The 144,179-nt window shown below is 39.8% G+C and overlaps 4 protein-coding genes across 4 annotated transcripts; 2 read left to right on the top strand and 2 right to left on the bottom strand.

Annotated features, from left to right (window-relative positions):
* The first annotated feature begins 54,795 nt into the window (after nt 1-54,795).
* LOC135476133 (matrix metalloproteinase-25-like) lies at nt 54,796-116,731 on the top strand. The gene is made up of 10 exons (XM_064756047.1): nt 54,796-54,974; nt 55,339-56,031; nt 85,007-85,281; nt 105,755-105,936; nt 106,287-106,382; nt 108,903-109,061; nt 109,415-109,617; nt 110,096-110,240; nt 110,833-111,102; nt 111,591-116,731. Exons 2-10 carry the CDS (start codon nt 55,696-55,698, stop codon nt 111,836-111,838), a joined length of 1,914 nt encoding a protein of 637 aa, XP_064612117.1. The 5' UTR covers nt 54,796-54,974; nt 55,339-55,695; the 3' UTR covers nt 111,839-116,731.
* A 6,571-nt stretch (nt 116,732-123,302) lies between these two features.
* On the bottom strand, nt 123,303-126,777 carry LOC135476703 (uncharacterized). The gene is made up of 2 exons (XM_064756816.1): nt 125,221-126,777; nt 123,303-124,512 (listed from the first exon to the last, which is right to left on the bottom strand). Exons 1-2 carry the CDS (start codon nt 126,031-126,033, stop codon nt 123,499-123,501), a joined length of 1,827 nt encoding a protein of 608 aa, XP_064612886.1. The 5' UTR covers nt 126,034-126,777; the 3' UTR covers nt 123,303-123,498.
* Nucleotides 126,778-127,291: 514 nt separating this feature from the next.
* Nucleotides 127,292-130,622, bottom strand: LOC135476334 (tubulin delta chain-like). Its single transcript, XM_064756333.1, has 3 exons — nt 129,390-130,622; nt 128,947-129,111; nt 127,292-128,208 (listed from the first exon to the last, which is right to left on the bottom strand). Exons 1-3 carry the CDS (start codon nt 130,180-130,182, stop codon nt 127,805-127,807), a joined length of 1,362 nt encoding a protein of 453 aa, XP_064612403.1. The 5' UTR covers nt 130,183-130,622; the 3' UTR covers nt 127,292-127,804.
* Nucleotides 130,623-130,697: 75 nt separating this feature from the next.
* LOC135476335 (large ribosomal subunit protein mL50-like) lies at nt 130,698-140,171 on the top strand. The gene is made up of 4 exons (XM_064756334.1): nt 130,698-130,805; nt 131,326-131,465; nt 135,196-135,328; nt 139,063-140,171. Exons 1-4 carry the CDS (start codon nt 130,758-130,760, stop codon nt 139,387-139,389), a joined length of 648 nt encoding a protein of 215 aa, XP_064612404.1. The 5' UTR covers nt 130,698-130,757; the 3' UTR covers nt 139,390-140,171.
* Nucleotides 140,172-144,179: the final 4,008 nt, after the last annotated feature.

The following is a 144,179-nucleotide window of genomic DNA, read 5'->3' as shown; positions in this document are numbered from 1 at the left end:
CCCATAACGTCCTTTATGGTTGTCTAGTGGTATGCGAATGTCTGTTTCGAGCCGCCGATCTGGAGATTGGTCTACCTGTCGTTGACTCAGAACGTCCATTATGGTTGTTTATTGGTATGCGAATGTCTGTTTCGACACGCAGATCTGGAGATTGGTCTACCTGTTTTTAATTCAGAACGTCCATAATGGTTGTCTATTGGTATACGAATGTCTGTTTCGACACGTGGATCTGGAGATTGGTCTACCTTATGTTGACACAGAACGTCCAAGCGGCCCGGATAGCACAGTTGGTAGAGCGTCGGGACCGGTAGATCCAGGATCAATCCTTGATCGAGTCACACCTAAGACTTTAAAAGAGGAAGTTGTAACTTCCTCGCTTGGCGCTCAGCATGAAGGGGATAGTGCAACAGTATAATGGCTCGGGCGGGGCGGCTTACTTGCCTTCGGTAAGTCGTCTCAGTGAAGCAGCACTAAATAAAAGAGCGGTGGAAATCCGTCCTGCAACAAGGAGGCACATTACACGTGCATGCACCCTTACGATTCCTTCGTCGTCATATGACTGAAAAATTGTTGAGTACGACGTTAAACCCCAAGCACTCACTCACTCAGAACGTCCATTGTGGTTGCCTATTGGTATGCGAATGTCTGTTTCCACGAGCAGATCTGAAATTGGTCTACCCGTAGTTGACTCAGAACGCCCATGGAATTATTTCGAATAATAATGAAATGAAAAAGTAAAATTTATTACCAATAAATGTGATGCTTGAGAAAGTACGATTTGCACTAGTCCTTCTGGCATAATAAATATTGCTGAATCCCTGATGATACAAAATACTACAGCATAGCGTGTACGACCAGAGCTTCGACGAAAGCATGATAGCCGTACAGCATAGAGAGTATGACCAGAGCAGCGACGACAGGGTGATAGCCGTACAGCATAGAGAGTATGACCAGAGCAGCGACGACAGGGTGATAGCCGTACAGCATAGAGAGTATGACCAGAGCAGCGACGACAGGGTGATAGCCGTACAGCATAGAGAGTATGACCAGAGCAGCGACGACAGGGTGATAGCCGTACAGCATAGAGAGTATGACCAGAGCAGCGACGACAGGGTGATAGCCGTACAGCATAGAGAGTATGACCAGAGCAGCGACGACAGGGTGATAGCCGTACAGCATAGCGAGTATGACCAGAGCAGCGACGACAGCGTGATAACCGTACAGCATAGAGAGTACGATCAGAGCAGCGACGACAGCGTCATAATTGTACAGCATAGAGAGTACGACCAGAGCAGCGACGACAGCGTCATAATTGTACAGCATAGAGAGTACGACCAGAGCAGTGACGAAAGCGTGATAGCCATACAGCATAGAGAGTACGACCAGAGCAGCGACGACAAGGTGATAGCCGTATAGCATAGCGAGCACGACCAGAGCAGCGACGAAAGCGTGATAACCGTACAGCATAGAGAGTACGACCATAGCAGCGACGACAGTGTGATAACAGTACAACATTGAGAGTACGACCATAGCAGCGACAACAGCGTGATAGCCGTGCAGCACAGGGAGTACGATCAGAGCAACGACGAAAGCGTGATAGCCATGCAGCATAGAGAGAACGACCAGAGCAGCGACGAAAGCGTGATAGCCGTACAGCACAGCGAGTACGATCAGAGCAGTGACGACAGCGTGATAGCCGCACAGCATAGCAAGTGCGACCAGAGCAGCAACGACAGCGTGATAGCCGTACAGCATAGCAAGTGCGACCAGAGCAGCGACGACAGCGTGATAGTTGGCAAATGGTCACGTAACCGGTGAAATACGGCCTCTTGTAAGTTTACTTCAGTGCGGGATTTACTCCAACTGTTCATGTAAATGCTTATATAGTAGCGACAGCAACCACCTCCGTCCCCTCCCACCACCCCACCCCCCTCCCGCCTTCATCCCAAGCACCAAAGGTTAGGCAGAACTGGCTAAGGGAAAATGCAGTGGTGTTAATAGCAATTTATTAGACATCGCTGGTATTGAATATTATAACATAATACATATTTGCTCACAACAGTTATCAAAGACAAATTCAGGTCTTATTCTCCAAACGTTTACAGAATGTGTATTCCTTGTAATGACATTTTGGCCATGTAGAACCATAATCCTTTTTGGAAAATGTATAAATAGGATTCTCTCTGCGGATAAGTATTACTCGTTCTTTTACGACCCGTGGACTCATCATCAGGCGTGCACAGTATTTTTGTTGTCCATTTTAAGCCTGCATCTTGGTTTATCACGTGTCAAGTTCATCCGAAGTTCAGAACGTCAGCCACACACGGGATCCCCTACTTGTCCTGCATCCTGTGGGAACAGTAGAATTCGATCAGACACAATCGACAGCTCCTCTTCAGGTACTTACCCCAGTTTAACTGACACCAAGTAGGATTGTCGAATATATAATGTCTACAAATACGTACCCCTTCATAAATGGTCTCCAGCACTTCACTTCACTTCAGAATCACAACTTTGTGTGTTATTATGCAGCCACACAGATCGTATAAATGATAAGATTTAAGCGTTGTCAAAAACAGTTAACAAAAAAAGAAAACCTGATAAAAATAAAACAACAATGAATATATCACGGTGTCATATTTTCACCTTTATTCGATGACAAGACACCACTAATTATGGTTCAGCTTACTTCACCCTGTGATTTGCCTGTGTATTGTGTGTTTGAAGTACGTCGTGTGAACGGTACATCAAAATCAAATTATTACCGCTTTGAAAAAATATATGTTAAGCTTGCATGTTGGTGTGGTACAGGATTACTGGATTTCTTGTTGTTCAGTCTACAGAACATATGTTACCAATTTTGAACGAGGCAATTTTTTCAGTACTTTACTTTGGTTCGTGGCTATACTTTTCACAACTTAAACTTCCGCCATCTAATGAGCGTCAGTTTTGACTGCACGACCCAGAAATAAGAATGAACAGACAAACCAGGGGATATTTTTACTTTTTCCGGAAGTTGTTGGAAATGTCCGTCGTGAGTTCTGGGGTTGAGAAGGAAATCTTGAATGATCACGTGATCGTGCAAATTGAGGCCGTACACAACTGTTACAGGAAAACCTTGCGGAAAACTGCTTCTGGAGGCCTTTGGAGATGTCTTACTTTTATGTTGTGGTCTGTTTGGTCGTAAATTTATGCAAGCCAATGTACTTATACATCCTCGACCGTCTATTGTAGTAAGCATTAAATCTAAGCTTCATATCTGATATTCTTTTATTTTTCGTCATACAAATAACAACGATATGACGATAATCGCAAAAAACAAAAAACAAAAAAAAAAAACAAAACACACACACATTTCTGTGTTGTAGTGCATATTACTCATCAAATCGTTCCAGGACCATACGTTCCATTATTTCGGAAATGGGTCTGGCAGTAACCGACTTGGATTGACATGTACCGGTATGCTATAATGTCTGATATGTCAAATTTGACACAGTGGGAATTTGCCCAAACAGGAAATGCGGAGACATTTATTAAAAATATTGACCTAAATAAATCTCAGAATAAATCTCTGCATGATTAAGTCTGAAACTTTGAGCGCCAACTGTTGAATTTACTGCGTAATGATAGTTTACAAGTTGTACAATGTTAGAAAACCAAACTTCAACATTTTAACAATAAAAAAAAAAGAAATATCATCACAGTGGGGAACGCAACATGCACCTAAAAGCCTTAATTTTGACATTAAAATTACAACATTTTCAGTTTAAAAATCTCTTGTGGAATTGGTTGTGGAATTAAGATATTAAGAAATATAAAAATATTCACCTAAAATGTAACTTGTATAAATCTCTGCTTGAGTAAGTCTGAAACTTCGAGCGAAACTGTTGAATTTACGTAATTCGTAAGAGACAAACATCCCTTCTTAAAGAGTTTCATTTTTTACTCAAATATAAAGTAATTATTGTGATTTATGTTCTGCCCTGTAGCATCCAACCATAAATTTTATCACCCAGATTTGATTAGATCTTCATTGATCGATATTCACGTGTGGTGATACCATTATCGATGGCTGTATGTAGAAATATATTGTCAGTTTTTAGTGCTTTTATAAACTGATAGAGTGCTTGCGCGAAAGACGAATTTGGGGTATAAAAAAGATAATTTGCCGTCTTGAAATCAAATTCTCCACAAATCTTATTTCTTCAATTGATCTATATTTCGTGTTTTAATCCCCTTAAATATTCCGTGATTTTCAGCAATCATGAATTGTATGGTGGATTATTCTGTACAATTTTTATTCTTGAAATTGCGCCACAATTACAATCTATAAGCATTTACATGAGGAACTATTTTTTCAAATGATGAGGACGAAGGTTAACAGCACAATAAACTATATAGGGTTACAGTACAGTATGTACTGTGTATATATATATAGAGGTATATGTGTATATATATATATACAGGTATATATATATATATATATGATATATATATATATATATATATATATATATATATATATATATATATATATATGTAATAAAATACCTTGAAAATAACATGAAGTTTAAAACTGCAGTTGGAATATAACAGAATGTAGAAAGTTAAGAAGGCGTTTTATTATTTTTTTTTTTCCTATGTAAATGCTCCTCACCAGGGGATCTTTCTCTATTTTTTCAAATATATATATATATATATATATATATATATATATATATATATATATATATATATATATATATATATATATATATATATATATATATATATAATTCTGTATAAATTCTATATTTCTGTATATAGTATTAGTGTTATTGACAAAGTATTCATATACAATAGAACATTTCCAGGCAACATTCAATGTACACTCTATAAACGCAAATGTTAAATAAAATAATATATACTAATATGGTAAATGCTGGAAAAATGTGAGTGTCATGAACACATCTGCGTAATGATAATTTACAAGTTGTACGATGTTAGAAAACCAAACTTTTACATTTTAACAATAAAAACAGAAATATCATCACAGTGGGGAACGCAAGATGCACCTAAAAGTCTTAATTTTGACATTAAAATGACAACATTTTCAGTTTACAAATCTCTTGTGGAATTGGTTATGGAATTAAAAAATTAAGAAATTTAAAAATGATTACTATATTTAACCTGATGTTGGAAGTTGCATCTAAGCATGGAGAACTTCAGATAAAAAATACGAGTTTTTTTTTTCATGAAAAGTGACTGGCAGTAGAGTGCCTATTGAATCCCACCGCTATACCAGCGAGATTGTGTACCCAATGGGAATGGTATAAATGAGAAATATACGAAGCATAAACGTAATTGCCATAAAAATGAATCAAATGCTACAATCATTTTCGAATTTGTAATCATTTACTGATCAAACAAATTCATATGATTTAATGATTCACAAATGGATTTTTTTTACCTACAAAATTTGACCTTTGTTGCCATGATTTCATTTAGCTTTCACAGGATATTAAAATGAAAATGTGCCACTTGAGTTTGTTTGTCATGATGTACTTAATTGCCCAGAGTTAATCGGCCGATATTGTTTTTTTGTCTGCGGCACAAACCGAAGAGGAATCATGTTGTTCCGTTACAACCACTACATCAAAATTTTTTTAGAAAAAGTCTAAACTCCCTAAATAAGTTTATATATGCAAAGATGCGAAAATGTCAACAGCTTTAGATAGATGATGAAAGACAGTAAAACAGAACCATTTTTTTCAATATTTTCAGTGTCAATAGGGGAATCTTCATCTTTATCGAAGTTATGCAAATACCGTGTCCCGATCGATTTTAACGTGATCTGGTTATGTTAAGATTATGTTAAAATTATGATAATATTAACATAATGCCAACACATAATGGCTCCCTGACACGGTATATTTACACATGCAGCCCTGAGAAGCGTTGAAGCGAAATTATCACACAAATACGAAACGGCGCTTTCAACAACATTCACGAAATGAAACATAGCTGAAGAACGCAATATTGTTACAATATCATAGTTTTAGGCAAACACTGTTGAGATATTATAGCTATATTAATACAATATTAGAATATTATAGTTGTACACCAGTATTGTTACAATATTATAGCTGTGAACTAACAGTGTTACAATAACATGTAACTGTACATTAACATTGTTATAACAGCATGTCTATAGCCCAACAGTGTCACGATATTATAGTTGTAGACCTATATTGTTATAGTACTACAGCTCTTGATCAGCCATGTCACAGTATCATAGATGCAGACAAACAGTGTAAAAGTATCATAGCTGTACACTAACAATGTAACAGTATCATAGCTGTACACTAACAATATCATAGTGGGGCCTGTGTGGCTCAGTCGGTTAGCGCGCTAGCGCAGCGTAATGACCCAGAAGCCTCTCACCAATGCGGTCGCTGTGAGTTCAACCTGCGGATGGTCGTGGGTTTCCCCCGGGCTGTGCCCGGTTTCCTCCCACCATAATGCTGGCCGCCGTCGTATAAGTGAAATATTCTTGAGTACTGTGTAAAACACCAATCAAATAAATAAATAAAAATCAATATCATAGCTATGGACCAAAGCTGTAGACCAACTCAATATTGTTTCAATATCATAGCTGTAGACTAATATTGTTTAAAAATCATAGCTGTAGATCAACATTGTTTCAATATCACACCTGTAGACCAACATTATTTGAATATCATAGCTGTAGACCAACATTGTTTTAGTATCATAGCTGAAGATCAACATGCATATTAAAGGGTACAGGATAAATAAAAGAGCAAGGCAAAATGACTATAGCACACGGATGCTGAGTTCACCAGCAGAATTCTGGTTTATGCAAGAACACAGTAATGTTCTACTTTGAAAACAAAATTTCTAAAACATAATGAGTTCTTCAGCCATGTCTTCCCACAGTAAACACCATGGCTATATGCTATGGTAGTTGTATTTGTGCACTCTAAATTGAAAACATCCCCAGCTTAATGTAGTTCGGTCCAAAAATTTTTAAATTTTACGTTCAACTGGGCCAATCCATCAAAGAATGAATCATCTTTCAAGTTCTTTTAACAGTTCTAACGAGAGTATTACTTTGACAAGCTGTTGGACAGGAAGACCGATTCGTCAATGGAGACGGTGCAGTTCTGTCCATGGTTGAGGAAGTGACTTTTACAGTCGTTTTACCAAAGCTGTCGGCTGGAGTTTGCGCAGAGCGACGGTTCACGGTCTGTACAATTGACTGTTGTACCTCAGTCGTTGATGAATGACTGCTTTTGGATGACGTAATCGTTGATTTGCTGGTTTTGTCCATAGAGGTTTTGCGACTTTGTATTGTTTTTAAAGACACCAACGATTGGTTCATTTTTGTGGTGGGAGTCCTTGAAGCACATAACGATTGCTCACATTGTTTTTTGAGGTCAACATTCGGCGATATTTTCGAGGTTGTCTCGCATCGTTGGGACATTTTAAGTTGATGATGAGAACTGTCTGACGAGGTTGAAGTCCGCTTTTCGCTTTTCATTCCACTGCTCAAGGAAGTTTGTTTCATTTCCTTCGATAATTGTGATGACGCCGTGCTGTGAATTTGTGTGGTCCTCAGTGCTTGTGACGTAGTTTTAACATGATCTCGTATTGATGACGTCACTGAATCAGTTGGTGCGGGAAATCGCTGACATCTGCGTTTCGTGTCATCTGTGAATCGGTTAGTCGCCATGACGAAGGAACGCCGTATACTAGAAACGGTTTAATATGTAGAAATCACACATCATGGAAAAGTAGACATAAGGCATGGGATATCCTAAAAAAAGATAATAATCGTTAAATTTCTCAGAAAATCCATTTAAGCGCGTAAAATGTTCCAAATATCACTCGGTAATGACGTGCAAGGCAAAAGAACGAACACTAGGACAAGAACTGTGTTTTTTTTTCATTTTCATTGAAGATCCTTCACACTAAAATGAACATCCTGAATTACTTCTAAAAATCGATTCGTATATTGCGAGCCGTGATAACAATAGGCCACCCGCAATACAGAGCCACGGTCCTCTGAGCTGAAGACTAAGTTTGGCGTCAAAGAGAGAAAAAATGCACAGCGTATCACAAACTCTTGCTTATCGCGGTTCATCTAGGAGGAAGTTAATATCGCAGTCAACAGATAAGAATACAAATTTTCCTTTTTCCATCAGCAAAACTAATAAACATCAGAGGACATTAAGCTGTTTTTCCCCGCCTTCGAGCCAAGTATGTAAAAACCGTCCATTTCTGGAGAAGTTATTTCATCTGTGGCACATTTCAACGTCATTTATCATGCCAGAGCGAGTTTCGATTTATTTCCTTGTTTGACACTATCGCCAGCGTCCCGGTCCGGAAAGATTGGTCACCCAGATTAACTCCCTTGGTATAACAGCGCCACCTGGCTGCGGGGATAGTCGCTGGCCAGAAATTAGATTTACATTCTCCAGACCAAGCCCATTTCAAAGTCCGAAATGAGGTGGGCTCAAAGTTTTTCCGTGTTCTGCTGATACACAAACCAAATTACACACCATTATATGCCAAGAGAACGAATCGAGTTTGATGAATGGCGTCGTTTTCAGGATACAATGTCGACGTAATTGCCAGGGCTGAGATGCGCAGTTTAACTCGGATCTATTCATTCGAACGGAGCAATTTAAAACTGGCGTAACATGTGATTAGTTTGGATAGTCCGCCGGCATTCCGCAACAAACAAATTGAATAATTGCTTTAGCCTCGCGGCGTTCCATGTAGTGGAAATGACCCGGGCCGTTTTAATCTCGCGATGCGCTCCGTCAAAGTTTCTTTCCGATCAATACGGCTCCGCCCTGGACAACTCGAGTTCAAGCCAAGATCGTCCGCTTTGCTCTATCACATCATGTCCTGCGGCCGGGCGTAAATCAAACATTCCACCCTAATTTCATTTGTCAATTGGCAGCGTCGGAGCCTGCCTGGGCTGACTCGACACACTCCCTATCCACGATGATTTGTGATGGCCGCTATAAGTTTAATACAGCCCCATCGGAAACCTAATCAAACATGGAAATCAGAAATTTCGTCCGAGACACCAAGTCAAATATATCGGGCCGATTTGCCTAGCCGGCCATGATTCATTGGTCTCTATAACGGCCGTTGATCTGTCGCTCTCTGGATTGACGAGTAGTCCTATAATAAACCGGGGAAAGTTTGCGATCCAGGCCGGAGTGAGAAGAGAATCCGTCAGGCGGACAGATATTACCCTTAGTCTTTCTGACACCAGCCCACATTCCTCTAAATCATCACCAACTTGGATACAAATAACCAAGGATTCCGAAGTCGCAGTTTTTCACATGCCAAATGTTTTCGCATATCTGCTGCGTTACTTAGCACTTTCCAGAAAATGATGCAGCCAATGGATTGGTCATACTTGACTATACCTACTGAATAACCATATCAGAATAGCATAATACTGACATTCCATTCATTCCTGTATATGAGGCATTTCGAAGCAATCCGCAACTCACAATTGTTTTAAAAATGCCATGCCAAGGACTGTAGTGTATACATATGGGCCTATACCACAGCCCTGGAAGACAATCAAGCATTTTAACTTCTCAATGCTAATTAAGAAATCCACTATGTGATTCAACTACAGGGCTTTGAAGGATAGTGTCAGAAGTTTAATGCAATTGTCACACATAGTTGATGCGATTGTGATAAACATTGTGATATTGTTATGTAAAAACCGTAACACCCGATCTTTGTTCATGTGTACGGTTATACTATATGCAAGTATTTCACAAGTTGTAGTCTCGTGTCTAAAACTGAAACGTTGCTTTGTAGTCGTCCCTCTTGTTGCACATCAGAATTATTCATGTTCTTTAATTGCATGCAGTTATCAATGTTTCCTGATTTTGAGAGAGAACAAGTTCTTCGGAATTTTACTACAGCCAAAGCTATCATATATGTGTCTGTATACTCCTGTTATATCTACATAACAATGAATAACAACTATATAACAACTAATAAAATGAAATGAAATGAAATGAATAAAAATGATGTATCAGACGTTTGTAAGGCAACGGCATACGGTTAAGGCTGTGGTTGTAATTTTTCACATAGTAGGAGAAATCGTGACAGTATGGCTAGAACTTTGCCGATGTGCCCTTAAACCATAACCATTCAATCATTCAATCAGTATATAAACATTCTCCTGTAATCAAATGTAAATGTAAGTCGCCGCAAACTAAAGATGAAAACCGGAACCATCAGAAACCAGGGAATAGTTTTTACGGTGTACCTAAAACAGGAATTTCCATTTATTCCGCTTTAACTGGAGTCCTCCACATGGTATTTCTAAATCTTTTTTTGGAAACAATAAAGACTGTGTCATCAATCTGCATGTCTGCCAAACTACTTTAGTCATGGAGTATCCTTTACAATGTAATTATAAGGTCGTCGTATATGGTAAGTTTCTTATAATCCAAGCTTGCTATGGGCAATTGGCTGTGCACACAAAAGACAGGAAATTTTTTGAGGTGATATTTATGAATTACAATTGAAATTGTTCATGACACCGTATATGTTTCAATTCGCATCCAAGATTTTTATCAGAAGTAAATATCAAATTAACTTTAAAACACAGTGAAAGTTTGAATTCCTTAATTATTCGCGGACAGAGGAAAAGAGGAAATATTTGTTACGATACAAATTTGCCAAATTTACCATATTACGACCCTGGCTAAAAACAAAGGATTGGGAATAGCTGTACCCTGTAACTCTGCCTATCGGACACTTAACACATAGCTGATCCATTAGGCTTCGGATTCCAACAAAGCACGCATTTGAAATGTATCGTTATAAACCTTGGATACAGAAGTGATGAATGAGGCGTATTCAAAACGGATATATACTGGTTTATGTATACCACGACACAATCATGTATTTACGCATTCATAGCCACCATGCATCAATATCTAGGTTGTCAATTACTCTAAATCCATGATACCAATGGATAAGAGAATCTGACAGAAGCTACAGGTTTTTACATATTATCCGCAGATCTGTGCTACACCCCCACCCCCACACACCCACCCCCCACACCCCCCACACACCCCACCCCCACCCTCCTTTTTGTCCTTGGAATATACATGTAATGTACTTCCGTGTCTTGTACCAGGCCACGCATGCTGCTTATCTGAGGGGACGAATTCATTCGCCTGGATGTATCTTGGCACCAGTCTACTCCTGACATACCACCATTCACTGTTAGTTGACACGTAAAACACCGTAGCTGTACGAGGTCGGCAACTGTTTCAGTGGCTGATTCGAAGCCATTTCTGACTAAAGTGCAAATTTTTAAATACGATCTTCAAGCTTATTTTGGGGCTTTAGAACTAGAAATTTTTGCCGACTCGTCAGTGTTATCTTAAGACGAATGTGACTAAATTTCGCCTTCCAATATCAAAAAATAAGCATCGCATTAAAGAGTTTTTATATTTTGACATGTCAGAAACCGCATTGTGGAATTGCCCCCAGGTCACTTAGTACAGAGCCTTCTTACATTGTATGTAAAGACACCTTAAATAAGAAATAAATCTTTTGTCTTTAGACACCCTCAAACTGCGGACATTTTATATGTGCATAAAATCGAAAATTGGAAACCACAATCTTCGAAGACTGACCTTTTGGTGGCCACACAGTTCTACCTCCACGATTCCCAATCCTCTCTGGCAATTGTATATACATGTATTTACATACATGGCATCGATGGAAGACAGACAACATTAGCATCACAGCATACAAGGTAGTAAATGCATGATGGATAATGGGTAATCTTCAAGAATAAATTGGAAAAGTTTTAATATCTAACTAGCATGTAACTTCATACTTAATATGTACTTTTTTAAAACCGTGTATAAATCTTGATTTTATTTCTTGTCAAATTGCGTGTTTTACATTTATTGCGTTTGACAGTAGCTTATTTTTCCAGCACCGCGTACAAGCAAGCATTTTCACGTTAAAGCATTATTCTTCTCCAGTGACCAGTCATAGGGATTGAGTATTATAGCCCCCTGCATGGAAGGCTACCCCTGTATATACAAAATCCGTGCAATCAAAGACTGTGCTTCCTGTGCGGAACTTTTCGGACTGAGTAAAAGTGGGCACGATACTTAATTCCGGCAAGAAATCGCTTTCTTGTATCGATCGGTTTGAGAATTTGGCTTTCTCGGCGGTCCGCAATTTCGCTTTCTCCGCCCCTCGATGTTTTCTTGTGGATACAAAACTGTTTGCGTTCCGCGGGACTTGATGCTGTCAAAACCCCGAGGTTATATATGGTACTCTGGTATAAATTGCTGGCCTCAAGTTCACCAGTTCGGCTCCATTTCGGCGGCCATCTTGCTACTTCGTCTTTCAGGCACGTCCTGACGTCAATTTGGCTCCCAGCACAAAAGTGGCAATCAACTTTTCTAGAAATACTTTTTTTCTCTCTCTCTCTCTCCGCTGTTCACGAAGCCATTTCTCCATGATCCGCATTCGAGAAGTTTTCGAAGTTATCGTGGCACTAAATCACCAAAGGTTACCATCCATGGAAATGTCGAAAACTTATTATTAACTGGCATTGGACTGCGAGGCATTGGAGCCAAGGCTTCAACTGTCCTTCATTTCTTCTGGAGTTAACGGCCGACTAACAAACCAATTTTCCCCAAGGGAACCCATGAAACATCCTGCGAGGGACGTACAAAAGCTGTGCTTTGCTTGAAAAAAGTCTTTTCTTTTTAAGTATAAATCTTCGTCAGGTAATGAATTGCTTTACTTAATTGGCGGTTAAATTGTTGTTTCTTGGCTAATTCCACTGTTATTTTATGCATTTACTGAGTAAATGCATAAAATACTGCCAAAGGTTCGAAGATATAAGCAACGAGTTCCTGCAATCCTGCCATTCCAAAACAGCAACATTTCGGATATTGGGCTTTTTGCCACATTTTGAGACATGTCACGTTTAATGACAATCACATTTCGGGCATTTTATAATGAATAACGAAATTGCATGAATTAACAGCAAATTTATCTTACATGTTTATTTTGTCAAACCTGTGCAGGGTGCTATGCAGTCACATATTCATTCACGTGACGGTTTGCCTTAATAAGGAGTTCACCTGCACAATCCAAGCCAGCCTAACTACGTCTTCGCTTCTAAAGATTTATTTATATATTTATTTATTTATTTCGGCCTAAATAACCGACTTCACCTCGCAGAATACACGCGAGTGAAGAAATGAAGAAGTGGATGTGATTATAGCGACTATATAGCGACTGAACAGAGTAGGTGCTTGCTTTCCACCACCCATAAAACTCACATTCCCTTCGTGTAAGTAAATAATGTCATAATACTGGACATAGGTTAGTGCTTTACCTTGTGCTTAAAAACAGCGACAATATCCACGTTTACCATCTTATACTGAGAGAATATCTACTTTGAAAGAATTGTTTTTCTGGTGTTGCTAAACATCTAAGATATAGGCCTAATAGCAAGTTCATTATACCTTTACTGGGATCTGTTAAAATTTCAACACTACATGTGAACAAAAATGCTTATAATGGTAGCATTTTTACCTTATTTACACAGGTATGATAACATACCGGTATTTGACCTTCCAAAAAACAGATAATAATTCACTGTGAAGGATTTAGTGGTTTAACGTTTTAAGAATTCCACCCATATATGACTTGTATTTAAAAGGCTGTATTAAAGAAGATTCTGAAGAAACTACATTTTAATCCACTGATACAAGACCGTAAAAATATTTTGAATACCTACCGTAATAAAGAAATAGACAGTACTCGTGCCGGTTATGTTGTACTCAAAGAACTGGAAATGGGTTACTGGAAAAAGGGCACCTCACATCAGCACAAAAGGACACCTCACATCAGCACAAAAGGGCACCTCACATCAACACAAAAGGGCGCCTCACATCAACACAAAAGGACACTCACATCAGCACAAAAGGGCACCTTACATCAACACAAAAGGACACCTCACATCAGCACAAAAGGACACCTCACATCAACACAAAAGGACACCTCACATCAGCACAAAAGGACACCTCACATCAGCACAAAAGGGCACCTCACATCAGCACAGGCATGTTGTCAAGCGAAGCATACAGTACAATAAATTTTAATCTTCAACTTTTTCAACCACTAAAGCACTTTTTGCAGTAGAATTTATGCATGCAATTATAATGAAAATGAATTTCACTTAGCAATTTTCAGTGATATGACGACGACAGTAAAAAGAAAGACTCACAGCATAGATAGTAAAACCAGAGCAGCGACGACACGTGACCGGTGAAATACGGCCACTTGGCAAATTTGTCCAATTAAAAGTCACCGCTAAAATAGTAGCAAATTACACGTTACCTAGAACCGTAGCTAACCAGAATACATACACACAGTGAAATCTTCAATAGTTATTGTGTTAATACAGGACATATCCCTGCAATTCAATAACCCCACCACGCAACACGCTTAGTCAAAGGATTTCTATTTTGGTCGTCTTGTATATGGTACTGTCAGAATAAATACATTGTAATGCAACGAGTGACGTGCCTTTCCACTTTCAGGACGCCAAGACTTGATATTTACCCGTAACAAAGCCATTCTTGGCAGAGCCTGTGTTTGAAATAACAATTCAATCTTTTCTTAGTGCTTGGCAAAAAAAAATATCAGAGGATTTTCGGCATCAGACGCAAGTTGCCAAGGTTTCCAATGACCATTTGTAGGGCAGACTTCGTTTGTTGCCAAAAAGAAAAGGTATACACTATCAGGGTGTATGACAAACTTGTGCATAAAATACTAGTAAAGACCACAGAATGGTATCTAGAAATAGACATTTGGCACGAAAATCAACCAATACGAATATTTTAAGAGAAAGACTTTTTATGAAGACTTTGTTCATACGGCATGTAGAATAAACCAATGCATTAACAACCCCAAATTTACTGCACTGCAGCAACTGGATAGAATTTGGTATAAGCTTATAGACTACGTGATGTTAACAAAACCACTTCTGCTGTCATTCTGTACAAGATGTTGGCCTATACCATAGAGTTTTTAGTATATAGGTCCATGTAGCCTGGACACGCAAAAAGTGCAGTAGACAATTAACCAATACCTACAAGGCTTTCTGTATAAAGGAGACGATTTCACAGTAATCAGTCTCGGTCCGTCGTGCTTGCATTCTACATGAGCCGGCGCTCGCACGCGATGCACGCGTGGATTTCACGCGCGAGTGTTCCAGCTATACAAACAAACGTATGCTCTTAATGGAATTACGGTGTTATAACATTTCAGGGAATCCAGAGGAAAATGGCTAAAGGGAAAGTGAATTAAGGATGGATTTTAACTATTGCTATATTGCTTACTGCCTCAGCAGAAGATATATATTCGAGAGAAAATGGCCCATATTTCAGTCCCGCAAGCTGGATTCATCCCTTACTGGGAATTCGGTAAGTCTGTCTTGTCTCAGTCAGTTATAGTCTTCAAATATCTTGCGGGTCTGTAAAGGCTCGACTCGAATGAACAGGATTTTCCCGGTCGCTCTGGACTACTAGATTAAAGCCATTTGATAAAATCTGAGCGGTTTCAAACCAATTCCACGACCCGTAATTCACCAAGGGACTTTGCACAAACCTAATAATCGTCTCCCCTTGAGTCAAAGTCAGTCGATGCGCGATTAAATGTCTATACCCCAATTTTCCCTGGCATTCAATTAAATGCTAGCAGTTAATACGGTGTCTCTTTTCCCCATCAAATATTTGCAGCTTTTTAATAATTCTCGAACGGTAACCAATTTCGGAATTTATTGAAGCCGTGAATGGAAATAATTACCCAAACTAAATTGTTTCATTTATTTGTAGAATTGACTCTCAGTGATTATTTTCTTGTCATGTGGAATCTTTGACCGCAATTGTGAAGTTATTTCACAATTTTTTGCTCTATTGTTATTTTCATAAGAAAAACATAATTCTTGTCGATCATCAGATAAACTTCGTATTGCCTTCTTGATTATACATCCAATATAATTCAAACGAATGTTTTTCAAGCTGAAGATACTCGTTCATGTTCAAAAAGAAAAATCATCGATACAATGTTCAATCTTCACAGAAATGTATTTATTTATTTCATTGGTACTCAACTTAAGAATTTTTGACGGCGGTACGGTTTATGTGTGGGGTTAACAACCGACCTTCGCCAGGTTCCTGACAAACCTCCTCACTTAAGACCGCAGTCGGAAACTATATCTTGTTTGTAACCATATATCAGCTATATTTATTATTTTTTTGCTTGGAGTTTTACGCCGTACTGAAGAATATGTCACTATATCAGCTCTCTCTATATATATGCACTAACATTATTTATGCAATTCCAATGGATTGTTTTTTTTTAATTTGTAAATATTATTAAGTCGCCTTTTTCAGCTCTAGCATATAATGCCTGTACTGATTTCCCGCAGTCGCACAGACAATTCCTTGCGTCTTTCCAACTTCAATGAAAACTGTTGACTGCTTCTCTGTGCATGATTCCGCCCTATTTTCGCACATATAGTTCTTAGTTCTTTGGTGGTTGGTGTTGTACGTAGTTTGTGGGAATTGGCCTTGGTATTATTGATCTAGAACGTCCTTATCGGTTGACCGCTGGTATACGAATGTCTGTGTCCACGCATAGATTGAGAGGATTAACAAATTCTTAAAAAACGTGTACCCATGCGTGTTAAGTAAGAATATCAGTGCTGCGGTGTACAAATTTTTCTAAGATATAAGAAATTACAGATTTCTGAAAATTGATAAGTCCTTTCAGGTGCAGAGAATTTTCTGAACGTATTTACCTGAAAGTAGCGTCCTGTCTCTAACTAAGCAGTGCGGCTACGTTGTGATTTCGGTACATACTGAAATGTGGAATAGCCGTCTCTCTATTTCCGGAATTGCGTCAGAAATTGTAGCTTCTTCTCGGACATGAAGTGAAAGTGCTAGCACGAGATTTGTCGATTTATCGTGTCATAAAATAGCAGTAAAGTTACAGAAACCAAACACAGTTTCGATGAAGTGGCAAGTTGCCTGTCCCCTCAGAGGCTATCAAGTTCCACCCGTTATCAAGTCTTTATGAAATTAATGTTAGCTACAGTTTCGCCGAGCTTCTCCGCTGGCGAGGTTCAAATGAGGAAAACTTAAGATGTGGGTAAATTTTGAAATCTGACCGCTCCCTGAGGACTCTTTGAAAAACATCTGGCACTAGAAACGTCAAAATCGTCAATTTATTAGATGGTTTCCATAGAAATGGAGAAAAGGAAGAAAATTAACTCCGGTGCTTTTACGACAAGTGTCAAAATCGAATCTTGAAGCGCCTTAGCATGCAGTGTGCTTATTTCTCCATATAAACCCTGTCGATCGAGTTCTTATACGTCTAACAATTTTAACAGAATTGTCTTCTCTAGATTACATTTCTTCATTTATTTTGCTAAGCCATTAACTTTGAATCGCAAAAGGTTGTCCATACAGGACATTTGTGAGTCTGTTAGACTGCCAACACATTCCTCGTATCTGCAAGAAATTTCCTTAGATATATAAACTTGTACACATCTTGTACAATTTCTGTCTTAGCAGGATAGTTAACCTACAGACGATAAGAGCGCATGTCTGTAAAATCTACGTAAGCTTCCGGATTTTAAATGGACGGCGACGGAATGATTCCTTACAGCATATTTCAGCCAAGTCATCGCCAAACGACCATGGTTTTCTGCACCTGCAAGTCATCCAAATAATTTATGAAAAAAAAAATGAATAAATGAATCTGCTTTTTAAAACCACGCCACACAGAGAAATAAGTGAATTTTAGTTTTTATCCAGATTTTGACATTTTCAAAATTCACATTCTGACAGTTTTCGTTACAGCAAAGTTTTGCATCTCTAGCCTATGTTCAGCTGCCTGTAAAATCAGACATCCTCGGTGCCAAAATTGCCTTAAGTCAGTGACACGTAACAACACAAGCTCTACACATTGATATGCTTGAAGTTCAAATTATTGCAAGGAAAATGAAGTTTTTAATGTTAAAGTCCATAGGTTCGGTTTCAACGACAAGAACTGGTTGCCTCCAGTGACGTCAAAATTATTTAAAGACAAGTAGCATGCTGGATATTGGGCGGAGCTCATCATGTTTTGACGGAGGGCGACACAAGTTACTTAAACTGCTATCGATTTTACTGTAAGCCCTGTTTTTGACACTGCCATATTTGAAATTGTTTCCACGTTTTAGTATAATATAACTTTCATTAATGAATATTTTATCTGCTGTTTTTTTTTATCTGTTGTAGTATATGATCTCACGGTAGTATGGTTTTAAGGCTGGGTGTTGGGAAATTTTGTTATAAATGACAGTATAGTCTATTTGCTGAGTGTGTAGTGTAGGTGTGTTACCGCGTGGAGTTCGTTCCTACCCCATGTTGGCGCAACAGTTGCAGGACAAATTACTCTCCACGCCCATTCCCCTGCATGCCACCTGTTTTTGAATAATTATGACGTCACCCGAGGCAATGAGTTCTTGGCGTCGAAACTGAGCTTACGCCGTTTAATATTATGAATTAGAAAAAGTGTTCTGACTTGATTTTCTGTGGGAGAATGTGGACTACCAACCTATCAATGTGTAGACCTTCAAGGCAATTCTGGTAGCGAGTGTGACTGATTTTACAGACAGCTGGATATAGCCGACTCTCTAAAAGAAATATAGTACGCATATATGGATGCAAAGAACGTGTAAGAATATAAAGGAAAAAAATAGTCCGTCGGAAGTCAATATCTAAATATTTTGAATCTACAACTCATCTCAGCTGTTTGGCAGCTATTTGACGGAAATCTTACCAGTCCAGTTTTTTGTAACCATAGAGATACATTCTAATCAGCTGATATTCAGACTTTATATTAATTGGTACTTCCAATTCAGAAATTTTCGTCACTATTTTTTTTAGAAATATGTAATTTATTTCCACTGAAGCGGTGGTTGGTCTCATCCAGCGCTTTTTTGATTGTGAATTGAAAGGTTTGATTCCATGCTTTCAATACTAAAGCTGTTTTTTTTTTCCTCGAATGTAACATGTTTTGCAAGAATTGCTTTTACAAAGTAAAACGAAACCCGTCTCGAAAATTGTGCAAGATATGGGGTGAGACGTCTTAACCTTTTGCTCTCTCATTTCATCGTGTTATAATTCTGACACGATTCCCTTTGATAGTCTGTCGTGTACTGGAAAGCATCAGTCCGCTCTCCGCGCAGTGGACCAGACAACTGCCAATAACTTGTTCTGCTAATCCATCAACGCGAAGATTACGCAGTCAATTAGCTGACAGAGAGAGCGCGTGATTGACTGGCAAGCAAGTTCCCCGGATGACATTGCCAAATCATTCCCTTTCTCTCCTTCAGCTGATTTGTGCGATAACGCTACAGTTTTTTCCTCTCGCCCAAAAGTGCCAGAACAAGTTTATTCTATAAAATTGAGCGCGCGAATCTTTTTACAGGCCCATCGGTATGTCAACAGACATTAACAAAGCAACTGAATCCAGCTCGATTAGAAGCGCTGGATTTTTCCGGTTTGACGGATACGACGGAAAAAAATTGATAACATGGTAAATACAAATTACGCAAGGAGAAGCCGCACTTCATTCTCTGAGAACTCTCCACTTCAGTTTTTGTGAAATCCAGCTTGATATCATAACTCAAATGCACTTCACAACGATTTGACAATATATAATGATTTAGCCACATCAAATTATACGTCTTTCGGGTTTCCCCCGGACTGTGCCCGGTTTCCTCCCACAATAATTCTGGCCGTCGTAGTATAAGTGAAATATTCTTGAGTACGGCGTAAAACACCAATCAAATAAATAAATAAACTATACGTCTTCAAATAAATCAGCTCCTCAGAGCAGTTTGGAATTGAAGTTCAACTACAAGCGGGTATTGGTCAATCAAGTAAGACCAATAGTGGACCATTTAGCAAGTGGAATACATAGATGACTTGTCAAGAATTTCGTTTTCCCGCAGCTAGCTGATCCTTATGGGCCTATACCTTCTGTGATACAGGTACTCCGCGCAGTTTGTTCGGAGATCTGTGTTAAACTTTAAACTGAAAGTCAACGTTGTAGTTGTTACCCTGGAATACACATTTGTAACGACTGTATGGGAATATCTGGTCTAAATGTCCAAAGTTATAAGAAGTCTAAAGCTGATTTGAAATACGTATTGATATCATAACAGTAGGAGAATAATTCTGATGCATAAGATATGATTTATATACAAATTAATTCGAAGTGTCATTAAAATAGTCACAAGTTTGCAATGTGTCGTTATTTAAATAGCATCAGCAGAATTTCATAATGTTATCTGTGAAAATCGGACATTGTTAGCTGTACATTACCATTTTCTGAAGTATATGGAGGCGCCATCTCGAAGTGAATCTGACCTATGACCTAGCTCAATTTCCAAGGAACCTGTTCCATGATTTGTTCCAAATATAGCAGGAGTATATTGCATGTATAGCATGTATGTACCCATCTATACCATAGTTCAAAGATGATTAAAGACGTGCACATAGGGAGTAAAATCAGAGTACCGACGGCAGTGTCATAGCTGGCATATGGTCACACGTAACCGGTGAAATACGGCCTCTTGTCAGCTTAACTCAGTGAGAGTTTTATTCTATCTGTTCACGTAAATGCTTAAATATCAGCAAATTAAATGCCCCTCAGTAGCTCATGGCTTTAGCAGAGATCAGTATATCCCGTATACATAATCCCTCAGTACATCCCGTATATATAATCAGTCAGTATATCCCGTATATATAATCAGTCAGTATATCCCGTATATATAATCAGTCAGTATATCCCGTATATATAATCAGTCAGTATATCCCGTATATATAATTAGTCAGTATATTCTGTATATATAATCAGTCAGTATATCCCGTATAAATAATAAGTCAGTATATCCCGTATATATAATCCCTCAGTATATCCCGTATAAATAATAAGTCAGTATATCCCGTATATATAATCCCTCAGTATATCCCGTATATATAATTAGTCAGTATATTCTGTATATATAATCAGTCAGTATATCCCGCATAAATAATAAGTCAGTATATCCCGTATAAATAATCAGTCAGTATATCCCGTATACATAATCCCTCAGTACATCCCGTATAAATAATCAGTCAGTACATCCCGCATAAATAATGTCAGTACATCCCGTATAAATAATAAGTCAGTATATCCCGTATAAATAATCAGTCAGTATATCCCGTATACATAATCCCTCAGTACATCCCGTATATATAATCCCTCAGTACATCCCGTATAAATAATAAGTCAGTATATCCCGTATAAATAATCAGTCAGTACATCCCGTATAAATAATAAGTCAGTATATCCCGTATAAATAATAAGTCAGTATATCCCGTATATATAATCAGTCAGTATATCCCGTATACATAATCAGTCAGTACATCCCGCATAAATAATCAGTCAGTATATCCCGTATACATAATCAGTCAGTACATCCCGTATAAATAATCAGTCAGTACATCCCGCATAAATAATCAGTCAGTATATCCCGTATATATAATCAGTCAGTATATCCCGTATATATAATCAGTCAGTATATCCCGTATACATAATCAGTCAGTACATCCCGTATAAATAATCAGTCAGTATATCCCGTATATATAATCAGTCAGTACATCCCGTATATATAATCAGTCAGTATATCCCGTATAAATAATCAGTCAGTACATCCCGTATAAATAATCAGTCAGTACATCCCGTATAAATAATCAGTCAGTATATCCCGTATATATAATCAGTCAGTATATCCCGTATATATAATCAGTCAGTATATCCCGTATAAATAATAAGTCAGTATATCCCGTATATATAATCCCTCAGTATATCCCGTATATATAATCAGTCAGTATATCCCGTATAAATAATAAGTCAGTATACCCCGTATATATAATCCCTCAGTATATTCCGTATATATAATCAGTCAGTATATTCCGTATATATAATCAGTCAGTATATTCCGTATATATAATCAGTCAGTATATCCCGTATAAATAATAAGTCAGTATATCCCGTATATATAATCCCTCAGTATATTCCGTATATATAATCAGTCAGTATATTCCGTATATATAATCAGTCAGTATATTCCGTATATAGCCAGATGCGACACATGTTATCCTATTTCTGAGACATTATCAAGATTTTGTGGATATTACAGAAAAAATACGGCAGTAATATTTAGTCCAAAATTGCCTGACATGATCGTCTAGCCGTTGTCCCAATCTATTCAGAATCTATTGTACAGTCTGACTTTCTGATCATTGCTGAACCTCGCGTTTGTCGCCCCACTTACACATAAGACGCATTTTGGGTCGTCCGAATGTCGCCCCACTTACACATAAAACGCAGGTTGGGTCGTCGGGTTATTGTCACAGTAAACTTATTAAGAATTCTCACTGTATATTTAAGAAAACAAGCGAAACTCACACGAAATCAGGTCGTGGCGGAATGATCAGCGCAAAATGTGCTTGAGACTACGTACGGATTTGGTTTTGAACTGATCAAGGACACCAACTTTCATCAAGACATGCGGACGATTCTGACATGCTTGGAATCGATATTTTCTCTAGTGAATTTCGGTGTCATCTTAAAGGAGAAGAAAACGTAAAAACATGACATTATAGGCTGAAATGAGCACATTTGTTTCTATCTGGTGGTGCCTGCTGCATAATTTTGCCATTTTTCCTCGCCATACATGTAAAGCCTGAAAACGGCAAAGCTGGCATAAATCTCCGAGGCCATTGAGTCCTCCATCTTTAACACGCTGTAATTTATGCTGGGAGTGTGTTGCCTTTCAGCCAGTGAGATTCATTAAAACTGCCGGCTTGTTCGTGTAAACTCGGAACCTACGTCCAACATTCCGGTTTCCCGATAGTCAAGGGGAAAACGAACTGTACTGTTCGCTACCTTCTGGGAAGAAGAGTTCTGCCGGAAATGTACGAACTGCACTTCGGCGGTTTCCGACGGCAATTCTCCTCCTAACACAGAAGACTTCAGGACTAGTTCTCAGGCAAAAGAGTCGGCCACAGAGGATTTTGGCGCTGACTTTATTTATAATTTGTCAACTTGAATTTTTTATGGCATGCACCTGCGAGGAAAAGCATGCTCTTTTCAATGATATTTAATTGATATTTAAATTTTCTTCTCCTTTCACAGTTTAGGACGATGTCCGATTTAAAATTCGTGCTGTGGATCAAATTTCTTTACTTCTAAAAAGAGATTAGATGACAAGAGTCACGGTCATCACTTCTGGATCATTAATATAATGGTCGCTAATCATCTTTAATCATGTTTAAACACACCGCGCCTACACATCGAGTGTCCAAGGCGGCTCTACGTCTATGACAGGTAAATGAACAAATTACAAATGACGTCTATTTATCGCAAATAAATACATAAACGAATAAATAAGTTACTGATGAAGACATTCAGTTGCAAAATGATCAGCCAGTCTTTTGGATTGTTGTGGGAGCACTTGACTTCATTAAGAGCTGTGTACATTTCCCATCACGACGGGGTCATGTTTCTTGGCAGAAATTATTCCACTGGAAATACAACACTCCACATATAGGCCAGACCACAAGGGCATACGGTACGTTCCAGTCCTAATCTTTGAATCACGAACACCACTTCAGAGCATATATTAAAAGACTGGGTCATTTGCAATTAGGTCGTTAAGCTGTCCTCAACAATAACTGTAGATTCATGACAATGCTGTGTGGATTGTACCATTACAATTGGAGCAGTGTGAACCGCACAGAGTACTTAATACCCTGGAAATTCGTGGGATTAATATATTTGTAGCAATTTATGCTTGCAAGCATGAAACAAACTCATTTGTCAAGCTTTTGATATCAGGTGACACAAAGGTAATAATTATGAAACTTAAATTAGTCTCCAAAACGAAGGTCAGCATTACACTATAATAACAGTGTACAGAGTAAAACCAGAGTAGAGAAAATTGTGTGATAGATGCTAAATGAACCAGTGAATTGCAGCCTCTTCACAGTTCATCTCAAATGGTAGGATTTTCCTATTACTATTCACTTAAATGCTTAAATAATAGCAGTCAGTGTTATATTCTGACTGTTCATGTAAACGCATAAATCGTAGCAACTTATACTTATGGCTTAAGCAGAATTATGACATGAAATTGCAGTGATATTAATTGCAATTTATTTGACGTCACTGGTCTATACATACTCAAAATCCAGTGTTGTCATCACATACAATCATATTAAAACAATGCAAAGGGACCAGATCTTGTTGATGCTTAGTCCACCAGCAGAATCCTGGTTTACGCAGGAATACAATATAATTAAAGACGTAGAGCATAGAGAGAAAAAGCAGAGCAGAGACGACAGTGTGACCGCTGTCAACTGGTCACACGCAACCGGTGAAATACGGCCTCTTGTCAATTTACCTCAGTCAGGGTTTACACGCCCCTAACACCATGGCTATTAATTATGAAATCTGTACGCCTATTTGTTACACTTAATTTAGTTTCTAAAAGGTGACAACATTTCTGTAACATTAGTTTTACATTGTTCACTAACCAAGTGATTTATTGACACCAACACTGTATAACGTTCATAGATCCATACCTGCTTTGCGCCACAGCTTTGTATTCTCAATCATGGAGTCCATGTGGGTGACGGTCCTTAAAACTGTGATTAAAACTATGACAGAAAGTAATATGTTTAACTTACTGATAAATAATATGTAAGTATTTCAAAGTCTGAGAAAATCAGAAAATGGCTGCTATAGCTGAAACAAAAACGAAGCGTTATTTCTGTCGATGCCTAAAACATTTATATACACGAAACAAACACACTCCCTCGTTTTTCCCTTTTCTCTGTCATTTTAGGTTTTATATTTGTGTAATCAAGTGTGTATATACAAGTATGTATATACAAGTATGTATATACAAGTATGTGTATACAAGTAGGTATGTACAAGTGGATATATACAAGTATGTGTATACAAGTAGGTATACACAAGTATGTGTATACAAGTGGGTATGTACAAGTAGGTATATACAAGTGGATATATACAAGTATGTGTATACAAGTAGGTATACACAAGTAGGTATATAAAGTATATATATACAATGCTCTGTGTTACTCTCATGACAATATTATGCATCTCCCGCTTTCGTCCTCTTGCTTGGAGCTATAGCGCACGTGTGGGATAAGGGTGAGGAGGCCAAATTTTAGGCCAGTATAGGAGTGTTATGTAATTCGGTCCTGATGGGCTGCTGGTCTTGATACTAGATATGCGTCTGTACAGTTTATATAATCAACGTAACGATCTCAACTCGTTGAATATCCCACCACTAATCCAGGACTAAGCAGAATTAGACACAAAAGCAAAGTGCTACTAATTCTGGACACGTCATCTATACATGTATTTACGAACAATTAAGAGAACTATACCCATTGTAAAATTTAAGAAACTTGGGATGAAGGCGTTTGATGGAATATCGTTTTATCACACTTTATAATTTAAATGTACGTTTATTTGTAATTTATGAACATATATTAAATTTCACCTATTGTAAAATTATTTTAGCTTTGAATCAATATTATAACAAAAATTTGTAAGACATTGTGATGCCTTATATTATAACTGAGAAAACGACAAAATTTTTCACCAAAATTATATTTTTAAGGCAATTCCGGTAATTCTCTTGAGTCACTTGTACATAACGTCTGGACTTTATGTCGTATAGTGTCGTCGTATAGCTGTTACGCTGTGGTCATTCTCACACTTTTTTTTGTAAAAATAAGACTATTTGTCAATAACTGTGCATCTTATCTCAATTATTGAACCTCCAATTTCTGTGAAGAAAAATTGTACGATCGACATTTTCATGATAAAAGAACAGGTGCATATGGTTTCATCATGGTGTACGCGAGTTTTGATTAAATATGACTGACGGATATATAACCTTCAGGCTAGAATGGTGGAAGAACATCTTGTTTATTCAAGAAATGGAAAAGAAATAGTGGCTCAAATTGTAGAGGCAATTATCTCAATATTTTAATATAATAAAGAACGCATAGAGAGTAAAACCAGAGCAGCAACGACAGTGTGATAGCTGGCAAATGGTCACAGGTAACCGGCGAAAAACGGCCTGTTGTCAGTTTACCTCAGTCAGGGTTTTATTCTAACTGTTCATATAAATGCATAACGTGCATGCCCCTGTGTGAGATAATGTTAGTACTGCTTGCTATTCATTTATAAGGGTAGTTTTAAGTTTAGGCCTAGCTCATGCTGGATTCCTACTCGGTCGTGCGTGGGACGGTCTTCCAACAACCTGCGGGTCTGCCCGGTATATATCCTCTCACCACGCAACACTAACCGCCGTCTTGTAAATGAAATGTCGTTGAGTAGGGCATAAGACATGAAATAAATGTATGAATGAAAACGTAAATTAATAAATATACATTTTTATAATAGATTGCCAACAGGCATTAATAAATGCCAAATAACCACAATACTTGGAACTAGCATTCGTGCATCACATCAAAACTGTGGCCTCCAAGCTTTAGGGAATGATGCACAGAGACACAGAGATGCATGTCATTAGATGCCAGCAGCTCACGGCTTGTCACTTATATACATAACTATCTGCATCTATCAGCATCCATATTGCGGGTTTATTACAAGTATGATCAATTCAATTAAAACTGGGACCAATTTCACAAAGCCATTTCTGACTTAAGTCAAAATTTCAAAATACAATTTTTAAAACTTAGCAATTATTATGATCATATTATAAATGATGTCTTTAGACAAATTTGCCAAATTTATCCGTCCGGCACTAAAAAAAATAGCCATTGTGAAATGGTTTTGGATTTTGACTTCAGTCAAAAATGACTTTGTGGAATCGACTCCTGATCTGGTAATATTGTGGCATGGAGATGACATATAGGTGACATGGAGGTGGCATGAGGTGACATGGAGGTGACATGGAGGTGACATGGAGGTGACACGGAGATGACATGTCTGTATATGTAACTGTCAGCAGCAGAATGTCGACTAGATTCAGGATCTCCCCATGGGCATACACATTACTTTCCTGTCCACCACAGATCATTCCAAACGACTAATCTTTCATTAGTATCCATCTTTCATTAGTAGCCATACTGTGCTACTGTAATTTGCTACCAGATGTATTCAAATATTTGCTGGCCGTCGCCGCATAAGTGAAATATTCTTAAATACAGCATAAAACACCAATCAAATAAATAAATAAATATTGAAATATTGACATGAACCTTTCAGAGGCCTCAGGACACATCGGAATTTGTCTCGTTTTCAGGTATAAAAAAGGATAAGAGACAATGTTGGTTTCACGTGTTTAATGCCTTGAAACGTCCGAATACCGATCATATAAAGCACTAAATATTGTCAATTTGAAGTATATACTCCATTCATACCGGCTGTAAAATATTTTCCGATGAGAATTTAAATGACTTTTATTATCAGTTCCAGAGCTTCAAAAACTGCATTTATGATCTAGATATTGCGATGCTTGTGAGCCTGCATTCCATGAAAATTACTGTAAAACATGTATCTCTATTTAGCTATTTTATGACCCTGGTATAGATCTAAGAGACCAAATTCGGCCGGAGAGGAAAAGGGGCGTTTTGTGCGTCATACGGGCAGCTTCGTTAGATTGACCACCAAAGACATTGTCAAAGCACGTGGAATTTTTTGTGTTCTTTGGAGCCATGGTGTTAGCTGGAACGTGCTCAGTGAAGAGTTAGTGTTTGTTTTTGAGGTTCTGTTGCCCCTTTTGCTGCTGTCCCGTCTGGGAGTCCGCTCAGTAACACCCTTCATTAGATTAAGACGATTGGTTGCCGCGAATTCCTCTCAAACCGTCACACAGTGGCTTTGTAGGATTTTTCCGGGACTGTGCTCTGCGGAGCACGAACTATGGAATACTGTATGAAGATTGTGCGATCGAGGGCTTTCATCGGTCTTAATTAACAACGCCTGACTCAGAAGCGATCAAGCCACAAGTTCTGAGCTTGGAGAAACGCAGTTTTAATCGGCCGATGGAATTTCCCATGATATTAAACCCGTTAGGGCTACATCTCAGCCAGCATGAGTCTAAACACACTCACGCACACAATTCCGAACTAACAGTCACACGCCTGAATGGAACAACAAATCCCCTCCCAACTCCTCTACAAGCCGAACAAAATAATCACCCATGAAGAGCATTCCTTAATTTTTTGATGATTAAAATTAAGATTTAGATTGTATAAAAACATGATAGTGTTAGCTGTCGGTCGCTGACTGGTTTAGCTTCTCTGTCTCTCTAATCACATCTCATATTTGTTCAAGGTCATTTCTTTAACCTTGACTCACATTAAACAGTGTCCACAAGATTATGAAAATTTGTCCGCGTGCATGTAAAAATTCATTCCCAGATAAAACACACACTGGCTTCTGCTGGGCGTTCGTGATTCAAATCCATTCCGTTGTTCACAGGTTTTGTTCAAAGTATAATATTTTGTTATTTTTTAATCTTTTTTTCCCAGCTATTTATTTATTTTGAAGACAAACTTATTTCAGGTTGGTCAAAAATGATACATCAAATAAAGTTCAAAATTTGTTAGGATTTTCTTGAAAAAAAAAACATTAGGAGAAAGGATTTGGTTTAAGCACTTAATAACTAGCTTATAAATGTAGAAGGTATTGATATACCTTTAAATATCTTAATATACCTACGTCGACAAATAAGGATAGAGCGTTCAAGGATTCTAGCGATCTGTTTCATAGTTGAGAAAGTTGTATCTAATTCCCGCTACCCAGTCCTAGCGGCGCTTTAAACATCCGTGGTTATTATGTCCACACGATGTTTATGAACTGTTTATGAACAGTTGCGATCAAAACTCGACTTACACACCTATAGTTGTATTCGACCTGGAAATTATCTACGGACAACGGGTTTGAAATTTGAAATGTGTGTCACGCATGCCTAGAATCCCCTGTGCATCACTGAAAACTGTTGACTGCTGACTTCCATAGGCCTGCCACACTACTTTATGGTTTACGACTGACATGGGAATTACCGGACGATACTTAGATGATCCTATTAATGACTATAGCAGAGACAGTAAAACCTGACCAACAACGGCAGAGTGATATAGCTGGCATAACTTGTCAAACACAAACGCTGAAATCCGGCCTCTTGTCAGTTTACTTCAAATGGGATTGTATTCTAAGTGTTCATGCAAATGTTTAAATACCAGCAAATTACGCGCCCCTTGGCACAATGGCTTAAGAAGAAATGTGTTGAAAATGACAGTGATGTTAGTTGCTATTTGTTAGACGTCAATAGGCTATCATTACTCAGAGTGCCATTATAGTTAACATCTTATCGTATCATATCATATTTAACATACAGTCACGTTAGGACAGAGCAAAGATGGATTTCATCCCTACGTCTAGCCACGTCCTGCAGGATAAATGATTTGGGCAGGGCGTTAAATATTAATAAGATATAGAAATAATTACATATTTAAACGACAGTAAAATTCTCCGCACATCAGTCAACTAGAAAGTACCGGTACACCCGGTAAATGTTTTTTATATCTTAAATTATATTTTTTTTTTATCAAAATAAAACTATAAATTTAATCCATCTAAACGCCATATTATCAGCATGGTGCCTAGTTGGTATTTTGGCACGTAGTACGTGTACCGAAGTTGACCTTGCGCTGATGTATTGTATGCGCAGATGAAAACCACTACAAGCTGATATAATTTTAGATAAGATAATACATGGTGAAAACTCATAATTTAAAATCTAGCATAAAACCTTGCGAAGATTTCGGTGTGCCTACTTTTTTTTCTTTTCCCTCATTTTGTGATAGGTAGACAAAGACGTGTTTTCATTCGCATGTTCAGATTGCTATATGCATACTTCCACACGAAACGCAGGTTGAAATGTGGTCGAGAATTATCTCCCCTTTCTCTCTTCAACTGGCCGCACCCCTATTGGATGCCGAATAGGATCAAGAATACATTAATCATATCGAATATTTGGACTAATGCCATTGCAATAGCAATTAATGTATTGCATTGTTTTACCTAATTCTGCTAAAAGCATGGTTATAAGTGAATAAACGGCTACCATTTAAGCATTTACCTGAACAGTTAGAATATAATCCGACTCATTGTTAACTGACTATAGGGGTCAGATGTCACCTGTTGCGTGTGACCATCTGCCAACTCTCCCGCTGTCGTCGCTTCTCGACTTTGACTCTCCATCATATGCGGGGGTCACGGGTTCAAGCACAAGTCAGGTCATGTACTCTTAATACTTCAACATCAACAAGCTTAGTCCTTCCTAGGCTTGGCATCCAGGATACATGGGTGGATATGCCAAACGCTGGCACAAACTGTTTGGTCGACGTTCATATGTTTGTTGAGCGTCATGTCTGGTGTCTCAACATGGCGTTCCATTAATTAAAGCATGCAGAATTATAATCAAGAAAAAGGCAACACTAATCTCAAGGAAAAAGCGAAAAAACAAACAAGCAAATAATCAAGTGCCGAAAGCGTTACATCTGAATAGCCCGCTACCAATATAATAATGTGCTTTTTCAGAAAGAGCAATGTAAGGATGTTGTTCATAATCAATAAAGCAAGCAGACTGAATGCCTTATACTTGTAGATCTTTTTTGTATGATTATACACGGCCGTTCCCGCGCTTGTGAAGAACTATATGCAACAATGCGAGCCGCAAATCTTTATATCCGCTATAAAGGAAATCTTAATCCACTTGTGCCAGTTTAGTTTGGGAGAAACCACAAACTCGTTATGTGACTATATCACTGCAGAGAGTAAAGGCTGTTATCTCTGCCCATAATAGCCTTATTCTAACCCTAATCTGGTACAAAATTGTGATGGGAGACAGAGAGATGTTCTGTCCATGGCGAACTTCTTTCATTTTATCCAAAAAGCAGACGACATAGGACCGGAACTGAAGAGGAATAAAATGGAGCAGACAATCGCTGCCGACAAGTTTGCTATTAACTCTACAGCCTGGTCATCTAATTACACTGATAGACCTTTTTTCGTGCACGATCAAAGACATTAGCGAACTAAATCTTTGAAATAATTTTCTCTGTAATTGGGCGTTGGCTCTTTCCGTTGATGGATCATACAGAAATTCACCCGTTGGATTTGACGGAGAAAATACCGTTACATACATCAGATTTTCCTTTGTATCTTCTACGTTGTAATTCTCTTACGCATCGATTTTTAGCGAATCATCGTTCCAAGCAGGCGCACCAGAAATGCAGGCAGCCTCAGTGGCTGTCCGCATGGGCTTTATGCTCATGGACACCAGCTTTAGCTGATACGAGCTCAATGGACGTCCTATTTCTGCATGTCAAAAACGAAATTTTTATCATTTATTTATTTGTTTGTTTATTTCGTGTTTAATATCATACTAAAAAATGATTAATTTCGTTAACAAACCTATTTTGAAATACGGTTGCAGCCGTGCAAGTCCCACTATGTATCACCGTAACAATAATGCATGTATCAGCATCATAACGTGATACATAGCTAACTTTTTCATCTGGTATAAAATTAAGACTGGAGAACTGAACAGATGAATACGGGTTTGCATTGCAAATATTAACAAAAAAGGTTCTTCACACAATTATCAGCGGTTTTGCTTTTGATTAAGTCCGTACTCTGCTCTGAATACCAAAAACAAACGTTTTTTTCAGTAGAATTTTCATATGATGTATACTACTATATGCTGGTGTTTCAAGAAAGAAAATCAACTTAATACGTCGCCAATTTCAGTAAATCTGCCCAATGAGAACGTCAGAATGTGAGTCACCATGCAAGAAATAAGTAACGGAAGCTTATCTCATGTAGGATCTGGCGTTAACACCATGTGCTATGTACTATCTATATATGTGACAAGAGGTGTAGGTATAAATGATTTTTAACATTTTCTATCAAGGTGTGCAAGCATTTTTTTGTGAAGTGTTAGGAGATGAAATCAGCACTTTATAAAATGTTATAAGATATAAAGATATAAAATGTTTGCTTATTATTCATCATTATTTTACCCGCACCGGTGTGTGTTTCCCGCTAATAAGGTGTACCCAGGATGCTGTCGTTCACTCTATGTAGACACTGAATGAAAGTCACCAATCGGATCACGCATCTGATGTCACCTCCTGAAAACATAAAAGGAGATACCCATGAGTCCTACACTGTGGTTGGGTGGATTGTGATGAGTCCGGTTTTGTTATTGGACTGACGGTGCTCAGAATTAGGATGCGATAGCCGCACGCGTGAGGCAAGTAAACAAAAGGAAGCGACCCTAGCTATAAGTGGTTGCTCCTAACTTCCGGGCCTAAAACCGTGTTTCCGGTCTAACCACGCGGAGAGCTTTTTTTTTTTTTTCATGACGTGCAAATTTTGAGACATGTATTTACTGTGCTGTTGTTTACGTCATGACTCATATATATTTCGCTGTGACGTTCAGTTTTATGGGTGGATGAAAACACGACACCTTACCAGTACATGCACACGCCTTACAGGCGGGTTTTTCAAGTATATCATAATTCGAAAACGCGATCTCATTAGTTAATGGACCAGTAAAGCTGAATTCCAAGTTAAAAATACGTGCACTCAGGCGAGAAAATTTTGTCTGTTGATTGAGCGTCTATTATTCTTAGGCAGCAGTACACCCGTAAGGCTGCCAGAAGTAGGTCACACAAACCCCCTATTCAGCAATCAATCAGTCAATCAGAAATCAAAATTAAATGTTTAATCAAGTAAGACGTTGATCAATCAAATCATCAATGAAATCAGAGAAAAATCCAACAGTTATTCGATGAACAAGTAAAAGTATGAAGTGGCAGATAGGCGCATATACAGCTGCGAACAGCTGCGACGGTATGGACGGAGGTTTAAATGGACGCCAGCGGGTGGAAGCGTGTGTCACGTTCCGCTTGAACAAATACATCGCTGTGTGGTCGTGTTTCTCGAGTTGTTCGAGACTAGGCAGAGATGATCGCTCGGATCTCATTATGCATTCTAGAAAGTATTACACCAGGGGGTTGAGACTTTGGATACAGCCAGGGCATTGTAGCTTGGGGTGGGGACGGGAGAAAAGTTCACTATCTGGCCCCATCGCCTAATAGATCTTTAGGAGGTGCATTCATCGCGCACGCGTTATAGAGGGCTTTGAAAGACGGGGCACACGCGTGCTCGTGGTACTTCAAATTCTGTCCTTTGTCCACGACGGATCTATTGTGTAAAACTACAATGAGCGATTATGGCGAAATGGACAGATTTAGGCCCTCCCTCGTAGGGTCGACAAAGAGGTACAAACTATTGAAAGGTGCAGGGGTCGATATTTAAAAGCTTTAAATTCCAGAGAAAGACGTCGTGTCAGTAAGTGTATATTTTTATGGCTGGTTCATGTAAGTTCATTGCAGAATAGGCCCACACTTAATCTGAACACGGTTTGTAAATGCGACTAGGGGCCTCCACGGCTCAGTTGGTTTGGGCGCTTGCACAGCGTAATGTTCCAGAAGTCTCTCACCAATGCGGTCGCTGTTTGTTCAAGTCCAGCTCATTCTGGCTTCCTCTCCGCTCGTACGTGAGAAAGTCTGCGGATGGTGGTAGGTTTCCTCCAGTTTCCTCCCACCACAAAGCTGCCCGCCATCGTATAAGTGAAATATTCTTACAGTACGGCGTAAAACACCAGTCAAATAAATAAAATAAATAAATGCCACTACGGACCAAACTAACAACTTCACCACGGGACAAACTAACAACTTCACCACGGGACAAACTAACAACTTCACCATGGGACAAACTAACAACTTCACCACGGGACAAATTAACAACTTCACCATGGGAAAAACTAACAACTTCACCACGGGACAAATTAACAACTTCACCACGGGACAAATTAACAACGTCACCACGGGCTAAGACAACATTAAGTTATGCCCTCCTGATCTGCCTCATAATGACAATTACGCCGGGTGTTAAATTGAGGAGGGTTCCTTTTATTTAGGTTTTGAAATGTAGGCAGCCCTTAACCCAAATATTTTCTTCTTTAGATCAAATCCAGTTTTTATTATGAGCAAACGCTATACCTGTTCTCTATGTAAACAGAGCCAGCGTAAAAGACTGCTGTGCGGGTCTTGTTGCTCAATTATTATTCACATCAGTTGTTTTTTTTTGTGTGACGTGTTGTATATAACGTGTTGTATATAACGTGTCGCGTATGACGTGTTGTACATAACGTGTTGTATATGACGTGTTGTATATAACGTGTCGCGTATGACGTGTTGTATATAATGTGTTGTATATGACGTGTTGTATATAACTTGTTGTATATAACTTGTTGTATATGACGTGTTGTATATGACGTGTTGTATATGACGTGTTGTATATAACGTGTTGTATATGACGTGTTGTATATAACTTGTTGTATATGACGTGTAGCGTATGACGTGTTGTATATGACGTGTTGTATATGACGTGTTGTATATGGCGTGTTGTATATGACGTGTTGTATATGACGTGTTGTATATAACTTGTTGTATATAACGTGTCGCGTATGACGTGTTGTATATAACGTGTTGTATATGACGTGTTGTATATACAAATGTGGGATCTGGTGGAAGATTTACTATCTCTATGAAATCAGTCTGTAAAACCTTTCTTCTATTCAACCAAACATAACAACGCATCTACGATATTCTGTGAAACAACGCACTTAGCTAGTTTAACAGAAACGTCGTTTAATCTGCTCTTTGGTGTTTTCAACTGATCAGGCCCAAACAAAGGGATTTAATCGCTAATTCAGGATTAATCGAGCGGGTGAAGAGCTGACTCCCCATTAATCAGGCGTTCTGAGGTCACTATTGAATACAGGCAGGCATACACGCAGTGCACTAAGCATGGGTTGACATTTTGTGTGGCGATAAAGCTAAAGAACAATACGATAACAAATATAGGCTAAACTTGCGGATGGTATTTTCTGATATAAAACTATACCCATAATTGCTTGAACTTCAAAAGTCGCAATAAACCATGTAAATCAGACAACAATAACATCCACGAAGTGACCTATAGATCTTGAATAAATTTTGACAATGTTTAGTTTGAATCCGACGATCAGAAATGTGCTTCTGAAAGATGTTTATTCAAACTAATGTGCGAAAATGAAAATCTTCTTTACTATTAATTTTTGGACATCAGGAGCTATTTTGGAAAAAATTTAGTTTACTACGTGCATGCACTTACCTATACTACTGAACAAGCAGATGGCGATTGGAGGACCTAGCTCTAGCTGGTCAATTCAGTTATTTAATATGCCTGATCTCTAATTATATTGTATCCGATTCAGTGATAAATTTGAAAACAATGCATTCAACAACATGCGTTGTATTGACACCACGCATGCGTGTCCGAATGGTTTTATGTCTTCCACGCACGTTATCCTTGTGCTCTGCACTCTATGTGCATGCTAAGTGCTTCAGCTGACAATACAGCATGTGTAATTTGTCTCTTCACCACATTGTAATTTTCAGATGTACAAAGTCAGCCCTGTATGTGGTTTACCCTTATAGCCGTAAAATTCATTTCCTCTCACTCATTTTGTGCGAAGTCATGAAATGTTTATTACGGTTGAGCTTACTCAGTTCCCAGGTGTAGGGGGCGCACATGATCGTCATTAGTAAGGAAATAATTACCTTCCGTGCCGCTCGCAATAATTAGACGCATTTTGAAAAGAAAGACCACTTTGTGTCAGCTGCTGCTTTTAAACAAGTAAAGATGAAATGTTGAAAAATTTAAATAGAGTAACTTGACCACCCTGCAGTTCTATATAACCTAACAGGTATATAAAGGTGTATCATGAAATGATGAGCTTGATCATCCTGCAGTCCTATATAACCTAAAAGGTATACTATAGTGTATTTTGAATTGATGAACTTGATCATCCTGCAGTTCTATATAACCTAAGAGATATATAAAGGTGTATCATGAATTGAAGAGCTTGATCATCCTGCAGTTCTATATAACCTAAAAGGTATACTATACTATACTGGCTGATGTATATGCATGATTTTCATCCAGTCAGGACTGGTTGATAAATCGTTGAAGTTTTCTATCCACTGAGGCGATGGTTCTGTTTGGCTGCATGATATCGTTATCGCTTAAGCACACCTGCCATACAGACATTCATAGCCACAGGTTAACGTTTACTGAATATTATCTGTTGAGTAAATCTTTCAAAATGTACGACGAATCGAAAAGGCTAATTTTCTCTATCACCCAAGGTACAGGAAGATTTTTTGTATCCACGCGCGTATTGTTTTCTGCAGGCGAAAATGTTTCAAATTTCGCATTATTCACAGGGCATGTAAATTGCCTTTTAGAAACATTTACTTTGGTTCCTCAAAATTAAAAACTTTTTAAATTTTTTTTTTCAAATTTTTAAGTTTTTTGTCGTAATCAGGCCTGTAGGTTAGATATTAAAGTTTTTTTTTATGCATTGGCTTTTTCACCATATAATTGATTAAATGTGAAGCTTTGGTTGTACGATATAAGAAACAAAGATCTGGTAGGAAGAGATACGAAATTTTTATATATTAAAAAGTTAACAGGAAGCACAGTGTTACATCTTGCAAAGGAAAGGCATAGATAAGTGTATTAGCTAGAGGTCATGTGATTCCGTCAAAACTCATAAAGATATGATAGAGAGAAGCCAGCTGTAGACATAAAAAAGTCACTTGGAGCGCTAATTTGTAGAAGCATCCATTTCCGGACCGATTCATGTGGATGTCAAGCCACTTTGTATAACCTCGAACCCGAAATTTAACCGAGTGCTTCCGATCAGACGATCATGAGTCATCTCACGAAAACTGTAGAATTTACACCGACAATTTTGAACGGGTTTGAGTTAATGTTCAGGTGGTGGGGTGGGTGGGTGGGGGTGGGGGGGCAGCTCTGCTTTATTTGGAGGAAAAACGCCTAATGAATATCGCAATGTAAGACAGAGATTACAAATGTCTTTGCTTGCTGAACATCTGCTGGATGAAGTGAAACTCGCATGGAACGCAGACAAAATGGAACACATCTGTCATTTCTCCTTCCGTTTTACTGCTTCTGTCTTCAGCGCATGGTGCATAGCTTGTTGTATATCTAACAAATGGTGTGAAAGCTAACAGAGGCAACATGAGCCGTCATTATAACGATTTCAGGGTGCGGCGGGATACGACTTGAGAAAACTTACAGAAAAGAAAAAGAATCTGTATGTTTTGTCGATAAAAGTTGTTTGTTTTCCTCAGCTATGTATACAGTCGAACAAGAGAATTGTTGTTGCTATAGTTTAAGGTAGTATACGTGTAAATAAAATTAAAGATTTTAAACACAACTTGGCACAGTAACTTATTCTGCTCGACAGTTTTATTTTGATCAAAGTTCCGCTCATTCTTCAATGTTTCTTTACATCGAAACAAAACATGTCAAAACGAATCGAAAATAAGTAGAAAAACCATTAAAACTGAGTATGAAATTCCTGTTATTTAGTTTTTCTTTTAAATTTAAAATTAAGATCATATAGATAATGTATGCCGTCAATGACGTCACACAAATTTGTTACAAACATTTGTGTTCTGGTATGGATAAAATCCTTGCAAACTTTACATGTTCACGATACACGAGTTTTAGGACTAGGCATCGGGGTCACGAAACGATCTTAGACTTATGTCGAAATTTCTAATCACGTTAAAACTGTTTCTTCTTATGTAACAAGGTCAAAATATTGCTTGACAGCAAGACAATAGTCTTTTTATCGATGATTAAGCTTTAAAGAAAAGGAAAACATAAAGTGTTCAGGTTATAGAATATATATCCAGCAATGTGGTTAGATTCATCCATCACAAGTTTGGGTGAAATGATTTTTGCTTGTTGGTACATCAGCTGGTTAATGGTTCTGTGACGACTACGAGCCATTCGATCAAGTTATATGACGTGAGAAGTTTTAATTCTCCGTTTAAATACTGCGCACAAAGGGTGTAAGTCTATCAAGACTACGTCGTTATCTGGCGACAATGCCGTTAGAACAATACATACATAATACGTGTATTTCCAGTTGCTTAGAACTGATTTTTTTTTAAATTACATTGAGCTGTGATAGTCAGACCATGTTTTTTCAATAAATGAATATACTAAAATTGTATATGGTTGATGGAATTAATGAATGAGAAATATTTTGGAAAGTTTGACTGGAAATGAGTATGCCCACTAATGGCTTGAATCTGCCTAGGCACTGCTTTGGGATCAATGCCACGTGATGATATAGCCTCGATTCCATCACGTGTAAGAAAAAAGGCGTGATTTCATTGGCTAGTGGCGGGAGAACCAGTTGCAGTTGATATGAACTCATTCGCCGGAAGTGCAATCTCTTTCCCAAAACGGCATCGGGGCATAAACGTAAAGACACGTGGAACGAGATGACGTTTCCCGGGATGACTCAGAACCTCGGTTTATTATGCTATACAGCAGTCAAAGCCGAACTTGTGTAAGGCCTTGAGATTAGTTTGCGGCTATAGTACAGTTCAAAGCTAGAAATGCGTTAGCTGTCTGACATGTTGCCATACTAAGAACAAACTGAGTTTACACTTTATGACGTTGGCCCTCGCTGACAGAGTGTTAAATGTGGCGTCACCAGAATCCAGAGTAGGAGTCCCAACCCAGCAGAAAGCTAAATTGTCTTGTTTGGATGGATGGTAATTTTTCGCTACGTAATTTATGCGATTGTTTTGACATGTTAATTGGAAATGACGAACAGGTGATAGAATCAATCTTGACTTATCTGTTTGTTCGTGTTTTATGGTTTTCGATATGCTAAGGTTAGACGGCGTTCATATCTAATTGTGAAATAACAATCGGGTTATTTCGGAAAAAGAAATAAACTTCTTGAAAAAATCCAACTCGAAGTGGAAATTGAACAGTGTCTAACATCAGTGAAATCAATAAATATGTTTAAAATACATACATACGCACACGCTCGCATACGGATTAATATTTTCTTGTAAGCATGTTGCCCTGTTAGACAAACGTTGGCACACAAGGCATGATGCCCTACAGATGCTTTGGGGCATCATAAATAATGTGCGGCGCGGACCTGGGCGAGATCGCCATCGGTCAAGCACGCCGGTTCTGAGGGCAAGGTGGCTCTTTGGTCTCCATTGTCCACCCTTTTCCTGAGGGACCCTGACCAGATGGCTGTTCCCTCAGAGCTAGAATGTGGACCTGTCAATCGATTCCATCGATACCTTAGGTCGCTTGCACAAAGCCTTCGTAGGCTGATTGTAAACACAATGGCGACACGTTCCAAATATATGTTGGCATGGCAATTACAATCGACTTAGCATACGATCGATTTATGTATCTGTATAACCTTGACAAACTGTTATATAGCATGGAAATATAGACATATAGACTGCTGGGAAATAAATAATTTTATATGGAGCTGTACAGGTCGGGACGAATACTATGAAATGCAATGTCATTAGACTTTTTTGATTGAATTATTGATTGGCAGACTGATTGATTTTGATGCTCGAAGGAAGCTCTCAATGGACTCTGTGTTGAACTTTACAGATAGAAGAGTTCTCCGACCTAAACAATTAAACACGTGAACACAATATGTTAATTCATGGTTGAGTGATTCATTGCGAGATTGATTTCGATCGATTTCGTATGCGGAACGTTCGTATTCAGTTGCAGTTTACCTGTATTTTGAAACTCACAACTTCCATAACATTTCAAGTCTGAAGCAGGTTTATACGCCACGTATTTAATATACCGGAAGCAATGTCGCCTTGTATGCAAGTAAGTCCGCTACACTAATGCAGGTGTTTTCATGTGACTGTTTATGTTGTCAACTTTGTGTTAGTTTTGGCACACAGATGAAGTCCAATATAGCAATTCCCGACTCTATACATTACACGTATACTCTCCTTGCTGGAACTGAAATTCAGTCTCTGGAATTTCCGGTAGAGGCCTCTGGTTGAAAGGCACCATTTTTATGATGACAATTTTTGTCCACGGGGAGTGTCTCGTGGTTTTGCTATCCTTGAGTCACATGGTCAACAATATACCCAAAGGTCACGGGGTCAAGACAGTTCAAGACAATAAAAAAGCAGACTGTTGTGATGTCCGGAAATTTACGGTAAATAGCAATAGAATTTCCGGAATATCGCGGAGTGGCGAAAACAATTAGATAGCAATTTAGAAAATGCACTCTCCAGTGAAGCAATAACAAAATACCAACGCATACTTCTACGACAACCTTGTCAACAGAGTGTGGTAATTTTTTGTAATATTTCCACGTCCAACGCTCAAGACAAGGCATCATTTAGCAGTCTCTGAGATCAGGGTGTAAGTTAAGAAAATACTAAGAACAGCGTCAAGATGAAATTATTTAGATTCCACTTTCATGTGGTCAGTTTTCGTACTAAATTCTTATAGAGTGAAGGCCTGTGCACACATCACATGGATTAGAATGGCATACACTAAAAAACTAATCTGCTAATGTTAACAGAAAGTCTGTTGTATGAGTGATGCTAGAATATATTCTGTTATTGCAGCAGATTATTCTATTAAATACAGCAGAAATATTCTGTTTATTCAACATTAGGTTAACAGTAGGCTAACAGAACATTATGTTGAATATAACGCAATATTATGTTACAACAACAGCATACATTCTATCATCACTCAGACAACAGATTTTCTGTTAAAATGAACACATTAATTTTTTGAGTGTGTGCAAGTGAGAGTGGTCTTTTAGACGAGTGAATTTTTAATAATTGGTGTTAGCATCACTGCAATCAGTTGGCCTATTTAAATAGATAAGATTATTTTGCAAAACCAGTGTTAATGTCTTACTTATTAAACTACAATCATTTGAATAAAACATTTAGTATTGAGCATCCGATCGATGTTTATCGGAATAGAATAACTTTGGTGTGTGTTACAGTTAAAGGGTCATACTGTATGACATCATGTGACAAGTATACTCGACACCGATTCTCCCTAAAGTGCTAATTCATCATGCTCTCTATATCTGTGTTTTGCAAATTTATAACAACCCCCGAAAGTTAAAAACATTGTAAACTTACACAAAGCCTATTTTAGATTGTTATTGAATATTGTATATTATCTTGACACTTGAATCAACCTTTATACAGTGCTATACACCGTTTATTTAATTGTTTATTTTAATTCATTCTCAACCAGGCTATAAATAGTCCAGTTGACATAATGGAAAATTTGGTGACATATTTTGACCTGAAACATAAAGGTCTAAACAATTGTATTCTTTATAATCAGTAATTATTTTTGTGATAACATCATAGGATAAGCAAACTTAAATCAATTTGCCCGCATTCTGGGGAATTTTTTTTCAGAAATGAAATGCCAGCATAAATCAACACTAAATTGGATTTACATATAAATTATAAAAACAGTTTGTTATTTTTTTGAAAATTTTTTTCTTCTCTTCTTTCCTTTCAGAATCTAGGAGACTAAACACATACCTACCAAACTGGACGTTCCGGGTCAGCAATCGCAAGGCCAATACCCAAAACAATGTTTAACACAAACCAGCAAAGAACTGTAAGATTGTTCAGTAGAAAGTACGAAATTACGACGGATTCATACAAAGGAATAATTTTTCGATTAATTTACGTCCAAGATGTATGATTTTGAGGAAAAAATGACTAGTGTTTCTTTACTGAAAAAATGACGATTTATCTTTGATGGATAATTGTCAATGTGACCATCTTGTGTGAGAAACTGCCGGTGTGGATTTGTTGAAATAATGCAATTAACATTTGTGGCTTTGTTTAATTACTCGATTGCCCTTAATTATTTATAAACGTAATTGTACCTATATATAGAACATGGGACAATTCGCAAGTCTATGGCTTAGGTGCTTTTGTTTAGAAATTTATTTCCGTTATATTCATTCATATACATGTAGTATTCGCGTTTAACTTATTAAAACTTCATAAATAGTGGATGATAGAGCTAAAAGCAGTTGAGAGGTGAGATGATGGAAATATATCTACAACCGATTCCTGCATTGTTAAAGATTACTACTGAACTTTCAACTGAACCCTTTAATGTTGTAAATATAAAGATTTTATGTTATACCTGATCGACATTATACAGTAACGTTTAATTAGTCAACAGTTTTCGTATGTAATGTATTAGAAACCCGCCATGCGCTTAACGGGACCTCCGGTGTGCCATCCACGTTCCTCCATGTCATGCACGCACCTGGCTAAATGCTAATGCAACTGTCTGCACCTGAGCATGTCGATTTTCCCGGCATCTTGGCGCCTGACTGTTCATCACTTTGACTGATTAGCGATCTGGCCGCAATTGACACGGTCCCTTGTCAAACAAAATACCTGTGGGCTTACGCTTTATAATTTCACATTCGCTTATATAGATATTCGACCAGGCATCGTCTTACTCATGCTTTCATGAATTATTAACCCAATCGCCACCATGGCTATGCCTTTGTTTAACCGCTATTTGTTGTGTCGCGCTCTATGGCACGCGCTGAATCATCCACGCGCAGGCCTATATAGTGGGTATAACATTCGGTCAAACTCTTCACATTCACCATCCATTCAACAGCCATGTTTCCTTGGTGGCAGTAAAAGTGTAGTTTCCCCCAAAATACTGACCGCCGTCGTATCAGTGAAATATTTTGAGTACGGCGTAAAACACTAATTAAATAACTAAACAAATATAGTTTCCCCATTTATAAAGGGATCCTCTGTATCAGACATCACTGACAACCAAATCTGCATTTTAATTTAATTTAACTATTTATTTATTTTATTGAGGATGACCCACAGCCAATGGCCACGAGGGGATCTCCTCAAAAAACAACATATTACATACAGATATAAGGGGATATTTATAAAGGACAGAATTCGGCAAATACAACAATGAACATGCAAACATGCACATATACACATATAGGTAAACATTACATTGCAGTTGACATAGAAATTAAATAATCAAAATTCTGAGAAAACAACTAAATGGATTTTAGGTAACTATTAAATAGATATTTAAAACAGTTAATCATAGGTTGGAGAAACGTCGAGTGTCAGCGATGTACTGATCCACTATATTGAAGACAGTCAAGTTGTCAGCAATACTCAAATCCGTAGACCCATTTAATGATATGTACAACGTGCGCTTTTGGCAAAGGTTATCGAGTATGGAGCGGGATAAAGGACACGGGCCAGTCGGATGAACATGTGATTCCTTAGTGGGGGGGGGGGGGGCAAAAGCGGGACAGGTGAACAGATAGTGTTGAGCATTTTCATACAATCCACACTCTGGGCAGGCAGACTCACAAATAATATTAAATTTAAACACATCGTCACGTAAAGGGCATAAACACCGTTTAATGGTACATTCAGGAATAGAGTAAGTGAGAATATAGGCAAATCAGGGTATGTTAAGAGAACTTATCAAGAAAGCATGCCATGCCGTAACACAGAATCTCAACGTGGCAATTCCAGGCTTCCATACATGAATGACTCATACAAACTAGGCGGTGCTGGGTATGGATCCACTATTTCTACAGTCTCTCCAATAATGCCCTCCATGATCTCAATGGTCTCAGTTCAAAGTTCACGGTATAGTGGGCCTCTGTGGCATAGTACTTATATCGTGCTTGTCGAGGGCAATGACAGGAGCCTCTTACCAATGCGGCCGCTGTGAGTTCAAGTCCAGCTCATGCTGACTTCCTCTTCGGTCGCACACGGGAAGGTCTGCCAGCGACCAACTTCCATGCACTGCAACGTCTTAATATACTTCACAGCGGTTCCTCTTTAAGAACTTTTTGTGAGATATTCTTAATGTATTGTAAAGCTTCATACAGTTATTTTCTTTTTCTTGTGTGTGTGTGTGTTTTTTTTTGTTCTTGTTTTTTTCTTGCTTTCCTGAGATGCGATTGTATACATTCTGAAAGCCTTGGTACTTCTGGATGTGTAATTTTCTGCTGTTTAAGCATATACATGAACAATCAGAATAAAACCCTATAAGTGAGATAAAATTACTGAGTGACCATTTGCCATCACAGTGTCACGGCTTCTTGTTCTGCTTTTAATCCCTATTCTATAGTCCTTTTAAACAGATACCTTATTTGTAGATTTAAAAAGGCTTATAGCAGTCAGGCTCACGCTGTATGAGTGAACTGAATCAGTTACATAAGCAGAATTTTGTTGTTGTCGCAACGTATTAAGTCGGATTGAAATGTGGAAATTTAAAAAAAAGTAAAAAAATAATTTTTATATCAACATTGTAGCTAGCAAAAGTTTACTGTTGCCGTCAGCGCCCTGTTCCGCTCGTATTCAGTGTAAAATAAATATAGCTTAGTTTCTTCGCTGCTTCGGTTAGATATAAGCAGAGCAGAGCGGAGCTGTAAAGAGGTCAGGCCCCGTCCCTGATACTTGACCAACTTCTTCACACTCAACCGTAACACGCGATGAACCGCATCGAGTGCAACCACATTAATCATAACTGGAAATATATTATAATAATGAAACCTCTCATCACCCACTCTTCCCCAAGTTTTGTGTTCAAAGTTGCAATCACCATATTAACTATACTATTCTAATATATAAACAGAAAATCCTCTTGGCTACGATTCCGGGTATGCGCTTTACGTGTCATCAAGTCTCACTTCCGGTCGTGCGCCTGATAACTATATGATCATTCACAGGTTCCTTTTGAAAATGACTCCATCTTTTCCGTCATCTACATGAGGCATGCTTTCTGCCATGTAAAATATTATCTCGTTGTGTGCATCACATCCCTAGTTCGAGTTATACAGTCATTTCCTACTTCAGAGGAGATTTGCCAATGTCTACCTCCGACCAGTCAACACACTTAGTCTGTTTGGGTCCTGTTTACACGAATCGTGTCCGTATTAGGTCATCGTTAATCAGTTATCGTTATTTCTGAAAAATTATCCACTTATGCCCTTTGTGCTTGTTACGGGATGTTCAGGATTGGTTCCATTTAATCGTGTATCAAGTTTTTACGGTAACAAAGTTTGGTTGTCAGTAAATACGCGCATAGTAATAGTTCGTTAATCATGTTTAAAAGTCTTTTATTTACATTAATGTCGTATGTCAGTGTTTCAGCTGCACACAAAACTATTTCATTCGTATTTTAGAAGCAGAAAAACTTGCCTTATTTTGTCTCATTATACTTTAGGATCATTCCGGTAAGTTTTACTGGATAGTAATGTGGAAATCTTTTGAAAATATATCGTCCCAATCCACCATCCAACTGATCTTGATGATGGTGTGTGTGTGTGTGTGTGTGTGTGTGTGTGTGTGTGTGTGTGTGTGTGTGTGTGTGTGTGTGTGTGTGTGTGTGTGTGTGTGTGTCTGTGTGTGTCTCTCTCTGTGTGTGTGTGTGTGTGTGTGTGTGTGTGTGTGTGTGTGTGTGTGTGTGTAATGATGATAATAACGATGATAATAAACCTCAGCATAAACAGTTCAACTTACAACGTTTGTGGTCAGGGAATACTATATGCCCTTAACACTTGTGTTTAAAGTGAAAAGCCCGACAACCATTCCCTCTGAGAGATCAGAGTGTTGGTCTTGTCCAGCGCCAATCCCGCGCTAAGTCATTCGTGTGGTCAAATTTTCGCAGTGAAGTTAAACGGCCGCCATGACTGTTTTGTTTAATTAGATATTACATAAGGTTCGGTTACCGCCACCACTCCTAACCCCAGCCCTGTTACTCATATATACGGATTCCTGAGGCAGGCTGAAACAGTCATTGGAGTGTCTGGTTGCTCCTAATGGACAGGGACCGGATGCGGTTTGCGGCTGCGACTGTCTGCTGTCGGGCAGGTAATTAAAAAAGCGGGAAATATGGCCAACCGACGTCTTGGTGTTTAGTCTTTTTACAGGTTATACAGTTCTGTAACAGATTTCTGAATATAATTCTGATTATAGGCTCTTTTGCATAATTATGCATTTGCACTAAGGTACTTTTGTCAAGTCTTTATATCGGATATTTTGACTTATATTAATAAATAAAACTTAATTTTAATGGACGTTGAATTTACAAATATAATAGCTAGGTTACTTTAAGTAGAATCTCAAGGTTCAACGCATTATTTTGATGAGTGAAGATAAAACTGCTTGAAACAACCGAATCTTATAGATGCAGTTGTAAATGTCGCCCACTTAACGTAGAAAAATTTGCTCCAACGGTATCTCTAAATTAAAGACCGTTTTTACCTGAACGATGAATCAAAATGTCTACACTGGATTCCCGTTAGACAACATACTCTCATTAAATATAAAAAGAATCACTGGACTTCTAATGTGTAAATAATTAAATAAAATAACATCTTTTTATTCCCACTGAGCTCATATTCATCATAACCAGTGATGAACAGTGCGTATACATAGTAATTTTTATGGAAATCTTACAGTTCTTCTCTGACAGACATTTAATAAATAAGGTAGGGCGTGGCATTACTAATAATGTTCATTTTTGGATATATCTACTACCAATTTTTGGGGGTACCTATACCGCCTGTTTTGGGTACCTGTGCCAGGTTCGGATAGGCTACCTATACGGAAAAGAAAGAAACTCGCTGACTACCTTTACACAAAGGACTGAAAATTTAGATTTTCACGTCATCTACAGCTATAGAATATGCGCAGTGAAAAGCAATATGTCTTGGTATGATTGGTTTATTTAAATCATATATTATTAATAAATTAATATTATTAATATTCACATATAGGGTTTACGGTGCTCTTAAGGGCCAGCTGTTGTTTTCATTTTTCTTTTTCCAATGTTCAAACGATCTGCCTCGAGAAAATGATAAACGCTTTCCCGGAATAGTTCACTATACTGTTATAATATTTGTACCGTGCGTAATTTGGTGATATCTCCGAAGAACAAAATAGCACACAAAGGGCTACCATCGAAACAGTCAGATAAACTTTTAAGTTATACACACAAGTGAAGGGAACAAAGTAACAGACTGAGTACATTGAGACAGAGTATCCCAATTTCCCATTTGCCTATATTTTGTATATGTGGATGTTATTATATCGAATTAATACATGTACTGAGTGTATTAAGTGTTAGGTCAGGATTCGCTAAGTCCAAACCTCATTCTTGTGCATGAAAATGAAATGTTTCAATCCAGTCTCTCGTTAATATCTATACATAGTATACTCCTAACATACGGTTTTGAACAACTTCACTCTAATTTTCTGTCACACGAACATCACACAGTTTCTCATATGGATTAAAAGTTTCGATGTACATTCTAACATCCTTGTCAAGTAGTTTGTCAGAATTTACATCGAAATGTAGCAAAGACATGAATTAGTAATTGTTATCCATACGGACACTGTAAGATATTCTCTCAACCTCTAGTTGCCTCTCAGGTTATCCATACACATACTGTAAGATGTTATTCTCTCAACCTCTAATTACCTCTCAAGTTATCCATACAGACACTGTGAGATATTCTCTCAACCTCTAATTGGTTCCTATGTTGTCCATACAGGTACTGTGAGATGTTATTCTCTAAACTAATCGCCTGTCATGTTATCCATACGGACACTGTGAGATGTTATTCTCTCAACCTTCTAATTACCTGTCATGTTATCCATACAGATACTGTGAGATGTTGTTCTCTCAACCTCTAATTACCTCTCAAGTTACCCATGCAGACACTGTGAGATATTCTCTCAACCTCTAATTACCTCTAATGTTATCCATACAGATACTGTGAGATGTTATTCTCTCAACCTCTAGTTGCCTTTCAAGTTATCCATACACATACTGTAAGATGTGTTCTCAAGTTATCCATACAGACACTGTGAGATATTGTCCCAACCACTTATTGCCTCCCATGTTGTCCATACAGATACTGTGAGATGTTATTCTCTAAACTAATTGCCTGTCATGTTATCCATACGGACACTGTGAGACGTTATTCTCTCAACCTCTAATTGCCTGTCATGTTATCCATACGGACACTGTGAGATGTTATTCTCTCAACCTCTAATTACCTCTCATGTTATCCATACAGACACTTTGCGATGTTATTCCCTCAACAGCTAATTGCCTCGCAGGTTATCCATACAGATTCTGTGAGATGCTGTTCTCTCAACCTCTAATTGCCTCCCATCTTATCCGTACAGATAGCGTGAGATGTTATTCTCTCAGCCTCTAATTGCCTCTCAAGGAATTTGTCACAGGATGTATAAGTACATGGTATATCATACCTGATGGGAAAATGGCTGACATGCAAACCCAGAACAACATATAGTGCTTTCCTGGGTCGTCTTGTGTGTGATTGCCTTCATGGCATGTGCTGCATGTGTTTAGCAGTTTTATCAATAAACATCCTGTTGTTTAAAGAAATGATTTAATCGTGGTAAACCCTTGACAGGATCATTACCATATTATAATGTGTGTGATTAGATCACAGGTGAGGATTTAATCGTCCGTGTCCGCCCTTTTAGTTCCGATCGGGTTTTTACAAGGTATTTCTTGATATCCGGTCCAGCTGAGTATACATACGCAGTACGTTATGTCAGAAAGTAGTTCCAGATGTTTCGAGAGGACGGAATTAGCCGGTGAATGCATTAAGGTGTCGCTTTCAAGCTTCAATAATTAATTCCCTGCTGTGATTGATTTAGCCGGACAAAACTTAAAACGATCACATCATTTTACACACTAATCTCTGCTTGCCTCATATTTCTGTGTAGACCTATCCATGTTGGATCTCTAACAAGGGAATTTTTATGGTCTCTCCTGGAGTGCGCCTTTCACTCTGTGTAATATTTAATTCTTTTGTTAAAGTGCCAGTCATTTATTAGACGTCAGTATTTACCGTGATCAGTACATTGCTAAGATGTTTTGAAGGCCGGTACTCTATAGAAACTAATTTGTTAAAATGATAGAATGCGACGTTGTCTGGGTGATGGTAGAATACCATATGCCCTATGGCCACAATTGCATAGTAAGTTATATGTGACAGATTTAATCTGTTATTAGAACAGAATGCATCTACTTTTTTGGTATAACGGGGTATTACTTATGCTGACACAGTAATCTATTCTACTATCACTCAGTACAGAAAGTATGTTAAATTTAATAAATACAGGTAAGTTCGAGTCAATGGCCCGCAGAGTTCTCCATACACTCCGGCTTCTTAAAGATTCTATAGACCGAAATATAAAGTGTGCGTGTGCGTGCGCGTGCGCGTGTGCGTGTGCGTGTGCGTGCGCGTGCGCGTGCGTGTGCGTGTGTGTGTGTGTGTGTGTGTATGCATACAGAATTGTTATTTCAGAATTGTTATGCATGCATGCATTGGGTTTTAACGTCCACTTACTAATTTTTCACTCATATAACGACGAAGATTCATTATGTGTGTGTACATATAGTTATTCTTCTTGTTTAATGTCTAGACCATGCCGCCAGTGTCCTGCCGCTGATGAAGAATCATACCAAAGACAGCAGACAGGACACCCCACAAAGTCACATTATACTGACATCAGGTCAAGCAGTTCTGTTTCCTTGCACTGACCTCTCAGTACTGAGCACCAAGTGAGGCGTCAGCAAGTACCTTTTTTTTGTATGTTTTTGGTATGACCCGAGTCGGGTTTGATCTCAAGCCTCGCGACTTCCAGGTGGACACTATAACCTTTGGACCACCGAAGCGGTTCCCAAAATAAAGAGACAACATGTAGTCTCTGTGACGGTTGTTTCTCGGACTCGTGACTTAAGTCTGTAATATTAATGTTCGGTATAGCACATTACATGAATACAGTACAGTGTGTGTGACTTGAAATTTATTAGAGACTGCCAATGTCATGCACCGCGGGACGGTCCATTATATAGACGTGAACTATTTTATATAGTATGTTTGCAGTTTTATCATCCCAAAAAAAAAAAAAAAATCCGTGGCGAAGAAAATACTTTTAATTTCTTCACCGGCTTATTCTTGTATCAAGTAAACAACATTGTGTAATATTAAATTTCAAAATATAGGCGAGTATACAGAAACGTTTTCTCTCAGCTGTTGTCTGCTGTTACATCTGTTAAACTGGAACAACAATGCGACGGAAGGATATGACTTCCGTGTTGATCCCATTATAAACTTTAGAAAAAAAGATTTTTCATAAAATGAATGCGGTTGTACTAGGTATGACACAATTACATCGGAGTCCGTTGAGTTGAGCCTGGGAAAATACGTTCCCGTCTGCTGTGGGTGACTATAGTTATACATACTGCGGTTTTCATATACACAGTTTTTTAAATTAAAGACACCTGAAGGAAAATTCACTGTGACACCTGCCGGTGCGTTTCGTGCGTTCAAAAGGCCAAAATATCTCTGAGGTTACCGGAATATTCAGCAAAACCCGTTATTCAAGCTGAAGCACTGGTTGTAGGTCAAAAATAAAAAGACTGTGCATTTTTGTGTGTATACATACGTACATAAATAAATGCGTAACTGATTATAGAGGCAAACCTTGTAGTGTGCATTATATTAAGTGTTATGAATGTTTTAACCCGTGTCAAACGTGTTTCTGGGATGTTAACATGAAAAAGCCAAGATCAAAGAATAAACATTTTACGTTTACGTTCGTGAAGATGAAATGCATCGTTTGGTTTGAGTGTTTCAGCATGTTTAGATGCATAACATTATAGCAGCACTTCACTGAAAATGAAATAATTATAAAATAAAATAAAAATAAAATAATTCAGTTGTTTATTTATGTGAATGGTCTTTTACGGCATACCCAAGAATATTTCACTTATACGACGGCGGCTAACATTTTGGTAGGGGAGAGCCGGGTAGCTCGGGCAAACCCACGACCATCCTCAGCTTGCTGCCAGGCCACGCTGAAAATATGTATATATATATATATATATATATATATATATATATATATATATATATATATATATATATATATATATATATATATATATATATATATATATATATATATATATATATATATATATATATATATATAGTAAAAACTTTGACACAGTAATGAAGAATATCCAATCATTTACTCGATCGGTGCCTAATTTACTCTAAACTCCAAAAATGCTAGTTAAGCAAGTGGTAATCAGATGAGTGAATAGAAAAGAACAGACAGTTGTGAGAAAAAACGAATAGAGAAGAACAGACAGTTGTGAGAAGAAACGAACATACCATGTTGTAGTAGATACTTGACAAATCTGCAAAAGGCGGAGAAAGAATTAAACAAAATAACAATTCTGGATTCGAAGGAGGAACCTGGTGGGAATGGCCGTTGTATAGTTTTCACAACTGATTGATGCTGTTGAATTACATTTATAATGTCTCGGGTTATTCAGGCGCACAATTCTTTTTTTTTTCAAGTAAACATATTTTGTTTTGTTTCCTTGATGTTTAACGCCATACACCCGGAAATGACTGTCGATATGTAGCGCACAGTGTGGTTCCAATCACTACTGCGTCTTTTGGTTTTGGTTTTAGACAAATAAAACTTAACTGAGCTAAATTGACACTAGGCCGTATTTCGTCGGTTACGTGACAACACTGTTGTAGCTGCTCTGCATGGTTTTTTTCCTCAATGCTGTACATAGGTTTTTATATTTACCATCAAATGTATTCGAACTTTTGTCTCTTGTCCATACTGGATGTAACACCTTGTGCCTGGCAGATGCGTTAGGATTCTCTGTATGTTCACATCTCCCAAAAAGGATTTATTTATAACAGTTAATAAAAAAATACCTCTCATTGTTGGTGGGGCATTTTATGGTGTCTGTAAGGGTTCGATGAGCCTTGGTTAGGCCGCTTGCTATAATGTTTTTACTGTTAACAGTAGTACTTGTACCTCTGTTGTATTGCTTGTCATATCGGAATGCCGCCATATGCCTAGATATATTAACTCTGCTAATTACAAACCTCAGTCATAATTCGACATAAAAGACTTCATTCCACTGATTTGAGTTCACGCATTTCATGTTATGGAATTTGTTGTTTTTGATATTTTTTGTATTAATATTTCACCAGATCGCGTAACTGCTTGGTACTCTCTTTGAGTACTTTGATCACTGAGAGGTAACGTGAAAAGCGCCCTCGAGGTTGTGATCTGGATATCGTTTCAGGTGGCTGGGCAAAGAAAAAAAGATGCGTTGTAGGCTAGTCTAATTGTTTCCACTGATCTGTGTATAGCGGCTTTCACATCATCCTGCTTATCTTCCCCACCTTGTTATCCTGCCCGGGGGATCTGCTGGGCTCATACCTGAGCATGACATTCCTAAACCATACCTGTCACCTTAGGGCAACTCTGGACCATGTCTAAAAATATCTATCGATAGCTAGCACTCGCAGATGTTTCCATGGCACCCGCTGCTGTCAGTCTCCTTGCAGAGCTAGCATCGCGGACTGCAGCCGCGATCGTGAATTTCCATGCCGTGTTTTTGTGTTGTGCAGGCTGTACTTCAAAGGAGAGTGAGTCATTGGAACTAGGCCGTCTGGCGTAAAGAAAGGCATCGGCTGCGAATGGAAGACGGCGTGATCTGTTTGGAATTAATGCCAGTTTGTGGAATTGTCCACAAATTGACCTGTAAGTAAGTGATACGGGACGTAAAAAAGCGTATTGCTGTGCTCCTAGTCTACATCTGTCTCGAACCCTATCGATTGGATTATTATTATAAACATCAGCTGAGAGGAATCGGGACGCGTGGACTGACTGTCCGCATTTATGTGTCATCGTTGGGTTTTTGTGTCATCGTCAGGAATAGAGACTAACGAGGACAATAAGGCGGTGGAAAGTGAACCTAAGACCTCCCCGGGGCTTAACATAAGGTGAGGCTATTCTAAATCACGATGTTCAGTAGTGATCATATACATATGTCTATGGTACGTGGTTTTAAGCAGTAATTATTATATCCCTCCCCACCCCCTCAATTACTGTATAGATTTTTCAGTCCCACAGAATTACCGTTATACGGTCTGTCATATATTTTGGGTTCTGTCAGGCTTTGACATTTTGCTCAGCACGTTATGACATTGTTCTGATATACCCTGAGCCGTATATTATTTTAGCTGGAATTGTTATAGGTACACACTGACTGGTACACTGTAGCTGACCGCGTTGGTCACTGTAACGTAGGGCTATATAATAGCACAAACCCCTATGGTCATCTCCAACCCACAGTGGTCAGCGGTTATTCCCTTCTGGTAGAAGACTGTGTGCATTTAGGCGCCTGTCGCCAGGAATGACGGCTGGACACTCCCCACTTCCCATCAACAGATTGTACACACTGGATTGTATATAGTGAAAGCTTGAGACCAGAACCCGGAAATACATACAGTCTGTGTTTATTGTTCTCCAGATGGTCGGCAGACGTCTTGAGACAGAGGGCTTCTAACAGGTCCGCGTGTTGGGGGCACAGCCGGTCGAGGTTGTGGATCCATTGAGGGCTCAGGTTGACGGGTTCAACCCCTATAAGTTTCATTACGTCCTGTACGTATTTGAATCGCGAACCTGTAAGTAAGCGCCTATTCTAAATCGCAGCATGTAATCCCTATTACATCAATGTGATATTGGATTGCCCTGGATATCTTTGACACTGCTGGGAGCATACAGCATGGCTCGTGTTGATGTCTGCCAGGTCTGACAGTAAACACAGTCTCGGCTAAGTGTGTGTAGGCAATCACTGTAGCCGCACGGTATAGCTTGGTATTACACCCTACATACGTATGTACCAGAAGGACTAAAACACATTTGGCCGCCGGGGCCCCTGATGATGGTTATGCTGCAGGCTGAGATTTGAGGAGCAACAGACCTGCCACTGGTTGGCAAGGAGGGATGGTTAATGCAACGACTACACGGGAAATAGTAAAAGAGATGATAGCTAAATTTAGCCCAGGAAACGGTCTTTCCAGCGGCTCAAGCTTTTCCTAGAAGAGGGTTTCTAAGTATATGTATACATTTGTTGGAGGTAAGGTCTATAGTGGGTTGGGAGCGCATGCTGGCGTAGAGCAGTGGCCCCCAAAATCCCATGCCAGATTTCCATTCCGTTGAGCGCTAATACAAGTCTTGATTACAAGTTGCGAGCTTATAGATGCAGTAGGTCAGCTGAATGCGGACTCCCCATCGCTGGTCTAATTCCCCACAGGACGGGTTGAGTTCAAGCCACTCATCTTAGTGCTTGTAAAGCCGTACCTAACCCCCATCCGCTGGTAGGTGCTGACGGAAGCAGAACTTGGGGGTTTTGACTGGCTGTCTTAAGGCCTTACTTCGAAGACACCACTTACCTATACACGATAGTAACCCGCCGGACGAAGCGACCGGAAAGGGGACTATGCTGGCAACAGGATATGGGACGCTGAGGTAATTTACTTCATGCATGTACATGTATGTGTTTGTGTATGTATATAAAACCAGAGGGTGCTCTGTGTGCTCAGACATGCCATCTGTAGCAGACTGCGTATAGTTACACTTGTATAACAACAACAACAACAACAGCATCACCATCATCATCAGCATCTTTATCCTTAGCAGCTGGCAGGAGGCAGAGACGTAACACTGGGTCTGCTTTTTACCCGTGGGTGCCGAATGTCATAAGCCTGGAGTCGATTAGAGCGGTAGATATATAACTTTCCGGTATGGAGGTCATCTCACCAATATAGATCTCTGGTGCAATCATTATAGATAAATGTCAAATAGTGGAGAGCCGACCCGACGCGCCTGATGCTATTACAATGGCTGCTGCTTGCAAATGGAGACATATACTATCGGCGTACTTAATACACGTATTTTGTTATGCACAGCCGATCTATTACTGATGTATGTCTACTGTGGGATTCTGTCTGGTTTATGTTCTCTTCCCAAGAGCATGTCATGCAAACATGTCATGCTATAATAAAGTATGTAGTCTTAAGTCCGCTTGCTGTGGACTCCTTAGATTCACTCTGCGAGTCAGTCAGGTGCCTATTGTTTTAACTTTGCCAAATTTGTTTTACCACAGGGACTGGCCCAGAGGAAGTGGGTCTCCAGTTTCAAGCCGACACAGTTGCTAACTGAAGACATCCCTAACATCAGCCTAGAAGTGTTTTTACTTGACCGCTGGTGTGGGACTGACCAGAGTGGACCTCCTGCCGTGTCGAGCCTTGGGGCGACGGAATATAGCAAACTGACCACTGCGACTGTCAGTTACCTCAGCAGGATCACTTGAGTTCTTGAAAAGTCATCTTTTTACCGAAGAGCTCGAGTGAAGTTATACGACGATTCCGAAGGAGCAGACGAAAGTTAAGAGAGTGGTTACGGTGCATATTCAAACATCGGGAGGCTCTGATTCCCGCGTTTAATATCGTCTTTCATCAGAATGACCCAGACAAAGGATACCCCTGCTAAAATGGGAGGCGTAGCCATGGTGACCTCGTGCCATTGTCGTTTTAGAGATGGTAGAGCGATGTGTGGGGCTGTTTCCTCACCCTCTTCCAGTGACCCTTCCAAACAGTGCCGACAATTTTCGGTAAATCAGAACCGTTCTTGTGTGACGCATGGAGCCAGGAGTACTGTACCAATCTCTATGTCGTCTGTTTATCATCAATGTACGGTTTTTCTAGTTTTAGTGCATGTACTGACAATGCTCGTGTCAACATCACACGCGGCCTCCTTGTCCCGTCGAGTCCCTAAAACCATCCAACAGACTGCAGTGGTAAGTGTCTCATTAGGTCTATATTTATATACATATTTCGCAACAGATTGCTGCATAAAGATAAATCATAATTAACATTGGAATGCAACTGTGTTTTGTTTCTCTAGGAGGTGTGTATCTACGTAATTCATGATGTGATGCGATTAAATAATTAGCAACACATACTTGGTGATTGATATCTAAGGTAATGCATAGTTATACATTATCCAACATTCACACTTCAGTGCGGTAGTGAGCGTTCGATAATCCCTTACAATCCCAGTATATATATTCCGATAAAACGTTTAGTCGATTGATAAGAGATGTGGATAGATTTGTTATTATTTATTTCACACAGGTTTTTCTGTATCCACACCCTTGATTGGTCTGTGAGGACAGACTGATCCTCTTGAGCTATAAATGTTATTATTATTAATAATAGGTTGGGTAATGCCTCACAAACCGTCTTGTGTCACTGTCCCAGTGGCTTTGTCGACTGTTCAGAGAAATTTGTCTCAAGGCTTAAGAATGTTACAATACGGCTTTTGTAAGAGAAATCTTAGCTTCATGCACATGTATAAAGTAGTTGCCTAGCAACACTCTTCTGAAGGCCGATGGCCGTCGTTTCGCCTGTAGGCTTGGCTGATGCTGCTTGTGTGCTTTGCGCAAAATCGCAGACTTTTCTTCCATTTCCGGTCGAGATTGATTGCGCCAGTGGGGTGGCATAACCTCATTGAGTGCTACCCAAGGGAACTCAACAAACACTGGCATCGTTCGACAATTATTGGATTAGGTTGTGCCAAAGAAATCGGAGTTGACGAGCGTCCCCCCACCCAAATCCGAATGATTTCGCCAGTTTTTCTTGCCGCTTTCGCGCGAGTGGGCGTTAAAGGGTGAAGTGGCCCAGAAATAACTATTGTTCAAACTCGCCTGGTATTTGTTTAACACCTTGATGGATGTGGCCTGACGGCGAAAGTTTTTAACACCGCTGCTAATGACTCGCCCATCTGATTTTGTAGACCTGGTATTGTTTAGAGAAGATTGTGAGGACAAGTGTAACCTGCAGTGACGTTTTCGCAGCAATGCAGTTTACTTTGCTTTTGGCGGACCATTATGTAATGCAGACTGAATAAGTTTAAAAAATAAAAACCTAACGTAAATCAGACATTGATATACTGCGTTTGTGGAAGAAATCGTGTGCTCTACCTTTGATTTCATTCCACTGGGAAAACTTAACATGCATTTATATGCAACTTGTAAACCTGCTGGTGGTCGTGGATTCCCCCTGGGTATGTCCGGTTTTCTGAAACGGCGTAAAACACCAATCGAATAAATAAACAAATAAATAAATATGCAGTTAGTTGGCTTGTAGAATTGTAGTACATTTGTAGTTGTATCGTTGTACACGTGACATCAGATTGTAGGATGAACTCGGAACAGGTTGAGATGTACAGTTCTCTTTGATGAGAGTAGAACATGTCTTCTGGCTAATAAGCTAGACATGGTGGATTTTTCCTGCCAGTCATCAATGGACCAGGATTCTTTCTCCTGGTCATCCGGCCACAGACCTAATTATGACTTCAGGGTCTGATGTGACAACATTTCATCCAATCAAACAAATGGTGACCCAAATTTCCAGTTAACAATTTTGTCAATATTTCTTGAAGCACTGTGGAAAATTACAACTTATAAGTAACATAGAAATAATAAGATAAACGGCAAAGACCAAACTAATTCGGGATTGACCGAAGAAATCACGAGACTACCGAGTGCACTGGGAACATGTCTGGTGCAACAATTTGATTTTAGATTTTACGCAGACAGTGTAGCTTTGACTTCATCCAGGAGTGGTACATTTATTACCAGTGGTAGTGGTAGATTTATAACCACTTGGTATTAAGGATCATGTTTTGCCCGAAATGTCGCCGAGCCTGTTCCCTGTGTGAAGTATGGACAGATATCACGTACACTCACACTAGACCTTCTGAATTACACTAATGCGTTACGTCTGTGTGCGGTCCGTGGGGGATTGCAGAATACTTATACCGCTGTGGCACCCTCCCTGTACCCCTCCCCACTCCCCCAACACCCCCAAATACAGAAACACAACCCTCTTCCCTGCCCTCTCCATTTTTACCGCTCGATTATTGTCGGGATATATTACACATGACTATTATGTAATTGTTGGACTTATGCGAAATCCACGGTAGGTTGTTATGGGAATATGAATACATAGAATTCCCAGCAAAGAGACGTGTTATGATGAAGTCTGCATTTAGGCCCAAATCCAAGACCACTTCTGTAACTCCAATGTTTTTGTTGTTAAATGAAAGTTTTAGGCGTAACATTATAGGTGTTACGATACGGTGAATAATGCCGTGGCCCAGTCTACAGTATAAAGTGACTTGGAGGTGTATATCTTTGCAGGGCACGCCAATCAAACATCAGCGGAATAGCGTAATTTATCAACAGGCGCATATATAAGCCATACCCATAGAGACGTGTGTATATTGTTGATAATACATGCCCTGTGTATTTTGCCATGGTTCTATCTTTGTGTTAAACCATCTGTACCATTGCGTTCGTTAGAAAAGAAGGCGACAAGCCTGACACATTATCGAAAGTGACGGGGAATGAGACGCATGGCTTTCATGGACACGTCAATTCATATCAATTCTTATTATAATTAGTCGATAAGCCTTTCCGTCTGTTGGTTCATTCGTCAGTGATTTGGTCAGCCCTATAGTGAGTACTGAGCACCAGTTCACGTCGCTTACAGCTGTATGAATTTATTCGAAACCTAGCTAGCCTTCAGCGCCAATCTGAAATCCAACCAACCAGCCTTACAATCAGTCCGCCATCCAACAAATCCACTTTACTAAGTTGATAAGTAAAACAATCAACCAGCCAATTAACTTCATAGCCTGTCAGTTTACGTAAGCTAACAATTTTCCGCTCAGCCAGTCATTAACTCAGTCAGTCAGACAACCTGTCACTCAGTCACCAAGCCAGCCAATCAAGTTTACCGTTACTCAGTCACCAAGCCAGTCAATCAAGTTTACCGTCACTCAGTCACTAAGCCAGTTAATCAAGTTTACCGTCACTCAGTCACCAAGCCAGTCAATCAAGTTTACCGTCACTCAGTCACCAAGCCAGCCAATCAAGTTTACCGTTACTCAGTCACCAAGCCAGTCAATCAAGTTTACCGTCACTCAGTCACTAAGCCAGTCAATCAAGTTTACCGTTACTCAGTCACCAAGCCAGTCAATCAAGTTTACCGTCACTCAGTCACTAAGCCAGTCAATCAAGTTTACCGTTACTCAGTCACCAAGCCAGTCAATCAAGTTTACCGTCACTCAGTCACTAAGCCAGTCAATCAAGTTTACCGTCACTCAGTCACCAAGCCAGCCAATCAAGTTTACCGTCACTCAGTCACTAAGCCAGTCAATCAAGTTTACCGTCACTCAGTCACTAAGCCAGTCAATCAAGTTTACCGTCACTCAGTCACCAAGCCAGCCAATCAAGTTTACCGTCACTCAGTCACTAAGCCAGTCAATCAAGTTTACCGTTACTCAGTCACCAAGCCAGTCAATCAAGTTTACCGTCATTCAGTCACCAAGCCAGTTAATCAAGTTTACCGTCACTCAGTCACTAAGCCAGTCAATCAAGTTTACCGTCACTCAGTCACCAAGCCACTCAATCAAGTTTACCGTCACTCAGTCACTAAGCCAGTCAATCAAGTTTACCGTCACTCAGTCACCAAGCCAGTCAATCAAGTTTACCGTCACTCAGTCACCAAGCCAGTCAATCAAGTTTACCGTCACTCAGTCACTAAGCCAGTCAATCAAGTTTACCGCCACTCAGTCAATGAACAAATCATCTAACCCAGTCCATCACCCAATCAATCAGCTAGCATGCCATTTAGCCTGTCAAACAGTCAACTGTTTGGTCCGTTTGACTCCTGCATGTAAGTCCAGACATCATCGAATAAGTGATGCATAAGTTATCTGTCAAAATAGAGGTTCAACAAGTCTTTAGTCTTAAACGACAGATAATATATTGATTTATATCTGTGATGAGGACATCATAGCTGTCGTATCTGTTATGCTCTTAGCTCATGTGTGATGTTTTCATTCCAAGGTTTTCAAACAAATATAAAATTTTTAGTATTTCTACATTAATATACACGTGTCCGCATAATGTTTGTATTTACATTGTTGATTGCACGCGACTAGCAGTTGTGTCGGGGTAAAACAGGCATGCAGCTGGTATATGCATAATGAGCTCATTTCCTTGACTCTAAACATGGTCAAATGCAAGTGTAATCAAGTGTAGATATCAATGTGTTTTGTGTCACATCCGGATTAGCCGGAGCGAAGAGAAGGATGTGTTGTGATGATGTCATATCGTAGTGTTGTAATGTCATACGACCTGTTCTTCTATTTGGGCTGATTTATTTATTTATTTATTTTGATTGTTGTTTTTTTTAACGTCGTAGCGTGCATGCCCGAATTGCATGCCCGGAGTATACCATTGCCCTTCGTCAAACACCCGGCAAGGCCCTTGCAAGCGTAAACCGAACCGTAATCATCGATAGCTATATTCGAGATGTGATGGTAATGAGAAATAGCGATATCACATGGTGCCGTACGTGATATTCAGCTTGCTGTCATTCCCTTGATATCAATGGTTGTATAAAATGATACATGTATATATTCTGTTTATTGCGATGGCATATGATATACCTATGAGATTCCATGCAGTATTTCTCAACGCGCCGAAGAGATTATATTTCTGTGTAATTTACAATCACACCCTTAATGTCAAAATGGCATGTCAGCAGTTTTCCTTGGCTGTATCTCGGTCTTTATGGCAACGTTGTTTCCTTTGCCCTGTATCCCGCATAAACACCCTCTGTATGCCAGCCCCTCCTTCCCCACAACACAAACCCCCTCTGATGCCCTTTTGTCGACACGTATGAAATGGTTTCCTTCCTACAACATCACCAGTCCCCCTCTCGCCGTCCCCTACCCCACCCTCACCCTACCCCCCTGTAAATGTACCGATACCGAAAAACAGTCCTCGATAAACTAAGCTGTTAGTATAAAGCCTCGAGTCCGCTATTCAGCATTCCATTTCGTACTGGTAAATTCGGACCAGGTGGCCGACGCAGTTTTTTTAATGGAAGTTATCGATAAGCACATGTTTCGGACCTCGGGCAAAGTAGATGTCCATCGCCTAATTGTGTTGTTTCACATGTCTGTTATTTTTCCCTCTCCGATAATGACATGAGGCGCGTAGCCAATCAACAAACCCGAAGTGGCTCACGTGACCCAATTCGTTATCTGGAAATCTCGTTAATTAACGAAGGATGATGTGAGAGTGTGAACACAGTCAAGTAGCTGATTGATATTGATGTTAGGGTATTGTTCCTAATTGTATTTTTTAGCAATCTCATGATGTTTAAATAACAATTAAATATTCAGTCTCTCACTTTGAATCAGGATAACAATGATGTCATGTTAGAAATTAATCCTCGATGACAGTATATGAGCAACGCTCCTGCACCCCAAAAATTAATCTGTTAATTTTAACAGAAAACCTGTTGTCTCAGTGATGCTAAAATGTATTTTGTTATTATAACATAATACTGTGTCATATTCAACATAATATCCTGCTAGCCCAATAGAAGCCCAATATGTGTGTGTGTTATGTTTAACAGAATATGTTTAACAGAATATTCTGTTGCAGTGGCAGAATACATTCTAGAATCACTCAGTTAAAAGTCTTTCCGTTAAAATCAAGAGATTCATTTTTTGAGTGCAATTGTTTGATTTATCTTCAGTCAGCAATGTTTTTTCACTCGTACTTTCTAAGCTAGATATCAACACAATGTGATTTATTGTCGAGGAATATTAAAACCTTGTTAATATCATCGGTGAAACAAATACACTTTTTACATACTAGCTTTATTTTTTTGTAATCGAGTATGTTACATCTTGAATCCTTCTTGGGATCTGGCCGTGGCCGAGTGGCTACGGTGTCTGCCAATCAATCGACTTAGGACACGCGTTGCAGGTTCAAACCCAGCTGTGCACAGGGAATTTGTAGGTGGTGACAATAAGTAGTCAGTGTAATCCACTTGTCTTCCACCAATGGGATGTGTATATCTGTAGGTCACAGGTCAGCATAACTTATCCAAGGTCAGTGGTTTTCACCGGTCACTCCGGTTTCCTCAGCCAATAAAATGGACCGTCATCGTATTCGTGATACGTTCTTGAGTAGGTCATTGAAAATTAATTTAAAAAAAAAATATGAATGGATCAGAATTAAATCACTGAATGGTATATTTTTACTTAATATATTCGACAGAGAGACGTAATTGGTTAGTGGAACGAGTAGCCCACGTAGCCACGCGCGTGGCATGAGGTTCTGTTTCCCGATTATGGAAGAATTGTAAACATTCCAGCTCAATTCTGGGTGTACAAATATTGCGCTCAATTCTGGGTGTACAAGTATTGCGCTCAACTCTGGGTGTACAAGTATTGCGCTCAACTCTGGATGTACAAATACTGCGCTCAACTCTGAGTGTACAAGTATTGCGCTCAACTCTGGGTGTACAAGTATTGCGCTCAACACTGGGTGTACAAGTATTGCGCTCAACTCTGGGTGTACAAGTATTGCGCTCAACTAAGCAGAAGGTATAGTTGTTTGCTACGATATGGCTGCTTGTAATCGGTGAACCACATATTGGTGAATATCCACACATAAACACCGACCTTTAGGCCATGGATTGCTCAGTAGGTGATCCATTGCACTGCCGGCTTGACTTCAGCTATCGTCATTAATCAACCCGGAGACAGTTACGTATTTAACCTACATGGATTATTCCCCCTGAATTAAAAGTTTTCTGCGCTTGGCCCCAGCTGCTGTTCTCGTCACACTTGTTACAAGCGGGCAAGGTCCGGATGTGGCAGATTGAATTGTTTATGAAATATGCATCTTTTCCCACAGTCGGAAAATGGACTTTCCAGGGATAACTCGTGGCTAATATAAACATTATTACAGGGCTGTGTTTTTATGGGAAAAGCGGAAAATAGTAATTATTCTGAATTCAATTTTAAACTTTTGTAACTGAGTAATCGTGAACCAAACGGCCTTTGATTACAGTAAGTTTTGGCTTCCGTCGCGTGTATCACTAAAACCCCTCCGCAACGAAAGTAAATGTGACCTAAACAGCAAGTGGACAGTGTTAGTGCTAGATGTATATATTACATAGCGATGTTTTCGTTCTTGGTATTAAAATTAAGACACTAGATGCCGTTATAAAATTAATAACCAACACTTACAAGCCATTGGCATCGTAGAGTTATTAGAATCGACCCCCGATGTCAACAGTTGGATGGTTATATATTATCCTTAATTTTTAACCTTTTGATTGACACACCTGCGCGACGCATTTCTCGACATGAAACTGTATATGAGTTGGCGCTAAATCTGGATTTGAACTCGCGGTGATGGAAATGAAATGTATAATGAACTCGTCAACAGATTGAAGATTTAATTCAATCAATCGGTCAACCAATTATGAGTCACTTTTACTTACAATCCATTCTGGTAGTAGGCTACGTTATAACACAGACCAGTGGGAACAATGAATGTGATGCCCTGTAGAATGACAAACTTGTAAAAGTGTACATTCGCTTGGGATTTGTGCACCTGTAGGCCTGTGTGACTTGTCTTCAATACAAAGGGCGCAGCACCTGCTTACTTTAGAAATGACAACTCTCAAACTAGTCAAAAAATTGCATGAAATATATCCTTAGCTATGTTGGCTTTTGTCAGAAGAAAGCAGTTAATGGATCCATGCACAGGCTCCTGTATCAACCCATAAAACGTGATAGCTGGCTGCGTCCCGTGTCACAGCCTGTCCGCGCCACACATGGCTTTTGTCTAAGTCTGCCCTGCCTCTCTGTCTGTCTGTCCGTCCGTACGCCTGTCCGGCCGTCATCATCCTATCCTAGCCTAGCCTCGACGCTATAAAGGTCAAAATGGCTGACTCAGCACAAAGTTTATGTCTGATAATCCCAGGTCAGAATAGAGAGGTAGAGATAATTGCGCCCGCATTGGCACGTCCGGTGATGATAACAGAACTACGAACAGCTGAGTGGGGGCGGGGAGGGATAGGGTGCCTTGGCGGTGTTTAGTCTTGTACACATCGTACAGCTGTTTAACGAGAAAAATGAATGGGCAATGTTCATGAAGAAAGTTCCGGTGGAGTCTGTTTTTATCGTGTACGGTGGTGGTGAACAAGTCATGGTTTTATAAACAGTGAATCCTATTGTGTTAACATAGACCTATGCGCATGAAGATTGAACTTCCATGATTCCAGATGCCTGCACACATATAAATGTACATGAAGAAATTCTAACTGTATGAATACACATAAACAAACTTTCTACAGTTTTTGATACCGAATCAGTCATTTGTCGTTGATTAATTTTATTACTTATTCACCTATTTTTACATACACTTTAAGCCAAAGATTTGCATTTTCACTAATTCATTTGATGATTGACCAGAAGATTACAGATGTAATCAGTGGCTGGTTCAATTACTTTAATTTGTTAGAACTTGAGCATATTTATTCAGTTGCTCAAATAAAAAAAAACAATAGTGTATAGTTTGCGTAATAAAGCAGTATAGTTTCTGTAATAAACCATCGCAGTATCTGTATTAAAACAGTGTGTGCTTTGTGTAATAAATCAGTATAGTTTCTGTAATAAACCATTGTAGTTTCTGTATTAAAACAGCATATGCTTGGTGTAATAAATCAGTATAGTTTCAGTTTCTGTAATAAACCATTGTAGGTTTTGTATTAAGACGGTATAGTTTCTGTAATAAAACAATGTAGCTCACGTAATATAACAGAACGTTTAGTTTGTGTAATAAGTCAGGTTGTGATTCATGATAAACCCGCGCGTATAATTCAGCAGAGTTAGAACAATGGTGCAGTTTGATATCTAAGCTTATCAAGTGTGAGGGATTCATTCGGAGGAAATTCCATCGCAACGACCTTATCGATTAGCAATATGCATAATATGCAATACCCAGAATGTGAATAATGTATGGTGGGTCAGAGAGGCCACAATCTCCAAAATTCGAAAGCCTATTATTCCGTGGATATGTGATCAGGGTCAATTTCCATGTCGGTGTGTGTTTCGGTGCTCTGGTGCTCTGGTGCGGTGGTGCGGTGGAATGGCCTTTGGGTAATGCAGTGAGTATACATATACACTGGTATACATTTCACCACTGGAACAGTTGATTTGGTGCAGTATAGAATAGCAACCTGCGGATGGCAGTGGCTTTCCAGCGGGATCTACCCGGTTTCCTCCCACCATAATGCTGGTCCCCGTCGTATGAGTGATATATTCTTGAGTACGGCGTAAAACACCAATCAAATAAATACATAAATACAGATTAGAATGGAACCAGTGGTTTGAGAGTGCAGCTGCACTTAGTACATACCACAGGTTTTGGTATAGAAGCGTGTTTGTCTTGTTGACGATCAATGTCTCACAGACTGGCGTGGGTTGAATTAGATAACCAGAGCCATATGGCCACTGCAAAACTCATGATTTATATCGGATAGGGCTTTCCATTTGGTTATACCATATATACCTACAACAGCAACGAGAAATGGTGATTTGGCCAAATATTTCCTTTATACCTGATTATATTAATGCAGAACAATCACAAACAATGAAAAATATTTCGTTGTGCCATACGTTATAACACCATCAAACAATCTACATTATTAAATTTTCTGTACTTCCTGTTTTAGGGAACATTTAAACCAATAAGACAGCTTACTTTCCTGATCGTTATGTAATGTGTAAAATACCGGTTGCTTGTAAGACTGGAAAAAGCATAGACATTCGGCGCGGGGCGTTGGCTGAGTTGCTGGTTTTTGGGTCTTTGTTCGCTGATTTAGTCGAATGTTTTGTTAAATTTGTGTACTAGGCGTTCTCTGCTAAATGTGTGCGTGTGTTTTTTTGTGTGTGTGTCTAAATCAAATCCACCCAAAGGCTAATACGATGCGACCTTTGAAAACTGGTCAATGACAGTTGTTGCTATCATCGTTTACCACCCATACTGACGGTTATTGTCTGTGCCCCTATTTCCACGGTGATGGGACAGTGATGTCATTAATTCACTAGACGATGTGTCATCTAATGCCCGTGCCTGTTGAAGCATGCCCGTGGTAATTGACACCAGCATGGTCGCTTATTAATTAACACCTAGACAAGCCTAATTACGGACACGTGTGGTCATTCTTTTTTTTTTGGGGGGGGGGGGGGGGGGGTCGTATTACAGTCATGCGCATGCGCATTTCCACAGCCGTTGATCATGATGTTTTCATGGATTCTCTGACAAGTGTCCATTACTTTACCCATTTTTCGCGAATTTTGTAAGTGACGTTTTCATTGGGCGCAGATAATGTCATTTCCGTCAGTGTTATGGATTTTCCATGGCTGGCCATTTTGGGTGCTTTCTTGACTTCTCCCATGGTGACATCTAGCTCGATTAAAGTCCAACCTATAACATTACACCGGACCTGCTACTTATAAACATATTCATTTTCTCAGTAGGCCTTTGTAGTGGAAATTTGGTGGAAGCGACTCATATTTCATTCCCATGTCAGAACAAGTTTATAAAGGTGTAAATCCCATGTGAATACCCTGCCGGTTTGCATGAGAACATGGGGGCTGATTGGGTTATTGTTTATCACGGCCTTGAAAGGGATACCAAACAGGTGTGCGTTGCTATAGAGTTCGTATTGTTTCACCCATTCATAAACAGAAATGTCAGTCTCTCTCACCACCTGCTGCGTGAAACTAACTCTTACCACATGTGACGTGACTTTTATCGTGTTCCGAGGTCACGTGTTCTACTTGTTTCATTTGACCAAACTGGTCCCTGTCTTTAAAACATCGGTATGATAAATTGCAACATGCAGGGAAATCCAGCATGGAGCGTAGGGTTTTACTCCCCATGCTGTAGTCTTTCGTATTATTAAATGAGTAAAGCACAAGCTCTCCATAAGGAATAATATATCAAACAATACAACATTCCGTGAGTGTGGTAGACCGAGTTCTTAACTTTTCGTCGACAGTTAGCCAGCCTGTTTTTCTGTGAACTTAGATTCATGGTTTACGTCCATGTTTGTCAACTTAACACAGCCCTCGGATTCCTTGCTTGATGGCTTAAAACGCGTGAACAGTTTTGCCGAGCTGTCTTCCCCCGCGCGTGAACAGGAGCTTGACTCAGATTGTCATTTTTGCTATAGCAGGACTTGTCGTCCACGATTGCGAGATGAAGATTAAACTCAACGACAGTCGTGTGATGTATATTTCTCCATGTTCTCATGTCGGCTATTTATGTGCTTTGTGACAAGTGCTAATTGTCTTCGGAGCTTAAACGCTAATAATCAATTACAGGCTTCGAGAGCGGCCTTTCAAACCTGCAACGAATTGTTAACGGAATAAAGACGTAATTATCGAGCATTCTCCGTTTGTTTGAGAGAACAAAACCTCCACGACGTCGTCTTCTTCTGAATCATATCCACAATGACGACACACCTCGTTCCCAGGGGACTACGTCTTTTCTTCTTTGTCGCGGACCGGAAGACTGGTCCATCAGACTCGGGTAACTTAAGAGTCTCCATGTCGCCGAGACGGTCCCTCGTTACCTTGTTGGAATTAATTCGCTAACCTTAATTATGAACCGGTTTGCAAAGGTGTAAATGTGGCGCGTTGGTAGGGATCATAATGGCGTAGTTTTTGAATATTTATGTATATGCTTCCCCGCAGTATGACAGTTGTTGTACAGCGGAATCGCTGTGCTCGGCGCAGCCCGTACACATTCAACATAACTCATGAATAGCCAAACCCGGAACAGCCTTGTAGCATGGGGTGAATGTGAAAGATTTTATGAGTTGCCTAAATGTAAATTACATCATTAAGCTTCATTGTTTTTACGTACGTCAGGATTTTCCATATGTTGAACGACGTCATCAGCAATACCAATGTTTTAGCAAAGCAAATTCACCAGATAAATCGTGTTTTTTTTCTGCCAACAAATTCATTTCTGTTTGATTATGCAGTGTCAACATTAAAGACGGCTTACTATATATGCAACAGGCTTCGACATCGCATCTGCAGTGATTCCTTCCTTCCTTCTTAAAATGTACAAATCCACTCAAAACAACAACAACAATTAGCACCATTGCTTTTGTTATACCACGAGGACAGCAAGGCCTACTGGGAGACATCTAGTACCTTAGCGTTTGTTTGCTTTGCGTATTATGTATTTGCTTACCATTATCGAAATCAGCCTGTCTGTTTATCTTAACACCGTGGATGTGTATTGTTTGTTTATTTGTTTGTAGCCTCCACATTTCTTCCTTTCGTCTTTGTCTGGGTAATTGTCGAATGAGACCTGTCCCACTTCCGCAACTGGCAGCGGTCAGCTTACTTTTTTTCTGTCCAGTTTTACTTCGTGCATGGGTTCCGAAAATCAGTCTGTTTTAGATTTGTTTTTCCGTTAAAGTTCCGTAGTTCAACTCAAACCCTTAGCTTCTTCAGGTAGTTCTGCTAATGCCTTTATTTCCTCCAGGTAGTTCAGCTCAAGCCATTAGTATTTTCATGGAGGTCATCTCCTATCCTTCGTTCCCCCAGGCACTTTAACTCGTGTCTTTATGTAGTTCAGCACAAGCCCTGAGTTTAGCCTTCAGATATTTCAGCTCTTACGTTCCTCCAGATAGTTCTTCTCAAGCCCATACTTTCTTTTAGGTACTTTAGACTCATGCTCTTCGTTAGGGTTAGTTCAGCCTAAGCCCTTAGTTCCTTTAGGAACTTTAAACTGATGCCCTTCGTTCCTTCATGTAGTTCAGCCCAAGCCCTTAGTTACATCAACCCCCGCTGTTCCCTATCTGACGTTATACACGGCCAAAGGCGAACCCGAATCCTCAATGCATTTATCTAATGACGGCAATTTTTAAGATCACTTCGTCGATTTCGCTAAATTACGCCGAGAATGACCTTGTTAACTGCTGTTTCTTCATTGTCAGCAACAATCGGTCTAACTATGACGACCAGGCTTGACTGCTTGCGGTTTTTGTGAACGGCCTTAACATATTTCTTTATTGGATCGCCATGTTTGTACCGATGAAGTGTTTGACGAGCAGACTTTGTGTTTCCTAAGCGTTTCCGCTTTGTCCTTCAGCTGTCCCGCTTAATTCGTTTTTCCCCAGTGGAGTTACCATGTAATAAAAGACAATTGCCGTAAACGAATCTCGTTGCCGAGCCGCTTAGAGCGATATTACATAACCTCCTGAGTGTCGCTCAGAAGGGCGACAGATCCAACATGGCGGCTTCCTCATTTACCGCAGTCGATGACCGGTGGGAAATCCACAGATATTGCCCTTAACCAGCTTTCTGTCAGTTTCAATCGACACTAAGAACTGCCGTATGATTTTCAAAAAGAAGAACTGGGTGGTTTTAATTATCAAGCCCCGCGACCTTTAACGAGCAGCCAATCAACGCGCTTGAGGACCATTTTGTGCGGGACTGATTTGGCAACTCTGTTTTCGCCCGCATGCGGTTGTTATTCATGCCCTCCACATTACATGGTAGCCCTTGGGGGATGAGCACCATGATAAAGGTCATACCTAAGTGTGTCGGGATGGTGAGGGACGGGTTGCTGGAGATTCACAGGAAGAGGGGATAAGAGTGCGAGAGGGGGTTTCATATATATTCATAAATACATTACATTTATTTTTCAACTGGTTGTGGTGTCCGAATTGTCCTCATGTATGTAGTTTATTTATGTGCTATGATTTGCATTTACATGACACCATATTGTTATGTATTCTTAAGTACATAAAACACCAATCAAATAAATAAATAAATAAACATAGATCTTTTATACTTAATACTAAACGTTCGATGTGTCTCATTTCACCGTATCCGGGGTACAAACATCTCCGGGGCTGGTCCCTTTGCATTGTTTTAACGTTATTGTATGTTAATGGGATGACAATACAGCATTTTGAGTAATTCTAGACCAGTGACGTCTAATGTATTGCAAAAAATCACTGCATATCGTTTATCTAATTCGGCGTAAGCCATGGTGCTAGGGACGTGTTGTGACTTTGCTACTTTATGAGCATTTACATGAGGAGTTAGAATAAAGCGCCAAGTGAGGTGGCCTAAATTGACAAGAGGCCGTATTTCTTAGGTTGCGTGTGAGTATTTCCCAGTTATCATACTGTCGTCGCTGTCCACGCTGGTGTCTTGCGTTGTAGTCTGTATTCTTTCTTAAAGTTGGAGAAAACACAAAAATGACATAAAGTTTAGATGAAAGAATGCGAGAAGTTATTCCTAAATGACTCTTCAATATTTTTTCCGATTTTTCCTTATGGAGAAAAAGACATTTGGAAATAATTTTTGTATGGTGGTTATTTGGGACCACCTTTTGGTATTTATAGTATTTGTTTAATGTCATAAATGAGGATGTAACACAAGTTTAATAAATATTTTTCCACTAATGTTTGTTCTTTTCACCTAACAAATGTATTAAACCTCAATTTGGATCATATTTATATTTTTAATATGTTCAAAAATTATTACAACTTAGGTTAAATGCATATGTTTCGATAGAAAAAACAAATTTACATTCAAATAAATTTACTAGACAAGCATCACATCCCTATTCTGAACATTATTAAGCAACAACGATAACTACCAAAATTTGGTCTCAAATACCCAACGTACAAAAATATTTTCAAATACCCTTTTCTCTTGAAAAAAAAAATAAAAAAATATATTAAAGATCATATTTGCAAATAAGTTTCGACACTCTTTCATCTGATTTTGGCATCATTTTAATGATTTTTTTTCTCCTTTGAAACATTCATTTATGAATACACATGTATGTAGTATTCCATTTGATGAAAACAGAGTCTTCACACACTGCCTTTAATGAATTTCGTTAGTGTCGGAATAAGGCAATGAACTGTTTGTGAAGAAATAAATCGACAGAGATAGAATATAGAAACAACCCATCAGTCAAACATCCATCCAATCTAAAGCAAACAACTATCATATCAATGAATCCGCAAAGGCATGATCTAATTTTTCAGTATATGTTTACAGATGTCAGTTGGATGCTACATGTATCAGCTGCGTGTGTATCTTAAAGAAAAAGTTATTCTTTGAGGATAAAGAATGATTATGAAAAAAAAGGAAAATTAAAACTAACTAGCCATGCAATCAGTCAAAATCATCTAATTCAAACCATCAAATAAATCAACCAATCAACCGCTTTATAACATTTTAATATGTCGGGATGCGGGCTGAGGTAATTGATGAAGGGATATGTACAATCCACGTGGTAAGGTACTGTATTTGACGCCTTAGATATTCCATACTCATACGTATGTCTTTTTGACAATATATTAGAAACTGTTGAATATACTTGTACTTCCACAAAGGTAACATTCTTCCGTTGAAATTATATATAATTTTAAGAGATTGTAATGTTAATTTTATGAACGAAACTGTTTTGCTGAAATATGACTTAGGATCTTGATTTCCCTGTTGACGGCCTGAAGTGTGAATTGAATACATCGCTTGTCTATGCTTAGCCGTTGTCCTTGTAAAAGGGCAACAACAGGTGTGTTAATACACGTTTATTAGATGCAGAAAAGCGAGTGTGACTTTTAACAAACAGAGAGAAAATGCACAAACAAACAACGGCCATCACTGCATTGCCCATTGTGTTTGGAAACCTTTGCATTGGTGTGTTCAGTACCACCGAGTCTGTGAACGAGCTCTCGGAAGTTCTCGGAGTCCCACTTGTCTTATCCGGGGTAAATGTACGCGGCTGATATCCGGCTGTTGTGAGCAGGCTTTTAGCTGGACGTCCGGACTTGGAGTAGTGTTGCAAGGGACTAAGCCTGTGCATTGCGGCATCCCTTGAACGTTTTGCAAGGCGTAGTAAACTCAGCATTGACAGTATCTGCTACAGGGATTCTTTGGTTTAAGGTGCCATTTTAAGGTATCCCAAAGTATAATTTTGCTCTCCAAAATCGTATCCGTCAACTGAATACTCACAATATTACTTTCTCGGAAGGATGTCAGGATAGATTATTTTATTTGCTACAAGCTAACTATTATGTACTCTATGACTTGTTCAACAGAATATCTTTGTTGGTGTAATGGAGTATCGTGTTGTCCATAATACTGCATTGCTGTACGGTATAATTTATTCTAGTGTCATTTATTTATTTATTTGATTAGTGTTCTTCGTCGTACTAAAGAATATTTGACTTATACTTTGATGGCCAGCGTTATGGTGGGAGGAAACCATATATAGCATATGTATGCTGAAGGCTTTGACACAGTATCAAAGTATTTCCAACCAATTTCCATTTGACCCGTTCTGGTATCACTAAAAATATATAATACTAGAGGGTTAAATTTAACAGATTATAGTATGTGCTAGGTGTACAACACATTTGCTATCAGGAGTGACCTGTTCTTTTTTTTTTGTTCTTTTCAGCCTAATATATTTACATTTACGCATTGATATACTCGTTTGGAACTGAAACTGAAAAGTGCAAGAGCGGAGGTGTATAGCCTGAACGGAATGGTTAAAAATGTACACAATTTTATGCACACGTGAACAAGAGACAAGCCTCAGAGTGAACCATAGCTTTTAGTCGATCTTTGTTCATAATGGTATATCTTGGTACATGCATTTGACAATATCCTATGGAAGGCAGTATGATTAAAATATGGCCAAGTTCTGTATACGCTTACTCTGTATTCAGCTTTGATATCTTGACAGTATATATATATATATATATATATATATATATATATATATATATATATATATATATATATATATATATATATATATATATATATATATGTGGAAGGACATTTTGTCTAATGTCGCCCAACCCGAGCCTCGAGAATGTATCAGCATGGTGTGAACAGTTGCAGTCATAGGAACAGTTGCGGTCATATGAACAATTACAGTCATGTGAACAACTGCAGTCATATGAACAATTTGCAGTTATAGGAACAATTAGTCTTATGAACAATTGCAGTCATATGAAAAATTTGCACTTATATGAACAATTGCAGTCATGTGAACAGTTGCAGTCATATGAACAGTTTTAGTCAAAACGCAATCAAGATACATACATGTAATTAACGACAACTTGTAAACTAGCATGTTAGTTTACAAGTTGTTTTTACATGTTAGCATTTCTTGTGTGTTAGGCAGTATTAGAAAAAGTAAAAACAGTTTACATGATTCCGTCCTAACTTCTTTCTTCCTTTTTAATTCTCGCCACCATAGGGCTGAAATATTGCCGGTTTGGCGTTAAGCCATAATCATTCATTCATTCTTACTTTTTTATTGGTTTAGGCTGAATCTAAGCGTCAAGATACGACATTCATATAGCAGCTATCACCCGAAATGGACGTTTATATAGTTACGACAAAGCCATTTCTTTATGTTCATATGCAACTGATCATGTATTTAACACGATGAATATCTCCGTGTAAAACCAAATAACACATAGTTATGAAGCAGGGTGCCAAAGATTCATGCTATCGGCATTTACTTACAGTTTAATTGTACTCATTGTAACATAATAACCCAAAAGACTTAGAGCATAAGTGTCAGAGTAAAACCAGTGCAGTGAAGGCAGAGTGATAGCTGGCAAATGGTCACACCTATAACCGGTGATAACACGGCCCCTTGTCAGGTAACATCTTTTAGCTTTTTGTTCTAATGTTCATGCATACTTGCATAAAAGGGGCAGCATATACACCCCTAGTGGTGTACGTAGAATTAGGTGAAAATAAGAGTGTAAGACATCACTGGTCAAGGATTACTCAAAATGCTGTGTTCTCATCATATTTAACATCAATTAACATCAAATAATGCAAAGGCACCAGACCTTGGGGATGCTTAGTCCAGCAGCAGAAACCTGGTTTATGAAGGAATACCTAAAACTTACAACAATTTTAGAACGCTGTTTTGGAAAATGGTCTTGCGGTTGTTGACCTGGAGCGTCCATTTTGCTTGGTGATTGTTGAACGTCTCTTACAACAGCTAGATGAACCTAAACTGTCACAACATTCTAAGTATTTAGACATGGAGTTTTGAGTTTTAAAAATATTTTTAGGAATCAGGCAATGTATTTTTTCACAAAAAGGGCTTGAGAAGCAAATTAACAAGGTTTAATAGAACTTAAGTTGGTAAGAACTTCCAATTAAACAGTGTGTTTGACACTGCTTGGGGTAGAGAGCTTTCTATCCTATAATAACCCAGTGTCTGGTTCATGTTGATAAGAAATACACTAAAAACCAGGACTTCTGGTAAAACAGGAAGCGGACTGCTCGTGACATGTCGATAGGCTTGTGTCCGGTTTGACTGAGCTTGTAGTTCGAACGTTACTGTATAGTAAACATCCAGACCACAGTTAGCTATAGATATATAGGGAGTGTGAGTATTGCATTTGTATTCAGTCTCAACTCAGATCTGGGCATGTGACTATTGAAAGTTAAGTCGAGAGGACCTACAGGCCTTGTTTTCAGCCCTCGGGACGCCCATTGCTATGAAATGCTGGTTTCATAAGCGCTAGCTGTCGAAGCCACAGCACGTGCAGAGCTGGTCGTCTGCTTCTGCAGAGAATTTGCGGAGAGAGAATTTGCCCGAAAGAAAATTTTCCTCGAGAGAGAACGGTTAGTTTTATTACATTTATAAGCGTTTTTAATCCATTTCTGCATTGGCATCTTTCTTTGCGAACATCTGCTTTCCATCAGCATAATGATGACTGAAACATGTCAGCGAAACCTGTCTACCCTGTTCCCATGTGATCAGATTGTTTCCCCGCTTCTGCAACGATTACAGCTCTGTAGTAGCACGTGGATTGGCGGGACAACGGCGGTCTCTGGGTCTCAGATAAGAGACAAAGGAAATCGCCTGAATTTTTGGAAAGTGTTTTTCACCGGAAGCCCCCAAAGCTCCCACCTCTTATGTAAACAGAGGGTTATATGGTATATACATTACTTCATGTCCAGTCATTTACTGGATTGTGTGTAGCTTGTAAACAATGCCATGAAGGAACGTTTGTTGTGTAGCTGGTTGTGCGTGTGTTCGCGTTCACGGCCTGAATTAGGATGTTGAAAATATGACAGTTTGAAATCCTTCGACTAGTCTTTACCAGAGATTAATTTTCATAATCAGGCTTTATCCTCAGTTTGTTATCCCACGCAATGCCCTTATGCTTAGATAACGTTGCCTACATGTTGTGTTAGTCTCGGAGACTGAGAAATGGCTCAGTGGTAAGTAGCCTAATGAACTACACGCTGTAAGTAGCCTAATGAATTAGACGCTGTAAGTAGCCTAATGAATTAGACGCTGTAAGTAGCCTAATGAATTACACACTGTAAGTAACCTAATGAATTACACGCTGTAAGTAGCCTAATGAATTAGACGCTGTAAGTAGCCTAATGAATTACACACTGTAAGTAACCTAATGAATTACACGCTGTAAGTAGCCTAATGAATTACACGCTGTAAGTAGCCTAATGAATTAGACGCTGTAAGTAGCCTAATGAATTACACACTGTAAGTAACCTAATGAATTACACGCTGTAAGTAACCTAATGAATTACACGCTGTAAGTAGCCTAATGAATTACACACTGTAAGTAGCCTAATGAATTACACGCTGTAAGTAGCCTAATGAATTAGACATGGTATGCTAAGGATGATTCGTCAGCCTACAAGATCTAATTCATGAGGCTAAATGGCTAAAGTGCACGAATCCCAATCGCTAGCACATGAGCTTGGGGTTCAATTCCACCTTTTGACTTGGTACTGTTAAGATTGGTCGTGCTTCCCCTAAGGGGCAATAAACGGTCAGTGGCTCTGGAGTCACCGTTTGCCTAATGTCACATTGGTTGAACTTCACTTTTCTTCCGTAATGTCGCGCGCCGTTCGTTATCTCGCTCCTTGGAAAGCTCATCGGTTACTTTTCAAAGGTCAGGTTTTATTTATCTGGGTCACTTTGCTTTCTAATTCTGATGATACTGACCTCCATCTTTTTATTGACAAGTCCTTGAGTTTAGCCTTAAGATACATATCCAATAAACGTATTGTTCGTGAGAAAAGTATCGTGGTACCATGGAGCATTTTTCTGACAACTTAAGTGTATAAAGAGCTTTACTCTTCCGCAAAATTGTAACATTATTGTAAACAGTATTGAAAAGTATAGAGACAGAACACATTGTGGAGGTAAAACTTTGCCATAGTTCATTATAACAAAGTTCTCGTGTAGTTAACTTTTTACTTTATAAATGGCATGATGGCATGGAGCAGGAGAAATGTTTATGTAAAATTTATTTCTGATAATCTGTTGAGACTAGATTGCTGTCTCGTGTTTTTTTTTACAGAAATTATTCATGGAATTTTTCCTGCGGTTCATTGGGGAATTGATGATATATTATGTACATTGTGTAAAAATCCCTTTTCAGTGTAACTATACCACCAAAAGAAGGGACATTTTGGTTTGAAGGAAACTAGCGGCCTTTAATTTCTTGGATCAGATAAAAAAAATTTTGTTCGTTTTTCGGGGGATAATATTAAAGAAACACGATCGAGTTGAAATAGGAGCAGGAGTTTAGGCTGGTCCCCCGTGCAGCCCTGTCACAAGTGCTTGAGAACTCAAGTGGTTTTGGTAAATAATACCATAGTCGGAACCGTCAAGCCAACATCTGGAGGTACTTAGGAACCGTCGGTCCCAACCTATCCCCCACCCCATCCCCAGATTCTCTCCCACCGTGCTGCATGTCAGCTGGAGTTGTGGACACTGATATTAGTGTCCCGTATAACACCCCGACGGTTGATACTCACCAACAACCTTTTCTAATGTTAAACCACCAGGTTTAAGGGTTGTAGCGCTTCAACCTGCGCAGAAGCTGGTATTGTTTAAACTGGTACATTTTGTAAACTATATGGTTCTCTTAAGGAAACGGTTAAAAAAACAAAAAAACAAGGCCTCCCGATAAACACATCCTGCATCTAGTACAGTAGTACATGTATGCTACGTGATGGTTTTATGCACCCGTGCTTCCAGCTGTACATCTAACGTGTTATAACATAACATAGCATATGACTACGACATTGCAACACGCAGTATAAGGCTCAGTTTCCATTTTTGGTATTTTATTGTTTTTAGTTGTATCTTTTTTAGAATGTGTACATACACTTCAGAATCAGAAAAAAGTTAGTGTTGTCTGTCTCCATTGACAATGGTTTGATGCGGTCGAATCAAATTCTCATTCAATCAGTCAAGGAATCAGTGAATTTAGCTGTCAGCATTCTGTGCGAGAACTCGGTTCTAAATCATTGTTTTGCCTGAGTAAATCAAATTATATCATTCAAGTTTTATATTTGGCTGTTAATCTAGCAGACAATACTTTCAGATGAACAGTACCGGTCCGGTGATAGTATTTCTCTACTTGCATTATACTTTGGTACATAAATCCAGATTACCATTCCCACAGCCTAGTTCGCAACGTAAACACCACTTCCTGTCTCTAACCCTTATCCCCGCCATTCCCTTGTACCCGTCACTCCACACTGTCAAGAGTTGACGTGGACCGGGGTCTCTTCCGCCACCGATAGCGGGTACAAACTCGTTCCTCCCAGCCCCACAGCCCCTACGGCTTCTGTACCCATAGGCTATAAGATCCTATTGGGCGTTTACCCATAACGGGGGAAACTGGAGATATGCCGTTAAACGATTTGGGGCAGCATTGACTTCTGTGTATGAGGCGAATAAACAAGCAAAGACAGGAGAGTTTTAACAGTGTAACTGATAGTTCACAGTTGGTCTGTAACTCTGGCAGCTGAAACAATGAGGTTTGCTTTTGGGAGGAGTGTCGTCAGCACTTTGTCTGTAACTTGCGACCCAAAACCTAATGTTCTCCTGACAAATTTTTTTACGGGCCTTGCTTTCTCTTGGCACACTTTACCACTGAAGTTTATGATTCAGCTGCCTTAACGTCATGTTCGTTTTTAACGTGCTTTCAAAATCTTGTCAAAAAATGGACAGCTGTTTCTGGCGTTGTTGTTTAAGGGTAATATTTGTTGATTTGAGCACCATTTGGAATTTGCAATTGTGAAATAGTGAGTTGTCTCTGAATTATATTTGTTCATCATGTTGTTCTTAATGTAGTCAATGGGTTCGCAAATAAAGAATCCAAATTAGACTACCGCTTTCCTAAAGTAAGACGATACTTGGCTTCAATACTTTTTATAGATTTTTTCTACATCCTATTAACCAAATTTTTCTACCACTTTTTTCCCGTCATTTTCTACATCACACACATATATATATTTCGAGTTCTTCGTGTCCCGTCTTTTCCTTGCGTGTATACAGTAGAAACATCTGTGTCATTCTGTTAACTAGCACACATTTCGCCACGATTGGAGAGGTAGTTAAAGATAGCCATTTGTTTGTGTATATCTCTGGCACGATGGAAAGCTGCCATGTCATGGTACCCGCTAGTCACGTGTGTGTTGCCATGGTGATGTGCCATTTTGCCGAAGATGGGATGATTTGGTTCATTTGGATAAATATTGGAATTATATCGGCTGATAAATCAGATTAAAGGTATGATTTGATAATCTTCTTCTAACTTATGGTAAATTTTAGTGCCCATCTCTTGTTATTATCATATTTAATGTTATCATCGTTTTCATGGTGGCATCATGTGTATATAAGTACACTGGCCAACGGCATCGCTAAATTCAAGTTTCAACGATTTGTAACATGTAGACAAGTAAGGTAATCTTGAAGTTATTCGCGCAAAGACGTGACCTTTTACACCTCTATGTCAAAAGAGGTCCATCTTTCAAAGCATGCAGAATATTTGTAATGATTATGAAACGATCGATACAAAGATGTTTGTACTCATGCAAAACACTCTATACAGACCAGATATGTTTAGTGAGTAAGTGGCTAATTTAATTAAAGCAAATGTGGATTTTATTTCGAATTTATTTAGCCCATGGGAGTTATATGGTCATGTGCTTTAATATGAAAAACTAGAACAAGGACAATAAAAGCAAAGCAACATTGTCAGTGTGAAAATATTTGGCAAATGGTCACTCGCAAGCAGCGAATAAGCAACCTCAGTTAGACTTTTATTTTAACTGTTTATGTAAATGTTTAGATAGTAGCAACTTACACATCCCCTAAAACTTTTACAAGGCCTTATGAGAAAAAAAATGTAATGCATTGATGTCAATAGTAATTTATCAGACGTCACTGGTCTAGAATTCCTTAAAATACTGTGTTGTCATCACATATATAATAAACAGTCTCATGAAAACAACGCTAAGGGACCTACGCGGAACACAACCGCCAGCACCATGTATGGTTCAGCAAACCATAAATCGACTCTGCATGTTGAGTATTGAACACCTATCAATCTATCCATGAACGTATTTACCAGTACCAAAGTCACGTTTTCTATTACACAATCTGTTTTGGGGAATCTGGGCCGCTTCCACCTGGCCCATTCCGGGTCGCCCACCCACTCCGTATTGCACGAGAAGCAACTTAATTAATGAGGGGGTGGGGACTTACCACAGGGGTCAGGCCGCGGCAAACTCAGGCCACGGTCACGGAGTACCTGCTGTGAATTACTGGAATACATTACCATAGCTCTAAATCAAGACCACTGCTTGTTTTTTTTCTTTTCTTACTCGATTTCTTCAAGGTCACTCGTCTTAATTGTTTGTCGGCTCAGGGTTTGGTTTCACGAAGAAGTAAGAATCAGTGTGCGGAGATAATTGTCTGTCACGTAAACCTGAAACAAAAATCGTCTTTGAAAAAACTTGCTTCAAGCCTGTTTGAAGGTGGGTTACGTCCATTTAAACCAGTTTATTTATTCCTTCTTGCTTTTTGGATTGACGACTAGAGACAGATTTACCGTGATGTTTGACGTGCAAACGATATCGATCATATGGATAGTCGGTTCGTTGTAAAGCTGCGCATGCGCAAGATGTAAACTGGTTCAGGTTGAAACGTCAGTTCACAGTTTTATAGAACAGAACGCAGGGTTAGCCATAGTTGGGCTTGAACCTGCAGCTGTAGCAATTGTAGATCTTTTCTCTCCTTGTATCAAACAGTGACGTCCAAATGAAATTGAAATTGTATGTATGACCCATCGAAATTGGGCGTGTTATCAACATCAAGGTCACGGTCCGATTTTGTTTTTATATTTTTTTTTAAATCGACCACTGTAACATTATCGCCTCTTATTTTAACATCATTGCGTGTGTTGTCTCTTGAGAGCGTAACGATGGCAACCCCGCTTCATAAATGCCCGGATAATTTAAAAATTGCCGTCAGATGGCGCCGAGCGTTGTTCTGGTTCTAGCGATGGGTTCGTGTTTGTGACAGAATTATGGCATTATTTATTCCTTTCAAAATATGATATAATTGTTATGTGAAGACCATATGGCTGCTAATGGAACGTTATGGGCATTCTGTCCACCCCTTGTAACTCATGGCTTAAATACGAGGGGCTGAGAAATGGGCAGGCTATAGAACAGCATTCAGACGCGACTTTTTCCAACTTCGGGTGAGATCGTGTTATTCCGTGCCTTTGATCTCCAATCATTCTTCCGCCAATAAATTTATCCATGCATTTGACTTAACTGCCATGATGTTTGTTCAGTGGAATTTTTAAAAGCAGGGCCCTTTTTCAGAATAATGTTTACTAAATATTTAGCCGTCACTTCAGTTAATTCGTCTTCTGATTATTTCAATTCCTCAGTTACACTGTATATAAGTAACCCATTTGCACACATTGTCACGTGTCTGATTATATTTATAAAGGCTTTTAATTGGGAGCATTTGTGGGAGCCGTTTAATTCGCTCTTGCTATTTTACTCTCAGCAATATAGTGTTGGTGTTTTTACTGTTTTCATTTCCTGATTTTTCTTAGTAAATGTGCATTTGTTTTGTACGAAGGGTTTGGCTTAGCTGCAGTTTGTAATCATGATTTGTGTAAAAATGCATACTGGACATCCTAATGGCTTCTTTGGGTACCGCTGTGTTCTTGCGTCAATCCGTTGTGTTACCCCATATCCTGTCAGAGATGAATCAATCAATCAATCAATCAGTCACGTCCAGGTTGAAGCATTTAGTAGGAATCGCCTTTTAGAACACCGCGCCATGAATCAGGCTGTCATTGAGATCTCATGAAAACTCGCGTGATGGCCCACTACCTGCATATTTATGCCGTGTCGTTGCCGTGCATCTTTACACAGTGAGTTTAGTACTTGTTAACATCTGAGTACAGCGTCTGCAATGTAGGGCATATACGTGTAAACAGCATCAATGATTATGACTTATCGTGGCGACATGTACATAGAGCAGGTTTTGATAGACAGTTTGAACTCTTACGCCATGACAAGCCCAGAATTCCAACTGTTATTTATATAGTAATTTGGATGGATACACCAACAAAAAAACAACATACAATCAAATATTCGTTGACAACATAAAAGTCACAGTATTCGGTAAATGAAGCGGTTGACAAACTGTTTTAGTGGCTCCCGATTGCCATGGTAACTAATATTTGAGAAGCTTTATGATTGACGGGGAGTGCTTCAGCTATTCTGAATCTCATTTACACGTGACTCGTGGATATATCTGTTCATCACATCTGGGATTTCTTTCTAATTTCATCTCTTATAAGACATATAAATACAACAAATATGAGATATGCCCTTTTTACTCCAAGATGTAGCTAAACCTTGACACTTTCCTTCCTGTCTATTGGAAACAGTGACTACTGGTTTCGCCGTAGACAGTTCTTGTAATTGAAAGTCTGAACACAGAGCACTTGGCCGGGTGCTTCGACTGCCATTGCTGTTCGGGCTTATATACATGGAGTTGTGCCGTTGCCAAAGGCCAGATCTAAGCGGTCAGTGACTTTGACAAACTTTACTTCGTATCCTCAAAGCAAAATGTTTGTAGAGAAGAGTTAACATTGAGGTTGATGCACCAAGACTAATAATTCGTTTGATGAACATGTTGGCCTGGGAAATCGCAATGGGTTCACCTGCCCAGTCTTCGTGTATTTTTACAAGACACCAAAGAGTTCCACAGTCTACGATTAGTGTGAGATCTCTAGATTGTACCCTGTGTTACTAAAAGCATGCGCAGTCAATCCCATCTTCATTAGCAGCTTTGGCAAATAAGAGAGGAAAGTACAGGAAACGGCTCGTTTTGCGGCCCACTGAATCTTTAGTGTTGTGAGGCGTTTAAGTCTTGGGCATAATCGCCAGGCCGGTGTTATCGTGGATGATTTGACAGTTCAGAGATCCTTTAACACGCTTATTGGAACCGTGCATTCCGAGATGTCAGTCGGGAAAACACTGGGCTTAATTCCGCCATACAAGCGCTTGTGTCCAAGAGCGACTCATTAGTTTGTTTGTTCAACAGAAATAATTGAGGGGACTGTTCTGACCTTTTATTTGGTGAATGCTGATGGGATAAACACAGCATCCTCCCACTGCACTTGTCCCCTCCCTTCCCATTCCCCCTCCCATCCTCAGTCTCTTTACCCCAAGTCTGTCCAAGCCAGAGTTCCCCCCGATATAGACCCACCGACTTGTTCCCCCTTGTCTGCCATCGATCTGACGATTCCATTTGGAAACTTTTCATGCCAATTCCTGACCGGCGGACCCCTCTCTTGAGCAGTGGGGGGACGGGTACCGAGGAGCTGGGCGGGTCCGTCTGGTCAGCTGAGCTTGGAAAGGCTCCCTGGCCACCTCTCGACAAAGTCACAGGACCAATCGGCGAATTCTTCCCCGATCGATTTACCGTCCTCTCGATACTCATCATAATTTATCTGTGTTTGTGAATAATCATGCGGATCTGTGGTCGGAATTGGTGGATGGCTGGCCGGGCCTGGACGGACTAAACCTTCAGGTCCACAACGCCAGCCTCCCTCAGCTTACTAAGAGACGAGCGCCCGAACTCAACAGATCTCCACACTTCCGACTTCCAAAACCACCGCTCGGCGATTCTGTAAGACCATTTTTTGTCGTCTTTCCTTCTGGTTTAAGATTTTGTGTACGTTTTGAGTGTGTTGTAAATGATGATGTAGCATGTGTTTTCAATACGTCGCCTCCACACTGCGTCTGTGGGACACTCCTATGTTCTACTTAACTCTTTTTCTTCACAAAATTTCTTTCGCCTCTTTTTTTTTTTTTGCCTTTTCGGCTGGGGCAACTCTAACGGTGACCTCGTGGCTCTGTAACGAATGTCATCTCAACCGGTCCTTAGGAATGTGCAGTCACTACCAGAATTTCTCTTTAAATCAGTGACTTTACGAAGAAATTATTTTTATTTCCTTCTGTGGAAATTCAATACAAAACTTCTGTTTTTCTTATTGCCGTTTTTTCGTGTCGGTTTATGTCTTGGTCTGCGTATAATTCCCTCCTAAACTGTTACTGTGGCAATTCCGACTGGCCCGGGTTGTATTTCAAGATCTCATAAAAGCCGAGGAGTTTTTCATACTGTGAGGGGCGCTGTAGGGAGACAAGCGGCTTTTCCATCGGTATGTGCTTGACAGCCGTCGGCCATAGATGACTAATTATCCAGAAGTTAGAGGGACTTCTGCGAATGTGGGAATTAGAGAGAGAGAGTTGTCTGGGTGGGGTAGAAAAGGGCTAGCGTCTTCAGAGAGGGACAGGCAGTGGTAACGGTAAACCTGCCACGAGAGTCGCTGCTGAGGAATCACCCTAATATGGATGGGTATGGATGGAGCATTTTGCATTCAGATTCTTTCTGTTTTCATGGTTGATAATTTTGCCTTTTATTTGCGTTTTACTCCTCGGATATGCGCTTGTACTCTGTTCAATTTTGTTTTTTCCAAATTTGGCTAAGCGTTTCAATTCTGTAGAAGCCGTTAAGACCAGTTTGTTTGAATCTGTTTGAAGCCGCTTGGGGCCTTGGTGTATGGCAGTAAACTGCCGTTTCATTGCCACCTAAAGCCGTAGTCCCAATGGAATGGCTATAATGTAGGAAATTTGCCGACAGAAAGACGAATTCAACGGAAAATGGCTCATGCCTGGGGGCTTTGGATATGAGGAATATGGTTTATTTCTAAGCAAAATTCAAAACTGAATTGTTGGATAGACCGAGGGACGCGCCTCCGGTTGGAGAAATATGCGTTCAGTAGGATTTTCGTCATTCGTAAAATTTAAATTTAAAGCTTTTCTTTTGACCAAAGAGAGAACTCAATGGGAAGCTGCCCTTGGTATGTTCAGTGAAATAGTGGATCGTTTCTCAGTGTAAAGATTAAACACTTTAAATGATCAATGCGTTAATTTCATGCGTCTTTTCCGGCATTCGTATAACATTCCATCAACTCAATAAATAACATATCAAATTGAAAAAGGCTAGGTTACAGTAGGGCCATGAGTTAAAACAGTCTTTTAACAACGAAATGTTATGTCAGTTCTGGTTTGTCGTGTATTCATCTTCGGCATCAAGGAAATATTCCATAGTTTTCATCTCAGCCAAGTTCGTCTGAGGTAAAAATGCAGCAGCTAACCCTGGACGTTGGAAGATCACGCGTCTTCTTAAAATGTTCTATCCACTGGCTATTTAAGACTCTGTATAAAAGGTATTTTGAAACGCTCAGTTCCGGAGACTGCTTGTGAGGTAATGAATGTAATGTCACAAAAGCTTTCACTTTTTCTTTTTTTCATCTTGTGGCCTTTATACGATTATAGAACGGCTAAAAGTTTCTACAGCTCCACTGTTTTGGGGAGTTAAATATTTATGTTCTGACATTTATTTGTACTTTCAGCAATTCCTCTCCCGCTATGGTTATATTTCCGGACCAAGCCGGGAACTGGATGATCTCCGGGCCCCGGAAGACTTTGAAAATGCCATCAAACGTTTCCAGAGATTCGCAAGGATCCCGGAAACTGGCACAATTGATCACAACACCCTGGCCGTCATGGCCAAGCCTCGCTGTGGCAACAAGGACCTCGACGGCACCCAGGGCATTTTCTCCCGCCGGAAGAAACGCTTCACGTTGGCGCCGTCCAAATGGGAAAACAAGCGCAAGCTGACGTTCAGGTAAGCTTACCTCCCTTCGTTATTCACCTTAGTAGACATGAGATAAAGAAGTTAATTCAATGTGTTCATAGTCTTCAATACTTTGTGGATAAAATTACGTGCCTCGTGCACCGAATTTAGCAAAGTTTTAGTTCAGGTTCATGGCTGTATAGTTGCATTCATTAAACTCGATATATTTGGCAAAAGTTCAGCTGCCCATTGCAAATGAAAGCTTCTTAATATGTAAATATACGACGAAGTTTGATAGTTTTCTCGTCCTGAGAATAATACTAGTGTTTTAGTCCCGTGTATCAAGAAAACCTTTGTCGTACCAATGCGTTGTAGCAAGGAAAGCTGCGTTCCACTAGACAGCAATTTGCGTCCATGTCGCACCATTTTGTGACTTTCTGAATCCCTTTATGCTATAGTTCCTCATGCTGCAACAGAATAATGCAGTCGCATTTTGCACACTTTCTGCAGTTACACGTTTTACATCAGGATTACGACATAAAATTAAGACACTGAAAACATGAATTAGCTTAAGAAATCTTAGATTTTTGAATCTTGAAACAATACACTTTTGTAAATAACAGGGAATGAGAGGTAATTTTGTGGTTATTCTAATATGTATTATAAGTGTTTAAGTAATCATAGGTAACCTTGACCAACATTTTTTTAATTTTTTAGACAGATTTCTTTAATCCAAATGGGTTTTCATAACCTCTCGCATTTGTTGACTTACAAGCGCTATGAATCTTGCGGTTAGTCGTTTGTGGGATCGCGGTGTTTAACTCATGAACAACTCTGTAATAAGAAATATGTGCGCTTTATTCTTTCTTTAAAGTAAACACTCAGAAAACCAAACACTCAATAATTCGAAAACTTCCAATGCCATACAGCATCCTATAATTTCCTTTAAACTGGCGCCATATCGAGCTGTACCCTTCTCTAAAAACTCACAACCTCCATTTGTTAACGATGTGAAATCGGCAGAAACGGTCTAAGCTGATATCGACCAATTTGACGGTGGGGCGAAGAGTCTCTCGGTTTTAATCCGATGGGTGGTCCGTGAATTAGCCCCGTTGGGGCTATCACCTTACCTCATCTTCATGTCAGAAATACGCAATTTCAGATTAACGTTATGTACTCGGCCCGCATATGATATCTATTGATTAGGTTACGGCTTTTATCCGCTAAGAAGGCCGTGAAGTGAAATGAAATGCACGTGACTGGGGAGCTGGACAAGCCTATGAGTGATGTCCACAATTAGTACAGCTATAAAAGCTGCTTTAGACGTCGCCAGTTCTAGTCAACGTTGTGCATTTCACACTGGGTCATTTGTATCCCACCATTTGTTGGACCAAACACAGAAACTTAGTCTGTTCGATAATTTATCACGCCTGTAAAACTTTTTGAATGCTAGTTGATTTAATCTGCCCCGAATTTAATCCAGAATAGCTTCATGTTTATCCCGTGTATTTTGCTCTGCTCCTGAAAATGATATCCTGCATTTTATATGTATATATTACGGTATTAATTTGAAAAGTATATGCTATTTGTTGTTGTGGATCATAATGTTTCCCGCAGTTTGGTTCGATTCTCCGATTTCACTGACCAGGTTTTACACCCCCTTGAATTGTCAGACTAGGGCATGACATTTATGTTGACAGCCATATTGACAGTGCTTCTCAAACTATGTCCAAACTGCCATTGATGTTTTCTAAAATTCACACAAATAATGGCATTGCAAATATTAACAAACGCCGGTTGTATTTAATGTCGACGTTATGTTGACAATTGTGATATAATGATGAGCCCCCAAGGTCGCTGTGTCCGGATTCATATACAAAATGCGCGATCCAGTAAGCAGTTTGTGTCATAGTACTAGCAAGTTTAAGTGTCTTAGATTATCTGTTAATGACCCAGTCCTCCAGGTCGCTGTTGTGGGATTCATGTACAATGTGCGCGATCCAGGAAGCAAAGTTTATGTCATTGCACAAGCAAGTTTATGTGGCTTAGATCATCGGCTATGTCATAATATTTGACAAGTTTAGTTACGCATATTAGTAAATTAACCTCAGGTAAATTATTGTTAGTTTGTTTGTAGTAGCCTGAACAGTACTGAACAGTACTCCTTGACTAGGTTAATGCAAATTACCTCTGTCGGTTGAAATGCCAAAGACGTAATTCCAACGATTGGAAAATGATGACGTAAACCCGGTGCCTGGACGATGACGTAACAGATGTGACTCACGCTCTGCCTTGTTCAGCCTGGTTGTGATGTAACATGACGTCATCACAACCTGCTTGAATGAGGAAGAACAAGTTGCCTTGCCAACCGACTTCACTGCGGACATCAAGACGGCAACCATGCTGGCAGGAAATTGGATGACAACATTTTTTTCTCCTTTCAACATTTTTTTTTCCTTGCTTCTCGGAAGCACAGTGGTGATATATTGAAGTTGAGACTAGACTCGTGGGAACTGCTCGTCTTGTGTGGGGCGTTGCTCTCCCGGACTGTGCGGGCCGGATCATATGGTAAACATTTAATCCAAACCAGTGCACATATGGTTTTTCCCGGGCGTTGTACACACGGTCCGACCACCATAACTTCACAACTGACACCTAACGAGACACGGTGAAAGTTCTAGCTATTTCGCTCCTTAAACCTACTCACTTCTGGGACGGGGAGTCCGGTGTGACATTTTTTTCTTTCCCACCACAATCCCTCCTCGCGTTAACTTCAAAGTCATGTCACTTAGTCACTTCCTGTTTCTGAGAGCTCAGAAATCTTTCCACGACGGTAATAATATTTTTATTAATATCACTTGGGGTTCCACTGGGTTTCAAAACAGGAACGTTAACAATGTGTTTCCTGTAGGAAAATATTTCCTACTGAAAACCTTATACCTGTTTGTAAGGGCAAAACAGGTCACATGATCAAAATGAGAACCTTATACCTGTTTGTAAGGACAAAACAGATCACATGATCAAAATGAGAACCTTGTACCTGTTTGTAAGGACAAAACAGATCACATGATCAAAATGAGAACCTTGTACCTGTTTGTAAGGACAAAACAGATCACATGATCAAAATGAGAACCTTGTACCTGTTTGTAAGGGCAAAACAGGTCACATGATCAAACTAAGAACCTTATACCCATTTACTGGGCTGTAACAAACAAAACACTAGCTATTTGAGACCTTTTGCTAGACACAGAGGGGATTTTACCAAATGTTATTCTTCTCCATTCTTCTAGCCAGTCTGCTGTTTCGAATTATATCTGGTATCAGAAAGCTGAAATTATCTCTGCTTTACCCTCACCCTGCCGCAGATCTTTCTCTGCACATCCCTCTAAGTTCCTACCCCTATCTACCCCCTCCCCCCCCCCCCCGCCCAATCATCCCATTTGCTCTCTGATATCGATCACAATTCCATAAAGGTATTTATTCCCGTATGCAGATGCTGAATCTGTCATTTTGGGGTCCCCGGCGTACTAATTACTGTCTAATGAATATTCACTAGGGGGACTATTTTAAAGGGGAATGCATCATTTCTTGTCTGATTGGGCGTCGCACTAATTTTGCCGGTGTAAGTCAAGAAGACAGCTTTGGTAGGACGCTTCATCAGCAATTCAGATTAAATTCATAACTGACACCGAGTTAGGGTCCTGTGTATCGCATTGACGGTGCTCAAATGCCTCTTTGCCGCGGGCCGACCTCCGGCGGTCTTCCTGTCTCGCCTCGGATTTTAGCGAGCTTTATGCAGTGTGAAGGTATTTACTCGGTGTCCGAGCTAACAACTGTCCCTGGCTCACCTGGGACACATGCAGTGGGTGGGATTTCAGGAGCTGAGAAAAATGTCTACCGAGAACTAATGCATAGTCATAGAGACAACTATACTACTTGTAGGGTGACATGCTGTACTGCGGCTAACCAACAGCTCACGCGCTTATCCGCAGATTCATGTCGTAATGCGCTTCCATAGATTATATCAATTCATGTTTCATATAATTGTGGATAGGTTTAGCGCGGATGATTGGGAAAATATTACAATGAAACCAAGTGTAATTACGTGTATATACATTTATATATATATTACAATGAAACCAAGTGTAATTACGTGTATATACATTTATATATATTACAATGAAACCAAGTGTAATTACGTGTATATACATTTATATATATTACAGTGAAACCAAGTGTAATTACGTGTATATACATTTATATATATTTCATGGAATTATTTTTCTTGTTATAATTATAATTATATTTGAACCCTCCTCAGTGGCTTGTTATGGAATCTGTTTTACTGAATGTTACAACTTAGAAAGTTCCCATGATACCGAACAAAACTTTTAGACAGCATTATTTATTGGTTGCTTGATTTTGGCTCTGAGCTAATCTTTCATGATCATTAAAGTTATAATTAAAATTATTTACTGTGAAGAGTGTGAATTTTCAGGTCAGTAATTTCAGATAAAACAGTTTGATTCATCAGGAGTTTTCATGGCTCTATAGGTCACATGATCAGCCATTAACAGAATTAATGTAGTATTATTCCCTGTAGATTTATTATATGTCCACTGCTCTGTGATCATTAATGAGGGAACGAAATGTGCATGCCCGGGTGTTTTTCAGTGGTGGGTAGCGAACAGTAAGGAGCGGCCCTCATAACAACAGCTCAAAGTGGATCAATCAGGATTCGAACTCCCTGGGCACCACGGTTTCATCCCGGCCTCATAATGTGGCATTCTATGGTAGCCCATAGGGGTCAGTTTTCCAGTACTGTTTAGGTGTCCTCGGTGGGCACAAATGCTAATTACTCCATGTTGCTCCGACATGTCGGTGATATCTAGAGTCCCGTATATACACCCCCCCGACACTCCATAAAGGCTCGTCATTTGTGACACATGGCCAAGTGAAACGAGCCTCATTTGCATAAAGCAATCACCACTGGAGCTCATTAGTCTGCTGTTGTTTGCGACCACTTTGGCATGAGAATGGTTAGATCCCGGGAGAAAAAAGGATCGTTAGTGAAAGCTGGAGCAGCAGTTCTGCATAGACAGAGACAGTCATGTTCTAAACCATCTTTTGAAAAGGAGACAACTTGTTTTGAACATATTTTCAAGTTTTAATCCGAACTTGTCATTTTGCCCATGCATTTTCACGCGTAAAGAGTTCTAGTGATGTCAAATCACTTTCAAGTGTCTCTTGCAAACGAAGGAAGGACATTCAGCATTTAATAAATAAATATGGCTGTTCAAAACTGCTTGCATAAGTTTGGACTGGATTCGAACTGGATTCGGAAACGAAACAGTATCAACAGTTTTGCAATATGGTTTAACTGGTATATGGATTAACTGGTATATGGTTTAACTGATTTATGGTTTAACAGGTATATGGTATAACTGGTATATGGTATAACTGGTATATGGTTTAACTGGTATATGGTATAACTGGTATATGGTTTAACTGGTATATGGTATAACTGCAATATGGTATAACTGCAATATGGTTTAACTGGTATATGGTTTAACTGGTATATGGTATAACTGGTATATGGTTTAACTGGTATATGGTTTAACTGGTATATGGTATGACTGGTATATGGTTTAACTGGTATATGGTTTAACTGGTGTATGGTTTAACTGGTATATGGTATGACTAATTTGGATTTAGGTGGCGTCATCTGAACCTAATCGATCTCATATCAACATGACAGAACCTATGTGTTACCTAATCTGATGTGAACCTGGCTGAACTGATGTGAGACATCAATTACAACCTAATCAGATGTCAGCTTGGCTGAACTTACTCAAAATAGATTGATGCATGCTACAGCATCAGCGATCCAGCACCGTCTTGTCGATCAGTAAACGTAGACTTATCCAATTGACAGCACTTTTGTTCTGTGTGTGCACAACAATGTACACGGTCAAAGTGGGTGTTGATACACCAGGCCGAACATTACTACCTATTACCTATTTGCTGCTGAGCTTGTTTGCAGCTTGTAACGTTGGAATACCTCGGACGTTTTTGGTAATGGCATGGCGCCATTATCTGCTTTCATATCGCCAGGGACGGGCGCTATGGGATGATGGTAGCGATATTTAGCCGAGGGGGAGGGTTGGTTAGTTTGCTAGGAAGGAGTGTGTATGCAGATGAGTTTGACTGTTCGGACATGGTTAGATGGCATTGATACAGAGATTATTAAATGGAGGTCTACCAGCCAAGCGTGTTGATCTCGTCATGCACAACAGCCGCGAATGTTCGAACTGTAGGCTCATTGGTGACTGCTGGAACTGTAGGCCCATTGGTGACTGTTGGAACTGTAGACCCATTGGTGACTGTTGGAACTGTAGGCCCATTGGTGACTGTTGGAACTGTAGACCCATTGGTGACTGTTGGAACTGTAGGCCCATTGGTGACTGTTGGAACTGTAGGCCCATTGGTGACTGTTGGAACTGTAGACCCATTGGTGGCTGCTGAAACTGTAGACCCATTGGTGACTGTTGGAACTGTAGGCCCATTGGTGACTGCTGGAACTGTAGGCCCATTGGTGACTGTTGGAACTGTAGACCCATTGGTGACTGTTGGAACTGTAGGCCCATTGGTGACTGTTGGAACTGTAGGCCCATTGGTGACTGCTGGAACTGTAGGCCCATTGGTGACTGTTGGAACTGTAGACCCATTGGTGACTGCTGAAACTGTAGGCCCATTGGTGACTGCTGAAACTGTAGGTCCATTGGTGACTGCTAAAGCCACTTGCAGTGGTAGTAATTGCAGTACTTGACCTAAAATGTCGTCCACAAGTTGCATCTTTGGAGGCTAATGAAGGTCATAAATTATTACTCTTAGTGCTGAAACTTTTTTCTAGTAGGATATCATCTTTCCCCCCAAATAAACCCTTAACATTTTTCTAAGATCTCTAAGATTTTTAAGAACAAACTTACAGAATCTATCAAAATGTAACTGAGTAATGGTCGAAATTTTAGGTTATGTACAGGAGTTGAAAGTAAGCACGCGCCCAGTTCTCTCCAGAAATAAACAATATAATACTAATGAATTACCCTCAAGTCAGCCTCAATTGAAATGGCACTGTAGGTGAAGAAAGTCTCAAAGAAATCGTATACGATATATGCGTATGCAGTGTTTATGAAATTTCCCTTGCGTTCATAGCATTTTCCCATTATTATGTTCACAACAACGGTCCGTACAGCCGTTTAGCTTTTATGGCAATCGAGTATCGCGGTGTGTTTAAATTGCCCAACTTCACGCAAAGTCGCGTTTTTAACGTTACCCGGAAGTGGAACACGATACAACGCCATCTGGCACGACATGGAAGTGGCCGGAAGTTAGCTTTAGAAAAAGTAGGTCCCTCGTGCACAAGCTTAAAATTAAGGCCAAATTCAAGTGTTCTAATTAAGCCTGGTTTGCTTCGATAGCCTGTGACTTGCCTCTTACTCTCAGAGATTTTCTGTATATGGGTACAGTTTTGTAACTGGTATGGGAGTCCTTTTAGCTTCTATAAGCATTAAAGATTCTAGATTAACAAAAAGTAATCTGACAGATAACGAAGCAAAAGAAATTTAATTACCCAGTGTGCAGGATTCGGAATTTATATCATATTTAGTACATTTAATTTGTATGAAATCTAATATTGATAAGCTGCATTAGAGAAACAAGAGAAACAAAGTTTTGAAATGAAAATGTTTCGTCTAACCACCAATTTGGTAATTAATAATTCGAGAAAGCAAACGTCATTGATTCTCCAAGTTTTCCTTGAAACTTCTGGGCTGGTGTATGTACATAGAAACCCTGAACTACTGCCGTGAGCGGTTCAAAGTTCGGTAGTTGAAGGTGACTCAGTTGCCCTGGAATGTAGACTCAGCTTCTTAGGCTTAGACAAGATTTTACCACAAGTATCGGATTGCCTTATATCGCTTTATCTATACACTGACTTACTGTGCTGGTAAAATCCAACATAATTTCACATTAACTCGATCGTCGGCGGGGGCTTTTATGGCAACCATTAACAGCCGTTTTTCACTTTAACTGAGAAAAACAGGTGTTTATGTTTAATTTCACAAATATTCAGCTTCAGCCTATTCAGCTTCCTGTGGACATGTGTGGACGTGTGAAAAATGGCTTCTGATGAATATAGGGTTTTGAGCAGTTTGTGGTGTATAGAATGGAATAGGTTGAGGTTTCATTAGCAGCTGGGAGAAGTGGTACACGGAAAAATGGGAGTTTAAACAAAATAAAATTTCTTGCCAAAGTTTCGAATTTTTGGTGTCTCTGGATCTCTGGCCACTGTCAGCATGTGCTTATTTATGTTTATGCAAACAGTGCTAAACAAATAACATGGCTAAACAAGGGAAGAAGTTCAGATCTCCATGCTGTCAAGACACAGCAATGAACCATGTCATTTTGAGGCATTTATTTCATCTGCTTTGATTATTTTATGAAGTTTTATTTTGGAAATGTACTTCGTGTGTCTGAAACTGTTGGTATGACCAATAAGTTAGGTTTATGGTCCGCACCTTTTGGAATTGATTGTTGGCGTTGACGTCATTAAACTTGCTCACTGACAAAATGCGGGTGTACGCTACAGTTTTCAGCATAGAGGGTGTACTTCGAAATCTCATATATAACTTTCTTGCATTTTATATTTACCTGACACAAGTGAGTTCATGGTACTGGTCTGATCACTGCTGTAATTCTCAGATCAGCTTGAAGTATCGTATTGAAACACTTCGACCTCCGGTTTCAGCAGACATATACAAGTCTCAATAAGTGGTTGCCATTTCTTTGTCACTCTGTGACAAGTTTTACTGAGTTACTGTTCTTGGTTAGAAGTTTGATTTGTTTTCCGGGAGTTGTCATTGACCAGGGATTGCATGTACAACCACCCGAAAAAAGGTTTTAAAGCGTCCCCAAACTTGAAAGGACAAATATCGTGTGCCATAATACAAGCGTTACTCCCGGGGTTTTTAGCCTGCGAAGTTTGGGGTGATAGTTTGGCGCATGTGATTCTTCTAGTGTGTTTGCCTGAAGGGGTGGTGGGATCTGTGAGGAGAGATTTAAATCAAGGAGAATTTAAATGCTACGGGGATTATGAAACTGGAGAAGTATGGAAATGTCCGGATATGTTATCTGGTTAAGGTTTTATGAATATGGATATAGTGTGCGCAAGTGTGTGTTAGGCTTACTCATGCGGATATCGCCCGTTTTTCGCCTGTGGCAGGTCCCAGACCAGAATGTGGTCACAACACTTTTCATAGGCCACAGACTTGTAAATATAGTTAATGGAAATTGTATAAGCATGTTATTCTAGAAAAAAGGGGGCTGAGAAATATCTAACTAGATTCATGCACATGTCCATGCCTGCAGCTGTGTCGTTTGAGGCTTGATACAATATATACAAAGCTTATATTACCAGTTAATTATAGCGTTTAGTCAATTGGTCTCGGAGGGGTAATTCCATAAAGCGGACCTGGCCGAAAGTCCGGAGCGGCGAATAATGCATTTATAGCGTCTTGCAGGAAGCTGTCCCGACGTCGGAGCCGTAGTGGTTAGTATTACATTCCCGGGGACGAGACGCGCTCTGACAGCCGTCAGTTTGCGAGCTTTCCCCCGGAGACTAAGGCAAACTCTTTGGTGAGAGCAAAACCGTCAAAAATGATCGCGGCAAACTCAAGTCTCTAGCGCTGGCCTGGTGTAAATATTTGTCCGAGCCTCTAATGGAACTTGACAGCATCCCTCATTAATTGGGTTACAGCGTCCGCTGTCTTGATAGATTGACCACGGGTAAGGATTAATGGTCCCTCCGACTCCTGTGAACCAGCACCTCCTACCCCCTCCCACCCCACCCCGCTTCCGCCCCAAAACTTCCCCCTGCCCTGTCATCTGTCATAACGGCTTATGTGATGCTGTTCGTATCTTGTAATGGAAACCTACTTGAAGTACCTTCTTATAAATAGCATGCAACACCCTGACTACATACTAACTCAAAGAAATCTGTGGCATCAAATAGATATATTGTCAGAAACGTAGCACCAGACTAACTGCACTACTTTTACTGCATAGTTCTGTAAGCCGGATGACCTTGAACTGGAGGTCAGACATTGACTACACCGACTAGGAATGAATTTAATGGTATGGTTAAGTAAATAGTGCCTTGTCGGTGACAATTGTACATGCTTAGCGCATAACAAGTGAGTTTGATAATGTACTTGTACAAAACTACCAAAAACACTTACACAATCGTCTAAGCTCGTCCTGGAGCGACTTAACCGGTTGCAGTGAGTTGCTTAGGATTCGTTGTATTATCCTTTACTGGAAAAAAGTAGCACTGTCAAAATAACTGAAAATATCGGATACAATTTCTAAAAAGTTTCATTTTTATCAGTAGTGAATGACTGTTCTGGAACTCATATGATGGAATGAGAGAAAAAACATTTTCTAAAGTTTTCGAACAATACACTCTTGGATTCCTGAGCATTCTTTCGACACTTGTTGTTAAAATGGATATTATAAGTCCATCCATAAAATGCCCTTAGTGGTTCGGTTCTAATTTAGGGAATTGTCTCACCCTCTTGACCTCATGCATCCACCAGAGGTGGCTGCAAGATCATTGAAGACGCTGATTGGTGTAGACTGTTTCAGATAGTCCAAATTACAAAACGTCTCAGGTTAAAACTCCATTAATTTTTATTCCAACCAATTGGAAAAACTCCGGATATTCCAGGAAATTGAACGAAAAATTGACCCCAAAGTTGAGGGAGAGAACGCGGTTTTGACACGATACGATCTTTTGTACTGGAGGAGAAATTGCTTGTAGCGAGAGCAGTTTGTACGTTATCTCAAATGCTATCTCTTGCTATAGCCTTGATGTCGGATCCATTGCTCAGGCTTCATGAAGGCCATGCTTTAAGCTAATAACGCCAGTCCGATTTTGGTTTTGCAATTAGAGTTACGGTTATAACGCAAACCCTAGAGTGGGCTTTTACAGCCTGGTGCACTGATTTGGTTTTACTACACTGCGCGTGTTTTTACTGCGCTATGCAACATAAAATGAGTGAAAACAAACAAATTTTTTATACAGTTTGCGCCGAAAGGACGTGTTCCTTTTGCTTGTTCGATGCTGGCCGTTGCTATAGAGGGCATAAATCACTTTGTGAAACGCAAAAGAAATTTTTGCATCCAGAAACTGTGAAGGCAATTAAAACTAGGGAACTGCGTTGTGGCAGCTTAAAGCCGTTCATCGGCCGGGTCCGCTTCCGCTGTTTTTAGTTTTTATTCACATGTCTTAAAGGGGAGGTTTTCCATGACATGTCGGATGTTTTCGACTGTAATTTTCTTGTTGGGCTTCTTCGGTAATGAAATAGCTACTCGGAGAGAGAAGGTGCGTGGACAGGGTGCAGGTTGCTCACCTAGCCGCTTTACCTTAGAGTCTTTATTCCATTTTCTTTCTCGATCCTCTTATTGTGTTTACCACAAAAAATGATAATTGGCACATCGTCTTCTCAGTATCGGACATATCTTACGACATAACTAGGGGATTTTCCTTGAATTCGCCAGTATTCCTTGCTGCAAGAACCAATCAATTTTATCTCCTTTTCTTTGGATTTTAGTGATAATTAAACCTTACATTATGGCAAAGCAAACATTTATCATGTTTTTTCCCGTCTGAACGTTTTATACAGTATTGTTTTGGTGAATTATATACAATATCATTTCATTTTTTATTGAGTTATATACAATATCATTTGATGTCTAGGGGAGTTATATACAATATCATTTGATGTCTAGGGGAGTTATATACAATATCATTTCGATGTTTTGGTCTCTTATATACAATATTATTGCACGCTTTTGTAAGTTATATACCCTATCATTTGATGTTTTGGTGAGTTATATACAATATTATTGCATGTTTTGGCGAGTTACATACAATATCATTTGATGTTTTGGTGAGTTATATACAGTAACATTGCATAATTTGGTGAGTTATAAACAGTATCATTTAAATAAGAGCTTTCTTACTCCAGATCGATCAGCAGCTTTTAAATTCATCGCAGTCGATGAAAACCTAAACAGAAATGGAAATCAGAAAAATGGTTTATATGAATTATGTCAGTAACAAATAATTATGTTTATACCTGTACCGACTAATTAAGCTTATGTCTACAACGTTCAATTACGTTTATCTCTGTAACGACTACTTATGCTTATGTTTATTACGCCAAATTGCGTTTATGTTTGTAAAGACTAATTGCATTTATGTCTATAACGTCCAGTTACGTCTATATCTGCACTAATTACTTATGCTTATGTCTGTTACGTCCAATTACGTCTATATCCGTGCCGAATAATTACGCTTATGTCTATAATGTCAAATTACGTTTATGTCTGTTACGACTTATTAAGAAATAAGATTGTTATTAAGTTCTTTGCGTAGAAAATAAATGTCTGTGCTATAAGAAAGAGAAATGTGAATGTGGAAATCTGGTTAGGTTTACCAGGCAGCAGACAGTTTGATTTGGTAATGATTGGAAGTATTGGATGTGGAAATATAGCTGGCAAAAGTTGAGACGATCTCTTTGACGTGGCAGTAAATGGGAGTTGATTTAAGGAGGGCTGCTTTATTAAGGCTATCGCAAGCTTTTTTGGGAGCGAACCTAAATTGACTGTTTAGTCAGTACATCAGAGACGTCCGTCTGTTAAACATCAAAGACGGACAGACAACTGTTTCCAATCGCGCGATGAGCAAATCACATTGTGACAGTGCCAGAAGCGGTCTAAGCAAAGATGGTCAAGCAAAAGCCATCCATCTCCATGGCAGAATCCAATCAGGCCTATTCTAGTAATCTGTGATCTAGAGCCATTAACTCTGCGTAGGAGATCGGAATTCGGGTAAATTAACCAATGGTTGCGTCGTACGGTCGACAAGCGCCCAGCGCACCATTTTTCATATTTGAGTGTTTGGACTAGCGTTTGTCTGCGAGATTACAGGGCAATCCAAACAGCATGCAATTTGCCTGTTTGCTATTGTTTGCTCGGTCAATGTCAGCAAATCTCAATAGTTATCTGTCCCCGACTGACTAGCAGTAATAAGCAGTTGGTGGGCCGATTTGGTGGCATCACGTGGTCCTCTCCTAAGTTGCTTCAGCAGCGGTTAGCCTGTGATGAGCAGACTTTGGGAGATGGCTACTTATGGAAGGCAAAGAATAATCCCTAAACGCTTATTATATTATTTCCTCAACGTTGACTGAGGATTCTTTCATTAGCTGCTGTCCCGTCTGGAGTGGTGTAATCGGTCCAGCGGGAACGGACCCAGCAAAAGACGACCGGATGGTAACCGATTAGCTCTTTGCTGTCGCGCTACAGGTTTTGGGAAGACAACGATGTCAGCCATCAGAGGAACTGAAAACAATATACTGTGTTTATTTTCTAAACCCTCAAAACGCGCTGCTTTTGCGGGCTTCAGTACAAATGTGGACATCGGTGTTCTTCAAAATTTCCATTTGTATTTGATCATACACGTTCAAACCTTGGAGAGTAACATGTATTACTGCATCTCATCTAATTGCTATTGCTGGTATAGCAAGGTTTTGCAGGAAGGTCTGTTCTGGGTAAAGTGCCTACGTGTTTGAATTACAACTTAATGTCCTTTATAACGTAAATTTTTTTCAAATTTTTTTCTCTTGTGAGGGCAAAGCAAGCGTCCATTACAGGCTGTAGCCTATCTGTTTTTCAAAACAGCAAGCGTCCAGTACAGGCTGTAGCGTATCTGTTTTTCAAGACAGCAAGCGTCCAGTACAGGCTGTAGCCTATCTGAACTCACTAATCAGCTCTCTATGCAACCTTTTCGAAAATTTCAAACCTTCAAAAAATATAATTGATTATTAATCTTTCTTCAGCAACAGTTTTCCAGACATGAAAGAAAAACGTTCCTGCTTTTGTAGCTGTAGAGATGTATTTCATACTTTAAGAAGTTGGGCGCTGAGGGTGTATTAATCCCAGCTGTCATTTCCTGTCGCTGACTAGGTCATACTCGCCACATGCGGAGATGTCGTTAAATATGACGGGCTGTTTTTCGATACCAGTCCATTGGCCACGACAATTAAGTGGGCTGTGAAGTCGAATTTCGGAAACCAGACAAAACGATAATTATGAAACGATAGAGTTTCTGGATGTCATATTTTCTACGTCTTTTCATGACTATTCTCTTGTTTCTTTGCTTCGCCCTTAGATAATACTTTTCCAGACAGACAACCAAAGGAGCTTTGACATATCGCCCCCATAGAAACCACGATCAAAAATGTTGTCTGCACCAAGCAGTATATGCACAGATTTTCATATCTCGATCACTTGCGCTTACTGGGATGACGTCTGTAAACTCTTTTGAGAAATGGTACAAGGGCATACCGCTAATTTTGGTATGAGCTGTACCTGATATGGCATATGTCTAATAATAAACTATGATCACGTGATCTAGAAATGGACAAGTATTTAAGACCATAAGAAAACTTAACCTCACTACAGTAAACCATGAAGGAGCGTTCCAAGCCGATAATCGCAAGATCCATTTCTAAAGCCATTCATCCTTACTAAGCATGTGTTGGAAGGGGAGTTACTTTTTAGGCGTTTTAACTAGTTTTGTTTTTAAGTTTCTTTAAGATGTATCTTTGCATTGTTTTTATGTTTTTGTGATGACAACACAGCATTTTGAGTAATTCTACAACAATGGCGTCTAATAAATTGCGATTAACATCACTGCAATTTTTTTTACTTAATTCTGCTTAAGCCATGGACATAGGGGGCGTGTAGTTTGCTAATATGTATGCATTTACATTAACATGCATTTACATTAGAATAAAACCCTGACTGAGGTAAATTGACAAGAGGCCGTACTTCACCTGTTAAGTGTGACCATTTGCCAGCTATCACACTATCGTCACTACTCTGGTTTTGCTCTGTCTGCTGGATTTCTTTAACTACACTTTTCAACAGCTTTCGTACACTTTACGAGAGTTGATGTGAGTTCGTATCCGTTATTACCTCACCGCAGTTTGATACAATTGTTGACAGAAACGTTTCCAGTGTAACATAACTGTAAAGGCCTGTACTGTTTTAAAGATTAACGGTTAATTAACGGTTAATGGTTATCGTTAACCATTCAAAATCTAGAGTAGTCTGAATCATTCATGAATGAGTTCACGAATTGCTCATCCACAGACCATGCTAAAATCCCGCTTTCAATCATAACCTTTGGGCTAAATTTTCCAATATTGCTTAAGCTAATGAGACTTCACCTTTGGCCCAGAGTTCTCTCCGACACCTTAGACAAATGCTAAAATGGTGAAACCTGAAGTTTGTGTCGGAACCTATGTAGATACTTTCTGGAAGGATCTCGGAGCACGCTCGGCTTGAGAATGGATCATGCTTTGAAGAATGGACATGGTGAGATATCAAGAGGCCCTCGATCTTCCACAGAGCAGAAAAATTGATCCCCAGCCAAGCTAATCACTCGTTCTAGTATCAGTTTCAATTTTTGACAGAAGACGACGGTGAAAGCACTTCAGGCTAATTTCCTTAAGTGTGGGGAAGTTTCCAAACGTCATTGTGGCCCGCAATTGGCTGTGCAAAGGGGTTTGTTTGGTCTCAGCTCCGGAACGTGTTCCACAGCCTCTGAGCAATCGAGTGAAGCAAATCGTTGGTTTTTACACTAATCGAGTTGATCAGATCTAATTTAATAGCCCCCGAGTCTTCATCGATTGGTTTATTCAGAACAGATTCGGCGAGGCGCGAGAGACCCGGTCAGTCGAGCGCGTGTTCGAGAGCCAGTACTGTCCGATGTCTGGCTCAATCTCAGCCAATAGCTGAACCCAGTCGGGCCTCAGTGTTACAGCAGTCACCAAGCCTTTGTAGCACTGAATCCCGTTTTACAAAGCTGTCGCAACGCTACGTCAATCGCATTTACCCCAGTGACGTATCTCTTCACTATACACAGATGTTGCCATGGCGGTTACAAGTTGTTCATATCTGTATGGAAATATTATCTTACGATTTAAATAAAATCACAATGAAGCCTAAGTTATTAAGCAGCCGTTAAACCTTGTCCTTACATGCTGGCTTTTATAACGGCGGAATCACCAGTGTAAAAACGTATACCGAATGCCAAGAGTTTGTGACCTTTGTAATGTATCCAAGTCTGTACAACTGAAACATGATCATTGTTTACATATTCTCCTTAACACCGTTTTAAGAATTTATGTATAAGCGACAAAATGTTGGCCTCAAGACCAGATTTCAAAGACAAAAAATTGCCATAGGGTATTGATTTTAAACTTTTTTTTTAAACTTTCAGAGTTTTTTAAGCGCTCGGAAATGTCTGAGAACATTACTATTACTACACAAAAGTAGGCCAGGTATTAAACTGATCCACATCGGAATTGTAATCGACTTTTTATTTTGCATAATTATGCAGGGATTAACTTCAACTGGGTCCTTCAAACTCGAATCATAATTTAAGCTGAGTACAACGCACTTAGTGAAGGCAATCAGCGTTCGGCTTTCAACGGATCAGTTGTGGAATCCATGGACGATGCATATAGGTGTAGGTGTTTTTGCACACTCAGTATTACCCTCACCTATTTCCTCCCACCCCTTCCCTCGATCGGAGCCCTAGGAAATTTAACGCTCTTGTAACACACTGACCCGCTCTATATCTCTTTCACCGCATCCTCGCAACTGACCTTTAAAACCTTGCTCGAAAAAAAGTCCTCGAAAGCCCCATGTTCCAATTCTGCCAGTACATTGTGATACCTCCACAGCCTTCTCTTCTGCTCACACTACTGCTATACACCGAACCCCTCACCGGAATACCCTGGTCCTGAAGAGGGTCATCGCAACATTTTGCGGGTAGCTAGAGGAGTCGACACCACCACCCTTCCATCCCCCCCTCCATCCCCCCTCCATCCCCCCCACCCCCACCCCCCGATCTCCACCTCAATCTCTCATGTGCATGTACTTTGCATCAGTACGTTCTCCCCCAAACACATAGCAGATGGCGATGCAATGTTTTACTGGGATGACTTACGTGTTACCCGTTCGGAGCTATCTTCGTGTTAGGGATGGAAGTTAGAAAACACAGGCACGTGTATTTTAGTAGTAAAACTCTAGACAACGCGCTACATCAGTATGTCAGGATTACAGCTCAGGACGGAAATATAGAAAGTGTACGTATTGTTAAATTCCAAATAACTTGGGTATAACTTAGGAGTACGTTACCAGGGATTAAACAGCTGACTGTGAAAAACGTTCAGATAATTTTCACAATGTCATATCTGATGACGTTCGATGTAAACAGAACTATGTTATCGACATAAGCAAAGATTCGTAAGCCTTATAAAATGTGGCGGGTAATGTCGATTACTCTTCCTAAGTCTTAAGTATCACTGATCCGTTAATTAAATCCAACTCCGTTGATGTCATCAAATGAACATATTGGTCAATCCGATTAGTTTTCTTCAAACATACGGATTAGCTACTTTTGAGGGAAACGAAAACCTGGTTGTGAATGCTTCATTTTCAGCTCATCTGTAGCCTACAAAGTACAGGCGTTGGGTGTGCCGTATCCCTGCGTCTGCGTCGAATAACAGAGAAAGCGATGTTAAGCAAAATGTTAGGAGTGGTATCTCAAAAAGTACTGCATGCATTGAGCTCAGGTTTTGCACAAATGTAGAGTGCGATAACACGAAGGGAACGTTCCATTGTTGATTCGCTGTGTGCATATTAAATACCATAAAATACAAAATTCATGTATTATGCGATAGAACCAGTGTTGTGTAAAAGTAAATGTGAGTGGGGGGGGGGGGAGGGGGGTATGTCAAAAAGTATTGCAGGTTTTTGTTAAAAAAAAAGAAGTTATTAAGCGGAAGTTTTACATGCATATAAAATACAAAGAATGTGCATATAAATTACCGTAAATTACCAAATTCACGACTTCAGTACTTTATGTATTGAGCTGAAGTTTGGTGTTCATGTGTCTCTCACAGACGAGCTCTGTGTGGTAGCCATGTTACGAAATGTAAGTTTGTCTGTGGAATTTCTCCTGGCATAGTATAGTGACTTCGGGACGAATTTCGACAAGTGAGAAATGCTTCCTTCCCTGTACTCTTCAGGACTTGTACTGATAGCATGCGCCAGTGTATACAATTTCTGGAAGCATTTAAACAAGAGTTTGCATCAGCCAGTTTTACATGGGTATAATGTTTTTTGCGTGAACCATTTGCCGGCCTGTAGGTTTCTGCGAAGAGATGGCGGGAATTTCTGCACGTGGTCCGGGTGACAGAGCTAGCTAATGTTAAGTGCGGGTTGTTGGGCTAATGCTCGTAACCATGTTTTTCGACAGACCTATAGCCTTCATTTCGTCCCGCTCTTTCCAGCACATAACACGTCCCGAGAATCTGAAAACTGCGGCCGATAAAGTCCCATCATTCAGCCCGTATGACTGACAGAGAGGGATGAACCTGAATTGGAGTGCCAATGGGGTCGCGAATCTAGCCACCTAAAACAAATTGCCTGCTAAGGCTATTACATCCAATTACAAATTCTAGGCCGAGTTGGCCTCTCGAAATAATCGACGTGCCAAGCACTTATGAAAATATGAACTAATCCCAGCTGACTGCTACAAAAATGACTCATTCTCCACGCTGCCATTTCTGATCCTCGGCCATGAAGAGATGTCCGTGCCCGGAAGGAGAAAACACAATGTCGAGTGTTCGGAGCACTTTTCTACGATCCTCAGTCGTTTTTCTTTGGAATCCCGATTTTAAACTGTTTGTGTCACAAGTTCACGCGGCTTCGTGGTTGTTGAGCTCCTTTTTCCGTACCCAGTAAAACTCACCCATGTCAAGGTTATAACTTCGCTAGCCTGTAGCAAAAGAATATGTTCTGTGGTGATTTTAACGTCGTTGTTATGTATTAAATGTTTGAAACGCTCCAACCTTTGCTTTATGTCGTCAGTTTTGCACATGGAAATGCTTCATCCAGCTTATTGCGTCTTGATCTATTTATGGATGAAATATAACCCCATATATCAAATATGGGTTGACAGTTCAAATTAAGTCATAATTAGGTCACTGACAGTTCAGATTAGGTCATAATTAGGTCATTCACTTTTCCAGTTAGGTCATAAATGCGTTGTATTTTGTTACGAATAGGGCTACGGGGTTGTCATGGCCACCCTAGCCCTATGCACCAGTTGTCCAGTAATGCTACTGTATTATTATGGAACTTTGGATCGTATCCAAGTAATGTTACTGAATAACGCTGGATCCATGCATTGCCATCACCGGAACCTTGAATCACATCCTAATAATGTTACTGTATCCCATTAGAACCTTGTATCCCACGCCAGTGATATTACAATGGAACCTTGCATAGCATAATATATTAATAATATTACTAAATCAAATTGGAACCTTGCATCTCATCTGGAAACAGTTCGTGTCTTCGCGATTTGTCTTGATAAACACCTGTCCACTGTGGCTCAAACCGCTTCTGCCCCCTCCCCTCACTGTTATTCTGTCTCGGTTCCGTGCCGATATCCCAGGGTTGTCCTAATCCCCAGCGGACCGTCCCACATCAGCCTTAATCCATCTTCACAACGTCATAAGATGACGCCGAGCATATTCCTCCAGATTTGTCTGAGCGAAGAGATCTCCATTTGTCCCAGTATTCCGTCGGCGCGTCACTCTTGTAGCCCGTGTGAAAACCCGTTAGCAGTACATTAGCAGCAATTTTGAACGTCGTTTTGGTCCTCGTAACTCGCTCTTTTTGTCTTCCGTTGAGTGTTTGTTTAGTGGTTGGATCAGATGGGTCAATTATCTTGTAGTATAAGAGCTGTGAGACATTGAAGCCATGTAAATGTCTTTTTTCCAGACGTTTCAAAACATGTTGTGCTTGTTCTGGGACGGAATAGTGCTTGAGAAATTATACAAGATCGTTTAGGAATAACATGCACACTGATCAAATGAAATTTCTTTTCGGTATATTATAACGCAATGTAAAAACAGATCGAACTGTATTTTCTGACAGTAAAATTAAGGTGTAGTGAGTTACAGTCAGTTCTTACTTAGAAATACGGAGAGACCATTCCATCTTCAGCCATGTGCTTTGACAGTAAAGTTTCTGTATACTGTGTGGCTTCGTATGTGTTATAGTATAGTACCTATAGTACCTAGTATTTTATAGTATAGTAGGAACATTTTTGGTGGGTGACATTTAAACATTAAAGTTAACTTGTTTTCTTTGTGTTTTGCCTGATTTTGTAGAATTCTCATCTCTGTACAATCCTGTGAGATAGAATCTTGTTCGAAAGTATATCCTTGCCTCTATTTAACCCAGTCAGAATGTATCGCCGATTAAGTGTTTATGGCAGTTCTCTTATCGTCGCTTTTCTCCATTTCTGCTTCAGAATTCTGAACTACAGTCCGGATCTGTCAATATCTGAGACTCGCACAGCGATTTACAACGCCCTCTATGTATGGCAAAGGAAGACAACCCTTGAATTCGAGGAGAAGATCTTCGGGGAAGCCGACATCATGATCATGTTCGCCAGCAGGTATCACCAGGATGGCTACCCTTTTGATGGCCAAGGTACATCTCATGAACATGTTAATTAATGTTGATCTGCATTTTCTTTTTTTTTTTAATCGTTTACCCATTTTACAAGTAGTAATTCTCAAGACATATTTAGCCGTTGTCTTCTTTATTTTCCGTACAAAACTAGATTTAAAAACAACAAATATTATTATAAATATTATTATTATTGAGCAAATATATGTCTCACTTCATATGTTCTTGTAATCTATTAGATTGTTACTACATCTCAAATATTTTTACATCATACTTTATAATTGTAGTTTCCAATTTCCACCACCGCCTTTGTTTATAAAACATGGGAAAATGCTATTTTTGTTCAACAATTGTTCCATCTTAATTTGCAGGCAAAGTTTTGGCGCATGCGTTTTTCCCTGGTGAACAGCGTGGAGGGGACACACATTTTGATGACGATGAGCATTGGACCGTCAACTCTCAGGAAGGTAACCAATCCTGACTATCTTTACATCTAGTTTTCTTCTGAATCAGTAACTTTATTGTGAAAGGGGATCCGTAATTGGTTTGGCAACAGTGTGAATATCTCCCATTGATTTTTCCCGTTGTAAATTAATCGAACCTGTAAACACACAAATACGAACCTGTAAACACACAAAAACGAATCTGTAAACAAAACAAAACAAAACCTGTAAACACACCAATACAATTTCCCTCTGTTTATTGTTGTTTGTCCAGAAATCCAGAAAAAAAAACAACTTAAGATGACAAGAAAGACATTTTGTCTGTTTTCTCCCTTTGATGTCTTTTTCGCGCTCAGATAGAGCTCGAGTATGTTAAACCTTTATCGACCCGTTGGTGAAAGCATGCAGATGCACTAGACTCTGGCCTTCATTGTTTTCGACTGTTAACGACGCACTAGGCGTCAAAATTTAAGCATTTGAAACCCCGTAAAATAGTTTTTATTCTGTTTTCTTAACCACACCCAAAGGTATTACTAGAAGCACTTAGCATTATGTTGTCACAAATCCTCTTTATCTGGAATGACCTTGAAGACGCCTATATGACCTTGGGGTAGATTAACTGACTGCGCGTCAAGTCGGTTGACTTTTGGGTGACAGGTCAGTCATTCATCTCTCGGATTGCAGATAGTCGCCATTGTGCTTTCTGTCGTCACTTCTATTTGCCTTATCTCAAGCACGAGCAGGTTTACAGTTCATGGCTCGGCTAAGTGGGATCCGATGTTTATAAAACCAGCAAAGTTTATCTGGCTGTCTCTTTTTTTTTTAAAAAGCGCTTATTCTCTCTGTACCCAATGGCCTTTAGTGAGTAGAAGAAAGGTGGGATGTTTGCTACAGTAAAACCCCTCGTCAAATATGTAGCAAGTTTTCACTTCATACGAATTCCTGTCTGAGAATCAGATAATTGTTCTTATGAAACAGCATCTCGCGAGGTTCAGGTCCACTTTGAATCACCATATACTGTTGGCTTACCACAAGGTACAGATGCCCAGGCAAAGAAAAAATGGTTACGAATATTACCCGAGTCTATTCCAGTAGTATAGATAGTGAGAGGTGAAACTCTGTCGTAAGCTTTCAGCCCGTGTTTTGATGATTCAGCAGTAAGAGGAGATGTGGAAAAGGGAAGGAGAGGGGCGTGTAGAATATGTTGTTATAATTAATAAGCATCATTATAGAACCGCTTAACGAAACGTTAGAGCTAAATTTATTTTATTATTGGACTTAAGGCGTACTATCTTTACTCATGGTATTAGTTGTGGAGCGTGCGGAAAAGTGCATGGTGTAATACAGCGCTCGTGCAGAATAGTGCATGGTGTAATACTGCGCTCGTGCAGGGTAGTGTATGGTGTAATACAGCGCTAACAGCTGGAGTGTGATATCTATAGTGTTAAAACCTGGACTCGTATTTATCAAGCAACTTAAGACTTAAGCCATAACTTGCAAGTGATTAAAAAAAATCAGAAAGAAAAGACCTCAAGTCGTGGTTGGTATATTTTTTTGCAGTATAGAACCAGTATGCAGTTTTCAAATCTTCCTAAAGCTAAACATGTTAATTGTGGCTGTGGTTGAACTTTTGACCTAAATCTTAAAATGTTTGGTAAATACTTGTACTGGAGTATAATGTTAATAGTTTTACTACCTGCAGTATTTGTTTATAATGTTAATACCTTGAGTATAGTCCATATAGACAAAAATGACTGCTTTTTGGTTCACGTATTGTTGAATTTTACGATTGATATCAACAGAGGCTTAATTCGTGGAGAACAATTGTATGAGAATTTCGCTTAACATTGTACTGCACGTGTTTATCAGGTGAACAAAAAATTGAACATTGTGGGATTGTCAATGTTTTTTCTGATCTGCTCAAGTGAATGACAAAGAACACTATACACATGTGCACAATGCCCAGAAACAAAGTAACCGTATATCTTTCAGAATTCAAAACCTCTTCGTAGATCTCACGATGTCTTGGGGATACCATTGTTTGAAAAACAAAGATAGCAGTTTTTATTAGACGCCGTCCGATTTTAATTTCACCGTTCCTTGCATTGTATTAACAATGTTTTGTGGTATTAGAAACAGATGGATGAGCGTGTTGCTGTGATATTTGCGATTTGAAAAAAAAATAAACATTTTATAAAATAATGCATACGAGCTTGGTGTTGTTCTGTGCTGCGCACGTCGTAAGACATTTCTTGAGTTGGAGAAACTACAGGTATTATTTATGTACAATAAAATTTCCCGACTGCGCAAGAGATTTTACTTGTAAGTTGTAAAACCAAACATAAATTTCTCTTTTTTGATGATAAATTCACTTTCAATCTGTATGTGATATGTATATAAATCCATGGGGTCCCAAAATACAGTCAGTTTTCAGAGTTATAGGTACACATGCAGCCCACAGTCAACATGTCGTGTAATTACCCTCGTCATACCTTTATACAGTAAAACTTAAACCAATCTAATTGCCTGTCTTATGTATTGTAGGTATTGACCTATTTATGGTTGCCGCCCACGAGTTTGGCCACGCCCTCGGCCTCGCCCATAGCAACGTGCAGGGGGCGCTCATGTATCCATGGTATCAAGGTTATCAGGAAAATTTTGAGCTGCCCTACGATGATATTAGTGGCATTCAGACTCTATACGGTATGTTTTATCAGTATTAAGAAAATGTACCACAGTAACTAATGGTTTAAAGGATAGTAATAGGTAGCTAATATCCCGTATCTATGTCTTCAGATGGGTGTTTCTCTAGGCGATTTCGTTTACCATCGTTAAAACACTCGCATTTGGAATAATTGTTGTTTGGAATACGCATGTGGTTATATGACCAAATGCAGGCCTATAACGATGGATGCACATAAATGTTTGCTTATAATATGCCAGTCCACTGCGTATATGTAAGTCTCAGAAGCCAAGCCAAAAAGTTCTTTAATTAGCTCCCAATCAGTATTTTTTTGGACATAATCAGTAAATATTTGTTTTAATTTTCACAACAGGTGGTCGTCGTCCTCAACCAGACGACAACTTCACACCCCGCCTACCTCAGATACCGACAAGGTCCCCGGATGAGCCGAGCAGCACGCCCCCTACCGGCACGCCCCGCTCCATCGATCCAGAAGGATCCATTCCGAACCCTTGTACAATGTCGTACGATGCCGTCGCTATCATACGACAAGAGGTCTACATCTTTCGACAACGAGTACGTTTATTCTTGCTAATTCTGTGTTAAACCCCCTTAAAACCGCTGATATAACAATTATAAAACCAAAACATGTAAGATGAATCAATGGTAATGATCAGTCATGGTAGCACAACAGATTTCTATCATCTGACTTTTTTCAGAGTTTTTTGTATGATTGGCTAATGCAGAATTTTGATAAACAACGGCGGTAGAACTGATGACTAGGAATATTTATACTTAATTAGGATATACGTCCCGCTAGCTGATTACCTGCCGAAAACTTTGCATCGATGTTGCAAAATAAAGAAGACTTCGCACTCATGCCTATAGTGATTTTATACGTCCTATCATGCAGCATTTTATGTTCTCTGATTACTAGTACCAAACAGCTCTTCCCCACAAATTTTAGGCTGTAGCATGCATGTTATCTTTGATTTGGAGCAAATGTTGTGGAAACAGTCTAGAAATAAAAGAATCACCCTGTTGTCCGTTTCAGTGGTTCTGGCGCTTGAACAAGGACGGTGTGATACACGGATCGCCGGTACAGATTCACCAGTTCTGGCACGACTTGCCCACCCATATCGACCACATAGACGCTTTGTACGAGGATCCTGAAACGGGAAAAATCATCTTCTTTATAGGTGAGGCTGAGAAAAATACACCAGAAAAAAAAAACCACTTTAATATTCCAGGTGGTGGTTGGCGAGAACAGTACTCAGATCACAGCCAGACAAGTCCAGGTTGGGCATAAGTTCGTGACGGTTACAGCGGTTTTAACACGTGATCTCATATCCCAACTGTCAGCCAATCAGCTAGGGTTCTGTTTATCGGGTTTAAGCGGAGATATAGGGTCCAAAGTAAGGGAAAGGCACGTAATAGGTGTAAGGGAACTAAAGAAAAATATTAACGACTCAGGTTTAAACGTTTTTCATTCATGTGTACAGTTTGATGTGAGTTTTGTGACTAGACTTGTGTAGGCGAAAACGGTTTTTGGCGGCAGAGGATTGGATGTGGAACAGTCTGTGTTCGCAGATCGACCTTCTTTGGGGTGAGAGGGGTGGAGGCGGATAATATGCAGAAAAAATATGCGGTAAAGCAAGGAAATACCCTAGTCCTAAATATTTATATTTCCTTTTTTATAAACCTTTTCCACAAACAACGATTGGCGTGCTATTACAACTCACTCAGTCATTCATCAATTCATTCATTCGTTTATATACATTACACCTACAGGTGACCGGTATTGGAAGTTCGAAGCGAACTCGCTGGTGAATGGGTTCCCAAAAGAAGGGAGACCACTCTCAGAGTTCGGATTGCCCAGTGATGTAAAGAAGATAGACGCTGTGTTCGTGTGGTCGTACAACAAGCGGACCTACCTGATCAGTGGAGACATGTACTGGAAGTTGGACAGTAAGAACGTGGCGGAGTTCGACTACCCACGTGACATGAGCGTGTGGAGAGGTGTGAAACTTCCGGTGAACGCCGCCTTCAAGTACTGGGATGGTAAGGCTATGTATACAGACAACAGGAATATGTCCAACTGAAAGATTGATAGGAAAAGTAGCATTTTCACAGTTTAATCTGAATGCACAAGAAATCCCGCAAAACTCTCTCAAGCACATGAACGATCAACCATGTCTGATAAGATTTTCAAAGATTTAAAGAGGTTCCTTTTTTTTTGTTAGAAGATTATGCCTTTGTAATAAACGTATACGAGGAAAAGTAGAGAATAAAAAATCCAAATAGTTTTCAAAATTAAAAAAAATTAAATACGGTAACAATTAATTTGAGTAAAGCACCTCGCCAGGTAGAAAACTTCTGTGGGCTGCTAGAACATCAGGAAATTTGTGATTCTCATGTAAAATGTCCAGATGTGATGATTACGGTGTAGGTTTGAAGAACTTCAACAAATATCGTAACCAGTTTATTTGTCGATTGTTAATCTGTATCGAAGTGTTATTAACACGGTCTCTTTTTCCTCTTTATTTCAGAAAAGACATACTTCTTCCAGGACCAGTTTTACTGGGAGTTTAATGACAATAGCATGGCAGTAAATCACATAGACCCCAAAAAGTCGTCCACAAAATTCATGCGTTGTGAAAACGCCGAGGTGAATTCCGCCGAGCAGATGTACTCCGCCAGTCTCAACAATGCCGTGGAGCATTCTGGGAGTCGAATCACGTCATCTGCTGTTGTATTACTTCTCCTGACTTCCATTCTCTTATCGAACGATCTTTAATGAAGGATTCCCCAATTATTAATCAAAGGTGATATAATGTAGGCCTGCGAGCCAAATCAAAATGTATTTAAATTGGAAAAGTCTTTAAAAAGATATTTGGAGTTGCAAAAGAGCTTGAGCTTGCGTTTGAAAGTAATTGATGGGGAATTGAATGTTTGCCAACACTGAAAGTTGTATTGCACGTGCAGGGTATTGAAGCTTGAGATTTTTTTAAAATACTTCCCAGTTGCAATGTTCGCAAGGTGTTTTGTATAAGCTCTTGTACATTTTGTAAGTGCTAGATTGTATATTTTGAAAAAAAAATCACCGTAGGCATAAAAACATGAGCCTATTTTTAAATTTGAGAATTAATTTTCAGAGTGAGGCTGATCCTCAAACTGCGGAAGTGACAACACTATGTATTATCACGTGATCTACAGGCGAGAAATTACGATTGCTCAGAACCAATCCGAAGAACGTAAACAAAATATGTACTTTTTAATTTATTCAAGATCATTGTCATCTAAATAGTTATGATTGGTTGTCAAAAGTCATTTGTGCATTTTGAAGACGTGGCACATAAAGCTCACATGTAGACACCATTTGACCAATGACTTTATTAACCCTGAGTTTATCGCCATCATAAAGTTTACCACTGAGTTGTTCACGAGACCAAATTATTATACAGTTTGATACAAGATTTTTTTTACCTTTGTGTTTTATATCATATTTAATATATATACTGTGCGTTTAGTTGCATGAAGATAACTCCTTGACAATTCAGAGTATGTATTTTAGTATGTATTATTGCAAAAATATTGTTTAAAATTGAGTGCGTGTGAATGTCATGTGTAAAATGAGTTCAGAAAAGGTCGACATACCCGTATTTATTTTAAATGCATATAGACGAAACATTTTTTCAGAATTCTCGTGACATATTATTTCGTTTAGGCCTAAACTTTCCGCCTGGCAAGTACCGTCTAAGGATGAGTCAGTGATAAAGAAAACGTTGCCTTGGTCCACGTGTAAATGACGTCACCATGCATGGCTGTAGGCCTATTTAGATTGTGCATGAAAGCTATGCTTTCAAGCAACTTTGACATTTTGTATGAAGCACATAATCTCACTCCTGACGTCCACCCCAAGCTCAGTTATTGGTGAATTTTACATTTTTCACACTCAGCGATTTTCAGGCATTGTTACCTCCTCGGAGATTTTTCAGCATTATTACCCCTTCGGTGATTTTCAGCATTATTACCCTCGTCAGTGATTTTCAGCATTAATGACAACCTCAGAGAATGTATAGCTGCCGATGTCAACTCCATCGTGATACATGTATTCGTTCTATATGCATTAGCTCTGCTTTTGCAATCAAAAACATGGTCCCTTTTATGTGATAAAGCTGCCATCCAACAACAACAACAAAAAGACAATAACGGTTGCGTCCAATTGTTAGTTTTGCTCCGAAGTAGAGAGACTGTCGAGTTAAAATGGCGTTTCATTACAAATCGCAAGCAAAGATTTCATTTCCCTTGCGACTGATTAGTTGTTGTGCATAGAGCACCATGCAGGGCGACAGTCTTCTAAACTGATATTTGTTGCCCGTTAAAAGCCAATGAACGCAGGGCGAAGGTTTCATCCAATGATACCATTCGATACAAAATAAGGTTGAATTCACGCATTATCTACTCAACCTCCCCACTAGCTCAAGAAAGTAGTGCCAAATGAGAGCTTGATAAAATTAAGTACCTTATATTTATATTCGTTATGAGGGTGTGGCATCAGCCGTTAACTCTTACACTTACGGTATTGTGAATCCTTATACATGTACATTTTTGTCAGTCCTCCCCAAGCGCGTGGATTTATCCGCAACAGACCGTAGAAGCAATGTGTAAGTCAAAATTCTATACATTACAGCGTGTAAGTGTACGATTTTTAAATGAGTGTGCAAGTGTATCCCAGAATGATATAGTCCGTAATGCTGTCACAAGTTATACGTGGTTGCTTTAAGATGTCACTGGCTTCAGATCTTAAGGTATTTTTATTCTTTATAAATTTGTATCACTGCTGATTGTATGGAAGACGTGTTCCAGTCTGTTTTCACACTCAGAACTTACCAATATGAGATTATGTCATATGATATTATATGTTTGTAAAACTAATGCACGGTTGTATCACACATCCTTTGATATTTATTTAGGGAGATATGTTTAGCAGGAAGCCTAGTATTTCCTGAGAAGCCTATGGCTGAAATTTGGTAGAGAAACAGCAATAAGAAGGTTACCCATTAATCACTCGGTGGGAGTTACATGTGACAAGAATGATCCACTGCTTATCATAGTAGGTCGGCTCTGTGGGATATCAGGAATATAGTCTCCATACTTTGTGGCTATGAACTTATGTGGGTTGTGATATGACCCAGCTTTGGTTGTAAATGTCAGATAATCGTACGTATGGGTGGAATATAATCAGGTGACAAAGTTACAATATGTGAACCTAAATTTTTGCACCTAGCTTTATTTTGCACGTATAACTGCACCTTAGTGAATGACGTGCAAAGACGAGGAGATTGCAACGCGGTACTGATTTCTCATTACGCTGTACGTCCCAAGGAAATAGTCTTCTCTCTTTGTGAGAAATGTGCCTTGCGCGGGTTCTGAGAGATTCGACTGATGAGTCTTTGAGAAAGAGAGCTCGTGTATTCTTCCTGAGTTAGTCTTAGCAAAGCACAGCACCAGTGATGATTACAAACATACATTTATACTTAGAGCGAATTACTTGGGCTTGAGCTTGGAAACAGAGCTTTGGTTCAAGAACAACAACAAAAAAAATTGCAAGCTTTTTTTGTCTTTCCTCTTTATTTTCATAAACTGGTTCGGGTTTGAATTTTTAAAATAGCAAACCAAATATCTGACAATTTTCAGTGATGAATTTGCGGCGTTATGAAGAACTTTAAACAGTTTTAGTTCGTGCTTCAAACAGTTAATTTTCATGGGGTACAACATGCATAAGCAACTAAAGGTCGTATAAACATCTTAGCAAATATACAAGAGAAATCCGAAAGAATAATTTAAAAATATATCAATACCATGCACTATAGTGATAAAAGAATGGTTGTGTACGGAAATCCCTCATCTGGTATATATTGTATGTTGAAGTTTATGTGTTTGTGTATTTATGTGTATTTTCAAACTTTATTTTCGCCAGTACAATGCTATCATACAAAAAAGGTTACGGGCTTATTCAGTGTATTTTATGTTACGTACGGTATTGTCTTGTATATTTGTCTAAATGTAGTCTGTCACTATTCATTATATATACACTGCCAAAGTAAGTTTATTTCTCAGCACACATCTGAGTCAGAAAATCAATATTTATATATAAAGTAATTTATTGCACCATTTGTTTCCAGTGTTGGGTCGTTTGCTAATCTGTACCACCCATAGTATATATTAGTATATATAGAGAGTCATTGCCATATAGTGTAAAGTTCTGCAGCATTACTTTTTGTTACAGTACAGTTTAAAATGGCATAATGGTTTATGGCATAACATTGTAATGTTCCCATTCCGTGTAATATTATAACATTACACCGTAATGTTCCCATGTGGTGTAAAATAATGGCATTACGCTTGAATCTTCCCATGTGGTGAAAATTATGACATTACGCTGTAATATTCCCACATGGTGTAAAATTATGACATTACGCTGTAATGTTCCCATGTGTTCTGTATTGTCCCAACGTGATGTAAAATTATGGCATTATGCTGTAATTTTCCTATTCAGTGTAAAATTATGGCATACCGTTAAGTTCTGCTCAAGACAGGATAGCAACCATGGTTAGAATTATACTGCGGATCCTGTATAAGGTTAATTCTGTTTCTTATTTTCTGCACTCGATGAACACTCAGGTTTTCGGTATAGTATTGAATAGAAAAACACAATGTAGATATAACTTATTTCTGTATCTTTATCACCTGAATTCTTGAAATAAGCATGAAATATGTTGTCAATTATAAGTTTGTTATTGGCTTCCTTTATTTTTGTGTTTTTTGTAATTTATCATTTTTCATGCCTCGTGTTTCATCGGTTAAGTGAATTTTACTTTGTCGAAGATCCACTTGACTAATCGAGTTATTTGTCACAGGAATCACCACAAGTCTGTTATTCACAACAATATCACTATCACCCCTATTCCATACATGGACTCGATCGAGCCCAGACCCTTTGTTCTTCCAGTTTGCTATGTTCAGCAGATATTCTGAACGAATGGTTTCAGTGTTTATGTAGCATATATATGTCCCTTTTTCGCTGCTTTGACATGCATGTACGACATTTATGTGTTGTCTGAGAAAGATTTCATTCAAAAACAGTATGGGTTAAATTATGGTTACAAAGTTCTTCCAAATCCCGTTTAATTTCGATTTTCAATTGCACATTGCATTGCCTTTCCCTCATTCTTTTCCATTGAAATGTAGGAGTTGTTGGCCAGACATGAAGTGGGGTGTGATGTGTATTTTTGTGACTCTGGATTTAGAAAGAATTTGTGGCGGCTAGACCAGTTTACGTCATTAAGTTCTCGTTTCTGAAGACAATCCAGTGTATATGACGCCACAGCTTCCAAAAAAAAAAAAAAAATGACGACACAGGCCTAGCCTACTTGCAACCAAGCAATGCATGTCAGATTTTTTTTTTTAAATTTATCCGATGAATTGAGTAATTTATGGTTTTCAATAACTGCAGTCGTGAAAATGTGAAGAACAAAAGTTTTTTTTCCTGGAGTACAAAATACATAAGCATGCCACATCCAATCCAGACGATGCAGCTTACAGCGGCATTTGTGGTCGTTGTTTAATTTGTTGACGCGATGTATTTGGCTTGTTATGGTGAACTCAAAATAAATTTTTCTTTGTATACAAATGTAGTTTGTGATTGTTCATATTTCATTCATTCCTCCGGACACAATAGGGGAGTTTCGAGTTCGAATTCTTTTATTGTTGAAGGTAGAAAGAGTCTGAAAAAAGTGTCATAAAAAGACATTTAGAGTGGAGGAATGATAGAGAAGATTGAGAATCTGAATGTTTGTGAACGTGAAAAGTTCCTAAAGGAAAGAGGTGTCACGTGTGCCTCTTTAAAAAGGTGAGACAGCTGATCAGTAAATTGTCAACAAAAGTTGCCTAACATATTTCACCATTCACATGACAGAGCAGGACTGTTTTTACCTTGGATGACTAAAGAGTTCCAACTTGAAACTCCCCCTATTCCGCCCCGGACACCCATTCTGATAGGAGGCTGCTCATTTTTGATCTCGGAAGTTGGTGCTTAGGTGAAGCAGGGGCCGGTTTCATGAAGTTTTCTTAGCGTTAAGTTGCCCTCAGCTATGTGCACTTTATATTTCTACAACATGCGTTGCCATGATAATCGCGGGCTTACTTAGCTAAGTGAGCTTCATTAAACCGGCCCCAGGGCCTTCAGCCATTATTATGTAAAAAACAAAAGCATTGTAGAGCAACGACTACAGTGTTACAGTGAATTTGTTTCTACTGTAACGTCGTCATACTGCCTTTAATGTGACGTCAATAAAATGACGCCATGGTCCTGCTGCCGGGGGTCAAAAGCTTGTCAGCAACTTGCCACAAGTCTGTTTACTGGATAATGTTCCAGTTTCCTTCACATTTACAAATGATTTTTAGCTAAAAATTCTGGAGTATGGCATTGAACGTCAATCAAAGACATAACGTTAGAGTGTTGAAATGAAGTTGCCACAAACTTTTGCCACGGATGGATAGACAGGGTGTAGATTGGGTACTGATACAGAACTAATAAGCATTATATCTGATGTTTTTTTTTAATAAAAAACTTCCAGCCTAAGTTGTTAATTGTACAGTAGAACATAACCAGGAAATCAATGTAATATTTATCGAACTCACGCCTCTATTTCTGGTCTATACCCTGGAAAGCCCTGCCTCTTCATTCTCACGTACACCTGTGTCTTCACGTGCAATGAAAAAGCCAGTACGTGATATGTAACTACGATATGCCTCTCGCTTAAAGGAGCCATGGAGTTTTGGCACAAAACTGATCAGCCCAAATCCAATCAAAGCTTTGTTATTATCTATTATTTTAGAAAAGCCCAAATAAATACCTTTCATAAAATATAAGCCTCATATGTTCATGAGTTACCATTCATATAAAGTTCCTAAATGTTTTAAAACGGGTTGCATTATAAGTTATTAACATTTTACAATCTATTTAACATTATAAACACATGTACGCGTCTGAAATTACTAAGAGGCAACAAGTTGAGCTATTCTTGGTAATCAATGAAAGTTGATTTGATAAGCGACTTTGGGTTTTTTCACAAAAACTGGTTCTGTTGCGGCTTCAAGTCATGGTACCTGGTAGAAGACTGCACTTTACTCCAGGCAGTCTAGCTACCCATAACTGATCAGCAAGTAAAATTCCAGAGTACAGCGTTAAGCACTAATTAAATAAATCGACTAATCACACTGGTTTCGTAGATGTTTTGCACAGGCACAATAGTATGGTAATACAGGATAGGCAATATGAGATATATATCAAACTTATATCATACATATGAGATATATATCAAACTTATATCATACATTCATGCAAGTTTTGTTAAGGCATATTTTATCTATCAATCACACAGTTAGTCTCTTCAAACTTCACAGAGGCTTTAACATCGTTTTGACTACCGGTAGATCACATTGAGATCCATCAACCACGCGCGTCAACATGCTAAGACTAATCAGACGAAGCTGATACTTTGATCCCTTAATACAGGTGAGGCTAACCCTAGTACAGTGCTGAGACAGATCCCTTAATTCAGGTGAGGCTAACCCTAGTATAGTGCTGAGACTGATCCCTTAATACAGGTGAGGCTAACCCTTGTACAGTGCTGAGACAGATCCCTTAATACAGGTAAGGCTAACCCTAGTACAGTGCTGAAACAGATCCCTTAATACAGGTGAGGCTAACCCTAGTACAGTGCTGAGAATGACCCCTTAATACAGGTGTGGCTAACCCTACTAGAGGGCTGAGAATGATCCCTTAATACAGGTGTGGCTAACCCTAGTACAGGGCTGAGACTGATCCCTTAATACAGGTGAGGCTAACTCAAATATGCTGCTGAGACAAATTCCTTAATACAGGTGAGGCTAACCCTAGTAAAGTGCTGAGACAGATCCCAGGTGAGGCTAACACTAGTACAGTGCTGAGAATAATCCCTTAATACAGGTGGGGCTAACCCTAATACAGGGCTGAGAATGATCCCTGAATACAGGTGAGGCTAACCCTTGTACAGTGCAGAGACTGATCCCTTAATACAGGTGAGGCTAACCCTAGTACAGTGCTGAGGCAGATCCCTTAATACAGGCGAGGCTAAACCTAGTACACTGCTGAGACAGATCCCTTAATACAGGTGAGGCTAACCCTAGTACAGTGCTGAGACAGATCCCTTAATTCAGGCGAGGCTAACCCTAGTACAGATGAGGCTAAACCTTGTGCAGTACTGTGACAGATCTCTTAATAAGGTGAGGCTAACCCTAGTACAGTGCTGAGAATGATCCCTTAATACAGGTGAGGCCAACCCTAGTACAGTGCTGAGACAGATCTCTTAATACAGGTGAGACTAACCCTTGTACAGTGCTGAGAATGATCCCTTAACACAGGTGTGTCTAACCCTAGTGCAGTGCTGATACTAATCCTTTACTACAGGTGAGGTTAACCCTTGTTCAGTGCTGATACAGATCCCTTAACACAGGTGTGTCTAACCCTAGTGCAGTGCTGATACTAATCCTTTACTACAGGTGAGGTTAACCCTTGTTCAGTGCTGAGGCAGATCCCTTAATACAGGTGAGGCTAACCCTAGTACAGTGCTGAGACTGATCCCTTAATACAGGTGAAGCTAACCCTAGTAGTGCTGAGAATGATCCCTTAATACAGGTGAGACTAACCCTTGTACAGTGCTGAGAATGATCCCTTAACACAAGTGAGTCTAACCCTAGTGCAGTGCTGATACTAATCCTTTACTACAGGTGAGGTTAACCCTTGTTCAGTGCTGAGGCAGATCCCTTAACACAGGTGAGGCTAACCCTAGTACAATGCTGAGAATGACCCCTTAGCACAAGTGAGTCTAACCCTAGTGCAGTGCTGATACTAATCCTTTACTACAGGTGAGGTTAACCCTTGTTCAGTGCTGAGACAGATCCCTTAACACAGGTGAGGCTAACCCTAGTACAGTGCTGAGAATGACCCCTTAACACAAGTGAGTCTAACCCTAGTGCAGTGCTGATACTAATCCTTTACTACAGGTGAGGTTAACCCTTGTTCAGTGCTGAGACAGATCCCTTAACACAGATGAGGCTAACCCTAGTACAGTGCTGAGACTGATCCCTTAATACAGGTGAGGCCAACCCTAGTACAGTGCTGAGACAGATCTCTTAATACAGGTGAGGCTAACCCTAGTACAGTTCTGAGACAGATCCTATAATACAGGTGAAGCTAACCCTGGTATACTGATGAGACTGATTCCTTAATACAGGTCAGTTTAACCCTAGTATACTGTTAACACTGATCCCTTGATACAGATGAGGTTAATCATGGCATACTGTTAACACTGATCCCTTGATACAGATGAGGTTAATCATGGTATACTGGTGAGACTGACCCTGTACAACAGATGAGTTGAACCCTGGAATACTGGTGAGACTGACCCTGTACAACAGATGAGTTGAACACTGGTATACTGGTGAGACTGCCCTGTACAACAGATGAGTTGAACCCTGGTATACTGGTGAGACTGACCCTGTACAACAGATGAACTGAGCCCTGGTATACTGGTGAGACTGACCCTGTACAACAGATGAGTTGAACCCTGGTATACTGGTGAGACTGCCCCTGTACAACAGATGAGTTGAACTCTGGTATACTGGTGAGACTGACCCTGTACAACAGATGAGTTGAACCCTGGTATACTGGTGAGACTGACCCTGTACAACAGATGAGTTGAACTCTGGTATACTGGTGAGACAGACCCTGTACAACAGATGAGTTGAATCCTGGTATACTGGTGAGACTGACCCTATACAACAGATGAGGTTAATTGTTGTATACTGGTGAGACTGACCCTGTACAACAGACGAGTTGAACCCTGGTATACTGGTGAGACTGACCCTGTACAACAGATGAGTTGAACCCTGGTATACTGGTGAGACTGCCCCTGTACAACAGATGAACTGACCCTTGGTATACTGGTGAGACTGACCCTGTACAACAGATGAGTTGAGCCCTGGTATACTGGTGAGACTGACCCTGTACAACAGATGAGTTGAACCCTGGTATACTGGTGAGACTGACCCTGTACAACAGATGAGTTGAACCCTGGTATACTGGTGAGACTGACCCTATACAACAGATGAGTTTAATCGTGGTATACTGGTGAGACAGACAATGTACAACAGACGAGTTGAACTCTGGTATACTGGTGAGGCTGCCCCTGCACAACAGATGAATTGAACCCTGGTATACTGGTGAGACTGACCCTGTACAACATATGAGTTTAATCGTGGTATACTACTGAGACAGACAATGTACAACAGATGAGGTTAATCGTGGTATACTGGTGAGACTGACCCTGTACAACATATGAGGTTAATTGTTATATACTGGTGAAACTGCCCCTGTACAACAGATGAGGTTAATCGTGGTATACTGGTGAGACAGACAATGTACAACAGATGAGTTGAACCCTGGTATACTTGTGAGACTGACCCTGTACAACAGATAAGGTTAATTGTGGTATACTGGTTAGACTGCCCCTGTACAACAGATGAGTTGAGCCCTGGTATACTGGTGAGACTGACCCTGTACAACAGATGAGGTTAATCATGGTATACTGGTGAGACTGACCCTGTACAACAGATGAGTTGAAACCTGGTATACTGGTGAGACTGACCCTGTACAACAGATGAGTTGAACCCTGGTATACTGGTGAGACTGACCCTGTACAACAGATGAGTTGAACCCTGGTATACTGGTGAGACTGACCCTGTACAACAAATGAGTTGAACCCTGGTATACTGGTGAGACTGACCCTGTACAATAGATGAGGTTAATCGTGGTATACTGGTGAGACTGCCCCTGTACAACAGATGAGTTGAGCCCTGGTATACTGGTGAGACTGCCCCTGTACAACAGATGAACTGAGCCCTGGTATACTGGTGAGACTGACCCTGTACAACATATGAGGTTAATCGTGGTATACCGGTGAGACTGCCCCTGTACAACAGATGAGTTGAACCCTGGTATACTGGTGAGACTGCCCCTGTACAACAGATGAGTTGAACCCTGGTATACTGGTGAGACTGACCCTGTACAACAGATGAGTTGAACCCTGGTATACTGGTGACACAGACAATGTACAACAGATGAGTTGAACCCTGGTATACTGGTGAGACTGCCCCTGTACAACAGATGAGTTGAACCCTGGTATACTGGTGAGACTGCCCCTGTACAACAGATGAGTTGAACCCTGGTATACTGGTGAGACTGACCCTGTACAACAGATGAGGTTAATCGTGGTATACTGGTGAGACTGCCCTTGTCAGAGATGCCAACCTCAACTTAAGCCAATTTGTAGTCTGGAAAACAAAATCTGTAGTTTACTGTCATTAACACCCACATAATGGGAGTGGGCGAGTGACTGATGTTTCACGTCGTGTTTAACAGTATTTCAGTCATGACGACAGTCCGACACGGACAGCATGGGGGTGAGTGGATATGCCAACTCTGGAGGAAGTGAAAAATAAATAAACAATCAAAGCAATTTCTTTAATGCTTCAAGCTTTATTTTTCCAATACAAAAAGAAGTCCTTTGCCACAAAAACACTTTCCGTAGACTTCTGTCATGTGTGTATTTGTGTTGTATCGCCTTGAAGATTAACACTACTGGAAAACTTAAGATATTAACAATTAGTATCCAACACTGTGACTGTCTCTATTCAATTGAATTAAGACCCCTGTAAGTGGCACTCTTGGCCATTGATAAAAAGTCTGCAGTAAACTCTTGTTGAAAACAGGGTTTGTCTCTGGCTTGCATGTCAGTTTTTGTGATCATTAGACTCTGAAGCAGGGGAACACCCATACTGGGACGGAATTCTGTCTGGTTCTTAAGCCCCGTTTACACTACCGCTTTTCAACCGGGCTCGGCCCTGATGGGGCACGGCCCGGCAAAAAATTGGGTAGTCTAAACGGGTTAAGCGTACTCGGCACCGTGCCAGATTTGACCGGGCCGAACCCCTCAACGAGAGGTAGGCTCGGCCCAGCTGAAGCTCGGCTCGGTTAGCTAAACGTGTAGTGTAAACGCGTCACCGTGCCTGGCCCGCTCAGAGGACTTAACTGCGCATGCTTAAAGGCAACTTCCTCTGACCTTCCACTTCCAGCTTTTCAGTTGGCGCACTTTTTTTCGAACAATAAGAATTTAAATATGTCAACAAATCGTGGCGCTAATTGGACAAAAGAGGAGACAGAACAGCTATTAGCTATTTGGGGCGAGGAAAACGTGCAGGCGCAACTTGAGAGCGCTCGTCACAACGAGAACATCATACAGGTGGATGTATATGAGTTTCGAAAAGGCCGTCTGTATCTTTGCCTTACAACTACTGGCAGCGCCATTTTCGCAGCTGAATAAAGTGTTTGTACCTCCAATGTCTGAAGAGTGCCACAAATAAATAGCCCAACTCAACCTGAGTTGTCGTTCCTGTTTGTGATAATGGATTTGGCCCGCCAGCGAGGCGTGTAATGTAAACGGTACTTGTCAAGGGGGCTCGGCCCTGATCAAGCGCGACCCTGCTAAAATGGGCCCGGCCCGGCTGTAGTCTAAACGCGGCTTTAGGCACAGTGGAGAAAATTCTCTCAGAATCAGCATTGCTGTGAGGGATTACCAGTATTCCCAACATCACATGTGACAACACTTTGTACTTTGGCTGTGTGGTATCCAGTTGCTTTAACTGTCCTAACAAATGCCAAGACTGGTCAATTCTCATGTCTGAGTCCACTGAAGGCAGAGGATCTACCTGGTACATAAGAAACTCCATCTGCAAGTCATCTTCTGTGGCATCATCTGGCATTATACAGGGAAACCTATGTACAAAGTATAGTAGGTCAGAGAACTTTGCCTCTGTTCTCCTCTGGATATTAACAACATTGGCGTTTTGTAGCACAGGGTCATTGAGAGGGAATTTTTGAGTGATGTAAGTGGCAGCAGTTGCATAGTATTTCCTCACACTGTCAAAGAACAGGCTTCTGTCCTTAGGGGTCATCAGGCCCTGTTCCTTGCACTGCTCCATGTAACACCTGGCATTTTGTCCGATGACGATATCTTCTCTGGACTTCTGCAATTTTCTCTCATGGAAGTCAAGAGTCTGCAAGTTTTCAGCTTTGGTGATGGCATCTGGAGTAATAAACCTAACCAGCAACTTGGTTAGAAATGTGACACACTTAGAGTGAACCAAGTGGATCATGGGTTCCTCTCTCTGTAGCACTAGGTTCATGGTGTTGAATGTTGGAATAGCTGCTTGTAGGAAAAGGCAGTAGAGCTTGGTGTTTGGATCTGTCAAGGCATGCAGAACTCTCTCAGGTCTTGACTTGAAGTTGCCACTGGAAGTGTCTTTCTGCAATTGTAAAAGAAAAGAAAATTGGTTTAAAAACAAATAAAAAGCATAAATAATTTATATTAAACAGTGGTGATATGGTTGCTTGGGTGTCTAATGTCCTATCCACTGTGCACAACTAATGCATCATTGAGGGCTGTACATTACTGTGTGTGACAGTATTTTTCATATACATGTACAATACATATCTACTCTAAACATTAACAATTGCTTTTTTTATTGAAGCGGAGGAATGTTCGTATCATATGTACATTCCTCCACTTCAATACATGTTAGGGGGGACAATTTGTTAAGGGAAAGATACCTCCATCGCCCATGTTGGCCTAAATTAATACACATATCATATATGTAAATAAATTATAAGGAATCACATATCTGAATACGTGTTGTTATTTTTTTCTACATACATTAGGCCAACATGGGAGATAGAGGTATCTTTCCCTTAGCAAATTGTCTCCCCAAACATGTATGAAAATTATGAAAGCCATTAACACTATGTTTCTTTATTGTTGATGGGATAAAAAAACATACCAATCACCTATTCCTCATAACTTTAGACATGTTAGAGGGCAGGAAAGCTGTTTGCAAACTTTATGGAGTCTGTATATTTAAGAAGCTACAGAAAACAATTGTGGTTACTAAATATAAAAAATATGAATTTCATATTATTGATTTGCAACTGAACTACAGCTTTATGTAACAGATTACCTCAGTAAGCTTCCGTTTGCGACCGGTTTTCACTGAAGTAGCACACTCCTGCTCAAAGAACTGAGAAAGTGGCTCCCACATCTTCAACAGCCTGTCAATTGAAGCGGCTGGTGACAGCCAACGAGTGTTTGTATGCTTTAGAATTCTTAAAGTGTCACTTCCACATTGTTCTTGAAACTCCATCAAGCTCTTGGTTCTGTTGGAGCTTTTCTCAATGTAGAAGTATACATCAACAAGCAACTCCTCAATGTTTGATACATGATTGATCTCACTGGCTGCTTTGGATGCAGCAAGGTGGCACAGATGACATGCACAACCAGTCACAAAGATATCTGGATGCTCCTGAATGACAAACCCTGCCACACCTTTATTTCGTCCCATCATCACATTTGCATTGTCACTACAAAAAGCCACACACTTTCTCCATTCTGAGTGTTCCTTCACTTCATTATCCAATAGTTTGAAAATATTTTCACCTGTACTACGCCCGTCACATGCTGGGAGGCTTAAAAGTCCAGTCAATACTCTACTGACAGCTGGATCATAGTATCTAATGACAACTGGGTATATTTGATTAGAATACCCTCTATCATTGCTACCATCAGTAGCGATGCCAAAGACATTGTCCACAATCACTTGTGACAATTTTTGAACACAATCCTTAGACATCTCATGAATGATGTGAGTAGTTTTGGTTCGTTTACAAGCGAATGACTTGGCGATTTTGCTGTCTGGAAACATCTTATACATTAGTGGCGAAAGTTTGTCAGCAGTGGCGACAGGTACGTTGCATTCAACTAGAAAACTAGTCATCAGACATTCTGCCTTGATAACAGAGTTGTCAGAGCCACTCGACCGTGTGACTGTGATGAAGTTCTCGATCGAATGGGTCGAACTTGCTGTGTTGATGTTGTCTCTGTGTTTCGGCGAAGCGATGTGAGTTTTATATCGTACTGGCCACTGTGTCGGACCGAAATGTCACTATTGCAAACTGTACACGTCGCGTAATGCACTCCCTTCCTCGATGGCCGAATACAGGGCCACATGGATGTATATTTATCATTGAACCGTTGATTATTCTTTCCCTGAAGTTGCTGAACGCGTTCCATCTTCCTTCTGGCTTCGGTCATGGCGGAAAACCTAACACACCTAGGAACAAGAACTTATGCATCCAGTTTACTCATTGGCCAGGTGTCCGAAAAAGCGTGAAAATCCAACCAATCAACATTCGCGTTACACGCACTGACAAGGTTCATTCTCCCAGGATCGGCAGTTTTGGAAGCAACAAGGCCTTGCATGGAGACTGGGAAAGGGTTGTGTGAAAATACGGATTTCAACATCCGAAAAATATATTTTTTGTACTTTCGACATTTTCGTAGTAGCATAATATATTTTTTTCGTAGTTTCATGGTAACTGGTCGTAGTGTTGTTTTCAAATGGAAAATTCGTATAAAATACGAAAAATTCGTATGTGTTGGCATCTCTGCCTTGTACACCAGATGAGTTGAACCCTGGTATACTGGTGAGACTGACCCTGTACAACAGACGAGTTGAACCCTGGTATACTGTTGAGACAGACAATGTACAACAGATGAGGTTAATCGTGGTATACTGGTGAGACAGACAATGTACAACAGATGAGTTGAACCCTGGTATACTGGTGAGACTGACCCTGTACAACAGATGAGGTTAATTGTTGTATACTGGTGAGACTGACCCTGTACAACAGATGAGTTGAACCCTGGTATACTGGTGAGACTGACCCTGTACAACAGATGAGGTTAATTGATGTATACTGGTGACACTGACCCTGTACAACAGATGAGTTGAACCCTGGTATACTGGTGAGACTGACCCTGTACAACAGATGAGGTTAATTGTTGTATACTGATGAGACTGCCCCTGTACAACAGATGAGTTGAACCCTGGTATACTGGTAAGACTGCCCCTGTACAACAGATGAGTTGAACCCTGGTATACTGGTGAGACTGACCCTGTACAACAGATGAGGTTAATCGTGGGATACTGGTGAGACTGCCCCTGTACAACAGATGAGTTGAACCCTGGAATACTGGTGAGACTGCCCCTGTACAACAGATGAGTTGAACCCTGGCATACTTATGAGACTGCCCCTGTACAACAGATGAGTTGAACCCTGGTATACTGGTGAGACTGACCCTGTACAACAGATGAGGTTAATCGTGGGATACTGGTGAGACTGCCCCTGTACAACACATGAGTTGAACCCTGGCATACTGATGAGACTGCCCCTGTGCTCTACATGTGCGCAAAACCTGAGTTCAATACATGCAGTGTTTGTTTAGATCCATGTACCATCCCCAACATTTTGTTTCATATTGCTTTCCCTGTTGTTTAACACTGTTATTAAATAACACTGACTCGAATGCTCAGGATAAGACATAAGCCACATCTGTACTTCATACAGCAAAGCTAAAAATGTACAAGTTCACAAGTGGAATCACTGAGAAATAAAATGGAAAAATAATTTCTTGTCAAAGGACAAATAAACTCATACTGGATGTCTCCTTATTTCAGCATAAACCAATTAGTTCCCAGTACTGTGTCACAAGGTCCTATAATTGTCTAGAATCTGTTCCAAGGTAGCAAAACTGTCTAAAAAGTCATCTTCTGTGAGTCCATGCTTGACATACTGGTGGACGTACGCACGAGCAGAAAACATCCTCCAGGCCTTGCCGATCACATGATCCAGAGGACCAATGGCAGACCTGCTGTTGCTCAGCAGAGTTCCACACTTCTCGTATCTGCTAAAGGCCCTTGGCTGAGCCCACTCTTTCAGGGTACAATCTGCAGGCATCCAGCTGGCATAGAGTCTGGGCTCCGAGAAAGGAGATGAATCAGCTGTTGCCAGGTCCCTTCCCCTTAGTGTCAGAAGATTAGCTAGACATCGGTTGTGCTTGATTGTGCCCCTCGGAGTCTGGTCGCCAACGGTAACTTGCCAGTTTATACCTGCAATCATTAAATTCAGTTTTACTACACTTGTGTATCTCACACAAAATTGCCTTAGTGACTAAGTTACCCACTTTGGGTAATACCTGGTTGTATTGATCTCAGAAAGCTGTTTTCAGATTTGTTTGGAATGTAGGATGATATCCTAATTGAAAAAATTCAGTTTCAACCTCATATGTAATTCTCTTTACAAGACTTTAAATAAAGTACTCCTAATTATTATCAAATAGCTCATTTAATATTACATCCAGGCTAACGGAACATCCAAGGGGAGATAATAAAACAAGGGGAGGTAATAAAACAAGGGGAGGTAATGAAACAAGTTGAGGTAATGGAGATCAGCAACAAACTGAAGCAATATCAGAAGAAATACTACACAACAGATAGGGAACATTGCTGGACTAAAACAATTAGGCCTCAGCTGCTTGCTCTTTTATTGCTTTCTGTAATATGTCAGTGTAGTTTTGCTCATAAATCCAATAAGTTGTCCACAAACACTGCAGCATAACAGCAAATGATGTGATTTACACAGCTTGGAACTGCTTAACAACCCCAGCAACAAATGGCTAATGTCAGGATGGAAATGAAATCCTAATGACTATGTTTTCAGATATCACAATATATTATGACAACAAGGGAAGCAACTCTGTGGAATGTGACCACTGGGCTCCTTCAGCAGACTACTCAGATGGGCGAAAGTTTAAGATGTTTACTGAAGTTATATGCTCTTTCTCTCACCTTCCTCCATGGCAGCATTGGCAATGAGCATCTGACGGAGATGTTTGAGGAGACCTGGCCACTGGTATGTGCTGAACTCTACAGCCTGGTCAGACATCTGAGGAATGTTCTTCACTGTGAGCAGTTTGTAGTCTGGATGGGGTACCAGGTGCTCCAGTAGGTCACCTAGTTCAAACAGATTATAATGTGTTACATAATATTAGTGTCTGTGTCCGAATGGTTTACAATAGCATGCTGAAAAGATGAATTCTACCTGTAAATCAAACATTTGAATTGTTGTGGCTTTAACACAATAAAAGGACCTCAACAGTCCCCGATAGCCCCAACAGAATTTTTCCTGCACCCAAGGGTATTAGGCCTACTATTCTACTAGTTATGAAGAATAGCAGATTTATCGACTTACTGGTGTCATCCTTTCCTAAAAAGTTGTTCAGGATACAAACCTAAATGATTGGTAACCAGCCGGTCACATGACCTTCCGGCAAACACTGGTTGAAGGAAACCGGCCATCTTCATAGAAATCACCCAATTAATATCTCTGAAGGAAATTTTCTTGAGATTCATCAGCTGGGAGCAGACACGATGGAGGTCATCATTTTCCAACACCAGGATGGCATCTGCTGTTTGATACAAATGCGACAGAGTCAAGAGGGCATTGTAATTTTGCACAATTACCTCCCCTGTATTGTACGGCCACACAACTTGGTTGACAATGAAGGAGTGGGGGAATTCATCCCTCAAACTCTGTGTGAGATGAGCGCCCAAGCCTGACCCGGTACCGCCCGCTAAACTCATCAGCGCCAAAAACCCACCAATATAATCACACTTTTCTGCTTCACGCTGGACCATGCTCAAAATCTGCTCCGACACCCTGTTGCCATGGAGACTGTAGCCATGTGCCCAGTTGTTCCCTGATCCACGTTTCTGACAGAACTGCTGTTTACTTGGGTAAGCCCATAATCCAGTTCTCCGTGCATCTGCACAGGTCTGTGCGATCACTTTTGGCTCCATGTCCACCATTACTGCACGCGCTTTCAGATCATGTTCCTCTTCTGACCTTTTCCCAGAATCCTCACTGAAAAACCGACTACACACTTCCTGTATATATTCCTCATTTTTTGTAGCACTCACATGAGTCGTGGAAGGCTTAGCGAAGGCATCGTCCAATAAGGTCCCAAACATTTGACCGCCGACTTGATTTCCACACTGACCTACTTGCAGGGTAACAACAGACATATTGGCTCCTTGACTTTCAGTCTGTGCTGCCTTTTTTTATGTACCCTAAAAACGGCATAAAAACCGCTATTGCTGCCCTGGAAAACTACAATATTTTACCTGCCGATACACACACACACACAAACATAATTTCACATCCTAGCAACGCATTTTCTGTTTCGTTACTTTCCATTTTCTTTCCAAACAGGACGGGATTTCAGCTTTGATCACTTCAGCTCAAGTGAGATAACTGGGATAGAAGGAAAATATGGGATACAACAACACCACCACACGTCCACAGCACGCTAAACTAATGGCTGAGTACTGCAGCTGAGCTGTGACAGATTTCCACGCTTAACTCGATCAACACCTTAGCTGGAAATTTCAGTAAGATCTGACTCTAGAGATGATTTCCATCTCCTGACATCCCAGTCAGATGACTTCATTGCTAACAGGAAAACAGCAACAAACGCCCGCTTTTTCAAAACAAGCGGAAAATCTGACAAACAACCCACATGCACTCGAGTCAGCCTCGTTTTCGAATTGTCATGTCTGCGCCCATGGATTGACAAACGTGCATAAACTTAGGTGGAATTATGATAGTTGTACGACATATGTGTCGAAATCCTGGTCAGGTGTTTCGGGTAATAAGTTTTGAAATCGTTGTTGTATAGTTAAATGTACTTAGAAGTGCTAACAGTGGAGTAACGTTGCATTTCACATCAGTTTAAACTTTTATGTTGAAAAACAACAACAACGCAGTCAACAGTAGCAGGCCTGTCAGACGTGCTATTTCAGATGTAGCGAAGGCCTGAAAGTGACCCAATTAACACAAGCAAGCTACAGTACATGCATGTATGTATGCATGGGGCTTTATGTCGCACCAAATAATTTTACGGTCTTCTTTTGGCGAAGGAGTTCATGCCGCCTAAGTTCTGCCACCACTGTAGTATCACGCCAAAGACACCAGACATTACACCCCACCCAGTCGCATTATACCCCACAGGACTGGTTGGCCGGGTGTCAGTATGATGTGACTGGGTGAAGTGTTATGTCTAGTGTCTGCGGCATGACACCAGTAAAACCCAAAACATACTTACATACAAACATACATACATACATACCAATTACTGATTTGTCATAGGTTTCCTTGTTGTTACTTAGACATCTACCAGGTCTGCTTTCTTCAAGCGAAAGGCAGATGATCCTAAGTTGGATGCCACAGGGAATGAACCGAGAAAGAGGAACACAAAATTTGATGGTCCATCAGTCGAAGAAAGGTTTCAGTCACTTGAAAAGCGAAGGTACATGTATACGAATGAATTAACATTTCACACCTATTGTCAGAAACATTGATTTGTTTTCATATTGTCATATTTTGGCATACCCTAAACGTTTGACATTTTCGACCATCTCAGCAAATCAATATTTTGAAACATTCTGAGAGAACTATGGATTGTAGAGAAAAAATCTGCACAGTTTTATGAAGCTTGCATCTTTAGTAATGCAAACAAGTCATTTTTTGGAGCATTTTCAAAATAAATGTGTGCGTAAATTCCACTGAAACAAGTAGTTTAGATTTGATTTGATCAGTGTTTTACGCCGTACTCAAGTGCTTTACTGGTAGAAAAGATTGAAGATTTTTACTGTATCTACAAATTGGCTTAATGTAGTATCATATAATTTATTGTTATTATTCAAAGCTTATTGAAAATGAATCACAGCTTTAATTTTTAACAGTTTAAAATTTACAGTTATGCCCTTTTTGTGATATATTTTCATGTACTGTAAACACAATGCTTCACTCAAGAGTTTGAAATAGGACAATGCTATGGTATTTTGGTCATAAACCCTAATCCGGATATATCAGCCTCCTCTGCGCACAGGTTACCGTTCAAAATCATTGATAAAGTTCATAACTTTATGAAGCATGTTACATATTTACCTCCTCTTAAATTTTAGAATCAATTTAAGACAATATATTGTGCATTTTTAGCATTGTTTAGAATTTGATACTTATTGAAAGACAATAATTTTGGCTGTTCTTGGTAAATTTGATTTGAATAACAATTTTTTACCAAAAACATCCTATATAGTGTCTTTACATAAAGAATACTCACAGTGGTAAGCCAGGTGCATGGTAATGACACCGTCAAGTGATGGTCGGGTCCATGGTAATGACATCGTCAAGTGATGACCAGGTGCATGGTAATGACAGCATCAAGTGATGGCCGGGTGCATGGTAATGATACCATCAAGTGATGGTCAGGTGCATGGTAATGACACCGTAAAGTGATGGCTGGGTGCATGGTAATGACATCGTCAAGTGATGGTCAGGTGCACGGTAATGACATCGTCAGGTGATGGCTAGGTGCACAGTAATGACATTGTCAAGTGATGACCAGGTGCACGGTAATGACACCGTCAAGTGATGGCCGTGTGCATGTTAATGAAATTGTCAAGTTATGGCCAGGTGCATGGTAATAACAGCGTCAGGTGATGGCCAGGTGCATGGTAATGAAATTGTCAGGTGATGGCCAGGTGCATGGTAATGACAGCGTCAAGTTGCGGCCGGGTGCATGGTAATGACACCATCAAGTGATGGCCAGGTGCATGGTACTGACACCATCAAGTGATGACCAGGTGCATGGTAATGACATCGTCAAGTGATGGCCAGGTGCATGGTAATGACATTGTTGAGTGATGGACGGGTGCATGGTAATGACACCGTCAAGTGATGGCCAGGTTCATGATATTGACACTGTCAAGTGATGACCGGGTGCATAGTAATCAAATGCTTGAAAAACAAGCCAGCTACAAGTGTGCTAGTGGTGTGCTGGGGGTGAGCAAGTGGTATACTTGTGGTGAGCTGGTGGTGTGCTAGTGTTGTGATAGTGGTGTGCTATTGGTGTGCTCGTGGTCAGCTAATGGTGTGCTTGGGATGAGCAAGTGGTATGATAGCGGTGTGCTCGTGATATGCTAGTGGTATGATAGTGGTGTGCTAGTGGTATGATAGTGGTGTGATCGGGGTGAGCAAGTGGTGTGCTAGTGGTGCGCCTGTGGTGAGTTAGTGGTGTGCTTGTGGCAAGCAAGTGGTGTGCTCACGATGAGCTAGTGGTGTGCTCACAGTGAGCTAGTGGTATGATAGTGGTGTGCTCATGGTGAGCTAGTGGTGTCCTCTTTGAGAGCTAGTGGTATGCTAGTAGTGAGCTGGTGATGTGCTAGTGGTATGATAGTGGTGTGCTCGTGGTGAGCTAGTAGTGTACTCAGGGTGAGCAAGTGGTGTACTGGTGGTGTGCTCATGGCAAGCAAGTGGTGTGCTCACGGTGAGCTAGTGGTATGATAGTGTTGTGCTCACGGTGAGCTAGTGATATGCTAATTAAAATAAAAACCTTAACCAGTTATGATGCTGCCTTGGTATGAATCTTTGTTTTCCTTTGTTTTCCCTACCAGATAACAATTGCAGTGTTATTATTAGATGTAGTGTTGAAATTGATTGAAGAGTTTTGTTTTGTTTTGTTTTGTTGACATCAAATCCAACCAGTCCATAACCAGGGGCCTCCGAGTTCCACTGGTTAGTGTGCCATCCGGGGCCTCTGAGGTCTAGTGGTCAGTGTGCCGCCATGGGCCTCTGAGGTGGTTAGTGTACCACCAGGGACCTCCGAGGTCTAGTGGTTAGTGTGCCACCAGGGGCCTCCGAGGTCTAGTGGTTAGTGTGCTGCCAGGGGCCTCCGAGGTTTAGTGGCTAGTGTTCCACCAGGGGCCTCCGAGGTCTAGTGGCTATTGTGCCACCAGTGGCCTCCGAGGTCAAGTGGTTAGTGTTCCACCAGGGGCCTCTGAGGTCTAGTGGCTAGTGTGCCACCAGTGGCCTCCGAGGTCTAGTGGTTAGTGTGCCACCAGGGGCCTCCAAGCTCTAGTGGTTAGTGTTCCAGCAGGGCACATGCTGGCTTCCTCTCTGGTTACATGTGGGAAGGTCTGCCAGGAATCTGCGGATGGTCGTGGGTTACCCCCGGGCTATGCCCAGTATCCTCCCACCATAATGCTGGCCGCCTTTGTATAAGTGAAATAATCTTGAGTCCGGCGTATAACACAATCAGATAAATAAATTAATGATCCGTCAGCATTACCATTCTGTATATTTAGTCAAATTCACCTTTCTGCACATTTATCTCTGCCCTTATTTTTCAAGCTGCTTTCAAATTTGGTATGTGCAGTCCTTGAATTGCTTATGGCAGGTGTGCATCTTCAGGTGGTACATCGACAGGTGGTACATCTACAGGTGGTACATCTACAGGTGGTACATCTACAGGTGTGCATCTACATGTGGTACATCTACACGTGCTACATTAATAGGTGGTCCATCTACAGGTTGTACATCTACAGGTGCTACATCAACAGGCTGTACATAAACAGGTGTATGTCTACAGGGGGTACATCTACAGGTGGTACATCTGCAGGTGTACATCTACAGGTGTGCATCTACATGTGTACATCTACATGTACATCTACAGGTGTGCATCTACAGGTGGTACATTTACAGGTGGTTCAGCTACAGGTGGTACATCTACATGTGTACATTTACAGGTGGTACATCTTCGGGTGGTACATCTACAGGTGTACATTTACAGGTGGTACGACTACAGGTGGTACAACTACAGGTGGTACATCTACAGGTGTACATCTACAGGTGGTTCAGCTACAGGTGGTACATTTACAGGTGGTTCAGCTACAGGTGGTACAACTACCGTAATTCTTCAACCTTTCGCATGTTTTTTCAGCCATATTCTGTGATAAAATTATACCTTTTGTGAAGTCCTAAAATTGGCCAATCCGACCAGTGTAGTTTTTTAAATGTGCATAGATTGCAATGAAAGTTGCTCCTTCCCATGCAAAAAGGTTGAGGAAATAGAGTAGGTCTTGAGTTTAAGTATTTGTTCAGGAGGAACAAATATTTAGGAAAGGTGCATATTTAACAATTCAGTTTGTATTGCTCTAAATTTACCTGGCCTAATTACTGAGTGTTGTTGTTGACAGCTTACAATCATCTCAGGGCTATTCTCCACCCAATGATGTTGAAGAGAGAATCCAGAGAATAACAGAGGAAGTATGTGGCAACACCCCTGAGTGGAGAACACAGTCCTTAGAGGATAGGACGGTCAAATTTAAGGTACTCATAATTTGACTGAAATAATGATGAAGGTATCATTTAACTCCAAACAACCATACAAAATGCTGTGACCTCACGATACCGTGTGGTTTTGAGCCGTACAATAATGCACAGAAAGGTCCACATACTGGACAGTCCTTTGCAGTGCATGCTCAGTACTGTGGACCAGTTTTATATCCGTACTACACAATCAGTGACCGAATGACACAACAGCCTTACAGTACAGCACAACAGCATCACACTACTGTATTTCATTTGGGTACCGCACAGTCAGTGGCTGCACCTTACAATACAAAACAACAGCCTCACAGTACTGTGTGGTAGTTTCATATGGGTACTGCACAGTCAGTGGCTGCACCTTACAGTACAAAACAACAGCCTCACAGTACTGTGTGGTAGTTTCATATGGGTACCGCACAGTCAGTGGCTGCACCTTACAGTACAAAACAACAGCCTCACAGTACTGTGTGGTAGTTTCATATGGGTACTGCACAGTCAGTGGCTGCACCTTACAGTACAAAACAACAGCCTCACAGTACTGTGTGGTAGTTTCATATGGGTACTGCACAGTCAGTGGCTGCACGTTACAGTACAACATAACAGCCTCTCAGTACTGTGTGGCAGTTTCATATGGGTACTGCACTGTCAGTGACTGTATCTTACAGTACAACACAACAGCCTCACAGCACTGTATGGCAGTGTCATTTGGGTACTGCAGTCAGTGGCTGCACTTACAGTACAAAACAACAGCCTCACAGCACTGTGGCACTTTCATTTGGGTACCGCACAGCCAGTGGCTGCACTTTACAGTACAACACAGCAGCCTCACAGTACTGTGTGGCACTTTCATTTGGGTACCGCACAGCCAGTGGCTGCACCTTACAGTACAACACAACAGCCTCACAGTACTGTGTGGCAGTTTCATATGGGTACCGCACAATGAGTGGCTGTACCTTACAGTACAACATAACAGCCTCTCAGTTCTGTGTGTAGAGTGCTCTGCAGTTGTGGGATACACTGTACAGCTCTTCAGCCACATAGCACTGTGCGGTTACTGTACAGTAATGTGAACCTTCTGTGCAGTACAACAGAACAAACAGCAAAACACATAGTTCTCAAAGAACTTGTGATTAGAATCATCAATGAAAGTTTTATTTTCAGGCTTGTTTATCTGTTTATTGTTTTAAGTTGTGTACCAAAATCAGTAATATGCAGGGCAGCTGGAGTGGGGCGGGGTGGTGGGGAGACATTCTAGGGCTGTTTTTTGTACATGTCAGATTTTCTAGACATACATGTATCCTAATGGAAGGGAGATAACTCATGTTCATTTGTGTCAGCCCGGGAATGTTTTAAGTTGAAGATGTAAGGAATCACTTGCAGTATTTATTTCCCCTCATATGCATCCTGTCCTGTACATGGATCGGTAAAAATATACTGTATGATGGATATTTTAAAGGTGTAATATGTAGGGCTTTTAGTGAGCTAGTTCTTTCAGACATCTGACACCTCAACAGTCTAAGGTAATAATTCTGATAGAACATAATTCGGTTTAATCTAACCCTTTTTAATTAGTGTTCTAAATTCTATATACTACCCCATGTTAAAACTAAGATTGACCCTACCGTGCCGTACAGGGACGACGTATAATCACAAAGGGTGTCATTCTCTTGTTGTAGCGTCATGTCTCCAAACCTGTGTATTGTTACCTGTAGGAATTATCTTTTACTGGCTTCTTGTGTGGTTTAATTGTTAGCTGGCAGCAGGTTGTCAAGGGTTATTTGTTGCAGATTCTCACTAGGCGTATTTGTTCTTTGGTTGCAGATTCACATGGGGTGTATTTGTCCACTGGTGCCAAAAATTCTCAGGAGATTTGTTATTTGTTCTGTGGTTGCAGAAAATTCTTGCAAGATGTCTTTCTCTTGGTACAGATTCTCATGAGGAGTATTTGCTCTCTTGTCTGAGATTCTCATGAGGTGTGTTCTTTGGGTTGCCGATTCTCACAAGGTATTCTCACAAGGAGTTCTCTGGTTGCAGATTCTCGCAAGGTGTATTTGTTCTCTGGTTGCAGATTCTCACAAGGTGTATTTGTTCTCTTTTTGCAGATTCTCACAAGGCGTATTTGTTCTCTGGTTGCAGATTCTCACAAGCTGTATTTGTTCTCTGGTTGCAAATTCTCACAAGGTGTATTTGTTTTTTTTGTTCTCTTGTTGCAGATTCTCACAAGGTGTATTTGTTTTCTTGCTACAGATTCTCATGAGGTGTATTTGTTCTCTGGTTGCAGATTCTCACAAGGTGTATTTGTTTTCTTGCTACAGATTCTCATGAGGTGTATTTGTTTTCTGGTTGCAGATTCTCTCAAGGTGTATTTGTTTTCTGGTTGCAGATTCTCACAAGGTGTATTTGTTCTCTGGTTGCAGATTCTCACAAGCTGTATTTGTTTTCTTGCTACAGATTCTCATGAGGTGTATTTGTTCTCTGGTTGCAGATTCTCACAAGGTGTATTTGTTTTCTTGCTACAGATTCTCATGAGGTGTATTTGTTTTCTTGCTACAGGCTGTCATGAGGTGTATTTGTTCTCTGGTTGCAGATTGTCACAAGCTGTATTCGTTTTCTTGCTGCAGATTCTCACAAGGTGTATTTGTTCTCTGGGTTGCAGATTCTCATAAGGCGTATTTGTTCTTTGGTTGCAGATTCTCACAAGGTGTATTTGTTTTCTTGCTACAGATTCTCATGAGGTGTATTTGTTTTCTTGCTACAGGTTCTCACAAGGTGTATTTGTTCTCTGGTTGCAGATTCTCACAAGCTGTATTTGTTTTCTTGCTACAGATTCTCGTGAGGTGTATTTGTTTTCTTGCTACAGGTTCTCACAAGGTGTATTTTTTCTCTGGTTGCAGATTCTCACAAGGTGTATTTGTTTTCTTGCTACAGATTCTCATGAGGTGTATTTGTTCTTTGGGTTGCAGATTCTCACAAGGTGTATTTGTTTTCTTGCTACAGGTTCTCACAAGGTGTATTTGTACTCTGGTTGCAGATTCTCACAAGCTGTATTCGTTTTCTTGCTACAGATTCTCACAAGGTGTATTTGTTCTTTGGGTTGCAGATTCTCACAAGCTGTATTTGTTCTCTGGTTGCAGATTCTCACAAGGTGTATTTGTTTTTTTTGTTCTCTTGTTGCAGATTCTCACAAGGTGTATTTGTTTTCTTGCTACAGATTCTCATGAGGTGTATTTGTTCTCTGGTTGCAGATTCTCACAAGGTGTATTTGTTTTCTTGCTACAGATTCTCACAAGGTGTATTTGTTCTTTGGGTTGCAGATTCTCACAAGGTGTATTTGTTCTCTGGTTGCAGATTCTCACAAGGTGTATTTGTTTTTTTTGTTCTCTTGTTGCAGATTCTCACAAGGTGTATTTGTTTTCTTGCTACAGATTCTCATGAGGTGTATTTGTTCTCTGGTTGCAGATTCTCACAAGGTGTATTTGTTTTCTTGCTACAGATTCTCACAAGGTGTATTTGTTCTCTGGGTTACAGATTCTCACAAGCTGCATTCGTTTTCTTGCTACGTATTCTCACAAGGTGTATTTGTTCTCTGGGTTGAAGATTCTCACAAGCTGTATTCGTTTCCTTGCTACAGATTCTCACAAGGTGTATTTGTTCTCTGGGTTACAGATTCTCACAATCTGTATTCGTTTTCTTGCTACATATTCTCATGAGGTGTATTTGTTCTTCTGTTACAGATTCTCACAAGGTGTATCAAAGAATTTGATCATGACATCCCAAATCCAGAACTTTCTGACATAAACACCAACGCTGATGTGATTAACTTCTACAGCACACCAGTTCACGATAGAAATTCCTATGAGGATTTAGCCAACCTTGACCTGCCTCGTAACCTTCACATTCAGCTGGACTATCTCAGGTTTGACCCCGACAATGACCCCATGTTTGGGGGTGTGAATGCATTTCCAGGGAGACCTACCATAGTAACAGGCTTAAGGGCCAAAAAGAAGTACAAAGGGACGAATATTGCCCAGTACTGGCGAGATCAGCATTTGGATGACTAAGGAGTTTATGAACAAAAATAAAAGACCTAAAATTTCGCCCATAACAATGTTGCACATCTTAAATTTGTTGGTCTTAAAAAGATTAATTGTGGTTAGTTTGGAAGTTTCAGCACCAAAAGTGACACTGTATGACATTTATTTGCCTTTTAAAGTGCACAGTGTTGGTCAAATATTTAGGTATTTTACTTTTTGTTACATGTATCATGTCCCAGAACTAGCATGCTGTGTGCTTCCACCAATCATGTTTATTGTCTTGGAACGTGGTGATTGTCTGGCAGTTCAGCCAATCACATTTGTGATTTAATGGGGGAACTCCTTGATCTAACCTGTTGAAGTACTACATATTGAACATTATTCTTGCATAACTGTTCATCGCCCCTTACAACATGTATCAGATCTTACAGATGACTCTAAGCCTCTGATATTGGAACTGTGTGTAGTATAATTTGAACTGTGGACTTCACAATTGTGTCGTGCGGTAGCAGTGTGTGTGCATAGAACTTTAGGCAAAGTACAGAAAGACATTGTATAGAAAAAAAACTGCAGTTTATGTTATCTGTATTTAAAGGGAAACAGAATCAGTGGGCTGAATATTAGGCATGGCAGATTTCTTCAAGCGTCACAAAGGCTGCAGAAAAACCTACATGTATGTCCCTGTCAGCCAATCAGCAGTCATTCTAACATCCCAGTTTCCCACTACACTATGTTAGGCCTTATGCCACAATATAAGTTTTGACATGTCTAAGTATTAAACATGATTTAAACACAATAAAGAAGTAGTCAAGGCATCACAATGTAAATGTGGCAGATTTCTCACTTTCTATCCTCTTGCTGCCATCTTTGTCAACTGAATACTAACTACTTTTATCTCAAATAATATAAGTGGTGGACACGGGAATGTTTAAATATTAAATATAGATATTTACTTTTGTGTGGGGATGCAACGAAAAGATGTCAGTTGGGCAGTTATCTGGTGAAAACTTCCATGAGCTTTTTGAGCATTACTGCGCCTTGGCTCGTCAGGGGAGAGAACCAGGCAATTTGTCTCCCCTACTAGTGTAGCATTACGTGTGAAGAAAAGACAAGGAACAAAATCATGTAGAAAAGAATAAGGATGTCATGCAGTTTAATCAGTATAAAATACACCATACAGCCATTGCATAGTAACAGTAACCCATGACGACGCATGCCTGGCAACAACTGACCTTTAACCCTAGATAAAAACACAAGTGGTATTGCACTTTGGCATAGATCTATAACCTTCATTCTGATGATATAATAAAACAAGTAACAATTATGCTCAGTTATACACATACCTAGGCATTCATCCTCGTCAACGATACAATCAGAAAAAAACATAACAAATGGGAGAGTTCCATACGTAAGGGAGACTACTATGCATATTCCAAGAGTTACAGGTCCAAGTAAATGTACTATAAGCATCTCTTGCTAATTAATCAGGTGAAGAGGAGTGGGTGTATAACTACAGTTAAACACAGCCTCAATAACACAGATCCAATGGCATGATATACCTGTACATGTATTGGTATGTACAATGTTAGAGTCAGCTCTGAGCACACAAGTATTCTGTAAGACCTCCTGGAACTCGGAGACCACATCACCTCCTTAAACAGACGGCCTGAGGGAAATAATGTCCCCATAATGTTAAAGCATAGCAAAATGCCTATTTTTGAATTGCTGTCAGTGATAACTAGTATATTCACTGGATTTGTATGATTTTCAGCTTTCCAGATTGGCTGGGTATTCCTGTACACCTGACGTGATGTGTTTTTATATAACCAGGGTTTACTTTTCAGTGATGGCGTAGCAAACATGAGCTTTTTTCCCTATGCTTCAACATGCGGTGGCCATTTTGTTTTCAGCCAGGCTAGGCCGATCATGTGATCTCCAGCTAAACTCTGATTACACGTATACTCAACAGCAGACATGCTCTTTTCATCAACTAGTTTTCATCTAACATTCTCAAAGTAAACTGCAAAATGGCAAATTTGTCACAAAGTACAAATAGTACGGAAACACAAATTATGAACTACACATTTTATAGCAAATTTGAAATGCATGCATATGATAATTTAGGTACAGAAAGTATAAAAATCACTTATTCCAGTCCTCCTCAACTCAGAGCGGAACAGATTTCTCATGAAGCAGATATGAAAACTCTGGCAGTCTCTTTGACCATCATAACTTTGACCAAGGACTACGATTTCATACTTCATGAACGAGTTTCCATCTATTCCAGTTAAACATTTACAAAGGCTATACCCCAGATTTTCTATTTTGGCAAAAAATCCATATTTACTACATGAAATCAAACTTTCTGTATTTGACAACAATAGCCCAAATTATTTCCTTCTAGACTAGTACCTGTACTAATAATACTCTGAAAATAATTCTAAAGTTTTAGAAAGTGATAATGTGACCAGGTTTATAAATTTTAAGACCAGTTTTTAACAGTAACTGCACACAGACCAGGCTGACAGTTTGTGAAGTGTAATTATTTGGGCTATTCTAAAATAACAGCAAAAGTTTGACTGGATTTGCATATATCACCAAAAATCTGCGGGATAGCCTCTCATAAGCCTACTGCAACAACAACAATTAAATATTATCTTACAACCAATATTTTACAGCAGCAAATAATGTGAATGAATACATTCAGGATACATGTACTTGCAAATCCACAATTCTTTTTCCACAACTGGATTACTAGCAACAAGTTGAAGTCTGTAAAGAGAAGTATATGCTTACATAATGTTACAGTTTTCATGTTTCGTGTCCTGTTCTAGGATGGTGATCATTCAGTGGATAGTCACAGAAGTAGAAAAGCGCATCTGCATGTAGAACATACAACTGCCCTATCACACTTTGATTTACGGACTACAGCACCTTGACCAAGGCCGGGGATATTGGCTGATTATACATGTATTAACAGCACACTGCTGTCGAATGCAGTGAAATACACTCTACAGGAAGATACAATACCATATACAGTAAGATACAATACCATATACAGCAACATAAATTACACAGTAATGCAACATAGGATTACACTGTACAGCAACAAAACCTGTAAAGCAACACACGTTACACTGTACAGCAACATGCAGTAAAATGTTCAGCAATATACCGTACAATGTACAGTAAGATTACACTGTACAGCAACAAAACCTGTAAAACAACATACATTACACTGTACAGCAACATGCAGTACAATGTTCAGCAAAGTACAGTACAATGTACAGCATTGCAACATTAAACACAGCACTGCAACACACATTACCTTGTACAGCAATATACAGTACACTTTACAGTAACACATTACACAGTACAGCAACATACAGTACACTCTACAGCAACATACAGTACACTCTACAGCATTCTAAAAACACAGCACTGCAACACACTGTACAGCAATATACAGTACACTGTACAGCAACATACAATACACTGTACAGCAACATACAATACACTGTACAGCAACATACAATACACTGTACAGCAACATACAGTACAATGTTAAGCAATACAACATTCTAGACAGGACTGCAACATACATTTACAGTATACCGCCACATACATTAAAACACACATTACACTGTACAGCAACATACATTACACTGTATAGCAACAGACACTGAATGCAGACTAACACATGTATACTAGCACATGTACATTCATGCTGATGTACATTTACAAAATAAACACTTAAACAAAAGTATACCTGCTCAGCAGCAACTTAACAATACATATCAGTACCAACATCCACATATTCCATTTTATTTTTTTTTTTTTTTAGGTCAAATGGTGTTTTAATAGACAGAAATGTTCATATAATAATCATATGGTGACTACTAAGAAACATCCGACACTATCTGACCATCAATATTTCTATCTGATTTATTTATTTGATTGTTGTTTTACGCCATACTCAAGAATACTTTACTTATATGACGGCGGCCAACATTATGGTGGGTGGAAACCGGGAAGAGCCTGGGGAAAACCATGACCATCCACAGGTTGCTGACAGACATTCCCAAGTACTCAATATTACAACTTATTTGTAAAACACTGCGAGCAAGTCATCTAACCTTCAATATTTCTACTTATTTGTAAAACACTGCGAGCAAGTCATCTAACCTTCAATATTTCTACTTATTTGTAAAACACTGCAAGCAAGTCATCAAGACAGACTTGGTTGTTTATGCTGTTAAATTCAACTCCACTACGAAGCTGCATTTACTTTCATGTAGAATTTGTAGATGTGGATATCAAAAATCAACTTGCAGCTTTCACCTAATTGTATTTCACCTAAAGTTAAGCATTTTCCAGAGAGAGATTTTTCTTGATTCTGATTACTTCATGAACATGAGAGGACCTATTGAGAGTTTTCTGTGAAGTTTGATTTATCAGAAAAACTTACATGTTTTCATAAGTACCATTTTAAGGCCTGTGCATGCATTCGTTTTTACATACCAAACTTTAGGTGAAATACAGCATATCTTTGTTACACATTACAAAGATTTAGTAGCATGCTATGAAATATTGCGTGTGAACACAGAAAATTGGTAATTACTGTCGATTGTTCTTTCCCTTAACAGAACTGTCTCTGTATACATTCACCATGAAGTCGACAGGCTCTTTGTTAAGCACAGCCATATAACAGAACTGTGTATACGTTCACCATGAAGTCTACAGGCTCATTGTTAAGTACAGCCATATAACAGAACTGTCTCTGTATACGTTCACCATGAAGTCTACAGGCTCACTGT

This window comes from Liolophura sinensis, chromosome 10, assembly GCF_032854445.1.
Source record: "Liolophura sinensis isolate JHLJ2023 chromosome 10, CUHK_Ljap_v2, whole genome shotgun sequence".
Taxonomy (NCBI): Eukaryota; Metazoa; Mollusca; class Polyplacophora; order Chitonida; family Chitonidae; genus Liolophura; species Liolophura sinensis.
Note: the sequence above shows the minus strand (reverse complement) of the source record. Positions and strands in the feature narration are given on the sequence as shown.

What these genes read in the sequence shown, in the direction of transcription:
- LOC135476703 (XM_064756816.1), bottom strand. Translation starts at nt 126,033, where the DNA reads ATGACTAGTTTTCTAGTTGAATGCAACGTACCTGTCGCCACTGCTGAC. An exon ending in GCAAACGGAAGCTTACTGAG is followed by an intron (nt 124,513 to 125,220) that starts GTAATCTGTTAC and finishes TTACAATTGCAG; the next exon opens with AAAGACACTTCCAGTGGCAA.
- LOC135476334 (XM_064756333.1), bottom strand. Translation starts at nt 130,182, where the DNA reads ATGTCTGTTGTTACCCTGCAAGTAGGTCAGTGTGGAAATCAAGTCGGC. An exon ending in GCTGGTTACCAATCATTTAG is followed by an intron (nt 129,112 to 129,389) that starts GTTTGTATCCTG and finishes TGTTTGAACTAG; the next exon opens with GTGACCTACTGGAGCACCTG. An exon ending in CAATGCTGCCATGGAGGAAG is followed by an intron (nt 128,209 to 128,946) that starts GTGAGAGAAAGA and finishes TAATGATTGCAG; the next exon opens with GTATAAACTGGCAAGTTACC.
- LOC135476335 (XM_064756334.1), top strand. Translation starts at nt 130,758, where the DNA reads ATGATAGTTGTACGACATATGTGTCGAAATCCTGGTCAGGTGTTTCGG. An exon ending in CAGTCACTTGAAAAGCGAAG is followed by an intron (nt 131,466 to 135,195) that starts GTACATGTATAC and finishes TGTTGTTGACAG; the next exon opens with CTTACAATCATCTCAGGGCT. An exon ending in ATAGGACGGTCAAATTTAAG is followed by an intron (nt 135,329 to 139,062) that starts GTACTCATAATT and finishes CTTCTGTTACAG; the next exon opens with ATTCTCACAAGGTGTATCAA.
- LOC135476133 (XM_064756047.1), top strand. Translation starts at nt 55,696, where the DNA reads ATGACCCAGACAAAGGATACCCCTGCTAAAATGGGAGGCGTAGCCATG. An exon ending in TGGCATTCAGACTCTATACG is followed by an intron (nt 109,062 to 109,414) that starts GTATGTTTTATC and finishes TTTTCACAACAG; the next exon opens with GTGGTCGTCGTCCTCAACCA. An exon ending in TCTACATCTTTCGACAACGA is followed by an intron (nt 109,618 to 110,095) that starts GTACGTTTATTC and finishes TGTCCGTTTCAG; the next exon opens with TGGTTCTGGCGCTTGAACAA.